Below are 103,707 nucleotides of genomic sequence, written 5' to 3'. Positions count from 1 at the left end.
CATCATAAGTGACTAGACATAGTTCCCAGTGCTACACAGCAGGATCTCATTATTCCAATTCTTTTCCACCACCTTGCCCTCCCTTCCATATCCAATCCTTCAGCAAGTCCTGTTGATTCGACCTCAAAAATATGTTTTATATCCATCCACTTCTCTCCAACTCCACTATCACTATAGTCTCTCATTGGACCCCTGTCAAAAGTCTCCAAGTTGCTCTCCCCCCTTTCTGATCTGGCTCTTCTCTAAGGCAAATACAACACAATGATAAGATCAGTCTTAAAAAAAAAAAAAAAAAAAAAAAACTTCACCTGCTTTAGTGGTTTCCCACAGAACCTAATATAAAATCCAGATTCCTCACTCTGAACTACAAGTCCCACCTATCTCATCAACCTCATCTTATACCACTCTCATTCTCATTTACTTTTACTCCATTCCAGCCATAATGATCTTCTTTCCAAACTTTAAATATACCAAAATCCCTCTCCTCAGGACCTTTGCACATGACGTTCCTACTGTCAGAAACATTCCTCTCTCCTTTAAATTACTTGATTATCCTCATGTTTAAATGTCCCCTCTTGGAGTTCCCGTCGTGGTGCAGTGGTTAACAAATCCAACTAGGAACCATGAGGTTGCGGGTTTGATCCCTGGCCTTGTTCAGTTGGTCTAGGATCCAGCGTTGCCCTGAGCTGTGATGTAGGTCACAGATGCAGCTCGGATCCGGCCTTGCTGTGGCTCTGGTGTAGGCCAGTGGCTACAGCTCCAATTACACCCCTAGCCTGGGAACCTCCATATGCCGTGGGATTGGCCCTAGAAAAGACAAAAAAAAAAAAAATTCCCCTCTTCAGAGAGGCCTTCCTTGACCACCTTATCTAGAGTAGGATTGTTCTCCCATCCCCTTATACTTTGTCTCAGCCCCTTACATTTCTTTTAGAGAAATCATTCCTATCTGTGATTTTTTAACCTAACTACTCGTTCAAGAATGCCAGGTTCATAACTGCAAGGACCACACTCTATCTCCAGTGATTAGCATTAAGAATAGTTTACATTTATGAAATACTATACAGGTGACACCGTTCTGACACACACAATAATATAGCGAGTTGCTTCATGTCCCTCTTTTGCAGAGGAAGAACTTGAAGTACAGAGAAGTTTAGTAACTTGCCCAAGATCACACAGCTATTGAACTACTGGATTTGGATTTAAACCCGAGCAGTCTGACTCCAGAGACCAAATACATAGCTATTATCCCATAACTGCTTCTTTAACAAATGATTGAAAATATTTGTTGACCAAATCAATGAGTATCTTCTGCTGTAAACAAGTGTCCCACTGGGACACATTATAAAGGAAATACATTATTAACATGAGTCACTAGAAATCTCCTCTAGTCGAAGGAGGAAAAGATCCATCCACCGAAACAACAGCAACACAAAAATCACAAACAAGCTACTTCATTTTTCCTATTTCCTTTTTTTTTTTTTTTTTTTTTTGTCTTTTTGCTATTTCTTTGGGCTGCTCCCGTGGCATATGGAGGTTCCCAGGCTAGGGGTCGAATCGGAGCTGGAGCCACCAGCGTACACCAGAGCCACAGCAACGCGGGATCCGAGCTGCGTCTGCGACCTACACCACAGCTCACGGCAACGCCGGATCGTTAACCCACTGAGCAAGGGCAGGGACCGAACCCGCAACCTCATGGTTCCTAGTCGGATTCGTTAACCGCTTCGCCACGACAGGAATTCCATTTTTCCTATTTCTTCCCAGTCTTTCACAAAAACAAAAAAGTTACTGAGTAAAAATTATAAATTTCCCCAAAATTTCAAAATCTGTTTTTCTCTCAACTTCAGTTAGCTTAACCTTTTCTTTAGGTAGCACTCAGAGAGAACATTAAGAAATAAGGAGTTCCCGTCGTGGCTCAGCAGAAACGAATCTGACTAGCATCCGTGAGGATGTTGGTTCGATCCCTGGCCTCACTCAGTGGGTTAAAGATCCGGCATTGCCGTGAGCTGTGGTGTAGGTCGCAGACACCGCTCAGATCTGGCATTGCTGTGGCTGTGGCGGTGCTGCATCTCCAATTCGACCCCTAGCCTGGGAACCCCTACATGCCACAGGTGCAGCCCTAAAAAGACAAAAAGAAAAAAGGAAAAAGCCCTTTAACTTTACCATTTTCCAATATTTCCCTCTGCCTAGGTGTACAACACTTTCATAAGCTCTCCTTTCTCCTCGCCTCTACATTCCTATATTAAAACCTGATAGAAAAGATCTGCTATTATCTACCTCACTTTTACGCCATAATATATTTCACGTGGATCCAAGATTTAATCATGAAAATGAAACAGTGGAAATACTAGACAAAATATTTTTATAATCTTGCAGAAAGGAAAACCTTCCTAAATAGGTCCAGAAAAATCTAGAGATAGCAAAAGGTTCAATAAATTTTAGTAGCTAAATTTTGAAATTTCTATTTGGCAAAACAAGTAAACAAAAACAACAACAGGGTTAAAAATCCTAACAGCAAATTGGCCAAAAACATTGTCAACACAAGTGGCAATGGAATAACTTCTAAAACGTACAGAGAGAACTGCATGGTCAACAAGAAAAGGATGATGCCCATCAAAAAAAAATGGCAAGGAGGGAGCTCCCTTGTGGCACAGCAGGTTAAGGACCTGGCATTGTCACTGCAGCAGCTTGGATGGCTGCTGTGGCGCAGGTTCAATCCCTGACCTAGGAACTTCCACATGCTGCTGGTGTAGCCAAAAAAAGAAAATTTGGCAAGAAAATGAACAATTAGAAAAGAAATACAAGGAGTTCCCACTGTGGTTCAGTAGGTTAAGAACCTGACTAGTATCTATGAGGATGCAGGTTCAATCCCTGGCCTCACTCAGTGGGTTAAAAGATCCCGTTGCTACAACTTGCATAGGCATAGGTCGCAGATGTGGCTCAGATCTGGTGTTGCTGTGGCTGTGGCGTAGGCCAGCAGCTGCAGCTCTGATTTGACCCCTAGCCTGGGAACTTCCATGTGCCACAGATGTGGCCCTAAAAAGAAAAAAAGGAGAAATGCAAGTGGCCAATAAACATAAAAATATGCTCAACTTCACTAAAAATAAATGTAGATTAAATGAACAATGCATTATTTTTGTTTAGGACATTGGCAATGGTTTAGTAGAGTACTGATAAGTTTTATTGGTAAAGGGCTGGGTAAACAGGCACTTTTATTCACTGTCAGCAGGAGTTAAAAACTGCAGTAAACTTTGGAAAGTTTGTTTGAAAATACCTATTGAGTTTTAAATGTTTGAAATTTTTACCCAGAGATTCTACTTCTGGTAATCTTTCCTACAAAAATATTTATCCCAAGAAATAAGGCTGAAGTTTTTTCCAAATTTGAGAGATAGAAACCTATAGATTCAAGAAGCTAAGTTAACCCCAAATCAGATAAACTCAAATTCAAACACACGCACATAATCAAACTTCTGAAAACTGAAGACAAAGAAAAAAACCTTGAAAGCAGCAAGAAAGACGACCTTTCTAATAGGGCAAAATTTTGTTGAATGACAATAGATTTCTTATCAGAAGCCTTGCAGGCCAGCACTAGGTGACAATATTTTCCAAGTCCTAAAAGAAAAGACTTGTCAACTCAGAATTCTATATCCCCAAAAAAATATCCTTCAGGAGAGAAGGAGAAATCAAGTCATTCTTGGATGCCCCCCTTAAATGAATAGAAAATTTATAAAGTAGAAAAAATAGTAACAGGGGGAATCTTGTAACATCAGAGGGAAGGAACAGTGGAGAGAGCAAAAATATAGGTAGATACAACAGACACTCATTCTGATGCTCCTTTCTCAATTACCTCTAACAGTTAGAGCAAAATGTAAAACACTGTCTGATGTAGTTCCCAATGTATGTAGAGGGAATGTTTAAAACAATAATAGAGATAGAAGAGGGCAAAGTGAGGAAAATTTTCTACACCCCCTCAAACTGTTAAAATATTAACTCCGGTAAAATGTGATTAAGTTGTGTATATATAATACAATACCTAGAACATGCATTTTTATTATTTATTATTTATTTATTTATTTATTTATTTGTCTTTTCTAGGGCTGCTCCTGCGGCATATGGAGGTTCCCAGGCTAGGGGTCTAATCGGAGCTGTAGCTGCTGGCCTACACCACAGCCAGAGCAACGCGGGATCCGAGCCGCATCTGCAACCTACACCACAGGTCACAGCAACGCCAGATCCTTAACCCACTGAGCAAGGCCAGGGATCGAACCCACAACCTCATGGTTCCTAATCGGATTCGTTAACCACTGAGCCACAACGGGAACTCCTAGAACATTTATTTTTAAAAGCCATACAAAGAGATACACTCAAAAACACTATAGATACATCAAAACGGAATTCAAAAGAATGTTTAAGTAACTGACTGGAAGACAGGAGAAAGAAAACATATCCCTCTGATAAATGGAAGGAATAATCAGAAAGCAAAAAATAAAATGGTGGACATAAGCCCTAACAGATCAAAAATCACATTAAATGGGAAACGCTAAACAGTAGTGTTTAAATAGAGGAATTAAAAGACAGAGATTGGCTCTAGAATATATAAAAAACTTATTTAACCCAACAGCAAAAAAGCCAATCAATCAATGGAAAAATGGGCAAAAGACCTGAATAGACATTTCTCCAAGGAAGAGATACAGATGGCCAGCAAACACATGAAAAAATGCTCAACATCATTGATTATAAGAGAAATGCAAATCAAAACTACCATGAGATACCACCTCACACCAGTCAGAATGGCCATCATTCATAAATCCACAAATAACAAGTACTAGAGGGGCTGTGCAGAAAAGGGAACCCTCCTGCACTGCTGGTGGGAATGTAAACTGGTACAGCCACTACGGAGAACAGTTTGGAGATACCTTAGAAATCTATACATAGAACTTCCATATGACCCCGCAATCCCACTCTTGGGCATCTATCTGGACAAAACTCTACTTAAAAGAGACACATGCACCCGCATGTTCATTGCAGCACTATTCACAATAGCCAGGACATGGAAACAACCCAAATGTCCATCCACAGAGGATTGGATTCGGAAGAGGTTGTATATATAACACAATGGAATACTATTCAGCCATAAAAAAGAATGACACACTGCCATTTGCAGCAACATGGATGGAACTAGACACTCTCATACTGAGTGAAATGAGCCAGAAAGACAAAGACAAATACCATATGATATCACTTATAGCTGGAATCTAATATCCAGCACAAATGAACATCTCCTCAGAAAAGAAAATCATGGACTTGGAGAAAAGACTTGTGGCTGCCTGATGGGAGAGGGAGGGAGTGGGAAGGATCGGGAGCTTGGGCTTATCAGACACAACTTAGAATAGATTTACAAGGAGATCCTGCTGAATAGCATTGAGAACTTTGTCTAGATACTCATGTTGCAAAAGAACAAAGGGTGGGGAAAAAATGTAATTGTAATGTATACATGTAAGGATAACTTGATCCCCTTGCTGTACAGTGGGAAAATAAAATAAAGAAAAAAAAGAAAAAATATGATTATATATTGTATAATTACAAAACATCACTACTCATGTACAACAAAAAGTGGCACTTCATAAAATAAAAGTAACATTTAAAATACATAAAAAAAGAAAAAGACAGATTGGCAAAGTGGCTTAAAAAAGCGTGATCCAACAATATTCTGTCAACAAGTAGCCCACTTCAATATAATGTAAATAGATTGAAAATGTTTAAGCAGAAAAAGATATACCATACATACATTAATTTTTAAAACAAAATTATCTGTATTAATATCAGATAATGTAAACTTCATAGCAAATAAATTACCAGGGACAGAGGGGAATATTGCATAATGATAAAAAGATCAGTCTACCAAAGAGACACATCAACCCTAACTGTGTACACACCAACCAATAGAGCTATAAAATACACAAAGTAAAATCTGATAGAACCAAAAAGAGAAATATCAACATCACTAATTATTTGGTAACTGCAAATCAGGACCACAATAATGTATCACCTTACACCAGTCAGAATGGCCATCATGAAAAAAATCTACAAATAATAAATGCTGGAGACAGTGTGGAGTAAAGTGAACTCTCCTACACTGCTGGGGAGAATGCAAATTGGTTCAGTCACTATGAAGAACAGCCTGGAGGTTCTATTAAAAATGAAAATAGGAGTTCCCATCATGGTTCAGTGGTCACAAACCTGACTAGTATCCATGAGGATGCAGGTTCAATCCCCGGCCTCGCTCAGTGGGTAAAGGATGCAACATTGCCATGAACTGTGGTATAGGTCACAGATGGGTTTTGCTGTGGCTGTGGTGTAGGCCGGCAGCTAAGGCTCTAATTTTGACCCCTAGCCTAGGAACTTCCATGTACCATGAGTGACCCTAAAAATATATATAAATTAATAAAGGTGTTCCTGTTGTGGCTCAGTGGGTTAAGGACCTGATATTGTCTCTGTGAGGATGTGGGTTTGATCTCTGGCCTGGCTCAGTGGGTCAGGGATCTGGCATTGCTGAAAGCTGCGGCATACATCTCAAATGTGGCTCAAGTTCAGAGTTGCTGTGGCTGTGTCATAGGTCCCAGCTGCAGCTCTGATTGGACCTCTGGCCCAGGAACTTCCAAATGCTACAGATGCAGCTGTAAAAAGAAAATAAAAGTGAAAATAGAGTTACCATATGATCCAGAAATCCCACTCCTGGGCACATATCTAGAAAAGACAAAAACTCTAATTTGAAAAGATACATGCACTCCAATGCTCACTGAAGCACTATTTACAACAACCAGGACATGGAAGCAACCTAAGTGACAGATGAACGGATAAAGAAGGTGTGGTACACACACAAACACACACACACACACACACACACACACACACACACACTGGAATATTACTCAGCCATAAGAAGAATGAAATAATGCCATTTGCAGCAACATGGGTTAACCTAGAGATTATCATACTAAATGAATTAAGTCAGACAAAGACAAATAACACATGATATTACTTACATGAGGAATCTAAAACAATAATACAAATGAACTTATTTCCAAAATATAAATAGACTCACAGACATAGAAAATGAACTTATGGGAAGTGGGGGGAGGGCTAACTTAGGAATTCAGGATTAACAGATACACACTACTATATATAAAGCAGATAGGAGTTCCCATCCTGGCTCAGTGGCTAACGAATCTGACTAGGAACCATGAGGTTATGGGTTCGATCCCTGGCCTTGCTCAGTGGGTTAAGGATCTGGTGTTGCCATGAGCTGTGGTGTAGTTTGCAGACGTGGCTTGGATTCTGCGTTGCTGTGGCTCTGGTGAAGGCCAGTGGCTACAGCTCCGATTAGGCCCCTAGCCTGGGAACCTCCATGTGCTGCAGGTGTGGCCCTAGAAAAAGGCAAAAAGACAAAAAAAATAAAGCAGATAAACAACAAGGACCTGCTGTGTAGCACAGGGAACTATATTCAACAACTTAATAACCTACAATGGAAAAGAATATATGAAAAATTCATATATATTCATATATATATATGTGTATATATATATATATATATATATATATATATATATATAACTCAATCACTTTGTGGTACGCCTGAAATACTGTAAGTCAACTATACTTCAATTAAAAATTAAAATTAAAGAGAAACATTGAGCTGAATTAGCATCAAAATTTGTGGGACACAGCTAATGCAGTGCTGAAAGGGAAATTTATAGCACTAACTGCTTACATTAAAAAAGAGGGAAAGTCTAAAAGTCAATAATGTAAGTTACACCTCTTCTAGAAAAAGACGAACAAAATAAATCCAATGCAAGGATAAGGTAAGAAATAAAAATAAGAGCAGAAATTGATAAAATTGAAAACAGAAAAACAAATAGTAAAAATCAATGGAACAAAGAACTGATTCTTTGAAAAGATCAGTAACATTTATAAACTTCTGCAAGAAAGACAAAAAAGACAGATTAGCAACATCAGAAATGAAACAACATAAAGAAAGACAAAGAAGGACATTATTTAAACATAAAGAAAGACAAAGAAGGACACTATTTAATGATTAAGGGATCCATCCAAGGAGAGGATGTTACTATCGTCAACATATATGCCCCAAATATAGGAGCACCCAGATACATACAACAAATATTAACAGACATAAAGGGAGATATTGATGAGAATACAATCATAGTAGGAGACCTAAATACCCCCCTCACATCAATGGACAGATCCTCTAGACAGAAAACCAATAAAGCAACAGAGATCCTAAAGGAAACAATAGAAAAGTTAGACTTAATTGATATCTTCAGGACACTACATCCAAAAACATCAGAATACACATTCTTCTCAAATGCTCATGGAACATTCTCAAGAATCGACCCCATATTGGGACACAAAGCGAATCTCCATAAATTTAGGAGCGTAGAAATTATCTCAAGTATCTTCTCTGACCACAATGCCATGAAATTAGAAATCAACCATGGGAAAAGGAAAGAGAAAAAACCTACTACATGGAGACTCAACAACATGCTACTAAAAAACCAATGGGTCAATGAGGAAATCAAGAAGGAAATTAAAAACTACCTTGAAACAAATGATAATGAAGACACAACCTCTCAAAATCTATGAGATGCTGCGAAAGCAGTGCTCAGAGGGAAATTTATAGCAATACAGGCCTTTCTCAAAAAAGAAGAAAGATCCCAAATGGACAACTTAGACCTCCACCTAAACGAATTAGAAAAAGAAGAACAAAAAAGTGCTAAAGTCAGCAGAAGGAAGGAAATTATAAAGATCAAAGAAGAAATCAATAAAATAGAGACTCAAAAAACAATAGAGAAAATTAATAAAACCAAGAGCTGGTTCTTTGAAAAGGGAACAAAATTGATAAACCCCTGGCCAGACTCACTAAAAAGAGGAGAGAAAGAACCCAAATCACCAAAATTATAAATGAAAAAGGAGAAATCACAATGGATACAGCAGAAATACAAAAAACCATAAGAGAATACTATGAACAACTATATGGCAACAAGTTTGACAATCTGAAAGAAATGGACGATTTTCTAGAATCTTACAGCCTGCCAAAACTGAATCAAGCAGAAACAGACCAACTGAACAGACCGATCACTAGAAATGAAATTGAAGAGGTCATAAAATCACTCCCTACAAATAAAAGTCCAGGACCAGATGGCTTCACAGGTGAATTTTATCAAACATATAAAGAGGAATTGGTGCCCATCCTCCTTAAACTCTTTCAAAGGGTTGAAGAAGAAGAAATACTCCCAAAGACATTCTATGAGGCCACCATCATCCTCATTCCAAAACCAGACAGAGATACCACCAAAAAAGAAAACTATCGGCCAATATCATTGATGAATATAGATGCAAAAATTCTCAACAAAATCTTAGCCAACCGAATCCAACAACATACGAAAAAAATTGTACACCATGACCAGGTTGGGTTCATCCCAGGATCACAAGGATGGTTCAACATACGCAAATCAATCAGCATCATACACCACATTAACAAAAAAAAGGTCAAAAATCGTATGATCATCTCAATAGATGCAGAAAAAGCATTTGACAAAGTTCAACATCCATTCATGATCAAGACCCTCACCAAAGTGGGTATAGAGGGAACATTCCTGAATATCATCAAAGCCATTTATGATAAACCCACAGCAAATATAATACTCAATGGGGAAAAACTGAAAGCCTTCTCACTCAAATCTGGAACAAGACAGGGATGCCCACTCTCACCACTGCTCTTCAACATCGTTTTGGAAGTCTTAGCCACAGCAATTAGACAAACAAAAGAAATCAAAGGCATCCATATAGGAAGAGAAGAGATCAAACTGTCACTGTATGCAGATGACATGATTCTATACCTAGAAAACCCTAAGGACTCAACCCCAAAACTCCTTGAACTGATTAATAAATTCAGCAAAGTGGCAGGATATAAGATTAACATTCAGAAGTCAGTTGCATTTCTGTATACCAGCAATGAAACATTAGAAAAGGAATACAAAAATACGATACCTTTTAAAATTGTACCTCACAAAATCAAATACCTCGGAATACACCTGACCAAGGAGGTAAAGGACCTATATGCCGAGAACTATAAAACTTTCATCAAAGAAATCAAAGAAGATGTAAAGAAATGGAAAGATATTCCATGTTCCTGGGTTGGAAAAATCAATATTGTGAAAATGGCCATACTACCCAAAGCAATCTACAGAATCAATACAATCCCTATCAAATTACCCATGACATTTTTCACAGAACTAGAACAAACAATCCAAACATTTATATGGAACCACAAAAGACCCAGAATCGCCAAAGCAATCCTGAGAAACAAAAACCAAGCAGGAGGCATCACTCTCCCAGACTTCAAGAAATACTACAAAGCCACAGTCATCCAAACAGTGTGGTACTGGTATCAAAACAGACAGACAGACCAATGGAACAGAATAGAGAATCCGGAAATAAACCCTGACACCTATGGTCAATTAATCTTTGACAAGGGAGGCAAGAACATCAAATGGGAAAAGGAAAGTCTATTCAGCAAGCATTGCTGGGAAACCTGGACAGCTGCATGCAAAGCAATGAAACTAGAACACACTCTCACACCATGCACAAAAATAAACTCCAAATGGCTGAAAGACTTAAATATATGACAGGACACCATCAAACTCCTAGAAGAAAACATAGGCAAAACACTCTCGGACATCAACATCATGAATATTTTCTCAGGTCAGTCTCCCAAAGCAATAGAAATTAGAGCAAAAATAAACCCATGGGACCTCATCAAACTGACAAGCTTTTGCACAGCAAAGGAAACCCAAAAGAAAACAAAAAGACAACTTACAGAATGGGAGAAAATAGTTTCAAATGATGCAACTGACAAGGGCTTAATCTCTAGAATATATAAGCAACTTATACAACTCAACAGCAAAAAAAGCCAATCAATCAATGGAAAAATGGGCAAAAGACCTGAATAGACATTTCTCCAAAGAAGATATACAGATGGCCAACAAACACATGAAAAAATGCTCAACATCGCTGATTATAAGAGAAATGCAAATCAAAACTACCATGAGATACCACCTCACACCAGTCAGAATGGCCATCATTCATAAATCCACAAATAACAAGTGCTGGAGGGGCTGTGCAGAAAAGGGAACCCTCCTGCACTGCTGGTGGGAATGTAAACTGGTACAGCCACTACGGAGAACAGTTTGGAGATACCTTAGAAATCTATACATAGAACTTCCATATGACCCTGCAATCCCACTCTTGGGCATCTATCTGGACAAAACTCTACTTAAAAGAGACACATGCACCCGCATGTTCATTGCAGCACTATTCACAATAGCCAGGACATGGAAACAACCCAAATGTCCATCCACAGAGGATTGGATTCAGAAGAGGTTGTATATATACACAATGGAATACTACTCAGCCATAAAGAAGAATGACATAATGTCATTTGCAGCAACATGGATGGAACTGGAGAATCTCATACTGAGTGAAATGAGCCAGAAAGACAAAGACAAATACCATATGATATCACTTCTAACTGGAATCTAATATCCAGCACAAATGAACATCTCCTCAGAAAAGAAAATCATGGACTTGGAGAAGAGACTTGTGGCTGCCTGATGGGAGAGGGAGGGAGTGGGAAGGATCGGGAGCTTGGGCTTATCAGACACAACTTAGAATAGATTTACAAGGAGATCCTGCTGAATAGCAATGAGAACTATGTCTAGATACTCATGTTGCAACAGAAGAAAGGGTGGGGGAAAAAACTGTAACTGCAATGTATACATCTAAGGATAACCTGACCCCCTTGCTGTACAGTGGGAAAATAAAAATAATAAAAAAAAATAATGTAAAGTAGAGGATATAGTTCAATAAAGTGGAATTGCACATTGGTATATGGAATGACTGGCCTACAGGGAACTGCTGTATAGTGCAGGGAATTCTACCTGATATTCAGTGATATGGGAAAAGAATCTGTAAAATAATGAATTATGTAAATGAATGAATTATGAATTATGCATATGTAAATCACTTTGTCGTACAGCAGAAATTATCACAACACTGTAAATCAACTATATTTCAATAAAACTTTTTTTTAAATGGGAAAAAAAAAGAAATGAAACAAATTATATCAGTACAAACTCTACTGACATCAAAAGGAAAATAAGGGAATCCTATGAGCTCTACACATGGAAATTTTACAATTTAATTGAAATGGACAATTTTCTGGAAATCACAAACTACCACAATGCACCAAATGTGAAATATATCACTTGAATATGTCCATACTTTTAAGAAATTCAATTTTTTTTTCTTTTTGTCTTTTTAGGGCCACACCCACAGCATATGGAGGTTTCCAGGCTAGGGGTCTAATTGGAGCTATAGCTGCCGGCCTACACCACAGCCACAACAATGCCAGATCCAAGCCGCATCTGCAACCTATGCCACAGCTCACAGCAATGCTGGATCCTTAACCCACTGAGCGAGGCCAGGGATCAAACCTGCGTCCTCATGGATACTCATCGGGTTTGTTAACCACTGAGCCACGACAGGAACTCCAGAAATTCAATTTTTACTTTAAAAAATTCCCCCCAAAAGAAGTCTCCAGGCCCAGATGATTTCAAGGGAGAATTTAACCAAATGTTTAAAGAATAATTAACACCAATTCTACATCATCTTCCAGAAAATAAGAGGAAGGAACACTTCCCCAACTCATAAGAGAACACTTTCACCATGATACAAAAACCAAAGACAGTACCAAAAAAAAAAGAGAAAACTATAGACAAATATCCTGCATGAAAACAGATGTGAAATATTCAGAAAGATATTAGCAAGCAGAATTTAGCAATATTTAAAAGTATTGTATACTATGACCAAGTGGGGTTTGTTTATTTCAGGGATGCAAAGCTGGTTCAAAAAAATCAATCCATGGGGAAATAGTATGGCAGTTTCTCAAAAAGCTAGAAACATAACTACCACATGGCCTGGCAATTCCACTCCTGAGTATATATCTGAAAAACAAAACAAAACCACTAATTTGAAAAGATACATGCACCACAATGTTCGTAGCAGCATTATTTACAACTGCCAAGATTTAGAAGTAACCTAATCGCCTATCAATAGATGAATGGATAAATACATATTTTATATATATATATATAAAATCTTTATATATATACAACGGAATATCACTCAGCCATAAAAAAAGAATGGATTTCTGCCATTCGCAGCTACATAGATGGACCCGAAGGGCATTATGATTAGTGAAATAAGTCAGATAGAGAAAGACAAATACTGTATGATATTATTTACATGTGGAATCTAAAAAATATGACAAACTAGTGAATATAACAAAAATGAAGCAGACACAGATACAGAGAACAGAATAATGATTGCTTCTAACGATTACTTGTGGGAAGGGGGAAGGGGCAATATGGGGTAGAGGATTAAGAGGTACAAGCTATTATGTATAAAATAAGCTTCAAGGATATATTGTACAACATGGGGAAGGTAGCCAATATTTTATAATAACTGTAAATGGAGTTTACATTAATAATCTTTAAAAATGGTGAATTGCTGGAGTTCCTGTCATGGCTCAGAGGAAACAAATCTGACTAGTATCCATAGGACACAGGTTCGATCCCTGGCCTCGCTCAGTGGGTTAAGGATCCAGCATTGCTCTGAGCTGTGGTATAGGCCGCAGACGCAGCTAGGATCTGTTGTTTCTGTGGCTGTGGCCTGGGCAGGCGGCTACAGCTCCACGTGAGTGCGGCCCTAAAAAGACAAAAAAAAAATGGTGAATCACTATATCAAGCACCTATAACTTATATAATATTGTATATCAACTATACTTCAATAAAAAAATCAATCCACGCAATCCACCATATTAATAGGCTAAGGAATCCACACACACAAAAGAAAACTAACTATGTGAGCTAATAAATGAGCTCAAGATTATAGGATACCAGATCAATAAAACTTGATTGCATGTCTATACACTTGCAAGGAACAATCTGAAGATGAAATTAAGAAAGCAATTCCACTCACATGGCATCAAAAAGGATTAAATACTTAGAAATAAATGTAACAGAAGTAAGTAGTACAAGACTTGCATGCTAAAAACCACAAAACAGCATTGAGAGACATTAAAGACCTAAATAAATGTGATGATATCCCATTTTCATTGATTTGAATAATTAATATTGTTAATATGGCAATTCTCTTCAAATTGATCTACAGAATCAATGCAATTCCTATTGAAATTTGGATAGAAAAAAGAGGCTAGGAGGCCTGAGAAAGCTATCATTTGAAAACACTGCTGGCAAGGTTGGCCCTTGGCTAGGATCTGGGAACTTGGATTTGGCAAGGGTTCCTCCCACCCTAACTGATAAGAATAGTTCACTGTATTCTAACTGTGTGAACTACATAGTTTGTGGTGAATAGCAGCTTTCCTCCCGGGACTCTGGAGATTTGGTATGTACTAGGCAGAGGATGCCTGCATGAAAGGCCCCAACAAAAACCCTGTCACACATGTCACAACTCTTTCCTGGGCTATGTAATGCTAGGTGGAAGAAGTCAGTGACAAAAGATCACACATTATATGATTCCATCTATATTAAATGTTCAGAATGGGCAAATCTATACAGACAGAAAGTAGAATAGTGGCTCCCTAAGGCTGGGGAGGCATAGGGTTGGGGGAGCTGAGATGTGATAGCTAAAGTGTAGGAGGTTTCTTTGTGCAGTGATGAAAATATCCTTAAATCTATTATGGTGATGGTTGCACAGCCCTTGAATGTACTAAAAATCATTGAATTGTATACTTCTTTAAAAAGGTGAATTACATAGTATTGGAATTATATTTCAATAAAGCTGTTATAAAAAATAACAGTAGTTTGGAGTTTCCATTTGTGGCTCAGTGGTTAATGAACCTGACTAGGAACCATAAGGTTGCGGGTTTGATCCCTGGCCTTGCTCAGTGGGTTGAGGATCGGGCATTGCCTTGAGCTGTGGTGTAGATTGCAGACGCGGCTCGGATCCCACATTGCTGTGGCTGTGGTGTAGGCCGGCGGCTACGGCTCCAATTGGACCCCTAGCCTGGGAATCTCCATATGCCACAGGTACGGCCCTAAAAAGAAAAACAAAAACCAAAAAACAGTAGTTAACAAAATATTGGTTCTTTTAAAAATATTCGGTTGAAGAGTGGCTAGGAAAAACTCAGTGGAACCAGTTAGGAAGTTAGTGAAATAAGCCAATCAGTTTAGACCAACATGGTCCAGTATTCTTGGCCTTCATCAAGCCCTTCTATATGGTTCTGGGCACAGCAAGTCTTGCACAGCCATTACCAATAGCTGTCTTTCTTTTCTTCTTGAGACAGAATTGACATATAACATTATACTGGTTTCAGATGCACACACACTAATTTTTAGTTATGTACATATCCTTAAACACACCCTCATATAGATGAACCTAGAGGTATCCCTTGCAGGATAAATGAAAATGAGTAAATGCAGTCCTTCTCCTCAAGCATTTCTGTATTTGGGAAGATAAAGCTCATGATGAAATAACTACAACACAAGGCAGAGGGTGATAAGCACTAAAGCAAGGTGAATATAAAACTGAGAACTTCAGAGGACACATGTTGAGGAAATATTTACCAACACAATCGCTGTTCTCATCATCACCCTTGACATCACCAAGAGGCATTACTGAGTAGCTAAGTACCCGAGGCACTGTTAGGGTCCGAGTTGGACTGTCACTGCTTTCCTTGAACCTGTTACCTGTCTTTAGGATGGGGCTATTAAGAACACGGATCAATAAATATACACAAACTTGCAGGTTTTAGGATGGGGAGTGATTCTAGCAGGGAGGACGCAGCAGTTTCCCTTTGACCTGGAGGACTGCCTCCTCAAAAAAAAACAAAACAAACAAACAAACAAAAAAAAACCAAAAAAAACCAAAACTGGCTTGGGGCTGGGGGTGGAGCGTATGCTGTGTGCAAACACGTTTTTCCAAGCAGCTGCGACCTCCTAGTGGCCACATGGACTCATTACCCCCATGGTCATCTTGATTTGAAAGTGACAGGCACAGAAGGTCTAAGCCTGATATCCCCAAGGGGGCCCTGACACCACAAAGCCGAAGACTAGTCTTTATCCTATTTCCAGGATAGTCTTCATCCTATTTAAGGGTAGTCTTTATCCTATTTGAGGGTAGGCTGCATCTTATCTTAATGATCCTTAAATCTGTGTGTTGGGGGAGGTGGGAACTGCCCACAAGGGCTGTGAGGGAACCCGAGAGGTTTCGTGCTTCCAGATCTCCTTCCTCTCCTCCACGGTCTTTGCTGAAAACTGTCATTCGCGGATAAGGATACTATTTGGAAAGGAGTTCCCGCTGGTTGTGTCACAGCGGAAACGAATCCGACTAGGAACCCTGAGGTCGAGGGTTCGATCCCTGGCCTCGCTCCGTGGGTGGAGGCTCAGGCGTTACCATGAGCTGTGGTGTAGGTCGCAGACGTGGCTCGGATCCCATGTTGCTGTGGCTGTGGCGTCAGCTGGCAGCTGTAGCTCCGATTGGACCCCTAGCCTGGGAACCTCCAAATGCCGTGGGTGGCCCTAAAAAGACAAAAAAAAAAAAATACTATCTGGAGGGAGGAATCAAAACTCGGTCACCAGTGCGTACCATAATAAGTACTTTCTGTGACGTAGGAAACCAACTTGTTGGTTTGACGGGGTGGGGGGTGGAAACCCAGTTAACAGCTGAGTTCCCTCAGCCACATCTCCAGCTCTGACACAGGATATACTGATATATTTATATACATAGGTCTGAGGCAAAAAGCTCTTTTACTACCTAGAAAAAATAAGTTGTACCTTTGACACGCTACAGAAGGATTGGAACAAATGCTGTATGTTGGAGAGGCGCTCCCCACCAATCGGAAAAGAAAAAAACAAAAAAGAAAAGAAAACAAAGCAAAATCCGGAAAAGGGGAAGAGAAGGGCTTGGGGCGCGGAGGGCGGGGGCGGGGGGGAGACTAACCGCGTCAGAATAATCGCCTCAGCCTTAAAACATCTCAGCAAAACCGCCTTGAGAAACAAACAGGCTCAGGAAACCAATCTCCCGGCCACCGGCGGACCCCACCAGTCTCACCAGCAGGGGGAGGTAATGGATCAGCACTTTGTTCAGTCAGACCCCAAACCACCAGATGGGGCCAAAAGATCAGAGTAGGTACCCTTTGCCCTGCTCAGGGAGTTTCTCTTCCGCCTCTTCGGGACGAGAAGAAAGGAAAAACCCTCACTCACCTCTGCGCGCTCCCCACACAGACACCCACCCCCCAAGAGGATGGTAGCGACGAGTGCCTGATCGAGCCAGACCTCCCGCCAAATGGCCTCTGCTCCAGCCACCCATTCATAAAATCCGGATGGAAATAATACCCATTTCAGAAGGTTGCGTGAAACTGAAACGAGGATGCATGTAAAATACAATACCGAGCAAATTTTCAGGCCCCATGACAGACCTGCAGAATTAAAAACTCTGGGATGGGGTCCAACTAGCTGTTGTGTGGTTTGTTTAAGACTTTATTTGCATGTATTGGTTTATAATTCAGGAAAAACCAAAAAAAGAAGAGCTATACAGGACAAGGTATGCGGTGGGGGTAGATGTGTGCAGATCTTTCATGCCTTTTTCAGGTACATTACCCTCTTGATCCTGGAAGCTCCACCACTGTTTCCACAAGTCCCCCCTCCACCCCCCTCCAACACCCCTCCCCCGTGATTCTGATGTATGCTAGCTAGTGTGAGCATTATTGTTCTAAGAAGAAGGCTGCCCACTCAAATAGCTAACCAAGTTTTTTGTCATTATTACAGATTCCAAGACTTATGTGGCTGCTGACTTGCTTCCTGCCTGAAATTCCAAAACCATCATTTGATTCTTGAGCCCGCGCTGTGTGCCCACCATTGTGGCAGATACAATGAGAAAGAATCAGAGACCCTGCCCTCCAGGCTTTCATTGTAGGTGATCCAGAAATAGGGAAAGTTAATTAACTCTACAAGGCCAGATCTAGTAAATGTCAGATGAATTATACAGACAATAAACAAATGTTCTAGAAAATCAGAGAGGGGGAAATTCACAATTATAAGAGGAAGGAGACTGACCAGAAATGGCCACTGTCAAGCCAAGCCCACCCTTCAAAAATAGCTGTAAGTCATTTTCTACAAGGCAATAGAACAGATCTTAGCTGCCTAATTAAGCCCCTACCTAAAAAGGAAACTCGAACATAAGAGTCTGCTTTCCTTTAACAGCTGCCCTCTGAAATTTAAAAATGAGAATGTTTATAGCTTTTCAAAAGTCTTTTATTTTCTCCCTCCACGGCTTCAGTCACTCAAAGGAAAAGACAGACATAAATACTTGACAGAAGTAATTATGCAACACCATTGCTGAGATGTTCAGAATAGCTATCCAATTTTTCACTGTAGTATGGTTACATGAAGTTGCTCTAAATGACATTGTGCATTCTCATGGCTGGAAAACAGTTCAGGAGAAAAAGAAGTAGAGTTTTCATTTGTACGGGTCCACAGTAAATAATGTCTGATAATCATTAGCATCACAGCCCATTTTCCAAATGGTCACAGTGTCATCACATAAATGAAATTAGGTAGGCTAAATCTGAGTCTAGGAGATCCTTAGTGGAACTAACAGGCAGATAGTGATTTCATGAAGGGTGATCGTTCGGCTCATTTAAATTTAATTTTGCCATTGTTCATAATAATTACATTACAGACACAGGCCTCATTTTTACTATCTTAATAGCTCTTTCAAACCAAACGCAACCTGGAGTTCCCATTGGGGCGCAGTGGTTAACGAATCTGACTAGGAACCATGAGGTTGCAGGTTCGATCCCCGGCCTAGCTCAGTGGGTTAAGGATCTGGCATTGCCGTGAGCTCTGGTGTAGGTCGCAGACACGGCTTGGATCCTGTGTTGCTGTGGCTCTGGCATGGGCTGGCGGCTACAGCTCTGATGTGACCCCTAGCCTGGGAACCTTCATATGCCATGGGAAGCTGCCCCAGAAAAGGCAAAAAGAGAAAACAAAAACAAAAAACAAATGCAAACTGAAGACATATTTAAAGTGTTGACATATAATTATTCACAAGTTTGTGTGGAAGAGACGATGCTTAGGTGGAATCAACAAGGTTAGAAAACAGAAAATATTGGTTGTGGGGGGGAATAATGACCAAAGTTTCTGTTTAATATTTCTATATTTGGCTCTCAAAGACTAACCTAAGTGCATACTACTTCACACATATTCATGCACTAACATGGAATATTCCTTCTTTTGACTCTCTGAATATCCCTTTCCCCCCCTTCTGTCCCCACCTCTAGTCAGTATAGGTCAGTCTGAGACCCTCAGCAACTTGAGAGAAAGAAGAGGCAGCAGTTACACGGTAACCTATGACAAACCCTGCTTACATTTCATTATTGGTTTCCCAACCCACCCAAATGCTGCTCTTGTTTGCTCCTGGTTAGCCTCCAAGATGACAGGATTGGGGTGCAAAGGGACAAACCTCTAATCATCCATAATAGTTCCCTCTTTGTCAGTTAGGAGAAGTGGTAAGACATTTTCCAGGCCAGAGCCATATTTGTTCCCTTCCGGGCTGGGAGATATAGATGGGTTTTGGTTTTTTGGTGGTTGTTGCTATGTGTTTGCTTTTATCTTAGGGATATACATTCTTGTGATTGAAGAATAAATAAACATTTTCTTTCTTTGCTTCTTATTCCACAGACATGGGCCAGACACAGGAGCTCCAACTTTGTCTTTAATCATCAAAATTCCCCTTGACAAAAGGGCGGTATAGGAAAAACAGGTCCTATGTTATACATTCTAACTCATCGTCATTGACAAAGACTCTCTCCCTGACCAAAACTTATTTTTTAATAAAATTTGTATATATTTAAGCTGTACCACATGATGATTTGATATAGTCAGGCTCCTCTGAGTTGTCTTCTCAACTAGTCCTCAACCTTGGCCTTTTAAGAACTATAGCTTTCAGCACAAACAATTTCATCCACTCCCTACGTTAAGGGACTTGAACAAACACCAGCATAGTTTCTATCACTTCAAGGCCATGTCCCTAGAATGATGACCCCAGCCTCTTTGTAATGCCTGCTTGAGAAAGTTCAAAAGTGCCACAAAAAAAAAATTTACTTTTTATTCTAGCCAAAACCCGACGATAGACCTCTGGCCTCCCCTTTCTCAGAACATTTATTTCAGAAAACTTGTGTCTGTAAATACTTTCTCTGTCCTTTCGAGTTGTATATTCTACAATCCGGAAATATCTTTCTCAAGGACCTGGGAGTCATCCCTTTGAAATGTAATCATCAAAAAAGATAGGGTCCCTGTCTCCCAGTCCTTTTAGAGGCTTTTGATAAGTCCCATTTGACAAACACAGATGCTGGATCACATTGATCAACTTCCTATCCCACAAATTTCCCTCAGCACTTTCCCTTTAGCACTCTCCAGCATTTAAAAACCCTTCTGAAATGGACAACTTTCTAGAGACGTACAGTCTGCCAAAACTGAATCAAGAAGAAATAGATCAGCTGAACAGACCAATCACTAGAAATGAAATTGAATATGTAATAAAAGCATTGCCTACATACAAAAGTCCAGGATCAGATGGCTTTACAGGCAAATTCTACCAAACACACAAAGAGGAACTTATACCCATCCTCCTTAAATTTTCCAAAACGTTGAAGAAGAAGGAACACTCCCAAAGACATTCTATGAAGCCACCATCACTGTAATACCAAAACCAAAGATACTAGCAAAAAAGAAAATTATAGGCCAATGTCTTTGATGAATATAGAAGCAAAAATTCTCAACAAAATTTTAGCCAACCAAATCCAACAATAAATAAAAAAGATCATACACCATGACCAAGTGGGATTCATCCCAGGTTCACAAGGATGGTTCAACATATGCAAATCAATCAATGTCATACACTACATTAACAAAACAAAAGTCAAAAACCATATGATTATCTCAATAGATGCAGAAAAAGCATTTGACAAAGTCCAACAGCCATTCATGATAAAAACTCTTACCAAAGTGGGTATAGAAGGAACATACCTTAACATAATAAAAGCCATTTATGACAAACCCACAGCCAATATAATACTCAATGGAGAAAAACTGAAAGCCTTCCCACTAAAATCTGGAACAAGACAAGGATGCCCACTCTCACCACTGTTATTCAACATAGTACTGGAAGTCCTAGCCACAGCAATCAGACAAACCAAAGAAATAAAAGGCATCCAAACTGGAAGAGAAGACATAAAATTGTCACTGTATGGAGATGACATGGCACTATATATAGAAAACCCTAAGGACTCCACACAAAAACTTCTCAAACTGATCAATAAATTCAGAAAAGTAGCAGGATACAAGATTAACATTCAGAAATCAGTCACATTTCTGTATACTAACAATGAAATATTAGAAAAGGAATATAAAAATATAATACCTTTTAAAATCACACCCCCCAAAATTAAATACATAGGAAAAAACCTGACCAAGGAGGTGAAAGACTTGTATGCTGAGAACTATAAAACATTAATTAAGGAAATTAAAGATGATTCAAAGAAATGGAAAGATATTCCATGTTCCTGGGTTGGAAAAATTAATATTGTAAAAATGGCCATACTCCCCAAAGAAATCTACAGATTCAATGCAAACCCCATCAAATTACCCATGACATTTTTCACAGAACTAGAACAAACAATCCAAAAATTTATATGGAACCACAAAGGACTCAGAATTGCCAAGCAATCCTGAGGATCAAAAACCAAGCGGGAGGCATAACTATCCCAGACTTCAGGCAATATTATAAAGCCACAGTCATCAAGACAGTGTAGTACTGCTACCAAAACAGACATACAGACCAATGGAACAGAATAGAAAACCCAGAAATAAACCCAGACACCTATGGTCAATTAATGTTTGACAAAGGAGGTGAGAACATAAAATGGGAAAAAGACAGTCTTTTCAGCAAGAATTGCTGGGAAACCTGGACAGCTGCACGCAAATCAATGAAACTAGAACCCACCCTCACACCATGCACGAAAATATACTCAAAATGGCTTAAAGACATAAACGTAAGACAAGATACCATCCAACTCCTAGAAGAGAACATAGGCAAAACTTTCTCTGACATCAACCTTACAAATGTTTTCTCAAGTCAGACTCCCAAGGCAACAGAAATAAAAGCAAAAATAAACCAATGGGACCTAATCAAACTGACAAGCTTTTGCACAGCAAAGGAAACCATAAAAAAAAAAGACAACCCACAGAATGGGAGAAAATAGTTTCAAATGATGCAATTGATAGGGGCTTAATCTCTAAAACATACAAACAACTTATACATACAACTCAACAGCAAAAAAAAGCAACAACCCAATTGAAAAATGGGCAGGAGACCTGAATAGACATTTCTATGAAGAAGATATACAGATGGCCAACAGGCACATGAAAAAATGCTCAACATTACTGATTATTAGGGAAATGCAAATCAAAACTACCATGAGATACCACCTCACACCAGTCGGAATGGCCATCATTAATAAGTCCACAAATAACACATGCTGTAGGACGTATGGAGAAAAGGGAACCTTCCTACACTGTTGGTAGGAATGTAAACTGGTACAACCACTGTGGAAAGCAGTATGGAGGTACCTTAGAAAACTATACATAGAACACTACCATATGACCCAGCAATCCCACTCTTGGGCATATATCCAGATAAAACTTTCCTTGAAAAAGACACATGCACCCATATGTTCATTGAAGCACTATTCACAATAGCCAAGACATGGAAACAACCTAAATGTCCATTGACAGATGAATGGATTAAGAATACATGGTAAAAAAAAAAAAACAAAAAAACAAAAAAAAATGGAATACTACTCAGCCATAAAAAAGAACAAAATAATGCCATTTGCAGCAACATGGATGAAACTAGAGACTCTCATACTAAGTGAAGTAAGTCAGCAAGAGAAAGACAAATACCATATGATATCATTTATATCTGGAATCTAATATATGGCACAAATAAATCTTTCCACAGGAAAGAAACTCATGGACTTGGAGAACAGACTTGTGGTTGCCAAGGGGAGGGGGAGGGAGTGGGATGGACTGGGAATCTGGGGTTAATAGATGCAAACTATTGCTTTTGGAATGGATAAGCAATGAGATCCTGCTGTATAGCACTGGGAACTATATCTAGACACTTATGATGGAGCATGATGGAGGATAATGTGAGAAAAAGAATGTATATATGTTGGAGTTCCCATCATGGTGCAGTGGAAACAAATCTGACTAGGAACCATGTGGTTGTGGGTTCGATCTCTGTCCTCACTCAGTGGGTTAAGGATCCGGCGTTGTGGTGAGCTGTGGTGTAGGTCACAGACACAGCTTGGATCTGGAGTTGCTGTGGCTGTGGCGTAGGCTGGCGGCTACAGCTCTGATTCGACCCCTAGCCTGGGAACCTCCATGTGCCATGGGAGCGGCTCTAGAAAAGGCAAAAAGACAAAAAAAAAAAAAAAAAAGAAAAGAAAAAAGAAAAGAATGTATATATGTACATGTGACTGGGTCAGTTTGCTCTATGGTAGAAAATTGATAGAACACTGTAAACCAAATATAATGGAAAAAATAAAAATCATTTAAAAAAATAAAAACCCTTCCACCTTTTGATTCAGTGGAGTTGAGCTCTGTTCATCTCTCACCCTTGCTACAGTAGCCTGAATAAAATTGGTCTGACACACATGCACCCGCATGTTCATTGCAGCCCTATTCACAATAGCCAGGACATGGAAACAATCCAAATGTCCATCGACAGATGATTGGATTCGGAAGATGTGGTATATATACACAATGGAATACTACTCAGCCATAAAAAAGGATGACATAATGCCATTTGCAGCAACATGGATGGAACTAGAGAATCTCATACTGAGTGAAATGAGCCAGAAAGACAAAGACAAATACCATATGATATCACTTCTAACTGGAATCTAATATCCAGCACAAATGAACATCTCCTCAGAAAAGAAAATCATGGACTTGGAGAAGAGACTTGTGGTTGCCTGATGGGAGGGGGAGGGAGTGGGAGGGATCGGGAGCTTGGGCTTATCAGACACAACCTAGAATAGATTTATAAGGAGATCCTGCTGAATAGCATTGAGAACTATGTCTAGATACTCATGTCGCAACAGAAGAAAGGGTGGGGGAAAAAACTGTAACTGCAATGTATACATCTAAGGATGACCTGACCCCCTTGCTGTACAGTGGGAAAATAATAAAAAAAGAAAAGAAAAGAAAAAAAAATTGGTCTGACAACCTTTAAAGAAGGTCCAGTTCTGTTTCTCTTTGATGCCATGAATTGACGAGATCAAAACTGTATAGCAGGGTTAAGATATACAATTTGGGGGTAACAGATAAAAGAAGAAATGGAGGTAGAACCAAGGATATGAAACTCTTATTATTTAGGGGGTCATCTCAACTGATTTTTAATTCAGATCCATTTATTGACAGGAGATTAATGTGGAGGCATGTGGAGAAAGGACAAGTGGAAACCAAGATGAGACTTGGGCACAGTGAGAGCATTTGGTTATGGGATAAAGTTTCCAAAGTAGGGCTAAACTGAAGGCATTTCCAAATGTAATGGATAATGCTTTAAGGAATAGCGTAGCCAGCAATCCTGCACTGGCTGACCATAACGGAAAAGAATAAGTGGGGCTCAGGGCTTCTCATAGCTTGGGGAGTCTGTGAAAGGCTAACCCTGACCCAAATGCACTGGCCAGGCGTGGGGGGTGGGGCACACTAATTATGTCTCATGATAAAGCTTAAATCTTGAGGGACCACTTAGATACCCAGAATTCCAAGGAAAGAGTCCCTGACTTTGTGTTGTCACTGTTCTCTATGGAAACAGTGATGTCATGAGGTAGAAGTTCTGGTACCAGCTGGCAGTCAAGTCTTCAGGAGAGTATGGAGAGTTGAGGAGAGCAACAACATCTGGAGTCAGACTGGAAGGGTCATCACAGCATCCAAATTGACAAGAACAAATGATGCCAGGGTCCCACAAAATAGCCTATTCTGCTACTACAAAGGTAGGGGCATCTTCTGGCTTCTTTTTGACTAGCTGAGGGGGTGTCTTGATGGTGAGGTGAAACCGCAGAAGCTGCTAAGGCAGCCTCCAACTTTCTTTCATCCTTAGATATTAAGGATACCCAGAAAGGACTCTGATTAACATTTCCCTGTTTTGACATAAATCCAAAGATCTTTTGCCACATAACTCTGAATCTCTAGAGGGAAACCCAAGGAGCTAAGATGTGAAAATTAATACTGTTTGGTTCATAGAGGCTGGTGGTATTTCTGTATGTGAAAAATATAAATCTCCACCAACCTGGTAAGTGACATGACTAGACTGTTCTAGAAGTCTAGCTTGAAGAGGGAAGAGAAAGAAAGGGGGTGTTAACGAGTGGTGAGCTGGATGAAATGTAAAATATGTGTACCCTCTTAGACATAAGAGCAAAACTTTGTTGTACAGCACACAGCCATATGTGTTTTTGATGTGAGGGGCATAGCTTTTGATGTGAGGGGCTACTGAGTTTGCCAGCCTGCCCCACCTTTGCTGAGGTTGCTACAGTTTAGGGCATTATGACCCAACAAACTCTGTTGTCATGCCCCAGGGTCAGAAACAGCAGGGGGAAAGCCTGGCCCTTCAGTCTCATTCAACAGCTGACAGGGGTGGCAGCCAGCTGCAGGTGCCCAAGAACTTGGCACTGCCCGCTTCCATCTCAAGGGGCACATCTCCCTTCTGGGTGGCACATTTTCAGCCAAAGTCTAAAATAACTTCATTATCAAGGTAAGAAGTTCATTAATACTATTTTTAACAGGTTTTTTTTAAGGTTTTGGAATGAGGCTATAGCCAAATCACAGGAGGGACCTCTATGCCTCCCCCTCTTTTTTTTTTTTCTTTTTTTTTAACCAAAGCAAATGATCTCTAGCTCTTGAAAAAAAGAAACTCCCTCTTTTGAGGGTGTGGAAAGCCTCTTCTAAAACTTTTTCACGGATTTCTAGAGAGTCTTGAAGGGAGAGCCCAAAAAGATGGGGGCGATGGGATGGAGGGAGGAGGGTGGGTAAAGGGCAGAAGTGCAGTAGCATCTTGCGAAAGGCTACCCATCAGAGGACAGTAAGTGTAAAAATGTAGAGGGTGAGAGAAGAAGAGAGGCAGAGGGAGGGAAAGGAGGGAAGGGTGGTGGGAGAGAGGGAGGAAGGAAGAGACAGAAGGGAGGAGAAGGAGGGAAGAGGGAGGGAGAGGAAGGGGAGGTGGACTGGAGGGAAAGAAATGAGGAAGAAGGGGGGGAGAGAGAGGGTCGGAAGGGCTGAGGGAGGGAGAGGGGGGAAGGAAGGGGGAGGGGTGGGGAGGGGAGGGAGCTAGAGGTTAAAGAGTTCTAAATGTTGAAGCAAGTTGGGGGAAAGGACTTCAACCGCCCTCTCCTACCTGGCCAAAAAGTTTCTCTTGTTAAATTTTAAAGATAAATCAAATTCAAGCCCTTAACTGTGTCTTCCCAAATGTAGATCTGAGGTCTTTCCTTTTCACTTTTGGTTCCAGGCTGGGGTGAGAGGTGTTGAAGGAAGGTGGCAGAGATTATTTTCTCTTTCAAAAGTAAAATTAAACTTGGTCCTTCTGGGATCAGGGTCTGGTCTTCCCTCAAACCTTTTGGTCTCTTCATTAGACTTAAGGCTATTAGACCAAGTGTTCTCAGTTTTCAGAAATGTGTTCTATATGATGAAATCTTAATGTGTTGTTTTAACACAAAGGATTATTCATTCTATTGGTATTGACCTTAGTATTTTCCAGTGACCCTATGTGGTAAGTATTACAGCTATTTACCTAATTTCCCTTTCTTTAATGTAATGAGAAAGACTCTGGTTCAACTAGGTGTAGCTAAAATTCAGTGAAAGGGGGTGCAGAGAGCTTGATTCACTGAGGGTACCCAAGAATGGGTAAAGAAAAGTGGAGATGGGTGAGGTTTAGTGAGTGGCGCTAGGAAGAAATAAATCACTAACTTTAATCCCCACAGTCTCTAGGCCTCCTTTTAAGTTTGCCTCCCAGCCTGCCATTTTTCCCAACCAGGAGTCAGGATGATAAATTCCATGGTTCCAAATCCTTGGTGTGGGGAATCTAAATTAAAGGGAACTGTGGATTGAGCTGAAAGATAATGATCTGGATCATCAGCTTCAAACATTTCAGGGTGTCCTTCTTCCATGGCTCACCCCACCAGTCCCTAGCCTAAATCTCTGTGCAACACAGAGAAGATGGGTTTTAGGAAGAGCCTTACTTAAACTGACTCAGTTTCTCAAAAACTACATGAGCCTTTGAGATTCATTTTCTGTCTCTTTCCAGATGTCTGATGGTATTGACTGGTTACACAGCCACAGGGGCATGTGCAAGGTAGATCTCTACAGCCCAACAGGACAGCAAGATCAGGATAGGAAAGTGGTAAGAGACAAAATGACTCCTACCAAGGAGTGGAAAGGATTGGCATTTGGGTATCGATATCCCAGAGCCCAAGATAGACTAATGGAGAGTCATTCTGTGACTTCCCCAAGCCATCAAGACCAACGAGGTCTGTGGGGGACTAGTGTTCTCATACACCACACACAGGGACAATTCAAGGGAGGGGCAAGATGAGGAGTGAAATAAAGGGGCTGGGGAGGGAAGGTTGGGGGGGGGAGCCTGAGGGGAGGAGGGGTGGTGGTTGCCTAGTTACCAGCCTCTATCACTTTACATCTCTGAAGCATAACAATGTCACCTAGCTACAGGTAAGTTATCCTAAAGCAGGATGCCTAGGATACTTCACGCTCTGTTTCCCAAACTTGAATTGCATAGTACTTCACATTGTTTTATCATGTTCAAGCACCACTCATACTATTATTTACCTACACATAGTAAGTAAAAGTATTTCTGCCATGTTTTAAAAATTGACTTACATTTAAAAGTTACCATCACCCTAAGCAACGTTATCTGTAATAGCACAGGTTTGATGTAATGGTACATGTTTTGCCTAATGGACCATCCAGAAAAGCACCTATTACACACAGAAATGTTTGTGCCACCTAAAATCTTCTATATCACCATAGTAAAACAAACAAAAAACACATTGTGGCAACATTAGTGTAGTAGCATGTGCTCCAAAACTGGGAGCCAGGGAGATGGAATTCTCACATGAGTTCTACCTTTTGAGTTTGTGTTTGTTGGGCAAGGCACCTCTATTAGTTTTCTCAATAAATACGGATAAGGTATTTTCAGCCTCTCTCTCTCACAGGTAGGTGTCGTTAAGATTCTGTCTGCCTAATACTAATCCTAGCATTAATATTTATTGAGTACTTAACAATGTACAGACCTTTTGCCAATCAATCAATCAGTCTTCACAAGAACTCGATAAGGTAGGTGTGTTCTTCTCACCTCCTGGAAAGAGATATGAAGGCCTTTTCTCTAGAATTTTTCTAAGTTCACCCTCCTAATTTGATGCAGATATGCTTTGTTGATGTGTCCACCCTGAATGTGGAAGATAAAGATTCCAAGGTGAGTACTCTCTGCTCCTCTCAGAGTTGGAATGGGTGGGACACTGCTGAGAGAGGGTTATTAGCGGCAGCAGGAGGAAAGGGAAAGGTGGTGGCAGAGGGGGGAAAGGTGGAAGGGACTCAGATGAAAAGCCATCATTCTCATGCGCTCATGATCCCTGGTTCAGAACTCACCGTCACTCTTGATAACCAAATCTCTTCTTATAAGCCACTTAAGTTGCTGGTAGGGCCAAAAGAAAGAAAACATGGAAGGTAGCATATCAGAAACACGGGGACAAGAAAGAAAATTGGGGGGGGGGGATCTCCCTGTCCAAAAGATTGATATTTAATGCAATATGGTTCCTGAGACTGATGGCTTTGTAAATACCTTCAGTGGAGTAGGGGAAGAGGGAGGGGAGTAGCAATTTGTAGAGGGAACTTCATCTCATTCTTCAAAGACTAGGTAACATTACAAGCCTACCGTTCCTTCGGAAAGAAAAGGGGTAGTAGGAAGCGAGCTTGGAAAAGTCTCGAAACGCACCTGTTCATGAGAATCTTGCCCCTTAATTCCATAGGATGCTGCTGGTTCCGATTCAGAAGGTGACTTACACCTGGAGAATCTGGAAGAAAAAGAGATTATTGTGATCAAGGATACTGAGAAGCAAGACCAGTCTAAGGTATACTTAGTCTCTGAGTCTACCCTATCTTATTCCCAGAGCCCAGTGCTGAACTGGAGGACTCTGGTTCAGAGAGAAAAAGAGAACTATGGTCAAACAGGCCCCCAAATTTGAATAATATGACATGCTAGAGAACACAGGCCCAAGTTCAGAGTCAGGGTAAGTTCAATGCCCAGGTATCTCACCATGGCACTAATCACAGAGGCTCAGAATGCTCTCTCCTCATATGAAGTACCTACTGCAAAGAGAATCTTTCAATGCCTAGCCTAACAAAGATAGGGGCGTATAAGCAAGGTCCTTTGCAGTGTTCTTTGCTGGCTTGCAATGGAGTTATGCACCCCCATGTTGCCCAGAATCCAATAATGAAAAAAAGAAGATATGGAGAAGAATCCACAACAAACAAAAACTGTAGTTGCCTGGTCCCCACCCTGTTGTCTTAAGAGATTATACGGGTTGTCGGGAAGCACACAGTTAGAAGCAATTACACTGGCATGACACTGTCACATATAGAATCCTTTTGTTTTTGTGCCAACATCCTAGGCTACGTCCGTTAGGATGGTCTGAGGTGGGCATCAGAGTAAATAAGTCACTCTTAGAGTCCCCAAGCCTGGAGTAGCTGATATTGGAACAAGATATTTGGTTTCAGGGCCGAGGAGTCAAATATTTCTTGTTCTGTGATGCCAGGCTCATATTATAGCCAGCAGCATCATTTCTGGCCCCAGATGCATTTGGAGTGATAAGAATGGCCCCTGAGGAAAGGAAAACCAGTTACAAATTCTCCAAAGAGTTTTGGGTTCAGTTGAGGGTGGCCAGCTCCATCCTGGTGTCTTAATAAACAGATAAATTACACTTGGTGTTGGTTTTTAAAAAAGCAAGCCCATATTTACTACACACAATGCAGGTCTCCTTCATTGTAGTTTAAGCTTATTTGCAAAAAGTGGACCTTATCATGACCTCGTGTTTCCAGGAACGTGACACTGATAGACACACACAAGCATTGGCATAACAAACTTATATACAGTGACTAATTCATAACGATGACTTTCACACATATACAAAGATATACAGAGTCAGATGCATTGATGTGCCTGCATGTGACACACATAAACATTCATATATACATCCAAGCACGCCATACATAAACACACGCAAGCCTTGATCAAAACACAGAAACCATGCAGACTCAGATACAGGCATACACACTTTTTTGGGTGGGAGGGCCATTCCCGCAGCAGATGGAGGTTCCCAGGCTAGCGGTCCAATCCGAGCTGTAGCCCCCGGCCTACCCCAGAGCCACAGCAATGGCAGATCCAAGCCGCGTCTGTGACCACACCACAGCTCATGGCAACGCCGGATCCTTAACCTACTGAGCGAGGCCAGGGATGGAACCTGCATCCTCATGGATGCTAGTCAGATTCATTTCTGAATCTGAGTTGAGATTCAGTTCCCGCTGAGCCACAACGGGAACTCCAGGCATACACACTTATAACTCATGTTGATACACACACACACCCAAACTTAAAGTAACACATACTCACTTAGGCACATGTTTGTGTGCATAGAGACACACATTTGATACAGATGCAACTCATGAACTCACAGACATACTCAAATACCAAAGTGTATGCAATGCTGACACACATTGTCAATCACTGACATAATATAAAACATGACATAAACTGATGCCTACTCTATTGATAGACCCAGTCATTATATAATCACCTATTTATATATATTCATATTTTAACATACATATTAGTATACATTAATCATATGTTAATATTAATCAGTATTATGTTAGTAGATGAATGTATGCCTCAACATCTATAAATAACATTTTTAGCTGCATGATACATGCTACTGGCTTTATATCATAAACAAATAGGCAGACCACTCAGATTGACTCTTGCTTATTTACATATTCAGAGACACGCGGATATATACACTCATATTTTTACATTCACACATGTACAAAATACACATACTAACATGCACATGCTGCCCTATACCACAGACATAAACAATGTGTAGTGATATCAACACATTATTACACATGCTTACACATAGTGACATATGAGCAGTGGCATATGCATATGCACATACATACACGCAGACACATTTTCACGCACTAATAGTATAGACTGACAATATTCACACTCATGAATTGATATATTGATGTGCATATACACACACCACAGACACACCGGCACTTTTTTTTTTTTGGCTTTTTTCAGGGACGCACTTGCAGCATATGGAGGTTCCCAGGCTAGGGGGTCTAATCAGAGTTGTTGCTACCGGCCTACACCACAGCTCACAGCAATGCCAGATCCTTAACCCACTGAGCAAGGCCAGGGATCGAACCCCCAACCTCATGGTTCCTAGTCAGATTCGTTTCCTCTGCGCCACAACAGGAACTCTTTTTTTTTTTTTTTTTGGACCACATTTTTGATATGTGGAGATAAGCACACTTACGCAGATGAAATTGACAAACATATTGATGAGACTTGTGTAGAGTTAAGGGTACAAATGTATATACTCTGAGCTTTTGTTGCTGCTGCTGCTGTTCAAACGTGTTTGGATGGATATAATTGCGTGTTATACACCCATGAAAATTCTCAAGGTCAAATCCCTAATCTGTGCAGCTTAGAGGATGTATCTTCTAAATAAAATAGGGGAAAGAAGTAACCTACCCAGACTCTTATGGATAGGTGTTCTTCTTTTTTCAGACAGAGGGATCTGTGTGCCTTTTCAAACAAACTCCCTCTGATCCCATAAGTGTCCTCAACTGGCTTCTCAATGATCTTCAAAAGTATGCCTTAGGTTTCCAACATGCACTGAGTCCCTCAGCCTCTAGCTGTAAACATAAAGTAGGAGATACAGAGGGCGAATGTCACCAATTACACTCTGGGAACTGCTACAGTGTCTATGCTGATCAACTGAACATGGATTATATGGCCAACGGACCTCAAAACCTACGTCTTGAAATGACGGCATCCAAGAACACCAACAATAACCAGAGTCCTTCCACCCCGCCAGCCAAATCTCCTAGTAATCAGAGGGCAGTTATCTCCCCTGATGGAGAATGTTCTATGGATGACCTTTCCTTCTATGTCAACCGGCTATCTTCTCTGGTGATCCAGATGGCCCGCAAGGAAATCAAGGAGAAGCTGGAAGGTGGAAGCAAATGTCTTCATCATTCCATCTATCCACCTTCTGGGGACAAAGGGAAAGACAGCCCTCGCAGTGCTGTGAGCAAGATCGCTTCTGAAATGGCCCATGATGCTGTGGAAATGACCTCTGCAGAAATGCGGGGCACTGGGGAAGAGTGTAGGGAAGGTGGCCGAAAGACCTTTCTGTACAGCGAACTATCCAACAAGAACAAAGGTGGAGACAAACAGGTGTGCCAAAGAGATAGCAAAGAATTTGCAGATTCGATCAGCAAAGGGCTCATGGTTTATGCAAATCAAGTGGCATCTGACATGATGGTCTCTGTTATGAAGACCTTGAAAGTTCATAGCTCTGGGAAGCCAATTCCAGCCTGTATGGTCCTGAAGAGGGTATTGTTAAAACACACCAAGGAAATTGTGTCCGATTTGATTGACTCCTGCATGAAGAACCTACATAACATCACCGGGGTCCTGATGACTGACTCGGACTTTGTCTCAGCAGTCAAGAGGAATCTGTTCAACCATGGGAAACAAAACGCTGCTGACATCATGGAAGCCATGCTGAAGCGCCTGGTCAGTGCTCTTCTTGGAGAGAAAAGGGAAACTAAATCTCAGAGTCTGTCATATGCATCCTTGAAAGCTGGGTCCCACGATCCCAAATGCAAGAACCAAAGTCTCGAATTCTCAGCCATGAAGGCTGAGACGAAGGGGAAGGACAAAGGCAAAATGAAACCAGAGGAATGCAAGCCATTGACCAGTGCTGAGAAAGTCGGTGAACATATTCTCAAGGAGAGCCTGACCATGTGGAACCAAAAGCAAGGGAATCCAGGCAAGATGGCCAGCAAACCATGCATCAGTAACAAGGAGGAGAAGAGGGAGAAGATCAGCCCCTCCACAGATTCACTGGCAAAGGACTTGATTGTCTCTGCCCTTATGCTGATCCGGTACCACCTGACCCAGCAAGCCAAGGGCAAAGATGCATTTGAAGACGACTGTCCTGGTTCTACCATGGGCTATATGACTCAGAGTGCTCAATACGAGAAGTGTGGAGGTAACCAAAGTGCCAAGGCGCTTTCAATGAAACATCTAGAATCTCATGGAGCACCTGGACCATCCACCTCTTTAAAGGAGAATCAACACCTGGACTCCCAGAAGCTGGATATGTCAAACATTGTCCTGTCACTGATCCAAAAACTGCTTGGTGAGAGCCCCTTCCACTGTGAAGATCTATGTGAAGGTGAGAACAAACGTTCAGAGCCCAGGACAAACAAGGCATCTTCCATGTCCAAGAGGCCTGACAGAGGGGAAGACCAATGCCAGGACAATCAAGAACTTGACTTTATCAGTGGAATGAAGCAGGTGAATCGACAATTTATAGATCAACTGGTAGAGTCTGTGATGAAGCTCTGCCTTATCATGGCTAAGTACAGCAACAACAGGGCAGCCCTTGCCGAGCTGGAAGAACAAGCAGCCTTGGCCAACAATGCCAATTACCAGGTCAGCGGCCCCAAACGTAGTCACGATGGTGGGATGTCACAGAACTATCAAGACTCTCCTGGACCTGAGGTCATTGTCAATAACCAGTGCTCAACAAGCAGCTTGCAAAAGCAGCTCCAGGCTGTCCTGCAGTGGATTGCAGCCTCCCAATTTAACGTGCCCATGCTCTACTTCATGGGAGATGATGATGGACAACTGGAAAAGGTAAGCAATGCAACAAAGAACAGGCAGAAAGAGGGTTGGAAGGGGTAGGGGCAGGGAGGCAGTATGGTACCTTAGAGCCCAAGAGTGGTCCATTTTTTAAAAGTCTTTTCTTTATCATGTGACTCATGAATGACCCTTAGCTCATAAAGACACAAATGTGAGGAGCCATTAACTAAGCAGGGCTCTGGACACCTCAAGGCCTGTGCATTTCTAAGAGCAGGAGAGTGAGATTAGTTCCTCTTTATCGGTAAGCCTTTCAACAAACTCTTTGTTAAAACATCAGGGAGCTCTTTTGGAGTCTTGTTTTGTGAGCTCACACACACACTCCACAGCCTGCTTCCTACATTAGATGCATTCCAAAGAAATAAAATATTCAACCCAATTATTTTCAGGCCAGGACCTGAGCCCAGGCTGGCCTCCCTACTTCCAATCTCATATACCTTGTTTTTAGGGAGGCAGAGCAATGGGTAACCCCTAGCCTTGACCTAGAAGTCAGTACAGATTAACAGAAGGCTCCAGGGCCTGATGAGAAGTATTTAGTGAACACGATTCCAGAGTTTGTTTGTTGAAGCTTGAAAAGAAAAGACCTTTGACATTTTGAGCTAGGCCATTAGAGGAGGGTCCAGGAAAAAGGAAAATCATGTCAGCAGCCTCCAGCCCTGGATCTGTGGCAGCCTTTAATCCTAGAATCAAGGACAGGAAAGGTGGCGGGTGGGTGTAGTTCACTTTATCCATCTGGGTCCCAGCTCCAAAGGCATCAGGAGACTCCAGCTATCTCTGCCCTCTCCACAGCTTCCGGAAGTTTCAGCTAAGGCCGCAGAGAAGGGGTACAGCGTAGGAGATCTTCTTCAAGAGGTCATGAAGTTCGCCAAGGAACGGCAACTGGATGAAGCTGTGGGAAACATGGCTAGAAAACAACTGCTAGACTGGCTGCTCACTAACCTGTGAGCTAAAAACTCCTTCGACTCCTCTCCATTTGCTCCCCCCGCCCTAGCAGCATTCCATCCCAGCTGGAGCACCCCCACCACCAGGCCAGCGAACTGCATGCCACACAATTGTAATTCCTAATACATCTGAGCAGTTGGACTGTGCCAATACAGGGCGTCCAACAAGCTGGGCAAGTACATGAATAAAAAAAAAAAACGAAAATTTGTGTCATTGTTTTCTTGGTCAGATATATCTGGACTAAGGGAGGGGGAATGGGTCCAATTTCAAGGACTGGTGAGACAACATTGGACTTGTGTCCAGATCTCACTCGGTCATGTTCTGAGCACCCAAGACACAGGTGTAACCCATGTCCACGTTCCTAAGTCATCTGGCTTATCCAAATTGCGGTTCACAAACTCTTTGGAGTTTTGCCACCTGCGGCCTCACTGGGTCTCCCAGATTTGCATGCGTAACTTGATCATCTCCCTCTAGTCCCCAGAGTATAGCTTTCTTGGTCACTTTTAAGAGTTTGCAGGTGGGGAGTTCCCGTTGTGGCACAGTGGTTAATGAACCCAACTAGGAACCATGAGGTTGTGGGTTCGATCCCTGGCCTTGCTCAGTGGGTTAAGGACCTGGCGTTGCCATGAGCTGTGGTGTAGGTTGCAGACACAGCTTGGATCCTACATGGCTGTGGCTCTGGTGTAGGCCGGTGGCTACAGCTCCGATTCAACCCCTAGCCTGGGAACCTCCTCACATATGCCACGGGAGCAGCTCAAGCAAAAGGCAAAAAGACAAAAAAAAAAAAAAAAAAAAGAGTTTGCAGATGGGCTAGCTGAGTTGAAAAAACGAGGAAAGGGAGTTCCTGTCACGGCACATCGGAAACGAATCCGACTAGGAACCATGAGGTTGTGGGTTCAATCCCTGGCCTCGATCCGTGGGTTGAGAATCCGGTGTTGCTGTGAGCTGTGGTGTAGGTTGCAGATGCGGCTCGGATCCCGCGTTGCTGTGGCTGTGGTGTAGGCCACCAAGTACAGCTCCGATTGGACCCCTCGCCTGGGAACCTCCATATGCCGTGGGTGCAGCCCTGAAAAGCAAAAAAAAAGAAAAAAACGAAGACAGTCTATTATCCGCAGACACACACACACCCAGGAATCACCGCACACAGTTAAATACTGCAGAGAACTACAAGGGGATTTGATCCCCACCCCATCCCACCCCACCCATGTAAATAAAGCTTCCTTATAAGTCATTTCCTTCCAGTGATGAGATTCCCTTGTTTTCCAGTAGTCTGAGAGAAAAACATTCTCCGAGAACAAAGCTACAGAAGGGAAATTTCCGCACAGCCACCCTATGTGAATCCCAATGTCTCCTTTGAGATGAGCACTAAATTCCTAGATTTGTTGGCTGCTTCTCAGATGGCCATCGCATGGCTGGATCTCAGTGCAAATCAGATCAAGACCGTGGTTTCAGCCCTGTGGTTCTCTGTGAGCTAGTTTGCTGTGGCATATACCTCGGCATCATTGAGGTGCCTGTGGCTTAGAACAGGCATAGGATGTGATATCCTTCTAGACTCAAAAGGTAAAGCCTTTTTTTACTCTCTTTTAAGAGCTGCACCCAGGGCATATGGAAGGTCCCAGGCCAGGGGTCGAATCAGAGCTGTAGCTGCCCGCCTATGCCACAGCCACAGCAACACCAGATTCAAGCTGCCTCTGCCACCTAACGCTGCAGTCTGCAGCAATGCCAGATCCTTAACCCGCTGAGGAAGGCCAGGCATCAAACCTGCATCCTCATGGATGCTAGTCGGGTTCTTAACCCCCTGAGCCACAACCAGAACTCCGAAAGGTAAAGCTTTGCTTCTTACTAGTTGCTTGGCCTTTGAGTCACCTAAGTAGACTCCGAGCCTTTTTCTTTACCTGGAAAATGCAGACCAAAAGCACCCTCACAGTTTAGAGGTTAAACGAGAAGAATGGATTCTCCTTGCAAGGAGGATGCTGTTATAATTCAGATATGGAAAGGAAGCTGGACTTCTCAAAGCCCATCCTAGCGCAGTTGCAAGTGCTCTTGCCCCATCTCCAAACTGAAAGCAAGATTCTGTGAGGGTGGGACCCAGAGGGGCACACTTTGGGGGGGTTGGGGGGTGAGCTGCACCGAGGCAAACTTTGCCAACTCCTCCACCCTGCCTGGGCCGGTCAGATGGAAGTCAGCAGGCCCCCTTCCAAGCAGGACCTTAAAACACATCCCCCCCCCCCGGCCCCAGCCCTGATGAAAGCCAGTCAAACCTTTTCCAGCCACACCCCCCGACCCCATGAAAATCTTTGGAGTTGAGCCACCACAGATCCTTCTCTGTCCTTGAAGAAAATCCTTAATAAACAAATCCCGGGGCCGGGGCTGTATTTCTGATGATTCAATCCTCCCTGAGCACAGCTGGGTCCCATAGTCGTTTACTTCCTTGATTAACTTGGCTCTGGACGGGCTCCCGACTTCTATTAGGAGGTGGCCTTGGGGAGTCCTTGGAACGTGGAAATAGAGCAAAGGAAGTTATATGTTCTGTTAACTGAGGGGGGTTGAGGCAAAAGGGTCTCCAAGGGCCCCTCCAGCTCTGACCTTTGAGGATTCTAAGAGTTTCTCTTGCATCATTTCTCAGGGAAACTTGCAGCGATGAGGTAAGCTCAGGGTGAGGAAACTTGATTTGTGCCAGAACTGACTGACAGACTCCAGCCGAGAGAGGAATGCTTTGGGCCTCACAGGGCCCTGACAAGGGTCTGGAAGAGCTCAACAATCCTTGGGCTTTATTCCTGGAGGGGGAGACCCTGGCCTTTCACCTCTCTAAATGGAGAAGTGAGCTGGCCAGGCTCAGGGCCCGCAGCTGGAAATGCCCAGAGGCTTCTCCTGCGCTGGAAGCCCCACATCTCGTAGGAAAGGGGTGACAGGCACAGAAGGAGAAGGAACATAGGATCTTCTCCTGGCAGGCCGTGTCCCTAGGTTGCTGTCTCTGGCGGTTGGAACCTTTCTGAGCATCAGGCCTCCACTTGCAAAGACAGTTGTGAGCAGAACGCCTGTGCAGGGGGGAATCACAGGGCCAAGCCTAGGCCCAGGTAAGATAACAGAGGCATTTGCCTCAGGGGCAAAATTTAAGGGGCCACCAAAACAAAACTCCATGGTCAAAATAAGTAATTTGCTCGTTTGTTTTTGCTTTCTAGGGCCGCCCCCGAGGCATACAGAGGTTCCCGGGCTACGGGTCCAGTTGGAGCTGTAGCCCCTGACCTACTCCACAGCCACCGAAATGCCAGATCCGAGCCACGTCCACGCCCTACACCACAGCCTGTGGCAACGCTGGATCCTTAACCCACTGAGTGAGACCAGGGATCGAACCTGCATCCTCATGGATCCTGGTCAGATGTGTTTCCGCTGAGCCACAACCAGAACTCCCAGAATAAGTAGTTTTAATGCACCATGTTAAAAAATCAAAATGAATGCAGAATATCAAAATGTCAAACTTTGTAATATAGAGGATTAGAAATGGTGCCAGGCCAAAATATAATGGAGCATAGGGCAAAAGGGAAAATTGTAAGACTAATTTTCTGAGAGATTGTCAAGGCAATACTTAGGGACTGTATTGCCCTGAAGCCTGCCTCAGTACCAAAAAGCAATAATGGGAGTTCCCTGATGTCCTAGTGGTTAAGGATATAGCATTGTCACTGCAGTGACTCAGGTTCGAACCCTGGCCCAGGAACGTCTGCCTGCCACGGGTGTGGCCAACAAAAAAGCAACAGTGCATTAAACCCCTGCCTAAAGAACTTAGAAAGAAAACAAATAACAGATCCAACAAGTTTAGAAAAAGGGAAATAAAATTGGGAGCAAGGAAAAAAAAGACAGAGAAACCAAACTTTCACTTAAACCTTAAAAAACAAAAATAACCAGAGGTGAGGAGAGGGCTATTTTCGTGTCCTCTCTCTTGCTCGATTAAGTATATTTAAGAGTATATCTTTCTGGAGTTCCTGATGTGGCTCAGAGGGTTAAGAACCTGACTGGTATCCATGAGGATGTGGGTTCAATCCCTGGCCTTGATCAGTGCGTTAAGGACCCAGTGTTGCCCACAAGCTGAGATATTAGGTCACAGATGCAGCTCGGATCTGGTGTTGCTGTGGTTGTGATGTAGGCCGGCAGTTGCAGCTCTGATTCGACCCCTAGCGCCGGGAGCTTCATATGCTGCAGGTGCATTCCCCCCAAAAAAAGTTCACATTAATTCTAGTTAAAACCAGGAACCACACAAGATTGCCCCTTTAAAATTCTACTTTTAAATAGTTCTAATGATGAAAGAAGAAAAATAAAAAGTATAAATAGAGGAGGGGTAAAAGTAAAAATGCCACCTTTGCAAAGGTATATTTGTACATCCATGAAAATCAAATCTCCAAATACTAGAGGTAAGGAATTTTATTGCAAAGGTATAGGATAGAACATACTTGTGAGCTAGCTGTAAGAACTTGCCATCAACTATAAAACAATTCCAGGGAGTTCCCTTCATGGCTCAGCAGAGACGAATCCATGAGGGTGCAGGTTCGATCCCTGGCCTCGCTCAGCGGGTTAAGGATCTGGCATTGCTGTGGCTGTGGTGTAGGCTGGCAGCTACAACTCCGATTGGACCCCTAGCCTGGGAACCTCCATATGCTGCAGGTGCAGCCCTAAAAGGACAAAAGACAAAAAAAAAAAAAAAAAAAAAAAATTCAGCTGCTGCTTTCTCCCCGCTGACTCAGACTCGTGTAAAACCTTCAGCAATTCCACTGCACTAAGGTCTCTGTGGTATCAGAACATGAAAAAAAGTTCTGAAAGAATCTATTGAATTTCTATATCCTAAAGCCACCCTAAAAGAAGAGAATCTAATTACCACAGTGTCAATAACATTAAACACTCGGGTATGAAGGGAGGCAAGAAGTGGCATTTACAGAGCACTTACTGAGTGCCAGATGCTACTAGGTGCTTTAGTTCTTTTAAAAACCTTGTGAAATGGTTTGTTATTAGCTGCTTTTTATAGCAGAGAAATTAGAGGGTCAGAGATTTAAAGGCCTTTTTTTTTTTTTCCTTTTTAAGGCCACACGTGAGGCATATGGAAGTTCCCAGGCTAGGAGTCGAATCAGAGTTGCAGCTGTGGGTCTACACCACAGCCACAGCAATGTGGGATCCGAGTCACGTCTGACACCTACACCACAGCTCACAGCAATGCCAGATCCTTAACCCACTGCCCAAGGCCAGGGATGGAACCCAAATTCTTATGAATACTAGTCAGGTTCCTTACCGCTGAGCCACAGCAGGAACTCCTAATGGCCTTTTTCAAGGTCATACAGCCAGTAAGGGTGAGAGTTGGGATTCAAATCCAGGTTTGCCTCATGTCAAATACTACGCTTTTTTCATTCTCCCAAACTGTCTTCCCATTAATTCAGAATCCATGTTTTTTTTTTTTTTAAATCTGTAAAACATGGATGAGAAATACAAAGGAAAACAGATACATAGAAAAATAGACTGTGCTCCGGACAAGTAAAACTAAATAAAACCCTCTCTAATTTAACATATAGCATATAAAGCCAATTTAAATCTTTATGGGATAGTCTCAAAGTATCTCCCTCAAGGCATGTATTAATTGTAAAGGGGAAAAGAGTCACTTTGCAATGGATGAAGCTGCCGATAATACCTTAATTATGTGTTCAAGATCAACGTCATTAGTAAAGACATATTGCTGTCAAGGCCCCTCTGATAAAATGTCAACAGAAGGACACGTCACCTCTGTGTCATTCTTTTTTTTTTTTTTTGGCTTTTTAGGGCTGCTCCCGCGGCATATGGAGGTTCCCAGGCTAGGGGTCGAATCGGAGCCACAGCTACTGGCCTACACCACAGTCACAGCAACACAGATCCAAGCCGCTTCTGCAACCCACACCACAGCTCCAGGCAACTCCCGATCCTTAATCCACTGAGCGAGGCCAGGGATCGAACCCACATTCTCACGGCTACAAGTCAAGCTCTTAACCCACTGAGCCACAACAGGAACCCCTGGGAGCTCCCTTTGTATGAGAACTTCCCTCCCAGATCCCAGCTACGTACCCAAAGGGGAGAGGTTTTCAGTTCAACTCCTTCTTGTCATAAAAGTCTCCTTCTCAGAAAAGCCTTCCTTCACCACTCTGTCTCTTATTGTCACCACCCTATGTTTTCTTTTCATCACACTAGCTGATACATTCTTTTTATCATTATTTACTTACCTCGCACTGTCTCCTTCCGCTAGAATGGTACCTCCAGGAGCAGAGGGGCCTGCCTGTCTTGTTCACTACTGGATCCTCAGTGCCCAGCACGGTGCCTGGTACCTAATAGCCATTCAATAAACATTTACTGAAATGAGTAATGATCTACCTATTTCAGTGTGCCCTGGTGGAGAAAAATAATACCAAATGGGGAGTCGGAAATTTTGTGGGCGCTCCCATCATGGCTCAGTGGGTAATGAACCTGACTAGGATCCATGAGGACATGGGTTCAATCCCTGGCCTTGCTCAGAGGGTTAAGGATCCAGCATTGCCGTGAGCTGTGGTGTAGGTTGGAGATGCGGCTTGGATCCTGCGTTGCTGTGGCTGTGTTGTAGGCTGGCAGCTGGAGCTCTGATTCAACCCCTCGCCTGGGCATTTCCATATGCCGAGGGTGTGGCCATAAAAAGACCAAAAAAAAAAAAAGGAAATTTTGTCATTAACCATGGCCATTTAATATCATTTAATCACTTAATATAGCCAAGTATCTGTTGCCTTACCTCAGCTCTCAGGATGCTAACCAATACCTTTCCCTATCTGCCTCTCTGGAACTGTTGGAGCAGATCAAAGAGATAAGCAAGGTGAAAATGTTTAAAAATATACCTAGGAGTTCCTGTTGTGACTCAGTGGGTTAAGAACCTGACATGGTCTCTGTGAGGATATGGGTTCGATCCCTGGCCTTGCTCAGTGGGTTAAGGATCTGGTGTTGCCACAAGCTGCAGTGTAGGTCACAGATAAGGCTTGGACCCAGTGTTGCCATGGCCATGGTGTAGGCCTCAGCTGCAGCTCTGATTCAGTTCCCAGCCTGGAAACTTCCATATGCTGCAGGTGCAGCCATAAAATGAAAAAAAAAATTATAATTAGAAAATAAAAATATGCCTGGCATTCCCATCATAGCTCAGCGGAAACGAATCTGACTAGTATTCATGAGAATGCAGGTTCCATCCCTGGCCTGGCTCAGTGAGTTAAGGATCCAGGGTTGCCGTGAGCTGTGGTGTAGGTCGTAGACACGGTTCGGCTCTGGCGTGGCTGTGGCTGTGGTGTAGGCCAGCAGCTATAGCTCCAATTTGACCCCTAGCCTGGGAGCCTCCATATGCCATGGGTGTGGCCCTAAAAAGACAAAAAATAAATAAATAAAAATAAAGTAATACATAATAAAAAATATGCCTAAATGTGCTCGTTAAATGTTCAATGCAAAATAATAATAATGTCTAACATTTACCAAAATTTGACTATGTGCCGGGCAATTATCTAAGGGACTGAGGTAGGGACTTTTGTTCTCCCACTTTGCAGACGAGGTAACTGAGGCCCAGAGAAGCTGAAGAACTTACTCAGGTTTACACAGTTAGGAGCTGGTGGTCAAACACAGATAATCCTGGCTCCAAAGCTCCCACTCTGTACTGCTTCATAGAATGCCAGGACCTTGTCCCTGATGTCACTAGTCAGGATAAGTGCGGGCAGAGGGCAGAGGTGACAGGAATGTCTAAAGTGAGGCGGATGGTTGGCTGGAAGGAATCCAGGCTGGTGGATGGGCAGAGGTTTCCAAAGGGAATCACAGGCCTAAGCCAGGTCCTGGAAGAAGACCAAAAGCTACCCCAAAGCAGCATGCATCTCAACAAACAAGAAGATGCAGCTACTGGCACTATCCCCAAGTTCAAGCAGACGTGATGCTCAAAATGCATCCTCATGGAACCAAGTGGTAATTCATATTTGCTCACAGTCCCCGGGGCCACTGCCATTGGAGGATGGGTCCCGAGGGTGAGGCTGGGGGAAACCAGAGTGAAAAAAACAGCTCCAGACAACCGGGCACACATGTGCCTGCGGGGACACCACAAGGGCAGTCCCTAATGGTGTCCATTTTGTGTCCCTGAGAGCCAGGCCACCCAAGGTGGAGTGGGAAGAAGCTTTATGGAACACTTCGGGTCCTGGGGGCATTTACCAATGAGTACAAATTTATGGCAATATTTTAACTGCCAATAGGGTCGTACCAGTGTCTAAAATCTGAATGCTGGCCCTACGTTGGAAATTCTTTCCGATCTCCCTCAAGCCTCTGGGCCTAGCTAAAAAACAATTCAATTTGAGGTATCATTGGAGATGAGTCCAGCGGAGGAAAGGGATGAAGGGAGGGAACCCATGAGTTGCTCCTTCTGGCTCGCACAGCTCCATCTGTGCTTTGTTCACACTGTATTATAATGTCCTGTTTCACGCATCTGCCTTCCCTCCAGACTGGAAGTAGCCTGTGATAAGTGAATGCAAAAGGCCTCCCACCTACTGGGCAACCCACCAACTGGTGTTTGTTGACTCACAGCTACCACGCATCTTGTGCTGACCTTGCCAGGTCTCTCATCTGATCCTCAGGGCACCCCTCTTGGTAGCCCCATTTTGCCCCCCAAGAAATGATGGCAGAGAGGATCAGAAACTTACCCACAACCGGGATGAAGCCCACGCAGCCTGATTCTGGGGTCTGTACTTTTTTAACTACCGTGCTCAATTGAAGTGGCTGGTGGGTAGCCACACGCAAGCAAAGTTCAAAGACAAATAAAGCGTGGCTCGTTCAGGAACTAGAGAGGCATCCCTAGCAGGAATGCAGCATGTGTGAGGGGGAGGCGATGAGTGACAAAGCTAGCAAAGTCAGCTGGCATCCGATTGCAAAGGGCCTTGTATATCATGTTTAAAATTTTGGACTCGCTTCTAAGGTCAATGGAAAACCATTTGAAAGGTTTGAGCCTGGCAGTTTCAGGGCGAGATTTACGTTCTGGAATGCTCGCTTGGTCTGCTGTGGGACGGATGGATTGGAAGAGAGTGTGGCTCCAACCGTTATTTACTTCCTTTGTTTATATCTGCTTCTTTTCCCTCCCTTTCATTTTTCATTCTTAAAAGGCCAACCTCCCTGGATTTTACAGAAGATTGAAAGGATTTATCCACGTCTGAGCCAACTCATCTCTTGGGGGGCAGGGGGGAAGGGTGTTCCTTATAACTCGCAGGAAAACCCCCAAAGCCCAGCTATGATGGAGCCGATTGGCAAAGGGGAGCAGGGTAGGCTTTCACTTGCCTCCCCTAAGGCTGCACACCCTCACTCCCACCCAGATGCTAAGCACAGTAGCCTCCAGGCTCCATGCTTCCTCCACCCCCAAATGACTAACAGGCGTAATTTTTTTTTCCTGACCCTGCAGTGGTTTCACACAACATCTCCCGGAAACCATAAATCCTGTCCCAGAGCTCAGCAGGAGGGAGAAGCAATGCCAAACACCCTGACCCGCTCACCACCTTCCTCTCTGGGATTTGATAGCATCTGTCTCCCAGACACCTGGCTTTTTTATTATTATTTTTTTTTCCCACTGTACAGCATGGGGACCATGTTACACATACACGTATGCATACTTTATCCTCCCATTGTTGTGTTGTGATGTAAGTATCTAGACATAGTTCTCAGGGCTACACAGCAGGATCTCAAATTTCTCCTGTGCGAGATTTCAGGTGCCTGTCAGCCCAGCCCCGTGGCACAGACTGTCTGCTGGAGGGAAGAAGGGGCTTGCCAGAAAAACCTCCTCTGGCAGCGAATGGTCCACTCTCATTCTAATGTAGCTTCTACAGTCATTCTACGTGTGAGAATGCTCTTGAGATTGCCATCCTACTGCCCGGCCCTTCCTTCTCATTCTCTCATGGAATCCTCTCTCTCTGCCCATCTGATAGATGTTGGAGTAACCCCGGGATCTATCCTCCGCTCACTGTTCTCACCACCCCCACCCACTAGCTGCACCTGCTTTGCAAAGGGTTGGAGGAAGGCCCAGCTTGGCAGCCTTGCCAAAGAGAGCTAGGGCCAAGGGTTGGGTCCTGAAGGAAACCAAGAACCAGAGGAGGCAGAGGTGGGTCTCAGATAAAGTTTTTTTTGTTTGTTTTGTTTTGTTTTTGTCTTTTTTGCCATTTCCTAGGCCGCTCCCACGGCATATGGAGGTGCCCAGGCTAGGGGTCGAATTGGAGCTGTAGCCACCGGCCTACGCCAGAACCACAGCAACTCGGCATCCGAGCCGAGTCTGCGACCTACTCCACAGCTCACAGCAACGCCAGATCCTTAACCCACTGAGCAAGGCCAGGGGTCAAACCCGCAACCTCATGGTTTCTAGTCAGATTCGTTAACCACTGAGCCACGACGGGAACTCCCTCAGATGAAGTTTCACAGTGGAGCTTCTTCACTGGGCAGGTTGTCCTAGATCCTTTCAAATGCAGATTCTTAGGTCACACCCAAGAAACATCTTCATTCTTCAGTTTGGGGTTGCAGCACAGACATGTGTATTTTTTTTCCCTTTTTTTTAGGGCGACACCCAGGGCATATGGAAGTTTCCAGGCTAGGGGTCCAATCAGAGCTGTAGCCACTGGTCTATCCAACAGCCACAGCAACACAGGATCCGAACCTCATCTGTGACCTACACCACAGCTCACGGCAATGCCGGATCCTTAACCCACTGAGCGAGGCCAGGGATCGAACCGGCAACCTCATGGTTCCTAGTCAGATTTGTTAACCACTGAGCCACGACGGGAACTCCCTGTACATGTTTTATCATCAAGTTCAGTGGGGGATAAAGAGAGAGAGAGAGGTATGTGTTTACTCCATGAGATCTAGAATCAAAAATCAGCTCCACTTTTAAACTCCATGCCACACTGCCTCTTCACATAAATGTCCCATACACACTCTGAGCTCATCATGCGCCAATCAGATCTCATTACCTATTTATTCACCTGGTCTTAGGTCTTCCAATGATCCCTGTCTCATCCAATCCCATCATCATTTACCCAGTTGTCCAAGCCCAAATTCTGGGCATTGTCCTTGATTCCACCCCTCTATACTGTCCACCCCCATTCATTCATTGTTCCTTACTCTCCCACTTTATTTCCATGATCTTAAATTATTCAGACCTTTATTATTTACCACCTGGATTACTTCTATAGTCAGCCAGTGGGTGTGACAGGCAGGTTTTTTTTAAGTCAACTTTCTACTTTTGATTCAATCTATACATGAAAATACACAAATGATAAGCCCAATATATTATTATTTTATGCATTTTAAAATTGAGGTATAGCTAATTTACAATGTTGTGTTAGTTTCACATGTACAGCAAAGTGATTCCTATTCTTTTTCAGATTCTTTTCCATTCTAAGTTATCGTAGGTATTGAATATAATTCCCGATGGTATACAGTAGGCCTTTGTTTATTTATTTTATATATGGTAGTGTGTATCTGTCTGTTAATCCCAAATTCTTAATTTATCTCTCCCCCAACTCCTCCTGCTATCCCTTTTGGTAACCATAAATTTGTTTTCTGTGTATGTACGTCTATTTCTGTTTTGTGAATAAGTTCATTTGTATCATTTTTTTTTTAGATTCCACAAATATCATAGGATAGTTGTCTTTCTGTCTGACTTACTTCACTTAGTATGGGAATCTCTAGGTCCATCCATGTTGCTGAAAATGGTATTATTTCATTCTTTCTATGGCTGAGTAATAGTCCATTATGAGATATATATATGGCACATCTTTATCCATTCTTTTATTGATAGACATTTAATTGCCTCTATGTCTTAAGCCCAATATATTATTGATAAATTATCACCAGTTGAACTTACCCTGGTCAAGAAATAGAACATTAACAGCATCCAAAATCCTCTATTTTGTGCTTCCCCTCAAACACTCTCCCTTCCCTTCACTATACTGACTCAAAACCACAGCTTCGCTCTGCCATTTTGAAAACTTTATGTATAAATAGAATCGTACTGTATGATTTTCTTGTGCCTGATTTCCTTACCTCAACACTGTGTTTGTGAAATTCAATCACGTTGTTGTTCTGGTGTTGTTTTATTCTCACTGCTGTATAATATTCCCTTGTATGTTAAATCTTCCCTTTTCTGGTTGACAGACATTTGAGTTGTTTCCAATTTGGGCCTATTAAGAACAGTGCTGCTCAAGACATGGAAACAACCTAAATGTCCATTGCCAGATGAATGGACTAAGAAGATGTGGTACATATATACAATGGAATACTACTCAGCCATAAAAAAAGAATGAAATAATGCCATATGCAGCAACATGGATGCAAAAATAGAGGTTCTCATACTAAGCAAAGGAAGTCAGAGAGAAAGACAAATACCATATGATATCACTTATATGTGGAATCTAAAATCTGGCACAAATGAACATATCTGCAAAATGGGAACAGACTCACAGACAAAGAGAACAGATTTGTGGTTGCCAAGTGGGGGGAGGGACTGGGATGGACTTGGGGTTTATTTGGGGTTAGTAGATGTAAACTATTATATTTAGAATAGATAATCAATCAGTTCCAACTGTATAGCACAGGAAACTATATCCAGTCTTTTGGGATAGACCATGATGGAAGATAATATAAGAAAGGAAATGTGTACATATGGATGACTAGGTCACTTTGCTGTACAGCAGGAATTGGCACATTGTAAATCAACTATACTTTAAATGTAAAAATAGAAGTATGCAGCATAGATAATCTAACAGTCAGTTATATTTGCAATCAACGTGAGAGGTAATAATATATCCTCTGTACTAGTGGCCCAAGGTGTGCCACACTCTGTTCCAATTGCTTTCTTTTTTTTTTTCTTTTGTCTTTTTTGCCATTTCTTGGGCCACACACGCGGCATATGGAGGTTCCCAGGCTAGGGATCTAGTCGGAGCTGTAGCTGCCAGCCTCCGCCAGAGCCACAGCAACGCGGGATCCTAGCCGTGTCTACAACTTACACCACAGATCACGGCAAAGCCCGATCCTTGACCCACTGAGCAAGACCAGGGATCGAACCCGCAACCTCATGGTTCCTAGTCGGATTCGTTAACCACTGTGCCACGACGGGAACTCCTAAAGTTTTGATCCAAGGTTGTGGCCTTCCTAAGGACAAAGGACTCTACTCTTTCATCCTCCAGATCCTCCATCCCAAGCAAAGGACTCAGTAAGTATTTGAGGAATGAACGGAGGAGTGAACTTTCTCTTTTGCCTTGAACACTGGTTGATTCACCTCCCACAGAGAGGGAGTCATCTTGGGAGAGACCCAAGAGCAGCGTCTGCCCTTGAGGTGCTTATGATCTGAAGAAGGAGAGAAAGACATGCATAAGACAGCATATTCTCCAGGCCAAAGGGAGGTACCAACTAGCATTGTTGGAACTCAGAGGAAAGACTGCCTTGGAGACCCGGGAGCTGAGGTAGGACGTAAGTTGGATGTTAAAGAAAGGAAGGTTCTTAAATAATCAGTTGGCGAGGAGAGCATTGGAAGAGGAAAGCAACCCAAGTGAATCTATGGGGGAAGGAATATAAACACTTCCCTGGGCACGCCAGTGTCTATTACGTTTCTTCCTGACATACTGTCATCTACCAGTAGCTTCCAGTCTGCATCTGGGGCCCCCAAAGCAGCATGTTACTCTTTTATTTTATTTTATTATTTCATTTTTGCTCTTTAGGGCCGCATCTGTGGCATATGGAGGTTCCCAGGCGAGGGGTCCAATCAGAGCTACAGCTGACGGCCTACGCCACAGCCACAGCAACATCAGATCTGACCCTCATCTGCGACTACACCACAGCTCACAGCCATGCCAGATCCTTCACCCACTGAGCTAGGCCAGGGATCGAACCCACAACCTCGTGGTTCCTAGTTGGATTCATTTCCGCTGAGCCACGACAGGAACTCCAGCAGCCTGTTATTCTAAAGCAGCTTCTCTGGTCACCTTTTGAGAAATTGTGAATGCTATCTCACAGGTTACTAATCTCATAAACAGCCCTAAAATGGATTCTGGATATATCATATGATGGGCTGCTATCATAGGTAGATCCTGTGTGGAAGGTTTTGCAACTATTACTTTATCTTGTATTTAACAAACATGTATATAGCATTTACTAGTGCTAGACATTGTTCTAAGCACTTTAAAATATTAATCCATTAACAGATACCAGCCTCAGATTTCTCTTTTCACCCATCCGCAATACATCCATTCTTAGATATAAACTATATTCCTTAATTCAACAACTATTTATTGAGTACCTACTATAAATGCTAGAACCTATTCTGCGCACCATAGGTGAGTTGGAAGGGTATTGTTGGGGGGGGGGGGGGAGTGAAGAAAGTTTATTGCTCTCCTTTTTTTTTTTTTTTTTTTGTCTTTTTGTCTTTTTAGGGCCGTACCCATAGCATATGGAGGTTCCCAGGCTAGGGGTCGAATTGGAGCTGTAGCCGCCGGCCTACATCACAGCCACAGCAATGCCAGATCCAAGCCGCATCCGCAACCTACACCACAGCTCACGGCAATGCCAGATCCTTAACCCACTGAGCAAGCATTTGCTCAGTGAGCAAGACCAGGGATCAAACCCACAATCTCATGGTTCCTAGTTGGATTGTTAACCACTGAGCCACAATGGGAATTCCTATTGCTTACTTTTATTGGGATTAAATTAAGCATTTTTCATTCCTTAGCCAAAGCAATCCTGAGGAAGAAAAATGGAGCTGGAGGAATCAGGCTCCCTGACTTCAGGCTACACTACAAATCTATGGTCATCAAAACAATATGGTACTGGTACAAAAACAGAAATACAGATCAGTGGAAGAGGATAGAAAGCCCAGAGATAAAAACCATACACCTATGGTCAACTAATCAATGATAAAGGAGGGAAGAATATACAATGGAGAAGACAGTCTCTTCAGTAAGTGGTGCTGGGAAAACTGGACAGCCGCATGTAAAAGAATGAAATTAGAATATTTTCTAACACCACACACAAAAATAAACTCAAAGTGGATTAAAAACCTAAATGTAAGGACAGATACTATAAAACTCCTTGAGGAAAACATAGTCAGAAAGCTCTTCGACATAAATCACAGCAATATCTTGTTTGATGTATCGCCTAAAATAATGACAGTAAAAACAAAAATAAACCAATGGGACCTAATTAAACTTAAAAGCTTTGCACAGCAAAGGAAACCCTAAACAGAATGAAAAGACAACCCACAGAATGGGAGAAAATATTTGAAAATGAAGTGACTGACGAGGGATTAATCCCCCAAATTTATAAACACCTTCTGCGGCTCCATACCAAAAAAACAAACAACCCCATCAAAAAATGGGCAGAAGATCTAAACAGACAGTTCTCCAAAGAAGACATACAGATGGCCAAAAACCACATGAAAAGATGCTCAATATCACTAATTATGAGAGAAATGCAAATCAAACTACTATGAGGCACCACCTTACAGCAGCCAGAATGGCCATCATCAAAAAGTCTACAAACAGTAAATGCTGGAGAGGATATGGAGAAAAGGGAACCCTCCTACAGTGTTGGTGGGAATGTAAATTGGTGCAACTGTTATGGAAAACAGTATGGAGTTTCCTCAAAAAACTAAAAATACCAATACCACTCTTGAGCATCTATCTGGAGAAAACCATGACTCGAAAATATACATGTACCCCAATGTTCATTGCAGTACCATATACATTAGCCAAGACATAGAAGAAACCCAAATGTCCATCAACAAAGGAATGGATAAAGAAAAGGTGGTATACCTATACAATGGAATATTATTCAGCCATAAAAAGTAATGGAATAATGCCATTTGTAGCAACATGGATGGACCTAGAAATTATTATACTAAGTAAAGTTAGACAGTGAGAGACCAACATCATATGATATCACTTATATGTGAAATCTAAAAAAAAAAAAAAGAATACAAATGAACTTATTTGCAGAACAGAAACAGACTTACAGACTTTGAAAAACTTATGGTTATCAAAGGGGACTGGTGGTGGGGAGGAAGGGATGGATTGGGGCTTGGGATGGAAATGTTCTAAAATTAGGTTGTGATGATGGTTATACAACTATAAATATAATAAAATTCATTGAGTTATTACAAGTATTTTTCATTACTTTTATCCCTGATTTCTTTCTTTTAAAGAAATCACTATACTTTAATAAAAATAGATAACATTTAAAAACTTCGTAGAAAAAGAAAAACTCTTTGAGATACAATTCATATACCATGCACCAATTTATAGTATATGTATGGTTCAATGGTTTTTAGTATATTACCAGATGTGTATAATCATCACATTTAATTTCAGAACATTTCATCACATCAAGAAGAAACTACTTAGTAAAAGCTGAAAGATTTATACGATATGAAATGAACCTTTCCACGGAAAATAAAATCATGGACTTGGAGAACAGACTTGTGGTTGCCAAGGGGGAAGGAGAGGGAGTGGGATGTATTGGGAGCTTGGGGTTAAAAGACACAAACTGTTGCTTTTGGAATGGATTAGCAATGAGATCCTGCTGTGTAGCACTGGGAACTATGTCTAGTGTCTTATGAAGGAGCCTGATAATGTGAGAAAAAATAATGAATACATGTATGTGTAACTGGGTCACCATGCTGTACAGAAGAAAAATAATAAGAATGTATTGGGGAAAGATTAATTAATTAATTTAATTAAAAAAGAAACTATTTAGCTATCATCCCTCTATTTCCTCAGTCCCTCCTTGCAGCCCTAAGAATCTACTAATCTATTTTCTGTCTCTATATAGTTCCTTTTGCTGAACTTTCTTTTTTCCCTTTTTTTTTCGCTTTTTAGGGCCTCCCCTGTAGCATATGGAAGGTCCCAGGCTAGGGGGTCAAACGAGAGGGGCAGCCTATGCCACAGCCACAACAACACAGGATCTGAGCCACATCTGAGACCTACACCAGAGCTCACAGCAATGCCAGATCCCTGACCCACTGAGTGAGGCCAGGGAGGGAACCCACATCCTCATGGACACTAGTCATATTCATTTCTGCTGCGCCACAGTGGGAACTTCCCTTTTTTCTTTCTTTTTTTAAGTATAGTTGATATACAACATTGTGATAATTTCTGCTGTACCACAAAGCGATTCAGTCATCCACATATACACATCCATTCTCGTTCAGATTCTTTTCCCACAGTATTATCACAGAATACCGGTTATGCTGAGCTTTCATATATGAGTGGCATAGTCCAGTGTATAGCCTTTTGTGATTGGCTTCCTATACTGGGCATAATGTTTTCAAGGTTCATCCACGTTGTACCATATGTATCAGTACTTTATTTCCTTGTTGCAGCTGAATAATATTCCATTATACGGGTACCATCTTTTGTTTATCCATTTGTCTGTTGGTGGACATTTGGGTTGTTTCCACTTTTTTGGTTGTTGTGAATCGTGCTGTTATAAATATGCATGTGCCAGTTTCTGTGTGAGCCTATATTTTCCTTCCTCTTGGGTCTATACCTAGGAGTGGAATTGCCGGGTCATATGGTAATTCTATGTTTACTCCTTTAAGGAATCATCAGACTATTTTTCAAAGTGGCTGTACCACTTTATGTTCCCACCAGCGGGGTATGAGGGTTTCTATTTCTCCATATCCCTTGCATATCAACACTTAGCATTTGACTTTTTTTGTTCTAGCCATGCTAGTAGATGTGAAATAGTATCTCATTGGGAATTTGATCTGCAGCATTTCCTTGATGACTAATGACGTCTGAGCATCTTTTAATCTGTTTTTCGGCCATACACCTATCTCATTTAGAGAATTATATATTCAAATTCTTTGCCCAGGAGTTCCCATCATGGCTCAGTGGTTAACAAATCCGACTAGGAACCATGAGGTCGCAGGTTCGATCCCTGGCCTCGATCAGTGAGTTAAGGATCTGGCATTGCCATGAGCTGGGGTGTAGGTCACAGACGTGGCTCGGATCCCACATTTCTGTGGTCCTGGCATAGGCCAGAGGCCACAGCTCCGATTAGACCCCTAGCCTGGGAACCTCCATATGCCGCAGGTCCGGCCCTAGAAAAGACAAAAAAAAAAAAATTCTTTGTCCATGTTTTAATTGGGTTATTTACCTTTTTATTGTTGAGTTGTAAGTGTTCTTTATTCTAGACACAAATCCCTTGTTCTTTTTTCCTTCGCTTGGCTGAGATCCATGTCTGGTAGGAAAGGGCCCATGGTAGACCTTGTAGTTAAGATGATGGTGTAATAAGGCAGGAAAGAGCCTCAAACAGAAGGAGCTGTACATGTGGAGAAATGACCCCACCTGCTTCTGAATTTCCTAGAAGTCTGGTGGCCATGGAAGGGATTCCACCGAGGGGAGCTTGTCACATCTAGCTAGCAGGCGAGCAATGCTACAGCAGGTGGTTGTTAAAAATTATTTGACCATATGTACAAACTTTACCCAATGTTGCTCTTTCTGAGGAAAGCCTCACTCTGTGCTTGGTAATTTCGGCTCCTTATCTTGGAACGATCATGGGGGTGTTCATGAAAAAAAGTATTCATGACACATCTTAAGGACAGTAAGACTTTATTTGGGGGACTACTACAATGGGGTTTAAAATGGGGGGGAGAAAGATTGGTCTTTGCTTGGACTACAAGGAAAAGTAAGGATTTGGAATCAAGGAACAGGGTAAGGGCAGGTCTACCAGTGGATGAAAAAAATGACTAAAAGGAAACATAGGGGAGATTCTGGCTAAACTGACCCAACAGGATTCTAACTGAAGGCAGTCAGGGTGATCAGAGGTCACCTGGGGGATGGTGGCGGTTAAGGAATTTGATCCAATATTGAGGATGATCAGACTAGCATGGGCATTCTGGTCAAACAGACTTGGCAGCATTCTTGCTAAAATTAGATAATGCAGAGAGGAACACAGAAGTTCAAAAGCCAGGGCCTGGTTGAGAAGATGGTTGGAGCCTGCCCAAAGTTTGGTCAAGGAGACACTCTTTAATGGCAGTCCCCCACCCCAACTCCCCTGTGTTTTCCCTGTCCACTTCCCTGGGAGGAGAGGGTCCAAGGAGAGGACAAACACTCCTCAAGGCTATTGTGTGGGCTGATGGTTGCTAGGCAACCACCAAGGCTCCTTTTAAACTGTAGCTTCCCTTTCCCATCCCCTTCTAGCTTCCATCCCCTTCTAGCTCCAGTGCTTCTGCCTGCAGGCTACACGGCCAAAGGCCAGGAAGAGGCAGCTTAGGCCTGGTGAGGGAGGTGGGCAAAGTCACATAACACCTTGGGATTCACCAGAGTAAGCAAAGCCCTATTTGATACCAAGGATTCCTCCACCACTCATCTCCTTGCCTATCTTGTGTTGCCCATTTCCAAGGTGAGAAGAGCTGGGAGCCCTAAAGAGTGGACCATTGACACCCCCAGGGAAGATCTGGTACCAGCTGAGGTTAATCTTCACATTCTTAGGGATCATTAGCCCCAGCCATAACCTCACTCCCTCTGTACTTTGTTTATTTATTTATTGTCTTTTTGCTTTTTTCTAGGGCCGCTTTGCAGCACATGGAGATTCCCAGGCTAGGGGTCGAATCAGAGCTGTAGCTGCCAGCCTACACCACAGCCACAGCAACGCAGGATCCGAGCCGCGTCTGCGACCTACACCACAGCTCACGGCAATGTCGGATCCTTAACCCACTGAGCAAGGCCAGGGATCGAACTCGCAACCTCATGGTTCCTAGTCGGATTCATTAACCACTGCACCACGACAGGAACTCCCCTCTGTACTTTATTTCTGAAGAACCTGATTTTCTGAGGTTCCTTCCCTATGACCCGAATTTGGGCAGGTCTGAGATCCAAATCTTGGCTTATCTATGGTCTCCTGAGGAGACAGAGGTAAGGGTGGGGCTAAGCTTGTTTGTTTTGCTCAGAAAGGACCCCCGCAGGCCAAGTGGGGCCTCTGGGCACTCTGTAGCTCCCTCCCCCCCGAGGTGGGAACATCATGTACTCTCACAGCCTGGAAATGAACTCTGCAGATATGGGCAAGCACCGAAAGTGCATTCAGCCTGGGAACCTCCCAGGGAATACACTGCAGCCGGAAACCTGGGTCCAAATAGTGACTCTATCACTTACTAATTGGGTGGCTCTAGGAAAGTTACCTCTCTGTGTCTCGAGCTCCATACCATGGATTCTCCATATATGGGGATAAAAGTTCCGAAATCTAAAGGATGTTGGGGGGACTGAAATATACGTTTGTAATATGTAATATTTTATGTTAATATATGTCAGTGGTAAATATTTAGTATTATGTTCATTGCGGATGGAAAGGAGGGAAAAGGGTTTTCAAGAGCTGAGGCCAGGCAGCTCCTGATTCCCATAGAACCAATGGGCACTGAGAGTCTGGGGATTGGGTACTTCACTTAGAATTGCAGTTAATCCTCTCAACAGCCCAGGCATGCATCATCAGCCCCATTTTGCAGCTAGATCTCTTAGCAAGGCAGGGAAAAGGGTAGAGTTAGGGGGTAAGGGGCAGGGAGTGAGTTGATGCATGAACAATTCCGTCTCCTGACTTCCTCTCCGGTGCTCCTCTTCACTTCACAGTCTGTAGCAGAGAGCTGAGGAAAGAACAGTTCCTGAACCGCAGGATAGCAAAGCTGTTCAATGGAGTCCAAGTACAAAGGCTTGAAGGGAAGGGCTTCCTGCCTGGACCTGAAGCCAGGTTTTGACTCCTGGCTCTGGGGGCGGGGGAGTTGTGGGTTTCCTTCAAAGATGGGATGTAGTTCCCTCCTGAAGGCAGAACCCAGGAAATGAACCTATTTTCTTATAAGTTAACCTATGTATTCTCTCCCAAGAAAAAGACTAGGTCCTCATTAATCACCAACTCCAGCTACCTCATCCCTCCCACTCCTTAAAGACCAGCATATACAAACCCTTGGCCCCCTGCCCAATGACAATTTTAATTTATAAAGAGTGAAAAATCTCTCACTCCACTCCGATGTTGTTTGGCTTGGTTTAGGTTTTGTTTACTTTTTTTTTAATTATAGTTGATTTACTTCCATGATGGTCTCTCCCAAGAGACTGGCTATAGTTCCCTGTGCTATATAGTAGGACCTCATTGCTTATCCATTCTAAATGTAATCGTTTGCATCTATTAACTCCAAACTCCCAGTCCATCCCACTCCCTCCCCCCTCCCCCTTGGCAAACATAAGTCTCTTCTCTGTGTCTGTGAGTCTGTTCCTGTTCTATAAATAGGTTCATTTGTGCCAGATTTTAGATGCCATAATATAAATGGTATTATATAGTATTTGTCTTTCTCTTTCTGACTTGCTTCACTTAGTATGAGAGTCTCTAGTTCCATCCATGTTGCTGCAAATGACATTATTTTGTTCTTTTTATGGCTGCATAGTATTCCATTGTATATATATACCACATCTTAATCCATTCATCTGTCGATGGACATTTAGGTTGTTTCCATGTCTTGGCTATTGTGAATAGTGCTCCAATAAACATGGGGGTGCATGTATCTTTTTGAATTATAGTTTTGTCCAGTTATATGCCCAGGAGTGATATTGCTGGATTATATGGTAGTACTTTCATTTTCTTGAGTAGGTTTATAGACTGAATGGAATTTTCACAATTTACATGTGTACTGTCTGCTGAATATACAAATAGATGTGTAATATCTAGTTTGTATTGTTCAGCTTTCTGTGGTTTCATGAACATCCTCATGGATATCAAAAAGACAAAATAAGAAGTTCCTAGTGGCTCAGCAGGTTAAGGATCTGACTTTGTCACTACTGTGGCACAGGTTCGATCCCTGGCCTGGGAACTTTTGCATGGCATGGGCACAGCCAAAAAAAAAAGGCAATATATGAAACTCCAGTTTTATTTTATGTTTTTGTCTTTTGTCTTTTCAGGGCCACACTGGTGACATATGGAAATTCCAAGCCTATACCACAGCCACAGCAACACACGATCCGAGCCGCGTCTGCAACCTACACCACATCTGATGGTAATGCCAGATTCTTAACCCACTGAGCAAGGCCAGGGATCAAACCCATGTCCTCAGGGATACTAGCCGGGTTCATTACCCACTGAGCCATGATGGGTACTCCCAAAACTCCATTTTTAAAAGAAAATTGAAATACCTAAAAACTAAATGGATGAGTTTTCCCTAACCCTAAAAACCAATGGATGAATTTTTCTTGCCGAGATCAGACTCATCCTTTGATACACTGTGAAAAGCCTGATCGTTGATAAGAATCTGACAGAATCAGATCTATGCTATAAGGGACTAAATCTGTTATCAAAATGTCTCCCTTTTATTTGCCTATAGTTGCAGCCTCTGAATCAGGATATGTAACTTTAGTCAGTTTCATATAGTAATCAAAGGAATAATAATGCATGTTCATTGATGTGATATGCTCAAGCTAATTCAGTGGCTGTTACTGTCAACTGAGCAGTGGTATCTTTAAGGGAGATTTTTAAATGAATTTCAAAGCACTCACCAATCTCATCCAGGACTTCGGCTTCCATATGTGCATTCACACACCCTTCTGTGTACCATGCCCAAACCCAAATTCTTTATATTGTATAATAGGTCTTGTTTGGGTTATTTACCTCACTAATCCAGTTGTGTGTGGTCTTCATCTGCCTAAAATAACACAGTAGTTGAGCCTTCTTTTTCAGACTTGCTAGCATTGGTATTGCAATGGTTCTCATTTTCATGATCTGCATTCTCACAGAACTTGATGTCTTGGGCTGAACTGTCTCTCTCTCAAATTCATATGTTGAGTCCCCCAGTGCCTAGTATCTAAGAATTCGGCTCTAGTTGGAGATAGGGCCTTTAAAGAGGTGAATATGGCTGTTTGTTAGGGTGGGCCCTGATCCAATCCGACAATGTCCTCATCAGAAAAGGAAATTCAGACACTTGGAGAAACACCAGGAGTGCATGCTATATGCATTGCTAAGAATGATGCCATGTTCACTTCCACCTCTTCAGTGCTTTGTGGTTGGCACTTGTAGAGTGAATGATGGGCTTTATTAGAGCCAGTTATCAAAGTCATCCCTCTCTCATGGTCTTTTTCTACAACAGCATTATAAGCCTGGCTATGTTGGCTAAATCTCAAGACTGGCTCTGTCCAACTGATACTATTTACTTTCTGAGCAGCCCCATCATCCTAATGTAGAGCTGGTATAAAATAGATTTATTTAAGATACACTTATTGACTATCCACTAGGTACCCTGACCTGGTACAAAGAGGAAAAATCTCAATTGAAAGCATACATATAAAATAAAATAAAATAAAATAAAATAAAATAAAATAAAATAAAATAAAATAAAATAAAGTAAAATAAAAAATAAATTGAAAGCATAATCAAATGCTGAATTTCTGTCAGGGAAAATTGGTCTAAGGGAACCATTTACTAAGCCTTCTACATTGATGGCTCTTGGAAATAAGTGTTTGGTATTGTCTTCTAGAGTCCCTAGGGATTGTTTTTTGATCATTTTTCCAGGTTTTATTATTGGATTTTTTGGGGGAGAGTGTCTTCCAAGCTCTTCACTCAGCCATTCTGAGAATCCCCACATTTATTGTTTTACAAGATTCTCGACCCATGAAAATAAAGGCTGTAATTTTTAAACAGCCCCCAATAAAGAGGCATTACTGTCTTGAAACATAAAACAAAGATTGTTTCTTCATTGCCCTAAAGCACAAAACAAAACCTGTCAAAATAATTTTTAATATTCAATTCATAAAATAAAGAATTTCAGTAATCTGATGGTACTGACGATTATGAGGTACTTTTGTTTTCATGTTTTTGTCTTAGAGGTGTTTTATGTTTTTGATTCAATCAGATTAATTTACCTGTGTCTTTATGTTTTATGACTATGCTATTTTATGCTCCCCTATATTTCTTTTTTATAACTTTATATTTTATGTTCAGGCCTTTAATTGATCTGAAATTTACTTTTCTGAAAGTTGTGAGGTAATTTCTAACTTAATTTTTTTCCTAAATGGATAACCAGTTTTCCTAAGACCATTTATTAATATTTTATCCTTTCTCCTTTGTTAAAAACTAAATTCCCAGAGTTCCCATTGCAGCACAGCAGAAATGAATCTGACTAGTATCCATAAGGATGTGGGTTTGATCCCTGGCCTCCCTCAGTGGGTCAGGGATCCAGCGTTGCTGTGGCTGTTGTGTAGGCCAGCAGCTGTAGCTCTGATTCAACCCTTAGCCAAGGAACTTCCATGTGCCGCAGGTGCAGCCCTAAAAGGCAAAAACAAAAACAAACCCCGAATTCCCATATATATATTTAGATCTATTTTGGACTCTTTATTCTGATCCAATGATCCATTTGTCAATGTTATTTCCATTACCACATCATTTTAATTACCACACCTCTATGGTACATTTTCATATCTGATAGGGCAAGTCTCCTCCCACTGTTCTTTTCCAAAATTGTCTCAGCTATTCTTGAACATTTGCTCTTCCAAGTGAGATTTTAAAATCAATTTGGTGAGTTTTGTAAAAGCTACCATTAAGATTTTGATTGGGATTAAATTTATAGACTTTTAAAGTCATTGACACCTTTACAATATTGAGCTTTACCATAGTGAAATATAACATACTATCGCTCCATTCAGATATTCTTCTATTTTTGTCAGTAAACTTTTCAATTTTTCTTCTTTTCCTCTTTTCTTTTCTTTGTGCATTTATTATTAGATTTTCCCCAGGCAATTTATAGCTCTAGGAGTTGTTGTGACTGTGGTCTTTTTAAAATCTATTACATTGCCTAGTAGATTATTGTTGGCATATAAAAGCATTAATGCTTTTTGTATGTTGCTATTATATTTTGCCAACTTGCTGAATTATTTTCATGGGTTCTAATGGTTTCTCAATTGATTGCCTTGGATTATCTATCTAGATAATCATATTGTTTATAAATCATGATGGTCATATTTGCCTTCTGAGAATTTACATCTCTTTTGCCAAAGTTCATTCATTCATTCAATTAATATTTGGCAGCTGCCATGTGCCAGGCCTTGTTCTACACATGGGGGATACAGTAATGAACAAAACAGACAAGGTTTATGCCCTTTGGAGCTTATATTCTATTAAGGAGAGATTGAGAATCTAGGAAAGGCATAACAAGGTCAGTCTATCAGCCACATGTAAATCAATGAAGTCAGACCGTTCCCTCACACCATACACAAAAATAAACTCAAAATGGCTTAAAGACTTAAATATAAGACATGACACCATAGAACTCCTAGAAGAGAATACAGGCAAAACATTCTCTGACATAAATTGTAACAATGTTTTCTTAGATGGGTCTCTCAAGGCAATTGGGAGTAAAACCCAAAATGAACAAATGGGACCTAATCAAACTTAGAAGCTTTTGCACAGCAAAGGAAACCATCAATAAAGTGAAAAGACAACCTACTGAATGGGAGAAGATATTCACAAATTTGATGCTGCCAACAAGGGCTTAATTTACAAAATACACAAACAGCTCATACAACTCAATATTTTAAAAAACAAAGAACCTAATCAAAAAATGGGCAGAAGACCTCAATAGACATTTCTCCAAAGAAGACCTACAGATGGCCAAAAAGCACATGCAAACAATGTTCAACATCACTGATTATTAGAGAAGTGCGAATCAAAACCACAATGAGGTATCACCTCACACCAGCCTGACCGGTCTTCATGAAAATGTCCACAAATAATAAATGCCAGAGAGGGTAGAAAGAAAAGGCAACCCTCCTACACTGTTGGTGGGAATGTAAATTTGTTCATCCACTGTGGAGAACAGTCTGGAGAATTCCTTAAAAAACTAAAAATAGAATTACCAGGAGTTCCCGTTGTGGTGCAGCAGAAACAAGTCTGACTAGTATCCATGAGGATGCTGGTTCAGTTCCTGGCTTTGCTCAGTAGATCAGGGATCTGGTGTTGCTGTGGGCTGTGGTGTAAGTCACAGACATGGCTGGGATCCCCCGTTGCTGTGGCTGTGGCGTAGGCCAGCAGCTGTAGCTCCAGTTCAACCCCTAGCCTGGGAATCTCCATACACCATGCGTGTGGCCCTAAAAACAAACATACAAACAAAGAATTACCATATGATTCAGCAATCCCACTCCTGGGCATATATCCAGAAAATATGGAAAAGAGGAAAGCTCTAATTCAAAAAGTTATATGCTACCATATGATATCACTTATATGTGGAATTTTTTAAATGATACAAATAAACTTATTTACAAAACAGAGACAGACTCACAGACTTTGAAAACAAATGTATGGTCACCAAAGAGGAAGGAGGGGGGGAGGGGAAGGGGGAATGGACTAGGGTTTGGGAATGGCAAAGGAAGACTTTTGTATATGGAATGGATAATCTAGAGGACCTGCTGTATAGCATAGGAAAACCTACTCAATGTTCTGTGACAACCTATATGGGAATGGATATGAATATATATATATGGCTGAATCACTTTGCGGTACAGCAGAAATTAACACAGCATTGTAAATCAACTATACTTCAATAAAGTTAAATTTAAAAAAAAAAAAAGGTAATGCACTCCAATGTTCATAGCAGTACTACTTACAACAGCCAAGAAATGGAAGCAACCTAAGTGTCCATCAGTAGATGACTGGATAAAGAAGATGTGTATATAAGCAGTGGAATACTACTTAGCCATAAAAAAGAATGAAATAATGCCATTCGCAGCAACATGGATGGAACTGGAGACTCATCCTGAGTGAAGTAAGTCAGAAAGACAAAGACAAATACCATATGATATCACTTATAGCTGGAATCTAATATATGGCACAAAGAAATCTTTCCACAGAAAAGAAAATCATGGACTTGGAGAAGAGACTTGTGGTTGCCAAGGGGGAAGGGGAGGGAGTGGGAGGGACTGGGAGCCTGGGGTAAAGAGATGCAGAATGTTGCCTTTGGGATGGATTAGCAATGGGATCCTGCTGTGTAGCACTGGGAACTCTGTCCAGTCACTTATGATGGAGCATGATAATGGGAGAAAAAAAATGTATACATGTAAGTGTAACTGGGTCACCATGCTGTACAGCAGAAAAAAAAAATATATATATATATACATAAATGATTTAAAAAAGGATAATGAACTTATATATAAAACAGAAATAGACTCACAGAAATAGAAAACAATCCTATGGTTACCAAAGGAGAAGGTGAGAGGAGGGATAAATTAGGACTTTTGGATTAATATACTATAGTATACACACTACTATATACAAAATATATAAACAAGGACCCATCGTGTAGCACATAGAACTATATTCAATAACGCATGATAACCTTTAATGGAAAAGAATATGAAAAAGAATATGTATATTATATATACTCAACATTGAAAATCAACTATACCTCAATTAAAAAAATAAGGTCTGGAGTTCCCACTGTGGCTCAGCAGAAAGAAACCCGACTAGTATCCATGAGGTTGCAGGTTCGATCCCTGGCCTCGCTCAGTGCGTTAAGGATCTGGCATTGCCAAGACCTATGGGTAGGTTGCAGACACAGCTTGGATCCCACGTGGCTGTCGCTGTGGCATAGGCTCTGATTGGACCCCTAGCCTGGAAACTTCCATATGCCACAGGTACAGCGCCCCCCCCACCCCCAAAACAAAAAGGTCAGTCCTCCCTGGCAAAATATCCCCAAACTTCGTAGCTTAAAATAACAAGAAATATTTCTCTCATACAGTTGATACAGGTCGTGAATCTGGAATAGTTTAACTAGGAGATGAAAACACGAGGTCCTTCACGAGATTGTAGTCAAGAAAATCAGCTATGCTTGCCGTCATCTGAAGCCTTGGCTAAGACTGGAGGATTCATTACCAAGGTAGCTTACTTACAGGCTGTCAAGGTTCTTGTTGCTGGCAGGATGCCTCAGTTGCTCACCTCCATAGGGGTGCTTATGTGTCCTCATCACAGGGCAGCAGGCTTCAAGTGATCTGAGAGAGAGAGAGAATCTGTAGAGGCATTTATGACCCACCCTTAAAAGTACTCCATCGTTTTCACAATATCCTATTGGTTATACAGGTTAATCTCATTTAATGTGGGAGGAGCCTATACAAAGGTATGAATGCCAGCAGCCAGGGGTCATTGGGGGTCATCTTTTTTTTTTTTTTTTTTTTGTCTTTTTAGGGCCACACCCGTGGCATATGGAAGTCCCCAGGCTAGGGGTCGAATTGGAGCTGCAGCGGCCGGCCTACGCCATAGCCACAAAAACGCCAGATCCGAGCCACCTCTGTAACCTACACTGCAGGCTCACAGCAACTCCGAATCCTTAACCCACTGAGTGGGGCCAGGGATCAAACCCGCATCCTCATGGATACTAGTCTGGTTCACTACCACTGAGCCACAGTGGGAACTCCTATAATGACTTTAATGACTTAATAATACAAATATTTTGTAACACTCTTTTATTACCCTGAAATGGAATTTGTGGGTAAATAACCTACATATGCACATAATTTGAAAAGATGAGTGCAATGTCCAAACTGCAATATCAAGGGCATAAGAACTATACTTTTTAAGAAAATAAAGTACATTTCAATATACGCTGAGTCATGATTATCCTGGAAGACAAATGACCTCAATTGCCTCTACCTGAAAATGCCAACTGATAAAGGTGTGTTGTATCAGCCCCTCAAATACCACAATGGTATGTTACCATAGAGGTGTGATTTTCCAAGTCGTGAATAACTCTGGATAAAATTCGAGGCAAAATATAGTCTTCTCTTGATTAACACGATAGTTGCACTCCGGAAAACTTCAGTTTTCATGTAAACTGTAGGAAATGATTTGGTGTTTTTATATAATATGGAGTTAGGGTATAAACTCAGATCATTTTTTTTTTCTTTTTACAGCCGCACCTGCAGCATATGGATGTTCCCAGACAAGGGACCAAATCAGAGCTGCAGCTGCCGGCCTACGCCACAGCTTGTGGCAAACAGAATCTTTAACCCACTGAGCGAGGTCAGGGATCCAACCCACATCCTCACAGGCACTATGTCGGTTCTTAACCTGCTGATCCACAATGGGAATTCCATTTTCACAGTTCTTGATCATTTTAAGTAGTCTGTTCACCTTCATGAGTATCTAGCAGGACATTCAAAAGATAGGACTGTCTTGGAGTTCCCGTCGTGGCGCAGTGGTTAACGAATCTGACTAGGAACCATGAGGTTGCGGGTTCCATCCCTGGCCTCACTCAGTGGGTTAAGGACCTGGCGTTGCCGTGAGCTGTGGTGTAGATCGCAGACGAGGCTCGGATCCCGTGTTGCTGTGGCTCTGGTGTAGGCCGGTGGCTCCAGCTCCGATTAGACCCCTAGCCTGGGAACCTCCATATGCCGCAGGTGTGGCCCAAGAAATGGCAAAAAGACACACACACAAAAAAATGGGACTGTCATGAGCTCTCCAGGAATTAGCAACCCCAAACCCTGTCTGCCCGTCGTACCCACCCCTCAATTATTGTGACAATCAAAAATACCACCACATAGTTCACAAAATGTCCTGTAGGACTCCACCCTCACTCCCATTCCCAGGGAGAACCACTTACCTAAGAGAGGGCGGGTAAGTGTAGGCAGTGGAAGGAAATGAGAAATGCAGGAGTGTGGTTGTGAAGGGTATGTGAGAATAGGAAATGAGAAAATCTGAATCTGGGGACTTTGATGAATGCCTTCCATCAGCATATTTATTGATGGATGGAATCAAAGTCTCAGAACCAAATACAACCTGACACCAGGGATGGGAGGGAAGACAGAGAAGGGGGAGAAGACAGAGGCCGGGATTTGTGGACCCGAAGTCAATGAGACGCAGGCGTGCTCTTGCACTTCTGCTGAAGTCATCTTAGTATTTTCAACACTACCTCTCGCCTGTCTGTCACTACCTTGGAGCGCCAACTCTTGGAGCTTCTAACAGGCTAGTTACTGCTAAGAGACTTGTCTATTTTACATATGAGAAGACTGAGGCCCAGAGAGATGGGATGCCTTGCAGGAGGTCCCCAGGGCAGGTTAATGGCTGAGCTGGGACTAGAGTGAGGATATTTCCACTAGGGTGCTTTTGTGTGTGTGGATACAAGCAATTAATTTTCTTTCTTTCTTTCTTTTTTTTTTTCTTTTTTGTCTTTTTGCCTTTTCTAGGGCCGCTCTCGCGGCATATGGAGGTTCCCAGGCTAGGGGTCTAATCGGAGCCGTAGCCACCAGCCTACGCCAGAGCCACAGCAACTCGGGATCTGATCCGTGTCTGCAACCTACACCGCAGCTCACGGCAACGCCGGATCCTTAACCCATGGAGCAAGGCCAGGGATGGAACCTGCAACCTCATGGTTCCTAGTCGGATTCGTTAACCACTGCGCCACGGCGGGAACTCCTCGGGTTAAACCTTGAAGTGCACTCAAGGATGTTAGGCGTCTGGGTTTTTCTCTATTTTTTTTTATTGAAGTATAATTGACCCACACCACCACGTGAATAACAGGTGCACAACATGGCGATTCAATATTTCTGTATATTACAAAATAATCATCATGATGAATCTTCTCCTAGAGCACTTTGAAATGTGAATGAGACCCGGCTAGAAAGTGCCACTAGTGAACGGGCCTCTCCTTCCTCTTTAGGTTCCTTTGGAACAAGGTCAGGGACAGATAACACTGTTGTAATTCAGGCTCAGCTTCCTACCATCGGGAAGATTAAGTCATGTTTGTTACGTTTTTCTTTAAGAGTCAACCACTTGGAAGTCCTTAAGAGTTGAAATGGGAAGGTCCCTTTGTGGTGCAGTAGAAACAAATCCAACTGGTATCCATGAGGATGTGGGTTCCATCCTTGGCCTCGCTCCGTGGGTTAAGGATCCAGCATTGCCGTGAGCTGCGGGGTAGGTTGCAGATGCGGCTTGGATCTGGCATGGCTGTGGCTGTGGCGTGGGTTGGCAGCTGCAGCTCCGATTCAACCCCTAGCCTGGGAACTTCCATATGCAGCCCTTTAAAAACAAAAAAATAGGAAAGAGTTGAAATGCTTATAGTTGCTCAAGGGCCTGCCAGAGTCCTCTGACTCCTGACCTCAAACTGGCTGTCAGCATTACGAAATCTGTGTCCTCAGTGAGCGAGTGACCCGAGAAGGCTGGCAGACTCTCCAGTGACGACAGCCTTCCTCTATCCCACAACCTCTGCCCCTGATGTGGGGATGGAGGGGCTCGCCAGAAGTTGGTTTTCTCAGAGTTGTCTAGCTTTCCTTCAAGGGACGGATAATATTCTCTAACAGAGTATTCAGAGAGGTGAGTTGCTTCTCCAGGCACCCAGGCAGGGCTTTGGAGAAATACAGATTGCTCTTTCTGGGGGTTCTAATTATCTATGACTGTGTAACAAGCTTCCAAAGAACTGAGTGGCTTCAAACAACTGTTTTATCATATCTCACAATTTTGGGAGTTAAGAATTCTGCCAGGGTTGGAGTTCCCGTCGTGGCGCAGTGGTTAACGAATCCGACTAAGAACCATGAGGTGGCAGGTTCGATCTCTGGCCTTGCTCCGTGGGTTAAGGACCCGGCGTTGCCGTGAGCTATGGTGTAGGTTGTAGGCACAGCTCGGATCCCGCGTTGCTGTGGCTCTGGTGTAGGCCGGCGTCTACAGCTCTGATTAGACCCCTAGCCTGGGAACCTCCACATGCTGTGGAAGCGGCCCAAGAAATGGCAAAAAAAGACAAAAACAACAAAAAAAGAATTCTGCCAGGGTTTGGCTGGATGATTCTTCGGTTCCACATGATTGAGGCTGTGCTCAGCCGGTGGATGAGGCTGGACTGGAGGGTCCGAGAAGGCTTCCACTCACATGTCTGACACCTTAGTGGGAAGACTGGAAGGCTGGGCTCAGATGAGACTGTTGGGCAAGGGAACTCTGAGGCATGGCAGTCTCAGGGTAGCTGGAGCTCTTACCTGGCAGCCGAAGGCTCAGAGAGTGAGGGACCTAGGTGAAAACTAAAAGTCTTATGACCTAACCTCAGAAGTTCCAGAAGGTTTTTTTTTTTTTTTTTTTTTTTTTTGCTTTTTAGAGCCACCCCCGCAGCATATGGAAGTCCCCAGGCTAGGGGCTGAATCAGAGCTACAGCCGCCAGCCTACACCACAGCCACAGCAACACCAGATCCGAGCCGCGTCTGGGACCTGCACCACCGCTCATGGCAACGCCAGATCCTTAACCCACTGAGAGAGGCCAGGGATTGAACCCACATCCTTACGGATACTAGTTGGGTTCGTTAACAGGAACCCTCAGAAGGTCACTTTTCCTGCATTCTTTTGGCCAAGTAAATCACTAAACCTCTCCAGATTCAAGGAAAGGGGGATTAGACTACCTCTCAGTGAGAAGGGTAGCAAAAGATTTGCTGCCACCTTAATATGCCACACCGGTCTTACAGAAACATTCATTCAATAAATATTTATCAAATGCCTTCTATATGCATATTCTAGTCATTAACGACAGTAGTGGGCAATAAGGCAGGCAAAATCTCTGCACTTGTGGAGCTTACATCTTCTTTTTTTTTTTTTTTTTTTTTTTTTGTCTTTGTGCTATTTCTTGGGCCGCTCCCGCGGCATATGGAGGTTCCCAGGCTAGGGGTCCAATCGGAGCTGTAGCCCCCGGCCTATGCCAGAGCCACAGCAACGTGGGATCCGAGCCGAGTCTGCAACCTACATCACAGCTCACAGCAACGCTGGATCCTTAACCCACTGAGCAAGGGCAGGGATCAAACCTGCAACCTCATGGTTCCTAGTCGGATTCGTTAACCACTGCGCCACGATGGGAACTCCCTGGAGCTTACATCTTCTTAGAGGGGATAACCACCACCACCACCACCAAAACGATTAGGAGTTCCCATCGTGGCTCAGCGGTTAATGAACCTGACCAGCATCCATGAGGATGCAGGTTTGATCCCTGGCCTCGCTCAGTGGGTTAAGGATCTGGCATTGCTGTGGCTGTGGTGTAGGCGGGCAGCTATAGCTCCAATTAGACCCCTAGCCTGGGAACCTCCATATGCTGCAGGCGTGGCCCTAAAATGACAAAACATTCCAGGCAAAATAAAACACAAGTGTGAAGGGCCTGAGAAGGAAGGCTGCCTGGTTCCGGGAATACCTGGGGAAGAGTGAGGAGGCCGATGTGGCCAGAGGAGAGGGCATGAGGGGAAAGAGTATTAATGGATAAAGTAAGACTAACTATGGGATGGGTGGGTGAGCAGAGCACAAGATCAGCCAGGTTTTGGGCAGTATGGTTAGCACTTTGGCTTTTCCTCTAAATGAGACAGGAAGCCACTGGAAGTTTTCAAGCAAAAAAGTAACATGATCGGGTTTACGTGACATATGTTTTCTTTCTATTTGTTGATTTCTTTTTCGGCTGCACCCACAGCATGTGGAAGTTCCAGGGCCAGGGATCAAACCTGCACCACGGCAGTGACCCAAGCTGCAGCAGTGACAATGCTGGGCCAGGGATCAAACCTGCACCACGGCAGTGACCCAAGCTGCAGCAGTGACAATGCTGGATCCTTAACCCACTGCGCCACATGGAACTCCTGCATGTGCCATCTTTTAGTGGTAGGATTCCAGTGACAAATGCTGCAGTAAGCCTTGGAACATTGGACCAGTTGGAAATCCTAAGCCTAGAGGCATCATTCCATAGGAAATATGCAACTGGACTAGCTAAATTCTTTCTTTTCTTTTCTTTTTCTTTCTTTTTTTTTTTTTTGTCTTTTCTGGGGCTGCTCCTGCGGTATATAGAGGTTCCCAGGCTAGGGGTCGAATCAGAGCTGTAGCTGCCCACCTACACCACAGTCACAGCAATGCGGGATCCTTAACCCACTGAGCAAAGGCAGGGATCAAACTCGCCACCTCATGGTTCCCAGTCAGATTCATTAACCACTGAGCCACGACGGGAACTCCTGGACTAGCTAAATTCTTGCAGCCTATATGTACAAAGGTGGAAATCCTTGTGTATTTTTAGCCAGTCTCCATATCTTATGTTCATCTCACCCACACAAAAAAATCACTTCTAATTTGTATTATGCTGTTTCATAGTCACCGATGTCAACTGGAGAAACCTTAAGTATTTGTGACAGCCCTCTGGCATATGGGTTTCTTCAGATGATAACTAACACATGGAGGGTACCTTTCTAATTAAGATACTTCAGATGTTAAGCAAAAGCTCCTCGAATGTTGAACAACACTAACCAGACACACGTGCGGGTATCCCGCTCTCTTTGTTAAAGCATTGACAAGTAAATTTCCAGAAACTGTAACTCTAATTAGTCTCTCGGCTCTGAGGCCCCGAAGCACTTGGTCTGTGGACCTTAAGCATTGAGCTTCTTGTTGGGAGGGCTCATTAACGGGAGTGGCCTGCAATCCTTTTCCTCTTTGTTGTCAATTTAAGGTCACCGAGGTCTCAGGAAGCAATTCCAAATGCTATTTTTCTGCACCGCTGTCCCATTTTGGTCCCCTGGCCCTCCCAGCAAGGCTTGTTTTTCCTCTTTGCCCACAAGAGCCAGGATGGACACCGCTAGTGCATCTGAGGGTCAGCTGCCACCTCGTCCTCACACACCTCTGCTCACCTCGCTCTAAGACCCTGGAGCCCTGCCTCCTGGATGAGGGGGGATGTGAAGGATGGGCTGGACTTGCTTAGGCAGAGAGGACAGGGATGGCAGGCTGAGCTGGGGGAGAACGCGATCAAAGGCACGAAAGTGGAACCATGCAGGGGCAGGGCGAGGAAATGGGAATTTATCCCACATGATTGGCGCTGAAAGCCGCAAGAGAGAAGCAGCCGGAGATGGAGGCTAAAACACAGATAGGATCATGTAATAGAGGGGCTTGAAAATTTAGCTGATTTCATTTGGTCTGTCTTCCTTTCAGTAAGAATAGTAATAACTTTTTCTTTCTTTTTTTTTTTTTTTTTTTTTTTTTTGCTTTTTAGGGCTGCACCCGCGGCATATGGAGGTTCCCAGGCCGGGGGTCCAATCGGAGCTGCAGCTGCCGGCCACAGCCACAGCCACAGCCACATCAACACAGGATCCAAGCTGCATCTGCGACCTACACCACAGCTCACGGCAACACCAGATCCTTAACACACTGAGGGAGGCCAGGGATCGAACCCGCAACCTCATGGTTCCTAAGTCGGATTCGTTTCCGATGAGCCATGACGGGAACTCCAGAATGGTAATAACTTCTATTTGTTGAATGTCCCCTAGGTGCCAAACTGTCCCAGGCACTTTTTGCATGTCATCTCATGTCATCTCCACATTAAAGCAGAAACTGGAGTTCCCGCTGTGGTGCAACAGGATTGATGGTGCCGCTGGAGCACAAGGACGCAGGTTCGATTTCCAGCCCAGCACAGTGGGTTAAAGAATCCAGCATTGCTGCAGCTGTGGCACAGGTGGCAACTGCAGCTGAGATCTGACCCCTGGCCCGGGGGAACTCCATATGCCGTAGGGTGGCAAACAAACAAACAAACAAACAAAAAATTAAAGTAGAAATCATTTTTCCCTGTCTTATATTTTGAGGAAATGGAGGCTTAGACAAGTTAAAATTCATTGCTCAAAGTTATCTAGCTAGTGAGTGGTACAGCCCAGACACATACCTAGGTCTGTGGTTCTTGTGACACAAGTCACCCTCCTGTTTAAAAACCTTTAGAGCCTTTGGAAGACTGGGATAGAGGTAAGTCGGAAGTTGTCATAGAATTCTAGGCTGATGGTCTCCCTCGAACCTGCTCCTCCTCTTTTCCTTCCAGAAACTTCGATCCATCCTGAGGAACTGCCCTAGTCATCACTCCTACACAACTGGGAGCCCTGAGATGTTTTGGGGTCTTCCTGGCACAACCTCATCTACCAGGCAGAGGCACATTGGGTCAGCTATAGGGTGGCAGGTACTGTGTGTAGCTCTACCTTCACGTTAGTAGCAGGGCTAAAGACAAGGAGCCCTTCCGGATGAGCCAAGAGCTGATAGAAGGTATCAACCACTGCACAGATTACACCATCCCATTTTGCTTCTCAAGGGTATGGACACCAAGTGCCAGTCACCCAAGATCAAGTGTGGCCTCCATGCTCCATAATAGCTGGGTGTCTTTGGAGTTCCTGCTGTGGCGCAGTGGAAACAAAGCCAACTAGGAACCATGAGGTTGCGGGTTTGATCCCTGGCCTTGCTCAGTGGGTTAAGGATCCAGCGTTGCCGTGAGCTGTGGTGTAGGTCGCAGATGCAGCTCGGATCTGGCATAGCTGTGGCTGTGGCATAGGCTGGCAGCAACAGCTCTGATTAGACCTCTAGCCTGGGAACCTCCATATGCCGTGGGTGTGGCCCTTAAAAGAAAAAGATGAAAGACAAAAAAAAAATAGCTAGGTGTCTTTGAGATGAGGAGTAGGGAGAGCTTTTGGTATCAGTATCACCCGTCTCTGCAGATTATGCAGACAGGACATCTGATTACTGGGGGGCTTTCCGTCTGGTCACGTGACAAGGCCCATGGCCTGGAGTTGGGGAGTGGCCAGACTGGATCACACACATTTCCTGAGTCATCAGCACTCAGCATGAGAACTAAAAGATACTCAGAGGCCAGTACCCTGGCCAAGCAACTAGGGCTGGTCTTTTGGACTCTTCTCCCTCTCTTTCTCAAGAACCTAGTCCATGAGATGCCTGAAGGCCTGACATCACCCCATCTGCCTATTTAGAGCCTGACTGCCAAAGGGAACAAGCCTGAGGAGACAGCTGAAGATTAAGAGAGGCAGGAAAGGAGTTCCCACTGTGGCTCAGTAGGTTAAGAACCCAACTAGTATCCATGATGATGCAAGTTTGATCCCTGACCTCACTCAGCGGGTTAAGGATCTGGCATCGCTACAAGCTGTGGCATAGGTCTCAGATGCGGCTCGGAACTAGTGTTGCCATGGCTGTGGTGTAGGCCAGCAGCTATAGCTCCGATTTGACCCCTAGCCTGGGAACTTCCATATGCTGCAGGTATGGCTGTAAAAAGAAAAAGAAAAAAAAAAAGAGAGAGAGAGAGAGGCAGCAGAAGAGTTGTTCCAGAGGAAGACAGCAGTGCTCCCCTCTGTGACAGGACCCTCCTGGGGCTGGCAGAGTGTAGCCAGGGGCCGAGAGCTACCTTCTCTGGGAGAAGGTTTTGAGACAGTGGCCCCACTGAGCACTTTCGGTTGACTCATGTTAGGACAAGCAGCATAAAAGAAATGGAGAAGCCTAACCTGTTGGATAAAAACACAATTGCTGAAGGAAGGAGAGAAGTAAGTTGTTGCTGCCTCAGAGCTTGAAAATTGTACAGTCCCTTGAGTTTATATCTGTTTCTACCCATCATTTATATGAAATAATTATGTAATGGGGTAGGAGCATGATGAAGTGAGAGGCTGGGTTTAGCAAATACAAACTATTACATGTAGGATGGATAGACCACAAGGTCCTACTATATAGCACAGGGAACTTGTTCAATATCTTGAGATAAACCATTATGGGTAAGAATTTGGGGGGGGGGTGGCAGGGGGAGGCATGACTGCACCATGTGGAAGTTCCAGGGCCAGGGATTGAACCCACACCACAGCAGTTACCCGAGCCTCAGCAGTAACCACATCAGATCCTCAACCTGCTGAGCCCCGCAGGAACTCTGATGGAAAAGAATATTTTTAAAAACAGTGTGTCCAAAACAAATCTAATAGAAAATTAGATTTGTTTTTTTTTTTTTCCAGAGGCAAGGGGTAGGGAAGGGAGAATTGGAGGAAGCTGGTCAAAAGATGTAGCAAATTCAGTTATAAGACAAATAAGTACAAGAGATGCAATGTACAACATGATATAATTAACACTGCCCTATGTTATGTATGAAAGTTAAAGAGGAAATTCTAAGAGTTCTTATCACAAGGAAAAAAATTTTTTTTCTATTTCATGTTTTATCTGCATGAGATGATGGATGTCCTTTGCACTTACTGTGGTAATGATTTCTTGGTGTATATAAGTCAAATCATTTTAAACTTACACAGTGCTGTGTGTCAATTATATCTCAATAAAAATGTAATAAGAAATTTTAAAAAATAAAATTCAATTCAATTAAAAAATAAAAACAGTGTGTATGTATAACTGAATCACTTTGCTGTACAGCAGAAATTAACACAACATCGTCAATACAACATTAACACAACTGTATGTCCATAAAATTTTTTTAATTTAATGTTTTACGTAAGGCTACTAAAAAGGCTTGATGTCATCCCTCACCTTCTTTTCCTTCCTCTGGTCTTTCCCAGTAGAACTAAGACTGGCCTCCAAATTGTAACCATTCCTACTTCTCTCCTTTTTATCTTTCTTCTGTAATTCTCTCCAGGCCCAAGTTAGCAACTAGTTACAAAGGCCCAGTCTTTTGCCTCAGTTTCTCTGCTCAATACTCTAGCAATTTGTTGGGACTAGGGCCCTCTTGGACTTTCACTCAGGCCTCTGAGTTTGTCCTTGACCTTCCGCCTGGCTCTGGCCAAATTCTTCTGCAATGAGACGACTCCTACATACACTATCCCAGGAGTTTGATCCCAGAGATCAAACCTGCATTGCCATGGATACTAGTTGGGTTCTCAACCTACTGAGACATAAGAGGAACTTCCCAGATTCGTCTGCAATGGGAAGACTCCTACATGCGTTATCCAGGACTCTCCTGTTAAAGGACCCATTATTCAAAACCCCAAGTCCACTACCTGCTTAACCTAGGAAGGAGATGGTTTGAAGATCAGGATAGTTGTTTCATGGGATTTTCATATAAGAAAGACATGCTAAGAGGCATCTGAGAGTAGAACGAAAAGATGGGTTGATGACTTGGGCACAACCCAAGGCCATACACAACTTAGGGCCATACTCTAATGATAGGAAGTCTCACTGACATTTGTAGGGTGGACTCTGGTGGGGATTTTGAGACCATCTTGAAGAGCACAGGGACACCATGAACCGTTCTTCCATCTGCTACAGGAAAGGGAATGAAAATCAGAGTAGGGTGCAATGTCCTAGTAAAACATTGTCATGGATCCTAGACCCTATGGTTTGGGAAGTTTCACATGAAGATTCTCCAGTGGGTCCTGGACTGCGGAGTTAAGCAGACCTGTGTTGAAGACCTGCCTCTACTACTTACCAGCTTTGGACCCTTAGACAAGTCACTTGCCCCTCTGTACCTGCCTCTTCATCTTTAAATTGGAATTAATGATAGCACTGTGAGGATTAAATGAGCATTCCAAAAGGGTACCTGTTGTTCTTACCAAGAAGACAAAGCTCAGCTGAATCTGTTGATCAAAGGGGAAAGCATATGGAGTTCCCGTCATGGCTCAGTGGTTAATGAATCTGACTAGGAACCATGAGGTTGCGGGTTCGATGCCTGGCCTTGCTCAGTGGGTTGAGGATCCGGCATTGCTGTGAGCTGTGGTGTAGGTTGCAGATGAGGCTCGGATCCCGAGTTGCTGTGGCTCTGGCATAGGCTGGTGACTGCAGCTCCGATTCAACCCCTAGCCTGGGAACCTCCGTATGCCACGGGAGCAGCCCAAGAAAATGGCAAAAAGACAAAAAAAAAAAATGTAAGTTATGCTGCATTTCATGGAAGAGAGAGGGGCCAGAGAGTGAACCCCTCTGACCTGGTTGTCCCCCATTGCTGTTCCCCATTGGTAAGCTAACCATACAATGTGTCATCCAAGCTGGGACACTTTTGAAAGTGAAAAGGGACTATTCATTATCCCGCCATGAATAAAGTACAAAGTGAGACTGACCTAGGGCAAACCAAGGTGTAGAGTCACTCTACCCACAGGGAACATGGTATCAAATAAAATAAAGGCCCCAACATTGTAAAGATAAGTGTTTAAATCCATTAATCCATGCTCTTGTCTCCTGGGACCTTGGAAAAATCATTCTGCCTATCTGAGACTCAATTCATACATCTTTAATTGCGGACAGAAAAACTCACTTCCCAGAATCGTGGCTGAGGATTAAGTTCCTTGAGTTTTTCGTTTTTTGGTTTTTTGTCTTTTTGCCATTTCTTGGGCCACTCCCGTGGCATATGGAGATTCCCAGGCTAGGGGTCGAATTGGAGCTGCAGCTGCAGGCCTACACCACAGGCACAGCAACATGGGATCCGAGTGGCGTCTGCAACCTACACCACAGTTCACGGCAATGCCGGATCCTTAACCCACGGAGCAAGGCCAGGGACCGAACCCTCAACCTCATGGTTCCTAGTCGGATTCGTTAACCACTGCACCACAACAGGAACTCCGTTCCTTGAGATTTTATGTCAAGTAACTGACAGTTCCAAGTGGCTAACCAATGCTAGTTCTCTCCCTCTTCTCTTCCCACACCCTCAGGACAGGCGCCCAGTACCATTGTCTCTCTCTAAGCTCTAGTTTCAACTCAAAATGCCCAACTGGCCTCTGGCCTGATATCTCTGAGCCCAAGTCCTGCCTTTTCAGAAAGCACAACTGTTAGTAACCCAGTCTCCTTTTGCCTGGCCAAATTCAAAGAATCTGAGGCTAATTATTATAATCCTATCTGCTCATATGTACAAAATATTTTCTCATCCATCATTACATCACTTTGTCCTCGGAATTCTGGAAGAAACACCAGCCCAAGAATTCTCCTGCTTGAGTGGAATCTGAGAGGTACAGTGACTGCCCACATCCTAGTCACACTGAGAGCCAGTGGCAGGTGTTCTTTTTGATGGTTTCATATGCCCCCATTTAAGATCCTTCTTGATTTGCATGGTTATTTGAGAGTAAGAACACTGATTTAATTTTAATGAAATGGGTTACATTCTGCTTGTCAAAGCTATACATGCTTCATTGTAGGATACTTGGAAAATACAGAACAGTATCAGGAACAAAAATTAAAAATCCCCTGAAATCCACCATTTAGACAAAAACACTCTTTCCTTCCAGACTTTTCTATTAGTGTGAATAATAGTTGAGTAATAACTCATAATAGTTAGTGAATGCTTACTACATGCAAGCACTATACTAAGGGTTTTGTATGTATTATCTCCTTTCACAACAATCCTATGATAAACTGAGGCACAGAGACTTTAGTTACTAGGCCAAAGTTACCACAACTATTAGCTATTGACACAGGAGTTTGAAAGCAGGAAATATGCTTCCGGAGCCCGGCTCCTATCCCTATGCTCTGTGGCCTTGTATGTTAGATATTTCCTACATAATGCTGCACTGCAAGACAGACAGAGCATGCAAAAATGTGGCTTAGAACTAGTCACTTACCCCTCGTTGCCACGTGCGTTTCTTTTCATCGGAGCGGTTCTCCTTCCAGGAAACAGGCTAGCAGTCACCAACTATTCCAATACCATGCAAAAGGAGGAGAAAAAGGGAAAGAGAAGGAAGGTCTGGATGAGGTGGCCTGCAAGTTGGAAGAAGCCAGGATCAGAGAGAGTAAATCCCAGAAAGTCTGGCCTCTGTGAGCTCACGCTCTGCGGCAGACAATTTTGGCAGGCATGCTCTTATCTTCTTGCTAACAGACCCTCAACATTCAACAGATCGCCAACAGAGATGTCTTGATCTCAGGGAGGGTGGGTCAGCCCTAGGAGATGAGCCAGGACTGGTTTCTGACAATTCTGGCAACACTCTTTCCCTTGACCAATGACGGACAACCAGTTCTGGCCAGTGAAGTCTAAAGGGAGGTCAGCTAAGGGACTTTGGGAAAGGCTTACATCCCTTTCCTAGGGGCCCAGATGCCTCCCCAAAGACTTTCCTGTGTATAGCATTAGGGACATCAGACCCAAAGTCAGCAGAAAATACGAAATCTGTGCAATTCTGCAGGATAGAATACAAACACTACTAAAGCCCAAGGTGAACTCTAAAAGGATGGGGGTGGTTGAATGGCCAGATCATAGAGGGGAGAAAGATTCCAGAAAGATGCTAAATGGCAGGACTGAGCACAGGGATCCTGGCCATGATCCATTCACCTTGGGTCATAGGTCCGCCATCCTTATGGTCCAAGGAATGGAATCTATTACCAGGAAAAAAAAAAAGAGAGAAATTAAAGGTAGCAGACAGAAACAATTGATGGCCATTATTAGGATCATCCACTATTTCTATTTTTTTCAATGATTTCTCATACATTATCTGCTTTGAGCGCTCTGCCAAACCCACCATCCCCTTTCTCTAACAATACAGATCCTTCCCACTCATAAAGGTAAACTCTTGGCAGCATGTTGTAATCCTGACTCCCGAGCCAAACTGATTGAACCATATAGGATTCCTGATCCAAGATGGGGCAACCAGATTCCATTGTGAGAATCTGGAATTGGAATACAGAGATGCTAGGCAGTCTCTGTTGTTCACTTAAACTTAGGACTTGTAAACCCAATAAGGGAAGCTCTATTTAGTCAAGTTCATGGAAAAACAGAGAAGTCAGGATTGATAGAAAGACAAAGGCCACATGGATGAAGTGGGTGATTAAAAGGAACAGAGGAGTTCCCGACGTGGCTCAGTGGTTAACAACTCCGACTAGGAACCATGAGGTTGCAGGTTTGATCCCTGGCCTCACTCAGTGGGTTAAGGATCCGGTGTTGCCGTGAGCTATGGTGTAGGTCGCCGACACAGCTTAGATCCCGCATGGCTGTGGCTGTGGTGTAGGCCGGCGGCTACAGCTCTGATTTGACCCCTAGCCTGGGAACCTCCATATGCAGCGGGTGCAGCCCTAAAAAAGACAAAAAGACAAAAAAAAAAAAAATTAGAGAAATTAGGAGTTCCTACCATGGCACAGTGGGTTAAGAATCTGACTGCTGAAGCTCAGGTAACTGCAGAGTCATGGGTTCAATCCCCAGCCCAGCACAGTGGGTTAAAATATCCGGCATTGCTGCAGCTGCAGTGTAGGTCACAGCTGTGGCTCAGATTCAGCCTCTGGCCTGGGAACGTCCATATGCCATGGGTGCAACCATTTTTTAAAAATGGAGAAATTAGAGTTCCCATTGTGGCTCAGTGGTTAACGAATCTGACTAGCATCCATGAGGATGCAGGTTCAATCCCTGGCCTCGCTCAGTGGGTTAAGGATCCGGCATTACCATGAGCTGTGGTGTAGGTTGCAGACGCAGCTCGGATCTGGCATTGCTGTGGCTGTGGTGTAGGCCGGCGGCTACAGCTCCGATTCGACTCCTAGCCTGGGAACCACCATATGCCACGTGTGTGGCCCTAAAAAGCCAAAAAAAAAAAATCTGTACATGATCAACTATAATTTTAAAAAACACTAGTTTACTAGATTATGCTGCTTCGTGAACGATAATTCTAGATATTTTGTGGTCCTGCTTACTACTAGAGATAAAATAAATTTTATAAATCAAAAAAAAAAACCATACATGTCTATTCATAGCAGCTTTATGCGCCATAATACAAAATTGGAGCTAACGAATGTCCTTCAGAGGGAGAATGAGTAAGCAAACTCATAATACATCCATACAATGAATTACTGCTCAGTAATAAAAAGAAACAAGCTACAGGCGGCAACAAGGACGGATCCCCAGGGGCTTATGCTGAGTGAAAGAGAGCTAATCTCTTTGTGATTCCATTCTCTTTTGAGAATACAAAATTCCAAAAATGACAAAATCATATAGAGCGATGGAGACCAGCTAAGAACAGATAGGGAATGAGAGGAAATGAGTGATTATAAAGTGGCAACAACAGGAGTTCCTTTGTCATGTCAGGACACTTCTGCCTCAATTTTGATGAGGTTTATATCCCATCTACCCACGGGATGAAATGTAATAGAATTATAACAAAGACATACTCAAAGAACGGGTGCATGGGAAAACTAGTAAAATATGGAGTTCCTGCTGTGGCACAGTAGGTGATTGATCTGGCTTGTCTCTGTGGAGGCACTGGTTCCTTAACCTGGCACATCAGGTCAAGGATCTGGTGTTTCTGCAGCAGTGACATAGGTCACTTCCTGGCCTGGGAACTTCCATGTGCCACAGATGCAGCTGGACAGGGAAAAAAAAAACAAAAAACAAAAAAAAAACAAAAAAACTACTACAATCTGAGTAAGAGTTATAGTCCAGATAATTGTATTAAACCAATTAATTTCCCATTTTTGATATATACTTTAATTATGCAAGATGTCACTGTTGGGGAAACTGGGTAACGGGTCACAGGACTTCTGTGCTAATGTTGCAATTTTCTTTTTTTGGCTTTATTCTGTTTTTCAGAAGGAAGGATTTATTACTTGTGATAAGAACACTGTGGATCTTTCATAAAGCAGTGTCTCTTGCAATTTCTTATGAGTGCATAATAATTAAGAAATGAAAAATTAGGGAGTTCCTGTCTTGGCTCAGTGGTTAACGAATGCGACTAGGAACCATGAGGTTGCAGGTTCAATCCCCGGCCTTGCTCCGTGTGTTAAGGATCCGGCGTTGCCACGAACTGGGATGTAGGTCACAGATGCGGCTCGGATCCCATGTTGCTGTGGCTCTGGTGTAGGCCAGCGGCTACAGCTCCAATTCGACTGCTAGCCTGGGAACCTCCATATGCTGTAGGTGCAGCCCTAGGAAAGACACACACACACAAAAAGACAAAAAATAAATAAATAAAAAATAAAAAGAAATGAAAAGTTAGATATATGTGTGACTAGGTCACCTTGCTGTACAGTAGAAAACTGACAGAACACTGTAAACCAGGTATGATGGAAAAAATAAAAATCATTTAAAAAAAACAAAAGTTTTTTTAAAAAGAATGAAACTTAGAGTTGGTAGTTAAAGCTATACCCTAATGTTCTAACACTGATATGGCCCTTGTTTACTAAAGACTATTTGTCCAAGGGTGACTTTTCAGGATATAAACCTTGCCACCAGCGTCTCTGCAGAGCCCTTGATCTTGGGGAACTATGAGGCTGAAGAGATGGAACATTAAATATTTGGGCAGGCTCTTGCCCCTAACACAAAGGTTCTTAACCTGGAGTCCATGGACCAAGCTTTTGAAGTCTGTCAATGCCCTCTTTGATATTTTAAAACAGTCTTTTTGTTTCTTTAGAAGCTCTTCACCCACATGATAAAATATTTTAAGTACAAAGCGTTGAAACTGTAGATCAAAAGCGCTCCAGCCCCAGAACTATATAGTTCTTCTATCTGAATGTAATTTTCCTCTGGACAGTTTTATGTATTCTTCCAGACAAAAAAAGAGAAGGATACAAATGGTAGCATGTTATATTCACATTTCCTACTTTTCACACTTAATAACACATCCTTAAGATCATGCCACATCGGCAATACAGCTCCACCTCTTGTTTTTATTTGCATTTTAGTCTTTTCATTTTTGGCCGCACAATGGCACATGGAGCTCCCAGGCCAGGGATCAGATCAGACAGTCGTGACCCAAGCCACAGCTGCAGCAATGCTGGATCCTTAACCCACGATGCCAGGTAGGGATTGAACCCATGTCCCAGAGCTCCCAAGACGCCGCTAATCTCGTGGCACCACAGCAGGAACTCTGCACCTCTTGCTTTGAAATGGCTGTTTAATGTTCTCAGTATTAAGAGATGAACCACAGTTTATTTAACCAAACTCCAATGATATACATTTAGTTTTTTGCCAGTTTGAAAAATTCTGCAGTAAGTATCCTTATATGCTAAACATCATGACATGGTTTTGAGTATATATCTTTTTAAATTTCTTTTTAATAATGATTTTTATTTTTTCCATTAGAGCTTGTTTACAGTGTTCTGTCAATTTTCTGCTGCACACCAAGGTGACCCAGTCACACATACATGTATACATTCTTTTTTCTCACATCATCATGCTCCATCACAAGTGACCATAGTTCCCAGTGCTATACAGCAGGATCCCATTGCTTATCCATTCCAAAGACTATAGTTTGCATCTATGAACCCAAATGGTAAATTCTTAGCAGCAGTATTGTTGGGTCAAAGATACATAAATGGTAAATGCTAACGCACACTGCAAAATTGCCTCCAAAGAACCCATGCTAACCATCCGTCAAGCTCAGTCTACTCCTGCTTGCCAGCCATGAGCATTGTGAAACTTTAAAATATTTGGGGGGAGTTCCCGTTGTGGCACAGGGGAAACGAATCCAACTAGTATCCATGAGGATGCGGGTTCAATCCCTGCTCAGTGGGTTAAGGATCCAGCATTGCCGTGAGCTGTGGTGTAGGCTGGGGGCTATAGCTCCGATTCGATCCCAGGGCTGGGAAAATTTCATACAGTCGAAAGAAAGGAAGGAAGGAAGGAAGGAAAGGTCACAAAGTATTACATGTGAGATGAATAGCAATGAGTTCCTGCTGAAGCACTGGGAACTATATCCAGTCTTGGAGTAGACCATGATGGGAGATAATATAAGAAAAGGAATGCATATATATATATGGCTGGGTCAATTTGATGTACAGCAGAAATTGGCACAACATTGTGAATCAACTATACTTTAATTTTTTTAAAAAATCAAACACTATAGGAGGCATTGCTGTCGTGGCTCGGTGGTTAATGAATCCAACTAGGAACCATGAGGTTGCAGGTTCGATCCCTGGCCTCGCTCAGCAGGTGAAGGATCCAGCGTTGCCGTGAGCTGTGGTGTATGTTGCAGACGCAGCTCGGATCCCGCGTTGCTGTGGCTCTGGCATAGGCTGGTGGCTACAGCTCCCATTGGACCCCTAGCCTGGGAACCTCCATATGCCGTGGGAGCGGCCCCAGAAAAGGCAAAAAGAAAAACAAAACAAACAAACAAACAAAAAAAAAACTAACACTATGGAGGTATAGAGAATAAAACGGAAAACCCCTCTTCTCCCCAACCCCATCAGACCCACTCTCCTCAAAGCTGCCAGAGACATTGCTGTGTGCCCAGGAGTTTCATGCTCCTGCCTGTGAAGGCACCAGCACTCATTCTGATTCCTCTCATTTGGGATTGGGATGCTTGTTACAGGGGCATGACTGAGGCTCCGCTTTATAACATCCAGAAAGACGGGGTTTACTGAGCACCTCAATAGGAATAAAGACAGCAGAGCAAAGGGCTCAACAATTGATGTGAACAAAATGGCTTAAAAGTCCTTCAAAAGCTTGAGAGGCACCATGTCCTTAGATATGCAAACTATAAATAATGTGTATATAAAAGCAGGATCCAGAAGCACTTCAAGGAACTAAAGCATAGTTAATGTATTTCCTATATGCTTTGAAAGTAGTGGAGACAGTATTTAAATGGCGATGGGATCAGTAAGAAAAGACAAAGTCATAGTCTACATGTACAGAGGCAGACAGACTCTATTTGACCCTCAGTTTCCTCCCATCAAATGGGAATCACTATAGAATATCTAGCTCATAGGGCTGTTGTAATACATCACCTACATAAAGCGCTTAGCCCAGAGTAAGTACTCAATAAATGAGAGCTATTCTTAGCTATTCCTAAAACCTTTCCTGGAAGAGGGAAGGTAGTGTGGATGGGAAGCACTGAATGAATCAAAGCCTGGTTTCCGTAATGGGCATAATGTTCTTGAGGCAATAATGAGACCTGACCAGAAGTGGGAGATGTGGGGGAAGGAATGGTTGAGGAGGAAAGCAGTGGAGGAATTGGAGCTATTCTAGGCAAAAATTGCTGTGAGGAGTGGGCAGAAGAGTTTGGGATGGGGAAGTCAGTGGAGGGGACGTGCAGAAGGACATCAGGGGTACACAATATTGGAGGAGCCAGATGGCAAAAATGCTGTGAATTAAGATGAGTGGACAAAGAACATTCGGTATATAGCTACGACAGAATACAATTTAGCCTTAAGGAATCCTGGGAGTTCCCTGGTAGCCTAGTGTTTAGGAGAAGGAGGAGGAGGAGAAGAAAAGGAAGAAGAGGAAGAGGAGGAGGAAGAGGAAGAAGAAAGGAAGCGGAAGAAGAAAGGAAGAGGAAGAAGAAGAAAGGAAAGGAAAGAAAGAAAAGGAAAGGAAAGAAGAAAAAAGAAAAGAAAGAGAGAGAGAAAAGAAAGAAGGGAATCTTGTCATTTGATCCAGCCATCCCACTCCTGGGCATCTACCCAGAGAAAACCACAACTCGCAAAGACACATGTACCCCGATGTTCATTGCAACAGTCTTTGCAACAGCCAAGACATGGAAACGACCTAAATATCCATCGACAGAGGAGTGGATCAAGAAGAGGCGGTACATATACAGAATGGAATATTACTCAGCCATTAAAAGGAACGAAATACCAGCATTTTTAGCAACATGGATGGATCTAGAAATGATCATGCTAAGTGAAGTCAGTCATACGAGACACCAACATCAAATGCTTTCACTGACATGTGGAATCTGAAAAAAGGACAGACTGAACTTCTTTGCAGAACAGATGCTGACTCACAGACATTGAAAAACTTACGGTCTCTGGAGGAGACAGTTTGGGGGGTGGGGGGATGTGCTTGGGTTATGGGATGGAAATCCTGTGAAATTGGATTGTGATGGTCATTATACAACTACAGATGTGATAAATTCATTTGAGTAATAAAAAAAAAGATGAGTGGACAAAGAAAATTCAGTATATACTTACGACAGAATACTATTTAGCCTTAAGGAATCTTGGGAGTTCCCTGGTGGCCTAGTATTTAGGAGAAGGAGGAGGAGAAGAAAAGGAAGAAGAGGAAGAGGAGGAGGAAGAGGAAGAAGAAAGGAAGGGGAAGAATAAGCAAGAAAAGAAAAGGAAAGGAAAGGAGAGAAAGAAAAGGGAAGAAAAGGAGAGAAAGCAAAGGAAAGGAAAGAAGAAAAAAGAAAAGAGAGAAAAGAAAGAGGGGAATCTTGTCATTTGCAACAACACAGGTGAACTTTGAGGACATTATGCTAAATGAAAAGAGCTAGTCACAGGAGTTCCCATTGTGGCGCAGTGGAAGCAAACCTGACGAGGAACCAGGAGGTTGCAGGTTCAATCCCTGGCCTCGCTTAGTGGGTTGAGGATCCGGTGTTGCTGTGAACTGTGGTGTAGGTCCCAGATGCAGCTGGGATCTGGGCATTGCTGTGGCTCTGGCGTAGGCTGGCGGCTACAGCTCCGATTAGACCCCTAGCCTGGGAACCTCCACATGCTGTGAGTTCAGCCTTAGAAAAGGCAAAAAAAAAAAAAAAAAAGAAAGAAAGAAAATTAAAAATAAGAATCCCCAGGCCCTGATGCCTGACTATTTAAGGTACAGAGAAAGAAGAGAGACGAGAAAAGTCTACTTGATTGCTGAATGGATAGTTAGTTGAAAGGGCTGGTTTTACTCTAGTTGGAGAACTGAGACCAGCAGTCTCTTCCCTACCTACTGAGAATGTGGGAGGTAACTGCCAAAGATTCCAACTAGCAAAGTTTGACTAGAGGTAAAATCAATAAGGCTAAGGTCTTGGGGTCTCCTTTCCAGAATTTCTGGCATCTAAACAGTTCCAATTCAGAATGGCAGACATGACTCTTATATGTAACCAAAGGTGCTAATTTAAGGACACTTATGGAGTTTCCATCATGGCTCAGTGGTTAGCAAAAATGACTAGCATCCATGAGGTTGTGGGTTCAATCCCTGACCTCGCTCAGTGGGTTAAAGATCCCGAGTTGCCATGAGCTATGGTGTAGGTCACAGACTCGGCTTGGATCCCAAGTTGCTGTGGCTCTGGTGCAGGCCCGAGGCTACAGCTCCAATTGGACCCCTAGCCTGGGACCCTCCATATGCTGTGGGTGTGGCCCAAAAAGACAAGACCGAAAAAAAAAGAAAAGAAAAGAAAAGAAAAAGAAAAAGAAAAAGAAAAAGGAACACTCACTATCCACCTACAGATTTCAGTACTGTTCCAAAACCTTGGTCCCAGGCTGGTGGACCAGAAGTTTGCTACATCAAGAAGGTTGCTCCACGGGCCTGACTCCAATGTGGCTCCCATTCCAACCTATGGTTTTTCTGGCCTGAGACTGGTTAGTCTAGAGATCTAGACCCTTGCTATTTAGAGTGTGGTCCAAGGACCAGCAGCCCTGGGATTGCCTGGCAGCTCATGAGAACTGCAGAATCTCAGGCTCTGCCCCAAGACCTACTGAATCAGAATCTGTGTTTTAACAAGGTCCCCACATTAAAGTCTCAGAAGACCTTGCTTAGGGAGTCAGAGAGGTTTAGGGTTATTCTTGAGGGAGAAAGACAAGAAAATGACTTTAAAAGCAAACATAAACTCATGGTGTGATGAGTCCCAGTTTCAGAAATTTTGGGGAAAAAATAGCACATCATAGAATAGAGGAAACGTAGTAGTTATGTATTCAATAAATATGTAGTATTATTTTTTTTTTTGTCTTTTTGCCATTTCCTGGGCCGCTCCTGTGGCATATGGAGGTTCCCAGGCTAGGGGTCAAATCGGAGTTGTAGCCACCAGCCTATGCCACAGCTCACAGCAACGACAGATCCCTAACCCACGGAGCAAGGCCAGGGACCGAACCCACAAGCTCATGGTTCCTAGTCGGATTTGTTAACCACTGCGCCACGACAGGAACTCCAACTTTTTTCTTTTAAAAAAAATTATTATAGTTGATTTACAATGTTCTGTCAATTTTTGCTGTACAGCAAGATGACCTAGTTATACATACATATACATTCTTTTTTTCACATTATCCTCCATCCAGTTTCAACACAAGTAATTAGACACAGTTCCCTGTGCTAGGCAGCAGGATCTCATTGCTCATCCACTCCAAATGCAAGAGTTTACATCTACTGACAATTATTTTTTTCTCTTTTTACAGCTGTACCTGCAGCATAAGGAAGTTCCCGGGCCAAGGGTCAAATCGGAGTTGCAGCTGCCAGCCTAGGCCACAGCCACGGCACCGCTGGACCTGAGCCACATCTGCAACCTCTGCTGCAGCCTGAGTGAGGCCAGGGATCAAACCCACATAATCACAGAGACAATGTTGGGTCCTTAACCCACTGAGCCACAACAGGAACTCCCTGGATCATTATTAACCTTGGGTCTTTCTTATCAAGCCAGTGCATTCCCTTGCTCTCAGGCCACAAATCCTAGCCTGTGGCTTTTGTTCTATCACTGGGTTTTAGTAAAAGAGAACTTGAATCTCTGTCTTAAGGGAGTCACAGAGTCTGGTTCGCTCCTACCTGTCCCCAGAACTGCCATTTCCTCTCATCTTCCCCAGCAATGTTGCAGGTGAAAATATAGTTACTCATATGACCTGACGCATGTCCACAGGGGGCAAACCTCTTTTGGGCTTGGAGCTAGGGCCTGACACAGGCCGAAGCTGGCTCAGAATAGGCTGGAGAACAGGAAGTCAAAAACCCAGGAGAGAAATGATTCTGGAGGAAAAGACATCTGCGGAAAGCAATTTACTCTAATAAATATTAAATGAGAGGGGGGAAAAAGAATAAAAGGCACTATGAATTAATGTCACTCCAATCTCTGGGTGAGATTGGTGTACAAACTGCCATGCGTAGAAAAATAATAAATTCACCAAAACCTTTTACTTTCTTCACTATGATTTTCTGTATTTTCCTATTTTTTACAATGATTATTTTATAATCAGAGAAAATGAACATTATAATTTTATTTATTTATTTTTTGTCTTTTTGCCTTTTCTAGGGCCACTCCCATGGCATATGGAGGTTCCCAGGGTAGGGGTCCAATCAGAGCTGTAGCTGCCGGTCCACACCACAGCCACAGCCATGCAGGATCTGAGCCGCAGCTGCAACCTACACCACAGTTCATGGCAACGCCGGATCCTTCACCCACTGAGCAAGGGCAGGGATTGAACCCGCAACCTCATGGTTCCTAGTCGGATTCGTTAACCACTGAGCCACAAGGGGAACTCCTGAACATTATAGTTTTAAAAAGCAGATTGTTCCTTTCCACATGTCCCAGCATCATCTGTTGAGCAGCTGAGAACTGAGTGGAGTGGGTTCTCATCACTAGATTCCAATAGCTTCACCCAAGGAAGGTGTCTTAGTTCAGGTAACCGTAAAGCACCAGAAGAGATGGAGTTGCCACTGCAGCACAGCAGGTTAAGAATCTGACATCACCCCTGCAGTGGCTCGGGTTGCTGCTGAGGCATAGGTTCAATCCCTGGTCAGGTGCAGTGGGTTAAAGGATCTGATGTTGCCGCAGCTGTGGTGTAGGTCACAGCTGAGGTGCAGATTTGATCCCTGGCCCGGGAACTTCCATATACCATGTGGGTGGCCAAAAAAAAAAAAAAATCATATAGTGGGTGGCTTAAACAACAGAAGTTTATTCTCTCATAGTTTTAGAGGCTCGAAGTATGAGATCAAGGTCATGGTCAGTTTCTGATGAGAGCTTCCTGGCTTCTAGACAACCGCTTTCTCATTGTGTCCTGGTATGAATGGCCTTTCCTCAGAGGGTAAACACACACACACACACACACACACACACACACACACGGAGAGAGAGAGGGAAAGAGAGCCAGAGAATGAGCTATCTGGTGTCTCTTCTTAAAAGGACACTAAGCCTAATGGGTTAGGGCTTCCACTTACAACCTCACTTAACCTTAATTATTTCCTCATTCCAACTGCAGCCACACTGTTTAGGGCTTCAATATATGAATTTTATGGGGATGCAAATATTCAGTCCATAACAGAAGCAAAGGGAAAGATCTACATATCTGCTATAGGCCAGGCAATTTCACACATGATCTTATGAAATTCTGACAACCACCTTACCAGAAGCGAATCCGACTAGTAACTGTGAGGATGCAGGTTTGATCCCTGGCCCCACTTAGTGGGTCAAGGATCCAGTGCTGCTGTGAGCTACGATGTCGGTCCCAGATGTGGCTCGGATCTGACGTTGCTTCGGCTGTGACTTAGGCTGGCAGCTGCACCTCCAATTCAGCCCCTAGAACAGGAACTTCCATATGTTGCGGGTGTGGCCCTAAAAAAAAGCAAAAAAAAAAAAAATGTATTAAACACGCACCTTGTGGCAGGCACAGGGCTATGGGGGAATCCCTGTTAATTTATGGGGAAAAGCTTATTGAAATTGTTGCCTGAGGTTATGTGGAAAGTAGAACATATAGGTGATGAATTTGCTTATTTACTTACCAAGCATCCTCAGGGAAGTGTTGAAGGTATGGCCTTTCCCCCCCCTGCTGCTCATAGTAAAATGTGAGAGGGGAGAAATACATTAAGAGAAAAAGTATTAAACCTAGAAGGAACTAGCACTCAGCCTCTCCAGATAGCAGAAGATGCTAAAATTAAGAAATAGCTTCCATGGAGTTCCCGTCATGGCTCGATGGTTAATGAATCCGACTAGGAACCATGAGGTTGTGGGTTCGATCCCTGCCCTTGCTCAGTGGGTTAAGGATCCAGCATTGCGGTGAGCTGTGATGTAGGTTGCAGACGCGGCTCGGATCCTGCGTGGCTGTGGCGTAGGCTGGCGGCTACAGCTCCTATTCGACCCCTACCCTGGGAACCTTCATATGCCACGGGAGCAGCCCAAGAAATGGCAAAAAGAAAGAAAGAAAGAAAGAAAGAAAGAAAGAAAGAAAGAAAGAAAGAAAGAAAGAAAGAAAGAAAGAAAGAAAGAAAGAAAGAAAGAGCTTCCAAGCACTCAGAAAGTGTGGCATCAAAAGAACCTATCTATAAAGCAGAAACTGGAGTTCCCATCGTGGCTCAGCGGTTAGCGAACCCAAATCGTACCCATGCAGATGTGGGTTTGATCCCTGGCCTCACTCAGTGGGTTAAGGATCAGGCATTGCTGTGAGCTGTGGTGTAGGTCGCAGATGATGCTCGGATCCTATGTTGCTGTGGCTCTGGCGTAGGCCGGCGATTACAGCTCCGAATGTACTCCTAGCTTGGGAACCTCCATATGTCACGGGTGTGGCCCTAAAAAGACACACACACACACAAGAAAGAAATAAACAGAAATAGACTTGCAGACATAGAAAACACACTTGGGGTTTCCAAGGGGGAGGAGATTTGGGAGGAGGAGAGAGAGGGGAGGGGGGAGGGGGAGGTTGGCAATAGCAAATGAAAGCTATGATACATGGAGGGGATAATTAACAAGCTCCTACTTTATGGCATAGAGAACTATATTCAATTTCCTATGATTAATCGTATTAGCAAATAATATTTTCTTCTTTTTTTTTTTTTTTTTTTGTCTTTTTGTCTTTTCTAGGGCCGCACCCGAGGCATATGGAAGTTCCCAGGCTAGGAGTCCAATCGGAGCTGTAGCCGCTGGCCTACACCAGAGCCACAGCCACGCAGGATCCGAGCCACATCTGCAACCTACACCACAGCTCATGGCAATGCCAGATCCATAACCCACTGAGCAAGGCCAGGGATCGAACCCACAACCTCATGGTTCCTAGTCGGATTCGCTAACCACAGAGCCATAATATGTATAAATAAGTATAAATAAGTCACTTTGCTACACAGAAATTAACACACTATTATAAATCAACAATACTTCAATAATAAATAAATGTTAAAAAAATTTTTTGAAAGAAAGCATGGCATAGAGAAAAGGCTGAGAGAGTAGCTGTACGATCTTTTGTTAAAGCCTCAGAAAGATCAAAGGATCGGAGTGGTATTCAGTCACACAACAGGCCCTTTGAGGAGATTAAGGGTACGCCTCATGGAACTTCTCAAACAATAGGGCTTCTGGAAAGCTTAAGAGCTGTGTACTTAGCCATCTCAGGAGTCCGAGGTTGGCAAGAGCTTATCTCAAATAGATCTGTGGGCAAGTGTTTTTTCTAATGGAAGGAACCCCGATTGAACCCACTGAAGACTTGTCCAGTTTTTGAGAAAGTTATTTCAGCAGAACCACTGTTAGCTTGGACCGAGACAGAGAGAACAAAATTAAAGAAGGCTGTTGGACCCCCAAAATTCGACTGACAGGAAGCAGGCTGATAAAACTACTTAGCTGCAAATGTGTACTACCTTCCATGAAAAAGGGAGTTCCTGTCTTGGCGCAGCAGAAACGAATCTGATGAGGAACTATGAGGTTGCCGGTTCGATCCCTGGCCTCGCTCAGTGGGTTAAGGATCCGGTGTTGCCATGCGGCTTGGATCTGGCATTACCGTGGCTGTGGTGTAGGCCAGCAGCTGTAGCTCCGATTCGACCCCTAGCCTGGGAACCTCCATATGCCATGGATACGGCCCTAAAAAGACAAAAAAAAGAGGGGGGGAGGCTAATTCAGAGGACAGAATCAAGTAATCAGAGAGGGCTTAGGAACTAATCAAGGAATATTTAACACCTATTTGCCCAGTTGGATTTTGGAATTGCCACGGACTCTGATGTCTCCCAAGACCTTCTCCCCCCTTTTTCAAATGGAAATGTCTACAGTGGTTATCCTATGTCTCCCCATCTTTTTATGTTGGTTTTGTAAGAGGGAGATTACTTGTCTGTTTAGTTTTATAGAACATCATATAGGAGTTCCTGTCGTGGCTCAGTGGTTAATGAATCCGACTAGGAACCATGAGGTTGCGGGTTCGATCCCTGGCCTTGCTCAGTGGGTTAAGGATCCGGCATTGCCAAGAGCTGTGGTGTAGGTCGCAGATGTGGCTCGGATCCTGCGTGGCTGTGGCTGTGGTGTAGGCCGGAGGCTAAAGCTCCGATTCGACCCCTAGCCTGGGAACCTCCATACACCGGGGGAGTGGCCCTAGAAAAAGGCAAAAAGACAAAAAAAGACAAAAAAAAAAAAAAAGAACATCATATAGAGAGGAATTAACCTAAAGAACCACATCCATACCTGGACTTGATTTAAATGATGTGGCTGGACTTCAAGCAGATTCTGTAATGGGATGAGACTCTGGGTAATGCTAGGAGGGAATGAATGTATTTTGAATGTGGGAGGGATGGGAATCATTGGCAGTTAAAAGGTGGACTGTGGCAGAAAGACTCCAACATGGCCTCCAAGGCCCCAACATCACCAGCCGGACCTGTGACTTTCTTCTTTTTATTTTATTTTTTATTTTTGTCTTTTTTAGGGCCGCTCCCACGGCATATGGAGGTTCCCAGGCTAGGGGTCTAATTGGAGTTGTTGCTGGCAGCCTACACCACAGCCACAGCAAGGCCAGATCCGAGCCATGTCTGCAACCTATACCACAGCTCACAGCAATGCCGGATCCTTAACCCACTGAGCGGTGCCAGGGATCGAACCTGCAACCTCATGGTTCCTAGTCGGATTCGTTAACCACTGCGCCACGATGGGAACTCCTTATTTTTTATTATTATTATTCTGTTTTATTACTCAATGAATTTATTACATACCTGGGACTCTCTTCTAACAAACAGAATATGGCAATCGTAGCAGGATACCACTTCTGTGATTACGTTGCATAATCTTGCAAGGAGCCTCCCACTAAGAAACTCTCTTCCGGGAGTTCCCGTCATGGCGCAGTGGTTAACGAATCCGACTAGGAACCATGAGGTTGCGGGTTCGGTCCCTGCCCTTGCTCAGTGGGTTAATGATCCGGCGTTGCCGTGAGCTGTGGTGTAGGTTGCAGACGCGGCTCGGATCCCGCGTTGCTGTGGCTCTGGCGTAGGCCGGTGGCTACAGCTCTGATTCGACCCCTAGCCTTGGAACCTCCATATGCCGCGGGAGCGGCCCAAGAAATAGCAACAACAACAACAAAGACAAAAGACAAAAAAAAAAAAAAAAGAAAAAAGAAACTCTCTTCCTTGGCTGGCTTTGATGAACCAAGTGGTCATGCTGGGGAGGCCCATGATGGCAAGTATAAGGGCTTAGTTTTAAGTACCAACTTGGCCAGACCGCAGTACCCAGATATTTGATCAAACCTTATTCTGGATGTTTCTGTGAGGGTGTTTTTGTATACGATTACATTTACTTTTTTTCTTTTTTTGCTTTTTAGGGCTGCACCCATGGCATACGGAGGTTCCCAGGCGAGGAGGCAAATCAGAGCTGTAGCTGCCAGCCTACACCACAACCATAGCGATGCAGGATCCAAGCCTCGTCTGCGACCTACACCACAGCTCACGGCAACGCCGGATCCTCAACCCACTGAGCAAGGCCAGGGATCGAACCCGCAACCTCATAGTTCCTAGTCAGATTCGTTTCCGCTGCACCATGATGGGAACTCCAAGATGAACATTTAAATTGATGGCCTTTGAGTCGTGTAGATTACCCTCCATGATGTGGGTGGGCTTCATCCAATCAATCAGCTAAAGGCCTGAATAGAACAAATGACTGAGCTCCCCCTTAGCAAGAGGGAATCCTGCCAGCAGACACAGCCCCCTCAGACCGAAACTGTAACACTGGCGCTTCCCTGGGCTTCCAGCCTGCTGGCCCGTCCTGCAGACTTTGGATTCGTCACCTTCATTATCAGCCAATTCCTCATAATCTCTCTCTCCTCTCTCTTTCTCCATATCTGTACCCACACAGACACACACACGTTCTGTTTGTTCTATGTCTATGCACAACCCTAATTAATACAGCAAAGAAACAAGAGTGGCCTCTGGCTGAGAGTAAGCTAGGAAATGAGGCCTTCAGTGTTGCAGCCCAGAGGAATTGGATGCCACCAATAATCATGTGAGCTTGGATGTGGATTCTTTCCCAATGGAGCCTCCGATGAAAGCCCATCCCTCGCCAATATGTTGATTGATGCCTTGCAAACAACCCAGCTAAGCTTTGCCAAGACTCAACCCATGGAAACTGTGAGATAATAAATGTGTTTTGTTTTTGGCCACTAATTTTGTGATAATAGCATTACATGGCCATAGACCACGGATACAGGAAAGTAGGGGGATTTGGAGATTCCTAGCTATTTCATGACCCTTATTTTTTCTTTCAAGAGCTCTCCTAGCTTTCAATAAGTCAGCCCTGTGTAATGCTTCCTTAGCAAAAATGCCTATGGGGAGTTCCCACTGTGGCACAGTGGTTAAGGAATCTGGCTAGGAACCATGAGGTTGCGGGTTCGATCCCTGGCCTTGCTCAGTGGGTTAACGATCCGGCGTTGCCGTGAGCTGTGGTGTAGGTCGCAGGCGCAGCTCGGATCTCATGGTGCTGTGGCTGTGGTGTAGGCTGGCGGCCTCAGCTCCAATTAGACCCCTAGCCAGGGAACCTCCATATGCCCCGGGAGCAGCCCTAGAAAAGGCAAAAAGACACACACAAAAAAAACACCTCTGGAAATACTGACGCATCATGGTATTTTAGAAAGAGGCTTGGCAGTCATGCAGACCTGAAGTCCACTTCTTATCTGTACCATCTAGGATGAGTCACTCCACTCTCCCACCAGCATGAGCATCCCTTTCCTTATCTGACATAAAAGGATTTAATAACAGTATCTGTTTCTCAAGGTTGTTGTGGGGATTCGACAAAATAATAGATGCAAAGCATGGAATCTAGTGCTTGAAACAAAGCAAGTGCTCAATATGTGAAAATTTTTAAGATGTGAATTCCTGGAGTTCCCATCGTGGCGCAGTGGTTAATGAATCCAAATAGGAACCATGAGGTTGCGGGTTCGATCCCTGGCCTCACTCAGTGGGTTAAGGATCCGGCGTTGCCGTGAGCTGTGGTGTAGGTTGCAGACACGGATCGGATCCCTCGTGGCTGTGGCTCTGGTGTAGGCCAGTGGCTGCAGCTCCGATTGGACCCCTAGCCTGGGAACCCCCATATGCCGTAGGAGCAGCCCTAGAAAAGGCAAAAAGAAAAAAAAAAAAGATGTTAATTCCTGGAGGGTTCTTAAGCCTGCAGAACTCCAAGGATGAACACCATTGCCAATGCCTGCCCCAAGTTCAGGGCCACTTACTTGGTCATTTTGGATAACAGCTGGTAATGAAACAATGTCACCATTTTCTCTAGATAAAGCCTGGGACTGCCAGGCCTAATAAATCTTTGCTGAAAGACTACATGAAAAAACAGGGGATGGGGGGATGTGCTTGGGTTATGGGATAGAAATCCTGTGAAATTGGATTGTGATGATCATTATACAACTACAGATGTGATAAATTCATTTGAGTAATTAAAAAAATAATACAAAAAAATAAAGAGAAAGAAACTGGAAAAAAAAGAATACATAAAAAAAATACAGACAACCCCCTCCAAACCCTCTACTAGACTGTAAGCCCAGTGAAGACAAGGACCATGTGTGGGTCGTTGGCTCTTATACTCCCAGCACTCAGTACAGTGCTTGGGACAGAATAGATGCTCAAGAAATAAATGCTGAATGAATGAATGAATGAATGACTACCTCATATGCAGGGCATGAAGGGAAGCAGGTTGGGTGTTTACTACCAACATGTGTCTCCCACCTGAATGGCTCAGAGATCCCTGATAGAAACACTGGGACCACTCAGGGTCTCCCTTTAGGCCAAATTACTTTCTACTGCTATCCTGGGGGATGGTTAATTTCCCCCAAAGGGAGGCAAAGAGCTGTGAGCAGAAGGGCCCTGGTGATTTAATCAGAATGAAATAGAAGTGGAATGTCGTTTTTTAGCCTTTGCTGGGTACCAGGCACTGCTGAGCTTTTAATACACATTATCAATTATATTTATTTATTAGCACAACTCTCTCTGGGTTAGGTATTAATATTATCCCCCTTAGGTAGAAGAGACAATTGAGGTACAGAGAGATTAGGTGCCTTGCCCAGGATCACACAGCTAGTAAGCCACAGAGCTAGGATAGGAACTTAGACCTGTCAGATTCCAAAGCCCAGGTTCTTTCTACTATAGGAGTATTGGGATCTGGCTCTTAGAAAGACAATAGGCAGGGATCCTATCTTAGTTACCTTTGTGCCTCAAGTTCTTACATAATGGCTGTCAAGTAGTAGAGCTTCCATAAATGCTTAATGAATGAATCTACTGACGAACTCTTCCCATCCATTCAACAAATTTTTTTTTTTTTTTTGTCTTTTTTGCCTTTTCTAGGGCCGCTCGCATGGCATATGGAGGTTCCCAGGCTAGGGGTCGAATTGGAGCTGTAGCCGTTGGCCTACGCCAGAGCCACAGCAACTCAGGATCCAAGCCGAGTCTGCAACCTACACCACAGCTCACGGCAACGCCGGATCCTTAACCCACTGAGTGAGGCCAGGGATCGAACCCGCAACCTCATGGTTCCTTGTTGGATTCATTAACCACTGCACCACGATGGGAACTCCCATTCAACAAATTTTTAAAAATTACTTTTTGGTTGTGCCCATGGCATCTGGAACTTCCTGGGCCAGGGATCAAACCCACTCCACAGCTGTGACCTGAGCTGTTGCAGTGACAATGCCAGATCTTTAACTGTGAGATCACCAGGGGACTCTCTCAACAAATATTTATTGATGTGTCTTTCATGTGCCAGGGACCTCTAGGTAGAAGCTGGGGATATGGTGGTGTACAAAATCCCCATGGAATTCACATTCTAATTGGGGGAAATATATTAAAAACATATACATAAGAAAACATCAGGGGAGTTCCCGTTGTGGTGCAGGGGAAACAAATCCGACTAGTAACCATGAGGTTGTGGGTTCGATCCCTGGCCTTGCTCAGTGGGTTCAGGATCCGACATTGCCGTGAGCTGTGGTGTAGGTTGCAGACATGGCTCGGATCCCGCATTGCTGTGGCTCTGGCGTAGGCTGGTGGCTACAGCTCCGATTGGACCCCTAACCTGGGAACCTCCATATGCTGCAGGAGCGGCCCTAGAAAAGGCAAAAAAAAAAGAAAAAAGAAAGAAAAGAAATAAGCTGGATGTGTGAGAAACTGAAAAAAAAAAAAGAAGAAGATAGTGTTTGGGGAGCAAGTGAGAGAGCAGATGAGCACTAAGAGATAAGATGTTATTAATTAGGTTGTTGCAGCTGCTGTAACAAAGTATCATAAACCAGGCTGTCTAAACAACAGAAACACATGCTGCCTCAGTTCTGGAGCCTAGAAGTCTGAGATTAAAGTGCTGGAGGACTTGGTTCCTTCTATGGCTGTGAAAGAGAATCTGTGCCTCTCTCCTAGATTCTGGTGGTTTGCTGGCAATCTTTGATGGTCTTTGGCTTCTGCTGCATCACCCCAATAGCCACGTTCATCTTTACCTGGCAGGGTGTGTGTGTGCTTGTTTCCAAATTTCTCCTTCTTACGAGGACCTGAATCATATTGGATTCAAGCTACTCCTGAAAGACCTCATCCTAATTTAACAAATCACATAAGCATGGACTCTATTTCCATGAGGTCACTTGCTGAGGTACCAGGGGTTAGGACCTTAACATATGCATTTTAGGAGGACACAATTCCACGTATCACATGAGGTTAGCAAGATAGACCAGACGAAGGTTGTGGAAAGCCTCAGAGGCCAGGGTAAGCAGTTTGGATTTGCTCTGGATGGATGTAACGTGCAGTCCCCAAAGGGTCTCAGATCAGGCAACTGATATGATGCGATATGTTTTAAAAAGATCATTCTGGGAGTTCCCTTCATGGCTCAGTGGTTAACAAACCCGACTAGGATCCCTGAGGTTTCGGGTTCGATCCCTGGCCTCGCTGAGTGGGTTAAGGCTCTGGCCTTGCCGGGAACTGTGGTGTAGGTCACAGGTGCAGCTCCAATCTGGTGTTGCTGTGGCTGTGGTGGAGGCCGGCAGCTGTAGCTCTGATGCAACCCCTAGCCTGGGAGCTTCCATATACCATGGGTGCGGCCCTGAAAAAGCAAAAATAAATAAATAAATAAATAAATAAATAATAGATCTGCTGCATTAGAAGATGAAAGAAAACAGCCCCGTGCCTGCATGAGTCATGCGGCTCCCCCTGTTAGGGATGGGAATTTTCATCCCATCATTTACTGGACCGGAGGCTTTAGTTTTATTTATCACTAGTTTGCAGGAATAACAAATTTAGCTTCCAAGTGATGAGATAAACACATCTTTCTAACCCCATATTAAAAGCATTGTTCACCTTCCTGGATATTTACTTTCTAAAAATTAGAAAAGTGATAGAGGCTCCTGGTAAAAACTTCAAATGATACCAAGGGAAATCAATTAGTAAATACAGGTCCCCACATACTGCTCCCCAACCCCAATCCATCCCCACTTCTCACTTTTCTATATGTCCACATTTTAAAAGAAACCTCTTTGGGGAGTTCCTGTCCAGACTCAGCAGTAACGAACCCTACTCGTATCCATGAGGACGCGGCCTTGCTCAGTGGGTTAAGGATCCAGTGTTGCCATGAGCTGTGGTGTAGGTTGCAGACGTGGCTCGGATCTGGCGTTGCTGTGGCTGTGGCTTAAGCAGGCAGCTACAGCTCCAATCTGATCCCCTAGCCTGGGAACCTCCATATGCCGCAAGTGCAGCCCTAAAAAGATAAACAGGAAGAAGAAAAGAAAAGAACCCTCTTCGAAAATCTCCTTCCAAGGATTGTTTCTGGTCGTCTCTACACACCTCTCTATAGATTCTTATCCATCACAATTTTTTTTTTTCCTTTTTTGGCCACCCCACGGCATATGGAGTTCCTGGGCCAGGGATCAGATCCAAGCCACAGTTGTGGCAACGCTGGATCCTTTAACCCACCATGCCAGGTTGGCGATCGAACCTGCATCCTGGAACTGCAGAGACACTGCCAATCCCATGGGGCCACAGCGGGGACTCCATCCACCGTATATTTTTTAACACTAGGCCAACAGTCCAACCAGTTAGGCTCCTGTTACTCTCTGCCCATAAACTGACCGAAACATATGAGCGCTGAGCCACAAGATGAGCAGTAGAAAGAGCTCCAGACTTGCGGTCAAAAACATTGAGTTCCAGCTTCTGTTACAACACTTCCTGCCTCTGAGATACTGAGCATATCACAAACAAGACTTTGTCTGAGAATCCTCATATGTTGCCTATCTCGCAGGGCTGCTGGGAAGCTCAAGGGTGTGGGTGGAATAAAATATGCCTAGTATATTGCTGCTGTAGAGCAGACTATAGTGTACCCTCCTGCCCACTCCCTGCATTCACGCAGTCATATCTGTTGGTATCCATCCATTTACGAGGGAGTTTTTGTTTTTTGTAACTGAACTAGAAAGAAAAAGGAACGCTGGAGAATAGGCTAGGAAGCCAAGAGTACCATTGGTCTCAGGCTGGCTGAGATCTGGGGTAAGGAAGGGTTCTCTGAGTGGCTTTGCAGAGGGAACAACGTGGGTACCTCCCTCTTTTCGGGGGGAGGGGGCATTTGGAAGTTCTCAGGCTAGGGGTCAAATCAGAGCTGCAGCTGCCATCCTACACCACAGCCACAGCCACGTCAGACCCTTAACCCACTGAGCGAGGCCAGGGATCCAACCCGCATCCCCATAGACACTATGTCAGGTTCTTAACCTGCTGAGCCGCAACAGGAACTGCCATCCCTCTTGATGATTTGGCGGACAGATCAGTTTGTGTGTTCCTGGGATGCCCTGATTCCAGAGTATTCAGCAGAGGCAGAAATAATTGGGAAACATTTCGGATGGGGGAGGGTGGGTGTGTATGTCAAGATTCTGCTGACACTTCAGGACAGGCTACTGAACCCGTAGATATTGAACTTGGAAAAAATGTATTTGTTACTAAAAGAGATTGCCAATGGACTGCGTTTTGGAATTGTCATCTAGGGAACAGGTCTGTTTTTTCCTTTCATTGAATCTCCAGTGCCTGGCGGTGCTCAGTAAATATTGGTGGAGGGAATGGACTATTCTCAAACATATCTCCTTTAGCCCTCAGGACCAAATGAAGACGAATGATATTTGCATAGCCAACTTGTAAAACCCAATTTTCTTACCGAGTTTCATTCATGTCTACAGTCCCGTGAGGCAGGTTTTATCCTCATTACTCCTTTACAGATGAGGTCACTGAGGTTCACAGAGGTCAAACACGTGGCGAAGAAGTAGCAGAGCCTGAAACAAACATGCCCTCCATCACTTACGAAAGGTCGTATGAGATACCGAGCATCAGGTTGTGACTTGCAAGTATAAACTCTAAGAGCTGCTTTGGGGTGGCTAAGTGTGTTGTCCCTGGAAGGTGATCTACAACTAGGAAAGAGACACATCTTCAGGCAGGAAACAGGAACCAAGATGCTTTAGTCGGACAGTGAGTTCTCTCAGGGGGGTTGGCGCCCACCAAGAGGAAGTCTGCAAAAGCTTCAGGGCAGGGTGAAGCCTGTAACATCTCTGTATGGTTTTCCAAATAGTCATGCAAAACCTGACACCAAACATCTAGGAATATATATATATATATATATATATATATATATATATATATATATATGCACGTATATACATATATATACATATATGTGTGCTTTTCAGGGCTGCACCTGTGGCATATGGAAGTTCCCAGGCGAGGGGTCGCATCAGAGCTACAGCTGCCAGCCTACACCACAGCCACAGCCACACCAGATCTGAGCTGTGTCTGCGACCTACCCCACAGCTCACGGCAATGCTGGATCCTTAACCCACCGAGTGAGCCCAGGGATCGAACCTGGAACCTCATGGTTCCTAGTCAGATTTTTTTCCGCTGCACCATGACGGGAACTCCAATAATTTATATATATATATAATATATATATATATAAATATTTTTTTCCATTATAGCTGGTTTAGAGTGTTCTGTCAATTTTTCTACTGTACAGCATGGTGACCTAGTCACACATACATGTATACATTCTTTTTTCTTCCATTATCATGTTCCCTCATAAGTGACCAGACAGAGTTCCCAGTGCTACACAGCAGCATCTCGCTGCTAATCCATTCCAAAGGCAATAGTCTACATCTATTAACCTCAAAAAATCTATGTTTTAACATGTATTTCAGATGATTCTGATGCACAGTCAAGGTCAGCCAGATGACCTCACGGCACATCATGATGGCTTCCTTTTATTTTCCCTGAACTTGTAGATGAAAAGTTCTATGTCCATTTCAGCTACGCTATAGAGGCACACTCAGGCTAGATTATTCAAAAGGAGTAATCTCCACTATACCCCAAGGCCAGTGAGGTAACCAGAAAGATTGTCTCAAAAGGAAGGAGAATCTTGGGGAACACACAGCCATACTTATGAGGTCCAGAGGCTGCTTTTCAACAGAGCCTCTTCCTCCAAGGCCAATCGTAGAGATTCTGAGTTTTGTTTGCTGGAGAAAGGAAGAAATTCCTCTCCAAAAACCAAGTCTCCTGGCTCCAAATTCTATGCTTTTTCCATTCTGTCTTGTGGTTTTTTTTTTTTTTTGCTTTTTCTAGGGCCACATCTGTGGCATATGGAGGTTCCCAGGCTAGGGGTCACATCAGAGCTGTAGCCTCCGGCCTACACCACAGCCACAGCAACGTGGGATCCAAGCCACATCTGCGACCTACACCGCAGCTCATGGCAACGCCAGATCCTTAACCCAGTGAGCAAGGCCAGGGATCGAACCCACAATGTCATGGTTCCTAGTCGGATTCGTTAACCACTGAACCACGACAGGAACTCCTGTCTTGTGTTCCATTTGCAGTCTCCCGAATCAAGATCCAAAAGCATCCATGTAGAGACATTAGTGGTGGGCATTGTATAGACACGGAATTTCCTCAATCCAGCTTGAGGAGACCTAAGGGGACCCCAAAGACAAAGGGTAACATTGTCTTATCCTGCATGTTGCTCTCTGCTCAGAGTCCTATTATTATTTTTGAGTCAGATTTTTTTGGTTTACCTGTGGTTGTCTGAACACCACATCCCGGGGGCAGTTGAGGTGAGAGTGCTTATTATGAAGGAAGGAAGAAGGCCAGGACAGGGGTCTTGGGAAGTCAAGGAGAAGGGCAGAACCTGAGATCCTAGGGCAGGAGCTTAGGAGCCCCGGAGCTGGGACTCGTCTAAAGGACAGGAGCTGGAGACACCCGAGGAAGAGAGGGGCCACACTACTTGGTTATAATCCGCTGTTATAGACGGGATGTTTGTGTCACCCAAAATTCATACTTGGAAGTCCTAACTCGAAGTGTACTTAAAATTGGAGGTAGGGCCTTTGGGAGGTGATGACGATAGGAAGGGTGGGACCTGAACACAAACAGGATTCATGCCCTAATAAAGAGACCCTGGAGAGCGCTCTAGCTCCTTCTCCCATGTGAGGACACAACAAAGTCTGTGGTCCCAACCTGGGGGAGAAGGCCCTCACTAGGCTGACACCCTAATCTCAGAATTCTGGTCACCAGAACTGTGAGAAATTTTCATTGGATTGGTTTGGTTTTTTGTTTTTTTTTTTTTTTTTTTTTTTGGCTGTGCCTACAGCATGCAGAAGTTCCCCGGCCAGGGATCGAACTCACACCACGGCAGTGGCCTGAGCTGCAGCAGGGACAATGCCGGATCCTGAACCACTAGGCCACCAGAGAACTCCTGAATTTCTCTTGTTTATAAGCCACTCCATCTATGGGAATTTCTTTTTTCTTTTTTTGTCTTTTCTAGGGCCACTCCCACGGCATATGGAGGTTCCTAGGCTAGGGGTCGAATTGGAGCTGTAGCCACTGGCCTACACCATAGCCACAGACAGCAACAAGGGATCCGAGCAGAGTCTGTGACCTACACCACAGCTCACAGCAACGCTGGATCGTCGGCCCACTGAGCAAAGCCAGGGATCGAACCCGCAACCTCATGGTTCCTAGTCGGATAAGCACTGCGCCACGACAGGAACTCCAGAAATTTGTTATAGCAGCCCGAGCTGACTAATACACCTGAGATAGGCCTAGTCTGTGCCTGCTGTCCCGCAGTCAGCAGTGTCTTAAAGTGACATCATCCCACTGTCAAAAGTGTCTTCGTCACACAATAAATTAAATGGCCATCCTAATGAGGGAGGAACTGCAGTCCTTCCTTCCTCATTATTTTTATCCGAGGTACTGCTTCAAACAGGTACAGTTCTCAGACACTAGGGCGATAAGCTCCTTAAAGGCAGGGGCTGCCATGTGATTGATTTTTTTTTCAATAATAAGAAAAGCTTAGTTTATTATATGCATTAAAATAGAATATCTGAGGAGTACCCTGGTGGCTCAGTGGGTTAAGCATCAAATGTTGTCACTGCCGTGGGGCAGACTCAATCCCTGGCCCGGAAACTTCCACATGCCAAGGGTGCGGCCAAAAAATCAAACAATGAAAAACTTACATTCATTCATTAAATATCTGATCAATTCAGAAATAGCTTGTGATTGAATTTTGCATTCCCAGCATCTAGCTGTATGTGTAAGTGAATGTTTCTTGCCCTGCCTACCCTCAGACAGTTCTTTTTTTTTTTTTCTTTTTAGGGCCACACCTTCGACATGTAGAAGTTCCCAAACCATGGGTCAAATCAGAGCTGCAGCTGCCAGCCTATGCCACAGCCACAGCAACGTGTGATCTGACCTACATCTATGATCTACACCACAGCTCATGGCAATGCCAGATCCTTAACCCACTAAGTGAGGCCAGGGATTGAACCTGCATCCTCATGGACTCTATGTCGGGTTCTTAACCCACTGAGCCATAATGGGAACTCCAGAGAGTTCTTTTGTGACCAAACCAGAGCTACACCAGTTATTTTAATGACTGCACTGACATCTGGTGGTCATTTCCAGGTCCCCCACCCCCCAACCCGGCAGCTGCTGCACTAAATGACGGATTAATCTGTCCTTCATACTCCATCAAAGCCACTTTTATCTGAGCCCTACAGCAACTGGACACGCACTCTAATTCACAGCAAGTTGTGGATAGCAGATGACAGCTAGATGTACTGGGTTTTTTCTCAAAAGGTATTTAGATTAGAGGCAGGGATGGTGATAGCGTAGAAGGAGGTCCAGTAAAATGATAACTAACATCAAAAGCTGAGATTCCTTGTGGAATTTCATGCTTATGAGGGAGTCATTTTTACTTATTTTTTTTAATTTTACTTTTTTTTTTTTTTTTTTTTTTTTTTTTTTTTTTGCTTTTTTAGGGCCGCACCCATGGCATAACATGGAGGTTCCCAGGCTAGAGGTCGAATCGGAGATACAGCTGTCAGCCTATGCCAAGCCACAGCCACACCGGATCCTTAACCCACTGAGCGAGGCCAGGGATCAAACCCGCAACCTCATGGTTCCTAGTCGGATTCGTTTCCGCTGCGCCACAGTGGGAACTCCTGAGGGAGCTATTTTTTACATAGAAGTGTCCTTCCTGAAATGATACCAAGTAGGCCAAAGGCATTAAAGTTCTTAGTAGCAACAAGATATTAAGACACCCCTGAGGCAGAGTAATCAAATGTCCACTGGAGAAAATTTTAAATGAAACTGTGGACACACCTTGAACTGCCTTCTTAGTGGTCTGGCTAACAGAGAGGGAGGGCAGGAATCAGATTCAGGGAGAATAGAGTGAGAAAGTAGGGAAATCCTAATTCAGAGCATAACCTTCTTTTGTTTTCTGGGTTTCAGCAAGGTTTGAAAAGGACACGGGTGAATATTCAACCATGTCCCCAAAGCCTCTCACTCATCAGTCACTTCCAAGCGTTTCCCGTGGAAGACAGTTCAATCCCAACACACCATAAACAAGGTACCATTCGCGCTACCATTCACTGCAGGGCCACCTCTGTCACCCATCCTGCTCCATGGAAGAACTTACTGTAAGCAAGAGGCTTGTCAAAAGCCCACATCCTTCCATCACTAAAAGCTCAAAACAAGACAAAGAAATAGGGCTCCCGGTTAATCCT

The 103,707-nt window shown here is 43.5% G+C and overlaps 2 protein-coding genes across 4 annotated transcripts; one reads left to right on the top strand and one right to left on the bottom strand.

The window, feature by feature from the left end:
* Window positions 1-13,700: 13,700 nt before the first annotated feature.
* LOC110257788 (uncharacterized) lies at window positions 13,701-98,937 on the bottom strand. 2 transcript variants are annotated; one of them, XM_085007932.1, is made up of 5 exons: window positions 98,823-98,937; window positions 63,093-63,191; window positions 29,224-29,302; window positions 28,878-28,923; window positions 13,701-13,842 (listed from the first exon to the last, which is right to left on the bottom strand). In XM_085007932.1, the coding sequence occupies exons 1-5, from the start codon at window positions 98,834-98,836 to the stop codon at window positions 13,778-13,780; spliced, it is 303 nt and encodes a 100-aa protein (XP_084864058.1). In that variant the 5' UTR covers window positions 98,837-98,937; the 3' UTR covers window positions 13,701-13,777. The 2 variants fall into 2 exon arrangements, with proteins under 2 accessions (XP_084864058.1, XP_084864059.1); XM_085007933.1 differs by lacking the exons at window positions 13,701-13,842; window positions 98,823-98,937 and adding an exon at window positions 76,467-76,764 and having other exon boundaries at window positions 26,076-28,923.
* Window positions 24,862-35,380, top strand: AKAP4 (A-kinase anchoring protein 4). 2 transcript variants are annotated; one of them, XM_005657807.4, is made up of 7 exons: window positions 24,862-25,219; window positions 25,802-25,977; window positions 27,523-27,618; window positions 28,654-28,704; window positions 29,258-29,359; window positions 32,086-34,227; window positions 35,020-35,380. In XM_005657807.4, exons 3-7 carry the CDS (start codon window positions 27,523-27,525, stop codon window positions 35,173-35,175), a joined length of 2,547 nt encoding a protein of 848 aa, XP_005657864.1. In that variant the 5' UTR covers window positions 24,862-25,219; window positions 25,802-25,977; the 3' UTR covers window positions 35,176-35,380. The 2 variants fall into 2 exon arrangements, with proteins under 2 accessions (XP_005657864.1, XP_084864055.1); XM_085007929.1 differs by lacking the exon at window positions 25,802-25,977 and having other exon boundaries at window positions 24,903-25,219.
* Window positions 98,938-103,707: the final 4,770 nt, after the last annotated feature.

Source organism: Sus scrofa, chromosome X, assembly GCF_054392235.1.
Source record: "Sus scrofa isolate SSC_HxYL_T2T_F1_AM1 chromosome X, Sscrofa_HxYL_maternal_Yorkshire_Landrace_v2.0, whole genome shotgun sequence".
Lineage (NCBI taxonomy): Eukaryota > Metazoa > Chordata > Mammalia > Artiodactyla > Suidae > Sus > Sus scrofa.
The sequence above is the reverse complement of the archived record's forward strand: the minus strand, read 5'-3'. Positions and strand labels throughout refer to the sequence as shown.

Excerpts from the sequence above, each read along its gene's own strand:
- AKAP4 (XM_085007929.1), top strand. The coding sequence starts at position 25,175 with ATGATGCCAGGGTCCCACAAAATAGCCTATTCTGCTACTACAAAG. Across the intron at positions 25,220-27,522 it reads CCTATTCTGCTACTACAAAG|ATGTCTGATGGTATTGACTG; the intron begins GTAGGGGCATCT and ends GTCTCTTTCCAG. Across the intron at positions 29,360-32,085 it reads AGAAGCAAGACCAGTCTAAG|ACAGAGGGATCTGTGTGCCT; the intron begins GTATACTTAGTC and ends TTCTTTTTTCAG.
- LOC110257788 (XM_085007932.1), bottom strand. Across the intron at positions 29,303-63,092 it reads AACAAGAACCTTGACAGCCT|ATTCTCCAGGTGTAAGTCAC; the intron begins GTAAGTAAGCTA and ends TTTTTCTTCCAG. Across the intron at positions 28,924-29,223 it reads GGCAAGATTCTCATGAACAG|CAACTTAAGTGGCTTATAAG; the intron begins GTGCGTTTCGAG and ends TGGCCCTACCAG.